The following is a 140778-nucleotide window of genomic DNA, read 5'->3' on the forward strand; positions in this document are numbered from 1 at the left end:
ATGCCTTGGCTGCAGCGTTAATACCCCCGGTCCTGTGTCACCACAAGGACAGCCACACATGATTGATGCTTGGCCGTTGGAATCGGTGGATCATTACCGCTGGCTGCAAGCAGCTGTTTGAGAGCTGTTTGCGTGCTCTCGGTATGCTCTGTGCACAGTGTGGCTGAGGGTCGGGAAGAGTTTTATGGCTAAACTTTCCATATTTGTGAGTATTCAGGCAAGGGACTGGGTGCCTCGTGCCCATCTGCAGTGCTGGGGTTTCAGGGGCAGCAGCCTAGAAATGCGGGCAAGCTGTGGCCACTGGCAGCCTGCTCAACGCGTGCACACCTCCATTTTTTTGAGAGCCACATCCAAGGTGAACAAAGTGAAGACATGAGCTTTCTGGGTGCCTCAGTGAAGCAAAAATACCCAGCTGTTCATTTTCTGGTCACAGGCACACAGTTTCTCCCTCCTTATTTATCAGACTGAGAGTAAAGGAAACGTTTCCGCCTGTAATCTTTTATCAGAAATATTAGTGATAACTCCTGAGTCAGCACTTCTGGTGAAAGGTAGGGAATGCCACACCCTAGCAAAACTAGCTGAGAACTTGAAAATAAAGGATACTTGATCTGGAGTCAGCCTCTCTTGTTATAAAACAAACAGGCATTAAAATAACTCAATTTTATGCTGTGTGCGTCCATATCTGGATGTGTGCATATGCATATGCAAAAAGACAAGAACCATAAGATAAACAGCAGGGATAAATGAAACTCCTGGGTACAATCTAGGTGTGCACCACAATCTGTGGGAATTTTATCACTAACTTCAGCTGGCTTTACCCCCTGTTGTAGCATCAGTTGTGACCTGAGAACTTTGTACTGCTAGAAAGGGAAAAAGCATAAGGACCTGGCACTCACTTTTGGCCTCGGGAGGACCAAAGATGTCAGAGGCTGCTGTAGAGTATAATTCATTTTATAGCACTTGTACGACGGCTGCCATCTCCCAGAGAGCCCTGCACGTTTGGAGCCCAGGATGACTAAGTCAGCTGGCTGGCTTTGCAGGAGGTGGGATCAGAAAAATTGTTCCGTTAAAAAAAATTAAAACAGTAAAACTTTCCTGCAGATAGTTTTCACTGCACTGCAGGTGGCCTCCAGAGAAGCACGGGGAGCTGCTCTCTCAAAAGCAGGAGCAAGGAACTCTCGCACTCCCTACGAGCAGGGCAGAGAGGAGCCGCACAATGCCGCATGAGAGCTGGGTGACCTGGGCGAGCAGGGTGGGGGGCACCTGCAGCCTCAAGGTGCCCCGACATACAGTTTTGCAGTAGCCTGGCAGAGATGGACCCCATAGCCCAATGTTGAGGGCCTTGGTGGCTGCGTGGCAGGAAGGACAAAATGACACTCCGAGGAAATCCAATCCACGCATGCCATCTCCCCACTCGACCGGCTCTAGCCTTTCCAGAGCAGTGTCCTGCCCCTGGACGGCTGCTGTCGGGGACCCCAGCAGGACAAGCACCAGGCCCTGGGAAAGCAGGGACTAAAGCACTTCTCCCCCTGCTCCCCTACATACTGTTTCTTTCTGTCAGAGTGGCCACGTACCGTGCTTTGAACTACATCTATTTTATTTGTAGAGACTTCCAACCAGTGGAGGTCTTGATCACAGAAAATTTCCTCTAAAAATCAGTATTTTGACAGCAACCTGAAGCAAGACAGCTCAAGAGCTAAGGCAGTTCCCAGAGAACAAATGAACATCAGCACCACCAGATTAAGAAGTTTAATGGATCAGGTGCAGTTAGGGCCTCTCAGTGTTTATACCTGTTCCTTACACACCTCCAACATGACATCCCACACGGGCTGTTCCCACTTGCCAGTGACACTACCACAGTCTTGTTCTTTCCCCTTGTTCCCTTGCCAGCTGGGAAGATCACTGAGTGTGTGAAGTAAGGGATGGGTCTCCTGTCTGAGACTTGTTTGTGCAAAAAGGTGGATGGAAACACCCATGTTTTGATAAACAAACTTGGCCAGTGGAACATGGGAACCATGCAGAAGAGGGTGATCAGTGGGAACAACCAGCACCTAAATGTACCCCAGGCCTGGTGGTGAAAGCTGCTTCTACCCTTACTGCCGGTCCGGCTTCCCAAATAGAGCAGAGAAACTCCTGAAGGGTTGATCCAGATGAGGTCAAGGTCCTTCTGGGCTTTCACAAGAGGCTCTTTCATCATGGAAACTCTCTGGGAGCTGGGGAGGAGGCCATGGGGTGGTCCTTGGCAACGTCTCTGCAAGAAGGGAGATGATCACCTAAGCACCCCCAAGAAAATTGAATGCAGCTCCAGGTACTGCTTTTGGGGCTCACAGCACTGCTGGCACAAAGGTGGAGAGGGCTGCGCCATGTACCACAAAGTTTAGGAGATCTCTAGCCCCTTTGCTGCTCCCCTTCCCACTTTAACGAGCCAAGGGCAGGCAGCAAGGTGTCTGTGCTCAGACTAGTTAGCCACAATTTTCTTGACCATGCCATGAATTTTCTTGGGGTTTGATTCATCTTACTTCAGTAGCAGTCTCTTTCTCACATAATCTCCTTGTTTTGTCGATGACAATGTTCCTTTTATATAGTAATTTATGGCAGCGGTGGGCTCAGTAGAGTGCGAGGTGGCTCCCTCCCCTGCCTCCTTGCCACCCTCCTGTCCCCTTGCCAAACCCAAGTCATGGCACCCATCAGTTCTGACTCATGCCCGGGCTCGGTGCAGGCAGGCAGCATCCAAACAGCTACTGCCTCAGGTGAAATATCAAAGACGAAAGGTTTGGCTATTGACTGAGAAACACACAGGCAATCTCACAACATTTGACTTTCCCCTGCTTTGTATTGACTTTCGTTTTCTTTTTATGATAACGGGTAAGAAATCACTGCCTGCACTTTCACTGAGACAGCTCTTCTGTCAATAGACTCCTGGTCTCCTCCTCCCTCCCTTTTCACAGATTAGCTTCTCACCGAAATGGAAAATTATCTTCGGACGATGTTGGCAGAGGCAAGGCTGACAGGAAGACAAATCAGACGGTGGGCATGAACCATAAATATTGTTAAACACTTATTTCAGCTTGTGTTGCCTGACTTCTGGGAAATTATATATAGCATTAAAAACCCACAGCTGCTGGTCAGTATGTGTATTAACGATGGCATGTCAAGAGCACAGTGTCATGTTTGCTCTCTATATTGAAGTAACACATAGGCACCCCGGCAGAGAAAAACTGAAACCCACCAGTCAAGGGGTGCTCTCCATCAAAGACCAGCATCATATAGTTGGAGAATAGCTTGTATAGTAAAGACAGGGACAAGAACAGGGAAATTACAGGTGCATTAAACTGATCTCAGTCACACATGGGCTCGGAGTAATGGTTTCAGGAAAAAATAATTACAAGTGTGGTAGTAAAGGAGGAAGATACGTGGGTCAGCTGAAAGTCATCCACAGGATCAAGCTAACCTCTATCTTTCACAGAATTAACTGATCTTAAAATGTTTTTTAGGCCTATCCTAAAATGACATTTCCATTACAGGAAGGTGAAACAGTCAATGTTGTTGTACCAGTCACTTCTGGGAGTTCAACAGGAACATACAGGGCAGGCTGCCGGTCTTCCAGTGAAGTGACTTGACACTGGCACTGGCACACAACAGACTTACAGCGAACTCCTTACAGGAGGAGACTGAAAGACCTGAGCTCATGCCTTTTTCTACATCTTCACACTGAATACAAGGGAAGAAAGGATCTTCTCCCTGTGTCAGCCTTATTTTCTAAAGTGAATGAGTTAAGACAATCAGAAAAACATGTAGGCTAGAAGTTAGTTTTGAAGCCTGGGGAGGTCCTAGAACATTTTCCAAAGTGCAAGAGAGGCAGCAAGACCCGCCCCACACCCCAGCATCCATAGGCTGCAATTTGGTAAATTTATGTATAGGCTTATGCGACTTGGCGCTCTGCTGCAGCAGGGACCCGAATTCAGCGACCCAGGAGTTCCTTTCACCTCTGTGCTTTGTCTGTGCCTCTGACACGCAAAATCGTGATGGCCCTCAGAGCTTGTAAAAATACTTCTGTTAATCCATTAATAAATTCTGCTTAGTGCCCACAATGTGGGTTCTTAAAAGCTCTGCACTGCTGAGGTTTTCAGAAGGATATTGTGTTCTGGGCTCAGTCAACAGAAGGCAGCAAAACCTGTAAGAGTCAAAGGTCATTCATTTTTGCAGGGCCTCAGCATTTCTGGATTGACTGTCAGGGAAGAGCTTCCTTGATTCATAGATACTTTATGAAGAGAAATGACCCTGCTCAGTGGTCATATTTTGTCTAAGAAAGAACTGTGTTTGCTCTTTTTGTAAGAGATAACCAGACATTAGCAAGTGCCATAAAGGTGTAGAGGGAAAAGAGAGACCAGGAAAACTACACTGCTTTTTAAAAAGAGCATGTAAATGGGTAAGATGGAAATCAGACACCTTGTCGTTGTTTAAAATGCCTGCCTTTGAACGAAGAGAGCAACAAGAAACCTAGAGGTCAGTACTACTAAGCTATGAATGGCCTCTCAGGAAAGACACTCTAACTCAGATCCATTGCTGTCATAAGCTAAGCAAGGTAATGAATCATATTTTGCTGGGGAGACTGTGTATTAGAGAACTTTATTTTTCTAGGAAAGCCATGTAGGAATTAAAAAACAGACAAATAATACTTTCAAGTGCACATTTTGATGTGAAAGACGACAAACTCCAAACATAGCTCTTTCACCTTTACTTAAAGGTAGAGCCTTTTTTGTCTTTATAGTGGCCCTTGCGTGTATGGTCTTCTCTACCAATCCCTCCTTCACACCCGCCAGACTAATCCGGCTGCTGCCTTTGTTTCGTTCTGCAAAGATAATACATATTCTTGATCCTTATTTTTGAATAGCCCTTAGGAAAACATGACTTGAAGGAGGAATAAAAAACTATAGCGAAGGACTCCATTTCTAGGTAATTTCTTCTAAATCCTGCTTTCAGTTTATTACCCTGACAAAGAGTCTCTCAGTTGCAGAGCAGAGCCCTACCTCCCGCAGGGGATATACCGAGGATTATCTACCCTGAAATGGAAGTCTGTTGACCTAGGGAAAACATTTCACTAAATAACAGCAGTTGTGAATTGAAGTGATCTGAGGGGTATTAGACACGGTGTAAAAGCAATTTAAGCAGAGTAAAGAAAATATGTGGAAATAGTTTTGGGCAGGAAAGCTAGATAAAGTATGTAAATGAATACATTTGTGGGATGGGTAGAAGTTCTGCAAAAGGAAAATACACTCGCTTTTCCATCACTGAAATGGCAATTGCAGAGGTACTCCAACCTGAGCAGAGTCCCACAGCCTCAGGAGGATGCCACCACCCACCGAGAGGTGACATGGCCCTGCCACATCGCCCGCTCTCTGGAGGGACTCATTGCTCCCTACGGATCCAGGGGTGCTCCTGGCACTGCCACGGCATCTCCCTGCCTGCGGTGTTCTGGGAGCTCATGCCTGCAGCATCACTCTGCATTTTGGATCTCCGTAGTGTTGGATATGGCCCCTGCCACGTACCCCCCAGATAACCCTGCCTTGGCCAGGAGACTCCATGTTTTCAAGGAAATTATGAAGCCACCGGTGCTTGAGTTATACCAAATTAAAGTTAGAGGTAGGAAAAACCCATGAAAACTACTAGTCTTGACCCTGTCTTCCCAGCCCACAGCCCAGTGGAAATTCGGGCTTGCTGGCAACATTGGCTAAAGAAACTTTAATGTTAGTGAACCAAAGAGAGAGTGTCATGGCACTGGGATGGTGCTGTGATGCTCTCTCTTTGGTTCACTAACATTAAGTGTAGAAGCATGCAAGTGCTGGCATCCCACATGGTCCCTGGACCGCAGGAATGAAAGCATTTTTGCTGTTCTGAGGAGAGTTATGGAGATCCTGTTACCCTTTTGCCCTGTGTTACAGTGATAATCTAGCAGTTTTTATTACACCACCCCCCCTGAGTAATTTGGTTAATTACTCTCAAGGTAAAGGAGAGTTTCTGAAGGGTGGCATCACAGAGAGAAAAATGGCAGGGAATCTACTAGGCTCAGTCTCCATGCTCATAAAGCTTTTTTTTTTTATAAATCCTGCATAAAGAAAAAGGTGATGTGAAATATGTTATTGGGCTGGGAAATATCTCTGGCAGGGAAATTTATCAGTTGTTGAATAACCGTCTGAGGCAGTGATGGAATTGCTACAGCCTAAGTCATACAAAATGAGGGTGCAGAAAAAGACCTTGACTCTATTTTTATAGTTTCTACAAATCCAGAGCTCACCAGGGACTCCACTGTACAAGGCAATGTAAGTTAAAATAGTGGCAAAAGCTTTCGAAAGTGACCAGTGATGTTCACACTCCTCTAATTTTGGGGAGCTTCCTTCCAAAAGCCCTTTTTTTTTTTGAAACCTGATTTTATTTTCCCAAACAATACTGAGCAGTACCTGTGAGGAACAACCCTCTCCTTGCACTGTGTTTGTTGAACCAAAGGCTCAACAACTAATTGCCAAGCCTTGAGCAGAGCTTTTGTAATTAAAAAAACCGAAACAAAAAAACCACCACAGTTGGTTTTTTTTTTTAAAAAAGCCCTTTGAGAAAAGGATGAGGCTGCAGTACTAGTTACACCACCTCCCTGGCAAGGCTGGTGTAAGGGATACTGTTATGCCCCACTTGTCCAGAGCAAGGACACATTATCAACCTCTCAGCTGCCCCAGCGCAATAGTTCACACATCCATTGAATGCCCTCAGTTAAAAGGAACACATATAAATGTCTCTTGGAGAATTTAGTATTTTGGCTTTCGTTGATGCAGTGTGACACCTGTCCCACGAGTCCCTGCCATGGCCAAGCCATGGGGTGCTCAGCGGCGGGGCGGGAAGGGTTTGGGAGGCTCAGGGCTCTGCGCAGGGAGGGCAGCCGCCGAAGGACGGTGCAGGTCCCTGGGTGCTCCTCCAGCCCTGCCTCCCGGCTGCTTGTTGCTGTCCTTGCTGCACATCTTCCCATTCAGGACGATTTGCATGACTCAGCCAGGGATGAGTAGGAAAATGAATGCTATCATTTTGATCCAGTAAAGATATTCTGTCTGGTGCTTTCTCTCTACCCTGTGTGTGTCTCCCCACGCCCACTTTTCTTCTTTTTTTCCCCCCAAGAGAACTATTAGCACATATTTAGGAAGGTAAATTGTCCCCTGAGTTAAATTAGCACCTGATCAAATGTACACAAAGTGCTAATTGCACTTTGCCAGCAAAAACAACTGAAACCAAGCTTTTAAGCCTCCAGCAAGCACGCATGAAAATTGAGGCCATCCCAAAGAAAAGGGAGCCTTTTCAGACAGCTGACTGCAATATTACTCAGTGATAAAAGTCAGACCGTTTCATCCCGAACAAAGGGAGCAGAGGGGTAGTAATTTCTAAATAACTACATCGGGCAGCTCTTCTGGCCCACGCTCTGCGCTTCCAGATAGGACAAAATTCTGCTTGAAACAAGAAGGAGGTCCGTATGTTAAGCCCCAGGCATTAGGCATATGTATTTCTCATGGCCCCTGTAATCTCAGGGAGCGCTTCCTCGAGGAATGACTCTGGTTGCTTCTTGCACACTCGCTCTCCCGTTGCTGGTGGTGTCAGCAGCAAGCACGCAGCAGGATCCATGGTGAGGGCACAGGGAAAGGCAGCATAGCCGCTCCCCAGGCAGCACCCACCTGGGACGCCCCCAAAAACTCACAGAGAAAACTGCTAGGACCCTCCAACGCTCAGTTGCTAGCAGAACTCAATGTCTGCATTTATTTATGGAAAGAAATCAGATGGTTTGAAGGTAACCAGCTGTGGCTTTCTGAGAAGAAGGGTATCAAAGCCTTTGGATGAAAGCCTCCTCTGAAGATGCGGCATGTGGGGAGAAGATGGCCCCATGCATTTAGGGGGCACATGATGCCACTGGGGACAGCAGGGATGTCCCAGGAGACAGGAGAGCTGTAGCCTGCTGGTTCCAGAGGGATGGAGCACCCCGAAAGCCAACAGGGCCAGGTGTGCCATTCATTTGGGAAAGATGGGAGATCCCAGGCGCTGCAGCAAGCGGCTGTGATGTCACTGGGTTTTGCTGAGATGGCAACTGCTCAAAAGTTTCTGTTTCTTTTCTCCCCCTCATGGTCCTTCTAACAAGCTGTAACTTTACCTTAAGGGAAAAAAAAAGAGCAACAGAAACCTTGGGAATTTTCAACCAAATAACAACGAAAAAAATATTGTTTAGATTGCAAAGCCAAACACTCTGAAGGTAGGCAGGGTGAAGGCTGCCTGCACAGCCTCCTCCTATGTACATTTTATGAAACAGACTTATTTCTATGAGTACCTACAATTTTCTCCCATCTTTAAATATTTAGGATACGCACTCAAAGGGTTAAAGTTTGTGGTCACTCCTGCAAATGTAGATGTGGCGTGTCCCACTATTAGCATTCCTGATGCTGCCATCTTTCTCTTAACATCATTTTTGTGCATATCACTGGAGTCTCACACCTCCCTTTCCACCAAGAACAGCCAAAGTTTCCCTTTTGTTTAATAAAGCAGAAAACTAAAACGATCTCATTAGCCAGCTGGGATGTAAGCAGCCTCTTCACTGACACCGGTGGCCATACAGAAGAGCTGCTCTTTGTGCCATCCTTATGGCAGTTAGTCTATACAATTGGATTGATACTTATGCATTTTTTTTATTCATCCTTTCTCTTAATTTGTTTGCTTCGATAATCGGCCAAACAATGTTAGTACTTCTTCCCCTCCAAGTAATCTTCCCCTTTGTGCAGGAAGCATGCTAATTTGGCAGAAAGCTACACAGCATTTGCACGTTTTTCCATGTAATTTGGCAGCGTCGGCGCTTAAAGCAGGTGTGATGCTCATAAGGCAACTTGAGCAATCAGCCCAGGTAGAGATTTGTGGATTGCACAAGAATTTGTTTGGAGTGTCTTTCCATGTCTGTGCTCAGCACTAATTATAGCTGGGAGAGGGGGGGAAGGAGGGAAACTGAGCAAGTAAAATGGGCTAGTAGGAAGGCTGTGGCATTTGCTTTTTCTGAGAGCCTTTGAACAGAGGGTACCTGTGCCTCACCTCAGCCTGAACATCTCCTCCGGGGCTGTGCTCAGGAGCAGAGATGTTTCCAGGAGGAACGGAGGGTGTGGGGGTCCTTGTCTCCTCCTGCCTTTGGTGCTGAGCAGAGCACACAGATAAACAGGGCCAGTGACAGAAGAGCGGGGAAAGCTACAGCTGGGAGTTTTGCCATCTGCAGTCCTGCAGACCCATGTTTCTCCTGGGCTCCACAGACATTGCTATTTACCTCCTTAAAACCCTAACTTGCACCACATAGGTCTTGCAGGAGCTTCTAGCACATGAAAGCGGGGAGGTCAGCGGCCAGTCCTGCTCTGCTCCGGCAGTCGGTGTGATGAGGTTGAACCAGGCTCAGCCCTCATGGGTCACCTCGGCACAGCGCTGTTCCTCAGCCCCCTCCAGCCTGGGAGCACCCAGTGCCTCCTTGTCCCCCCCCACTCATTACTCCCCTCCTGTTCATCCCGCTGAGCTGTTCAGCCCCGCGGACGCGTGACCCACGATCTGGGGTGACCGTGGGGTTTCTCCCAGGGGAGGGACGCATGCTGCTTCCCCAGGCTGAGAGCCCAGGTTCAGGACCTGCCGCAGCATGCCACCCAACCCATTAGTAACAGCATCTTTAGGGCGGGCAGGGATGGCAGGGCTGCCTAGGTAAATTAAAATCAGTTCAGTCTTTCCTGTCACATCAGCTCCTGCTCTGCCTTGCTCACCTGCTTGCTTTTCTCACTCAGTTCCTGTTGGCATTGGAGCACTTACTTTTAAACTAAAACAGATACATTGCAGAAGTTTTCCATAAGCAAGACTTCAGATTGCTGTAGGCAGACATTGCATTTCTCAGGTTAGAGAGATTGATTTTCCCCCTTATCTCTATTATCATTGTTGTTGTTTATACCATTATTTATACTGTTTACTATTACTATTATTTTATTCCATCTATGCCAGGCTACGAGTTGAGAAAGCATTTGAGGATAACTCCTGTCTGCTTTTTGTCACCCCAGGCACTACAGAGCTAGGACTCTGGGTTTGGGAGGGAGGGGACTGTCTCAAGACAGGGAAATGAGTTTTGAAGGTGGTCCTGTTGTGTGGATCTAAATATCCATAACCACTGACCTCTGTCATTATAATACTGATGAGGTAGCTCAAAATCCTGAACTCCGATCCCACCTTGCACTGCAGCGTTTGCTGTCTGGATCTACTAGCACCATATATCAGACATTAGCAGAGAACATCTGAGAAATCAGTTGCTTCCAGACACTCACTGGGGAACCACAACTCATGTCAAAACCCTTTTGCAAATCAGAAAATGCTCCCACCCTGTATAAAGGTGTGGAGCAGGGGGTCACTCTCACTCTTGTCTCCCTGTTCTGTTTTGGACCAGAGCAATGACCCCACGTCAGCTAGAAAGGGACCTTTTTCCACGGGATATCCAGCTCGATAGCAAGCAAGGATAACTGGATATTTCACGGACAGCTCCTTTCCCTCCTGCCACCTCCCCGGGCATGCTGGACGAGGGTGAAGCTCACCTTAGAGGCAGGGGAGAGTGTCACAGCCATCACATCCCACACCACCAGCCCTGCAGACTCTCCCACTGCTCCCAGCACTATTCCAAGATTAAATCCTACTTGATTTAGATTTCCTTCCACTGCAAACATTTCCTTGAATTAATAGTTTCTCAACAATGGATAATCAAAACACTTGCCTGTATTTTACTTTTAAATAAACCAGGTGAGGGTCAAAAGCAGATAGAAAACAGACCGATTAATGAAAGGGGGTGCTGGGGTTTTTTTAACTTTCAACAGATGGAAAAGCAATTAATTTTCAGTCCAATTCTGTTGTTTTGATTTATTCTTCATGGGGATCCTTATAAAGGCTTCCAGCGAGTTGTGGCCCCAGTTAAAAGCACGACTGGGAAGGAGGCCACAGCCCAGCTCACTGCAGGAGGGCCAGCACGGTTCCCTGGGGAGGATGAGATGTGTCAGCTAGTTGAAGCAAAGCAGGAACCCTTATTTGTTTCAAATACCTTCTTTAAACAAGTAAGAGGATCCTGGGTAGTAACACAATTAAAAGGAATCACTCTCTCTCTTTCAAGAAAGCCAAATCCTGAGGACTTTTACCTCTATCCGGGCAAAACTTCTTCCCCATGTTACCTTGAAAGGTTTGCCTTAGCAAAGGGTAGGCAGATGCCATGGCAGAGTCCTGGGGCTTGGGGCACTGGCCCTGCTCCAGAGCCACGTGGCAGATGCCTGCAGCAGAGGGTGGCCCATCCTTGGCTTTATACTGGGAGCTGGGTTTTGACTGGGAGCTACCGGCCTCCACTTGCAATCGTACACGTGCTTAGGGTGGGGGTGAGGTTCCCAACATTTTGCTTGGGAAGCCCCAAATGCATATATTTTGCCTGCTTTGATTTCAGTGGGGAATAAGAAGCCTGAATATTTCTGAGCAAAGGTGTTTTTAAATTAGAAATTCTTTTTCCTGATTGCTTCAGCCAGGCAGTCCTGTCACCTAGCTCAATGGGAGCAAGAGAGCACGGTGAGCAGGGGCTGCCTCGCTTCTCCAAAAATTGTCTCGCTGTAACATCTGCCCTTCTTCAGAGAAAAGACAAGCCCTGCTTTTAGTGCGCTTAAACTCTCTGACCTTAGCTGAGCTGACCTTGCCCGTGACCTTGAGCCAGAGGAATCTCCTAGCTCTCCCACGTGATATTTGTGCCCATAAACACCTGGATTAAGTGACCCGTGTCAAACACGAAATGACGGCAACGTGGTTTGCTCCGCACTCACCCGTGGCCATGTACTACAGCCCTTCCCAAGCAAGAAGAAGGTGACATTCAAAGGGCAACCACCCGTGGCTGCACTGGCAGACCTCAGCAGTGCCTTGCCTGGATGACCAGGGACAGAAACAGCTGGCGGGGGGTCCCCGGGGACCCGGGTCCTCCCTACATGGACGACTCAAGAAGCACTAGCTGTTCCCAGCTTTCAATGGCTGGTGACAGGAGCTGGGCTCGTGCTCCTGAGCCAGGGTCAGCACTGTTTTTCTTTTCCAAAGAGCACACACTCGCTGGTGAGTTGTCACAGATTTGCAGTACCAGGAATTAGGGGCATTTTTTTAATGTGAACACAATGTTATCTCATTACGTGTGCTCTCAGGGCACCACAGCATGAGGAAAGCAATGAAAACATCTCTTCCCGTAGGGCAAGGCGATTTTCTAACTGGGACAAGAAAAGACTTGTCCTGGGCCAAAGCCAGGGCAGAAGGGATTGCTGGCCAAGGGAGAAGCTTTAGTCCTCTAAAGTCTCTCCAAAATCCTATTGGCAAAGCTGAGTTACACCATTGAGAAGTAAACATCTTCATTTTAAGATGAACCGCAGCGACCAAAGCTGTACAAAACACAGGCAATGGGCACTGTGACTTGGCACGCGTCCCTCACATTTCACTTTGTCTCAGTCAGAAACAGTTATGGACCTTTTGCCTGGCCTGACCCAAGGTAATATTGCTTTCCTAAGAACCAGAGAGTTTTCTTAAACTTGGCCCAGGCTCATGTGATTCTCACCTAAAGCTTACTTAACCTTTATGTGCCAGCCCTTTGGTAAGGCTAAGGGACTCCAGGGTTAGTAACTAGACCTGGAACTTGGGGACTCTTGCAGAGCATGGCTCAAAACCAAAATGAAAGCTTCAGCCTGTCCACTGGAAGACTCCCATCAAGACCTAAGGCTGTGCTGTGGAAACACATTAAATAAAATCTTGCCTATGCTAAAGCCACAGTGCAGATAAATGACCTGTGCTGCTTTGAAAAATGAATATATTTTATCCCTTTAGATTACAACACAGGAATATATCTTTTCCTATCAGTGAAAAGCATCCTACTGTTTATTTTAGTTGCCAGACTTGCTGCCAGAAAGGAAATGAGAATATTATCTCTAATGAGTCTTCTCATAATGGCAATTTTCTAAAAGAGGTACCAATTCTAGGTTTGTGTCAATAGTCCCTCATCTGCAAGCCATGGAATAAACCCCCCAGCCTATTACAGTATGCAGCCTCACTTCTCCAGAGCCAATGTGATAATATCTTGTCAGAGCAGCAATTCCTATTTTAACAGCGAAATAGTTTCATCCCGTGTGTGTACAAACACATCTAAGCCCAGATTGTGCCTCTGGTCTCCTCTAAACTGAACAATCTAACCCACATCTCTCTTCCCCACTTATCTGTTGATTCTTTGCCACATTCGGGCTGCCCACCATTTAAAATGCAGCCCCGTAGGGATGGCATCCTGCCTCATTTCTTTGGAGGTGCCTTATTTTAAGTCATTTGACCCATGTCTGCCAAAGCCATTCAAGGGAATTAAGGCAACGTCCCAAGAGGTCTCTCTGGCCTTTGTGGGAGGCATGAAGCCACAATGTTCCTCACCACATCTACAAGTGGGCCAAAGAGTCCACCTGCCTCCTTCTGGATCTTGGCAGCAGTCGGGTGAATAAAGCCCTTATCAAACAGCCCTCTGGTTTTCAGGCTTTACAGAACCAAGATTCATCTCCTTTTAAGCCTGTTTCCAGGTGTGACTGAGATGTGTCAAAAATCTTTGATCCTTGCACCATGTGGCAGGTAAGGTGAACAAGCCAGAACAAAGTCTGCAAATTAATCCCACTGCTTTGAGTTTGTGTTTGGTAAGATTTTTGCAAAACCATGTCTGTGCCTGACCTTTGCACAAAAAGGTTGTGTTGAACTGAATGCCTAATTGGTTCAGCTGGTCTAGGTTTGACCACTCTGGGCCACTTTTCTCCATTTCTAAAGTGTATGTGTGTTAAAAAATTAAGAAATGCTTGGGGGATACTCAGAAACTTGGAGGTCCTATATAACCCCATATGGAGAATGCTGTTTAAAACACAACAATAATGTTAATGGTAAAGGTGTGCAGCTGAGAAGGACAGGATTTTAACAGACCACTGAAACAGAAACTTCAGCCATGGAGTACATACTGAGCATACATTACACTGGCTTGTTTATCCCAGCGTGCAAAGACCCCAGCAATCTATCGAGAAGCCAAGAGCATCTGAAACCTTTACAGCATGCCCTTCAGCAGGACTTTGAAAACGAGCACTCCTGGTCAAGGACATGCTGATTAAGTATACTCCCAGGGAGCAATTAATTCCTGTGCCCTGGCATTGACCGCAAACCCAGGAGATACTTTCAGTTGTCCTGTGGTGGCAGGATCCAGAGCTCCCTTCAAGAGCACAAATGTTTCCCATCCTCCCCCGTACAAAACTCTCCATGGACATGGGGTCCCAGTCGTGTGTTCAGCTGCATTGCCCTCAGTTTCCAACCTGCTGTTTTCTTTCTTGAAGAGGAATGTGGTTGGTCTAATCCAGTTTCCCACAGTTCCCCCCTCTCCTCTACCTTGGGAAACTGTTGGTTTGTGTCCAGGTCACCACTCAGAAAATGTTGAGCCAGCCTCAGACCAAAGAAGGAAGGCGCCTTTCCTATGGAAATCTGTGCTTTAAATTTTGAAGGAAAAAGAGATTCAAGTTAAAACTGGAAACCCAGAGCCAGACTCTCCATAGGGATGGGAATCACAGACAAAGGGGCTGCACAATACTTCCACAGCGGCCCAAGCATTCAAGAGCCACACTTGCAAAGGTTGCACTGGCATGCATGACTGCACATCGATGCAGCAGTGAATTTCTTGTACTTCATCGTAAGCCTATAAAATGAGTGAAACAAAACTGAAGGTTTGTGGAGGTTCACAGGTCTTTCAGTCAAGCCAAGGCCAAGTCTCAAGCAAACCTGAGCCAATGCCTTTCACTTGGAAAGTGCAGGGTAACCTTAGACTCTGACAGAGCTAACAGCACAGAGGGGTTATAAGTCCAAACCCACCAGCTTGCTTTGAGACCCTTTCAGGACCAGAAGAATGTGTCCAAGCCCATTTCCTAGTCCAGACTTGTTTCTCTGCTGTAGGAAATAATGTTGCAATATGAATAAAAACGCAACGAAGTTCAATGCCAGACCTGATAAGAGCGGAAGAGTGATTTATTTTAGAACAAAATGAATGTCACTCCCTCATACTGTCATACTCCCATAACCCTAAGCACCGAGAAGTGTGTATCCTCCTGACCTGGCCAGGATTCCTCGTGCTGGCACAGAGGACCAGGAGCACTGGCTACCCAGTCCTCACCAAGTCTCCCGAGTGACACTGTCCAGGTTCAGATATGCTATTTTTTACTCATGGGGAGCTGACAATGATGAGTGTTTCCATCCTGCCACACCTCTCCATGAGTCATCAAGATTTTGCCTCTTGAGTCCTTTGTCTCCTGATCTGGTTGTTCTGAAAAGCTGCACCGAGATGTACTTCTCGAAGACCTGCTAGCCCAGGTGCCACCGACAACTGCCGTCCCTCCTGTCCCCCTCCTGCCAGTTACTCCTTTCAGAGTTTTGCATACCAATATTCCCATTCATTCTGCTTTCATACCAATCTTCACATTTCTATCGCAACTTTCTCTACCACCACATGGGCTCCACACGAGACTGTGCTTGGGCACACCTTTCAGCTGAGCTCCAGGATGCTACGAAGAGGGAGAGCCCAGCTCGCAGTCAATCCACAGGAAGGGTTCAAGAGGCTTAGAAGCAAAGTATGCTCCAGCCCAGTCCTCCAGCAGGTCTTCTGAACTCAGTTCTTCCTGAGCACAAGGCAGGTGCTTTGGATAAGATTCATCTGCTCAGATGTAGACACTTACAATTAAATATCGTCTTCTGCGCTTGCTCCCTAGCCAAAAGACATAGCCCATTCTGGGAGCAATGCCTCTCTTTTTGATGGAGATGGCTAAGATGAGTTAGATGGAGTGTGCCCATGGAACGGCTACTTCTTTCCATTGTCCACCCAGGGAGAAAAGGACAGTGAGCTCAGACTGAGATGTCTACTCTGTAGCCTTCTGAGGTTAGGTGAGCTGAACCCTATCCCTGCAGCCCAGAGAACAGCAGGCAATGGGGGTGGAAAATGCATGGGTGGTGGGGCTTGCCATTCACAACCTAATCCCAAGCCCTTTCTCAGCTGTGCATTGCACATGCAGTTTGAGCTTCCCCACACTTCCTACAAACTTCCTAAAAGCATGAGCAACCTGGGGGCAGGTTTCCCAGGATTCTTCCTCTGCAGACTTCTCCCTGCATTTTCCCCTCCCAAGCATCCTTCTCCTACCAAGCTGCTGGGATGCTGGCAAGGACCTTGAGCTCACCTGTCGTCCCCCTCTAATGCAGCAGAGTTTGTGGCTTTTGATCTTTTGCTCTATCGATCTAAGTTGGCTCAAGGATGGTCAGGAAGTTCTTTGTGGTCTAGGGTGCATTGAGCCGTAGGAAGAAAATGTTCTGCCAATTGTGCTGGGCAGGACAGGCTTTTATGTGGTTGCTCATAACAGCAGGGCACTGGAAGGGATGACCCAGGCGGTCACTTCCCCACCGATGTTCCTAAGTGCTCCAGGAGGACAGGTCAGCAGCTTGGCAGCCTCGTTTACTTACCCTATTGACGTGCAACTACCTTCTGGTTTTTGCCTGTGGCTTTGATTCTTAAAGGACAAGCGAGGGAAATCTCACATTACTGATGGCCTCCTCTAAGCACGGGGAGTTTTGTTGCCAAGCAAGAACCGACTGCAAGCAGAGTAAATGTACAGCCAGGGTCCAAGGGGAGCACTGAACACCAGCCAGCGTGTCGGTGGCAGCCAGTAAGTTTGTGGGCTTGGGAAGGACTTTGCTTGGAAGTGTTACAGAAGACCTTGATGACTCCAGACATCTCTGGTGCATGTGTGCGCAATGGTTACCTCAGTAACAGGTGTTAAAAAGTCCCAGCTTGCTCAGGAATAGGCTTTGCCTCCCTCCCTCTCCCCATAAAATCCTATTCTCGGCATGCTGGCAATAAATAACCCCCTTGTCATGCACCATGGGCACACCAAGTACTCAAACAGGGCCATCCTTTGGAAGGGAGGGTTATTTTCAGCAGCGGATTTTAGCTGAAAAGGGGAAGCTCTGAATAGAGACTCTGGCATTTTGCAAGGCTTAGCTGAATTGTTCGTGCCTGCTGGTTCCCACAGTCCTCCCGGCGTGGTGGTGTCACTGTGTCCACACAAACGAGGGTAAAGTGATAGTTTGATTAATGTCAGCAGTGCGGCACTTGGTGAAGGTGCAGTCTTTGTTCTTTCCTCAGCTGAAAAACAATACGGCTTTGTCGGTCTTCAGCAGTCGGCAGGGACACATTCTGAGAACCAGCTGAGCCCAGCGGCTTGGTGAGGGGAAAGAAGTGGGGGGGGAACTGCTTATTGTTTTGACAGAGAGATGCTGTCTCTAAGATGCAGGCAAAAGGAAGAGCCAGATGCCTTGTATGGTTAATGGTCAATGCAAATATGATTTCAATCTCACAGGTGTATCAAAATGGCCCTCTAAAAGGTCACCAGGTCAGTGTCTTCTTCCTAGAGGGGACTTGTTTCTTGGTTTCCAGTTGCAACCTGAACATATTTCTTCTATATTAGAGGCTTTAATAAACCACACTCTCTGCAGGGCTATTTTCTTGCCTTGATTCAGTTGGGATTAACATGAGGCCAGTTGCTATTCACCATCCTCCTATTTTCCATGGCTCCCATACACCTCCAGCCCATATGTTTCTGGAAGGAAGGCTTTCTGCTTTCCAGATGGTGTCCTGCAGTCTGGTCTGCATTGCCGTGCCTCTGTCCTGGCAGGTATGGTTCCACCGTGGGCACAGCGTTAACCCCACGCGCAGACAGCTGGAGCCCTGGCTGCACTTGCAGGCAGGTTTTTTGTGTGAGCTTTGGTCTGATAGAGATGCTCTGGGGACCTGCAGAGGCATTGCAAGGAATGCCCCAAAAAACTGGGGCTGGGCAGGGCTCTGCACAAGGGCAGATACATGGCTAAATCTAGCCTTGCCTCCTGCACCTGGCAGGGTTTTATGAGTGATCTGCTGCATAGGCACAAAGCGGTCATGGTTGGGGAGAATATGAGTCCTCTGAGGGCAAGAGGGCGGCAAGACTGTGGGTTTCTCCTGGAGACGCAATCCTGGTTGCCACCATTGCAGAGTGGAAATGCATTGCATATACGTGTAGTTACATTCATGCTATCTCTGTTACTTCTTTGGCATTCCCACTGCATGTGTACAACACACAGACGAGTGCCTTCCATTATGCACACCAGATGTGTCCCTTCATTGCTTGCCATCCTTGCTTCCCGGCTCAGAAGGAAAGGCTCTAGTCTTTGGAAAGCACTGCTGCCAAATTCAACCTGCGGAGCAGCTGCCCCAGGGGTGCGACATCAGGAATTAATACCACCAGGTGAGCAGGAGCGAGCAGCTGGAGGGCAGCTGGGAGCTGGCTGCAGAAGGGAGGTGGTACAGAGGCAGAGTGAGAGCTGGCGGCAGAAAGGCTGCACCAGTTTGGATGTGGGGCATTACCAGGGACTGGTGGGTGGATCAAAAGGCAGTGGCCTTTAGCGGGAAGATGGTGGCCAGAAGGAAGGCTCAAAGGGTACCTAATGAAAAAAACCCTGAGCTTCTCTGGAGCAGGGAAAGTTGGTGCTTTGCTGTGGAGCACATAGCACGTAATGATGAAAAAAGAGTGGCTGTTGTTCCCTGTCTCCGTGCTCTCTCTCCAGGAGCCCAGCTAATGCCCTGGAGATGCCCCAGGTAGCATCAGTGTACCCTAACCTACAAACCCAGCCCAAAGTCAGGCCCTGGGCCCTTCCCGTGGGGTGGGTAGGGGGTTTCCACCTATGCACAACCTTGTCTTCTCTCCTGAGGCTTCTTCTCCACTGCCTCATGCTGGGTACAGTTTGAGGCTTTCCCAGGGACTCTCTGAATTACTAGCTACAGGGACTTTCCTTGGGAGCTTTTTCTCCCCACCCGGACACGTCTGAAGTTTTGTCCACCCTGTGTGAGCAGATGCTGCCAAAAAGCTGACTATATCAACAGTGACAACACCCACACTTTTTCCAGGGGCACCCAACCACCTACCAGGTCCAAAGTACCACGAAAGCCATCCTCCAGGCACAGATGTGCCTGGCTCGCAGGGGCACAGCAAACCCCCATGAGCATTGCAGCTGGCATCGGTGCCAGTGCCCCGTTGGCACTAGTGAAGCTAATGGAGGAACTTCAGCTCAGTTGGTCTTTTTCCTTAATATCCTCCTGGGCGCTGGTAACCAAATAGCTGTTCCCCATCTCTGGTACCTTCCTGGGCACTGGGTGCCCTTGGCAAGAGCTAACTTGCAGACTGGCCCTGTAAAAGAAAACACAGCTGCCAGGAGCCCCCTTCCTGCCCATGCACTTGTTCATGCAACTCCTCTTCTGCCCCTCCACTGGCTTCATAAATCTTGTCATGCTTAAGCTTTGGTTCCTGCTGTCAGGGGGCTCAGTAATTCCCTCTCCCTGGCTCGACCCTGCCCACGCAGGGCTCGTGCAGCCACCTGAGCTCCTGTAATCTCTCTGCACAGAGCCACCCGAGCAGAAGCGCTTCATGCAGTTTCTGTACCCAGAACATCCAGGCTTAAAGCGACCCCTTGTACAAGAAGAGTTTTCTCTCCAGCACCTGTATACTGTACATCTACAGAGCACTTTTTAATATAAAAATTATGCCTAATTTTCATGCTTATCTTATTATAAGTAATGCAGTTTAACTGTATCATACCAGTCTTTTTTCCTCTCTGTATTCTCCAGACTTTCATCTTCTCTTTCCTTAAGATTTATCAGAGAAGTGAGCTTATCAGGGAAGAGATTAAAACAAATTTTTGCTGCTGTTGCACAGTGTCCTAATTCTGCTCCCATTTACTGGCAGACACCTGGCGTTACGTGAGTGCTGACAGCGCCTGTGAAACCATGGAAGAGCTGCAGCATAGGCATTGCACGGGAAAATTTCGGCAGCTAGTCTGGCAAATCTCGCTGCCACCCCTGGCCCCCCGCGTGCCACCCTGCCCTCTGCAGAGGTGAGCGCTGCAGACCGGAGGGTACAGCAGCAGAAGGGGGTAATGCCTAACCCACCATAACAACCATGGTCAAGGTTCATCTCTCAAAGCCCTCACTGACCTGTAGATTGGCTGTGGTGCCCAAAACCTCCTCTAATTTTTCCAGTTCTGCTAGTGGATGTAACGAAAAATATTCCCTCTGTCTACAACCCTTTGACCTGGCTGTGTCCTGAGACATTGCAGCTACAGCAAAATATGCTGGAGACCTCAGTGTCTGGTTCTCTTCCAAGACAAAGAGAGCATTTCACCGCAGATGCTTGAGAAACGTGAGTTCACATCTGATTTATTGGGGGACTTTATTCTGTGGTGCAAACACGTAGTGAGTAACTCCTCTGTGCCCCAAGCGCTGTGGGAATCACAGGGAGAGGGCTTTTCGCCACAGTAACTGCTCACCTCGGACTGAATTCCTCTCGCCAAAGCATCCCTGCATACAAACCCCTCCTGCAACGGTTGGCGATGAAAGGCCCGTGCAAATGAAACCACAAATGCTGTGGATATGTGTTTTTCCTTCCATTCATGCTGTCTTACTCCAAAATTTACAGGTAAAATGCTGTCAGACTCTGCTGTCTTGGTTTTTTGTTTGGGGTTTGGTTTTTTTTTTTAATCTCTTGGTTAAATGAATGAATTTTCAGCTGCTTGGTTAACAACCTGAATATGCAAGTCACATGGTGAGGTTACCTTCTGCAATTTGCAAGGTACAAATTTGAATGAGAAGCTTAATCGACAGTTAAGCCCCCCTCAGCGGCAGACTCCAAGTGTCAGCTTCAGGGAGGGAGAGCAATACAGTCCAGCTGCACAACGATCACACACTGTTTTCTGCTATGCTCTGCTGGAGAGAATTTACAAGTATTTCAGATGCTAGGATGGCTCCTGCACTTTACCTTATCAAAGGAAGAACCAGATGAAAAATGCATATAGCCTCTGTTGTGTTTTTTTTTTTTAAGTTTGTGTTACTGAACCATAAACGAGTTGATCTATACTTACTACTTTAGCCAGAGACTTTGACTCTGAGTTATCTGTCTGCTCCCCAGGGGAGAAGGTGGAGTGTGGCTGGGTTGCTTTTTCTGAGAAAGATGGAAATCTTCATTACAGCCAACATCACCAGTTCACCTATTGGTGGCATTTCTTGTTTGGGTCTTCCATGCATCCCAGTCTATACATCTCTTACTCCATGCTTCCTTTCTTAATAAGTTAAAATGATAGGGCATTAGTAGTGCCTGGAAGAGAAAAGCCAGCCTGGCAGGCTTACAAGTTACCTCTGGTGTGTACTGCTAGAGAAACTACTGCCTAGCAAAAAATTGTGAATGATCTCTTTTATTTACAAAATCCTTTCCCAGACTCGGCTGAATCACCCTGCCATTGCTAATTAAGTTATTGTACTCCATTTTCTCTGTGTTGATGTGACAGGGTATTTGTTTTGCATTAAATTCAGGTGAGACGTTGAGCTGACATGTTGAAAATCAATGAGAAGCAGAAATCATCAGGGAAAGCCAAAATGCTACAGAGGCTGAATGAACCTGTTGGGCTTCCTGGTTTCAGTCCCATGGACAGGGTCATATATTCTGGAGTCGTGAACCTCACAAGGGAAATAATGACATATCCAGAGATTGAAACAAAGCTATGTATAGCTTTTCGTACCCCTATGGCCCGCTGAAGCACATAAATAAGTCAGGCATTTTGCATTACTGTTTTGTGGTCTGTTTGGAAGTAGTTCATAAATTATTGGAGAAGAAAGGTCAGGCTCTTAATGAATGCTTTGGAAAATCAGCATCTTTGGGAAGGATTTGACACGCTTTGTTTACAGTGCGAGAGAGTTCAGCATACAAATCCTCTGAAACGCCCAAGGAGCCTTCCAGCAAAACCAGTGGAGACAAGGCTAGACATCCCAAATATTTCTCCTTAAGTAAAAACAAACAACAAAAAAGCAGGAAATTAAACCCCAGACCTTCCTTGGTCAGCACCAAAAAGTATTAAGCAGCCTTCTTTTGAAGGTCTTTATAGCTCACCTCTGAGCTCTGGCGACAGACGCCTGGTGAGTTATCTCAATATAAACACCGTCGGAGCCAAATGCCGCTCCGGTGTGAGACCTCAGCCAGGCGTCCTGGGCTCATGCAGGGGACAAGGGAGGATGAGAAGGGACCCCTTTGACCAGAGCCCCTTGCATGGCAACGGCCTGCATGTGGGCAGAGCAAAACAGTTTGGGGAGCATTTCCCCCCTCAGCTTCCCCTTTTTTCCACCCCGGTGGCTCAGTGGCAGGGTGACCCTGTGCGCCCCATCCTCCAGGTACTGGCACAGCTCAGTGTGGCTCAGCACCGGGAGGGCTCAACGGGGAGGAAAAGGGCTGTCAAAGGTGGGAGCGAGGCTTTGGCTCTAAGCAACTTGTCCAGCGGGGGAAAAAAAAAAAAAAAAAAAAAAAAAAAAAAAAAGGCGTTGCGATTAGTAATTTGGAGGGGAGACAGCAGTGCATTAAGTCCTGCAGCAAGGGGCTGACACCAGCCTGAGTGGGTGGAAAACTGAGACAGCGTGGACAATGGTGCTGCTCTGCTTCCTTTTGAGCACATTGTCAAAGAGAAAAAGGAAAAAGAAAACTGAAATAATTACTGCCGGGGGGGGGGAGAAAAAAGAAAAAAAAAAATCTTCGGAGGAGCACAGAGGAGATGCTCAGCAAAATACCGAGGGTGATCTTTCAGTCGGGTGTTTCCTTCAACCCAGGGGAGGCCACTCCGTCCCAAAGACGAGCGGGTGCTGCCACCTCTCGGCCCTCCCGGCCGCGGGGGCTGCCGCAGCCGCCGGGGAGCGGAGCGGAGCGGAGCGGAGCGGAGCGGAGCCGGGCACCGGCCGCCCCGCCGGGACGTGCCGGGAGCGGCCCCGGGGGTGCCCGGCGGGCGGGGGAGGGAAGCATCAGCCCGCCGAGGAAGGGCCGAGGGGCCGGTTTTTGGAAAGAAAGCAGGAATGGTTGGATGAGTATGGAAAAATCCTTTGGTACGGCACCTCTGAGCACAGCGTTTAAGGCACCAAGGAAATAGAAGTGCATGTTTGCAAACATTGTGTTAGATATGCAACGTTTTGTGTATGCTGAAATACATAAGCGTTCAGATCTTTACTACACTGATGTCCTTAAAGGCAGAGCAGAGACACTGAATCAAGCTGTGTGCCTTTTTCCCTGATTAGAGGCTAATGAAATGATCAGCCAGCTATGAAATCTTGACAGAGAAAGCACTGCAAGCAAAGCATGGAAATTCCCTTTTTCCCAACAGGGACCCGACTGCTAGCTGGGTTGTTGGTTCCCCCGGGACATACCAGTCCACCGCGTGCTGTCCATGAGCCCCTCGAGAGGTCGTGTGCTGAACCTACTCCACGCAGGGCCTCCCTACCTCTGGACCCTTACACAGGCTGAGTAGCCATCCCCAAGTAGCTCCAGCAAGATGTGGCAGCACACTCTGGAAGTAATGAGTGCTTTAAGGAGGAGAGTCCCTGCGTTGGTCTCCAGGGACTTGCAGATCAGCCTCTGCCTATACCCCGGGGTAGCTGTGTCTCTCCCATGACCCCAAAGAAGCCAATTGACATGGATGGGCCTGTGGCTGTTGGACGTCCTCATTACTGTCACTGCAGTTTAGGCAGATCGCTTCTTTGCACGCTGTGGTTTGAGAGCGGGGAATGGGCACAGCAGGAAGCATTGCTCCTTTGTGTCAGGATCTCAAAGAGCTCCTGTGCTAAACCCCTGTCATCTTCTGTGCCTCCCCAGCCAAGGAGACATATCTCCTATAGCTGTATGCTCCACAGCAGGCTGAAGGTGGCAGCCACCCTGCCAGGCGTGCCAGACATCTGCAGGTGGTGGCCGACGGCTCTCCCAGCAGCCCTGAGCTGGTGGGCCGTCTGTGTCCCCCACCCTGCCCCCTCCCGCGGTGGCACCCCCCTGATTTACAGCTCCCCAGCACAGCGGTGGTGGCAGCACCCACCGGTGCCCCGTCCCCACAGCAGTCTGGGCGAACATGGGCTGTGAAAGGGCAAGCTGGGCAGGACGTCAGGCAGAGCCACGGGGTGATGTGTGGTGGCTGGCACGGATTTTCCCCAGCAGCGCCGGGTGTTGCTGAGCCCCTGCCCAGGTGCCAGCACCTCCGCTGAGGCAGGGCAGCTTCTCCAGGCTGGGCTGAGCCCACCCTTCCTGAGCAGAAGGATGATTTTCAGAAGAGTTCAGGGCCCTCATGGGGTGTGGTAGGTCTCTGCAAGACAGCTGGAGGATGGTCTTTGAGGCACGGAAAGGTCTCCTGAGTTTTGGTCGACTTACATCACTCCATCTTGCCTCAGCCTCTCTGACCAAGATTTCATTTTTACTCTGCTTGTGCTACACTCTAAGATATGCCACAAACATCTGCGCCACGTCCTAACCTCACATTTTTCCTTAAAAGTGCCAGTTAATTGCAAGCTGAGCTCCAGCCATGTAACCCGGCTCCAGCTCTGCTGCGTGGGCAGTGTATGGACCCGACTGCACTTCCCCTGGGAAAGCCCCGCGGCTGGATCAGGAGCTGGGAAATGAGGGACTCGGCACTTACCTGCTCTTCTCATGTGAGCTGGTGTTTTTCCAGTCACATGCCAGTCCTGACAAGAGGTCATACCGGAGGGACAAAGTCTGGGTTGGGGGGGCAGAGCCCACGTCATCGCACGTCTGGCTGTGTCTCCCAAATCTACGTGCCTGACACAGCAGCGATAAACTGCAGAGGTGTGTCCATGTTATGCACTTTTGAGAGAATACTGGGATTTTTTGGCTGAGTTTGGAGCCCTTTTTGTTGCCAACGGAGGCAGTTACTGCTTTTTTAACCTCAGATTGTAGAGATCTATGTGGCAGAGCCCAAATCTTGATGACAGTGCCAAGGAGATGAGGGGTTATAGTGGTTGCATGCAACAGAATTTGCTTTAAAGAGGAAAAAAAAGGGGGAAATGCTGGAAAACTTTCAGACTACTCCTGATCTTTATGTAACACTGGCTAACTTGCAAATCAATCAGAAACCAAGAAATGCCAGAGTTGTGCAACCCTCGTTGGGTCTGTGTGCCTGCTAGCCTTATGCCCTGGATTTCTGTCTCCCTGGGGAGATGCTGAAACCCGGGGCGGGGGGGGGGGGGGGCCAAAGGGAGCCCTTTGGTGTGCCAGAGCGCAGGAAAGGTTGCCGCCCTGTGGGGACACGGCTTTGCCGGGAAATGCCTCTCTCCCCCCAGCTGTCCTTCTGCCAGAAGCCAGGGGACAAAAGTCCAAAACTAACGGATAAACCGGGGGCAAGATGCGGGGAATGCGGCATCTGCTGATTGCCCAAGCCCATGCAGAGAGGGCTGTGTGAACTCTGTGCGCCTTCTCCTGAAAAGGATGAGGAGGGTCCTCCTTATCCCCCTGCCAAGAGAGGCGATAAGGGGAGAGCCCTGGCCCAGGATGCTCAGGGACAGCTTCCCGGCGGGTGGCCTCCAGGCGGGATCCTGCCAGCCCTTGCTCCCAGCTTTTTCTTAGAGGAAACGGGATGCTGGCAGAGGTGACGTACCCTGCATGAGCACTGCAGTGCTGAGGAGGGGAGGGGGCAGGTACAGCAGCAGGAGCTGCCGCCGTCCCCCATGTCACTGCCACCACCACCGGGTCATTGTGGCCTGTGGGAGGAGGGAGAGTCACCTGGAGGAGGACGCATGCCCCTGGACCACCCTCTGATGCATCCCCCTCAGGACCCTTGGGCTAACGCTTTAATGATGTCTCTGGAGGGGAAGCTAAAGTCATTTCTGCTTTGCTGTAGGCAAGCAAGGTTAGCACTCTGAGCGGAAACGGACAGCGGGTAATAAAAGCACAGTGCAATAAGGATGAATAATCACCCTGAGCAGAAACCCCTGGTTACAGGCCACCTTACACCAAACTGCCGGGACACTGGAAGGTGCCGTCAGTGCCCTGTGGGCAGGGACCTCCACTGCCTTTCTCTCTGTGATAAAATCATCAACTGAGTTTCTAACCAAAAAACTTCCAAGAAATTTTGTTAATCCTGGAAGAGAGTTAGCAACACCTTATTAACAGGTAAATTTGTGTAAAAAGCTGTGGTGAAGAGCTCCTTCTTGAAACCATGATCATAGGCTATGAATGACAAGACTTTCTTTAAATGAAAATTAATTTCAGGAAAGGGAAAACAATAATTTTTACAGAGCCAAGTGCACAGAAGAGGAGGAGGCGGAGTATCCTGGAGCGATGTGACTAGGAAGACTTTGGGGTGAAAAATGTGAAATATTTTGAGTGACACATAGGCACTAGTAAGCAGGGAGGAATTATTGCCCATTCTCAAGCTCTTCTGTGGGCGAACAAACCCCTTGGGGCCGGGGGGGCTCTGGGCCTGGGGACAGGCAGGGCAGCCTTTGGCGACACGTTCCCCCCTCCTACACAAAACACCACCAGCTGCGTGGCGTGTCCTCACACAGAGGCTTTTAGCAGCCGCTCTTGTTTTTAATTAGCTGATGGATTGCAAAGGGCTTTAAAACCAGCCCTTCTCAGAGCAGTAAGACAGTCACGGTCTGGTGTCCCCAGGATTTGCCGCAAAAGCGAGGGGCTGCACGCGTCCCTCGGCACCCGCTGCATTGCAGCACCAGAGCAGCTGCAAGAGCCGCTGCCCGCTCTGCACGGCTCCCGGCTTGCCCCAAACCTGCCCTGATTTCCTATCACCAAAACTTTCACTTTCTGCCATCCAGACAGAAAAAGGGGCCCCAAAATGGTTCAAATGTCATTTCATGGGACAGGCAGACACACATGCTGCTCAAACAGCTGCAGGTAACGTCTGCACACAGATCACGCTCAAAATATGTTTCCCTACTTTTACATCTCTGAGAGTTTTGAATGGGAGCTAAATGTTTGGGGCTGGGTTTTGGGGTTTTTTTTTCCTCCTGGCTTTGCTGAGTTTGTGTCAGGAACGAGAGAGATGTCAGCACACAGCGGGGAGGTGCGGAAGCTCTGGCGGGGAGATGCCTCCGAGGGGAAAGGAGCAGAGGCCAGGGCCCTGTTAGTGCCAGGCAAAGCAGTGAGAGGCAGTTTCTGCCAAAATGCCCTTTCTCTGCCGGTAGTAACAGCTCCCTCCTGGTATGAAATTGCCCTTTCCCCAAATGCGTCCATTCGCGCCTTTCCCCTGGAGATGAAAATGCAACAGGCTGCACATTTTTTGGTAGAAAGCTTTAGGATTGCCCAATAATTAATCTCAGTAAAAAATAGGTTTAAAATAGTGTCAGACGCCGAGGGGATTCCTTGCTTTCTAATTACCAGACAGTAATCTCCCTCCTTTCCCTCTTGCCCCTGCTTCTGTGGCACTTCCCTCCTCCTGCAGCCTTGCCCCTCTCCCTGGCCCTCCCCCAGCCACCCCATGCAGGGCACACTCACTTTCTCCGGATAAGGGGCAATGTCCTTGCTCCTGACTCCCAGCCCTCCCTGGGTTTTGGCCTAGATGTGGCAGAAGAACGTGCTTTTTAATTTTAAATAGGCCCAGAGCTTCTGTATTTATGGCTCAAATTAATATTTAAACCCATGCCATGAGAAAAAAAACCCAGCTTATATTTTCTCTCTTTTTCACAGTTAATCAGCAGCAAAGGGGAGGAGGTTGGCAGGCTCGTCTTTTTGGCAGAGCAACACTTTCTCCAGCTGTCCTCACCTCCCAGTGAGGGTATGGACCTGTGCTCTTTCCTGGGAAGGATGCTGTCACCCTGCCTTGTTTTGTAGGCGTGATCCAGGAGCACCCAGAGACATGTTGGTTGAGACAAACTTGTGTCTGCTCCCGGGGAAGCAGTGACCTTCTCTACTTAGGAGCCAAGGTGGACCTCAGAAACTCCACCTCACATTGGAGGTCTTGGATATGAAAACCTCTACTAAGAGAAAAAGCACTCACTGTCCAAGCTGATCTTACCTATGGGGTTAATTGTGGGGGATGCAGGGTTATCAGTGATGCTATGCTTTTGCTAAACACCCCAGATCTCTGTCTGCTTGGAAAGCTATTTGAGTCAAGCATGAGTGCTGAAACCTTCAGGCTTGAGCGCTCTCATCTACGCAGGCTTGGGAGCTATGGATTTCATGCATGGCAATTGCAGGGAGAGACAGCACCTATGCCCTACCCACCCTGCCATCAAACAGCTTTAATCATTCATTTCAGATTAAATCCTTCACATCGTATCACGGAAACGAGGTCTGCATTGCCGTCTTTACTGACGCAATGAACTTAAGAAATGGCATGGCTGTTGGGCTGTTGAATTTTGCTCTTTTCTTGATCCTTTTGTTTTGCTTGCATGAAGGATAACAGGAGCACGAAAGAAAGGGCAAGTCATCATCACAAAATGTACTTCCAGCAGTGGAAAGCGCATCCTCAAAGCAGTGTTAGGCACCGCGCTAACCTTTCAATTTCAAAAGCCTTAGAAAGGAACAAACGAAACCCCAAAGCCAATTGCGTGTTTCCTATATCTCTTTATTGACCGCCACTGACCGCGTTCTCAGGTTGAGTGCCAGATACCAGTGGAAGAGGTGGAGCTACCCTAGAATTACAGCGAGAGCAAGGGAGACGGTGTGTTACGCACAGGCTGGGGAGAGCTGGCTGGGGATGTGAAGCCTCTGCACAGCGGTGAGCCCCCCTCTCTCCCCCGAGGGCCTACTAAGACAGTGGAAAGACGTGCTTGTCCTCGTGTCAGTTGTCCCTAAGGGAAACGACAGGGTAGTGGTATGAACAGATACACTTAAACACTTTGCTGAAAAAAAATACACGTTGCAACCCCCGAAGGTAGGATGTTATTTCTCCTGTGGTTGCAAGGAACTCCTGGCACATTCATCACATGTACGCAGGATCTCAGGTGTGGGGCTTGGCTCTGTTGCTTTTTTTAAGAGTAACCAGTTTAACTCTGCGTGGGGTAGAGCAAGTCTGCAGGGCTTTTCACCTGCTCCAAGCCTCACCTCAAGACTTGGTGCACCAGGAGCCAGTGTTACTTCTGCACTCCCTCCTACCTGATGGTGGTTATGGACTACAGCACTGGACGAAGACCCTTTCAGCAAGTACAACAGCGTGGCAGCACACGCCATCCATGCCATCCCCACAGCACAGCTCGCAGGTTTAAGCTTCAAAGTCCACCAGCCGCTCACCCAGCCCCTCGTCCCATCCAAGAGAAAGGGGGAAAAAAAAAAAGAAACACAGGGGAGGGGGGGGGAAACCAACAAAATAAACCCCTCTAGATATTCACTGATATCTATGCAATGGCTCTGGGAATGAGACCTGCAGACGGTGGCAGCCTGCATGCCGCAGCGGCAGGCGGGTTTAGGAGGAAGGTGCAGAGGTGGGCTTCTCCTCCCGGGACACGGGGATGGGCCTCTCGCTGTGGCTGGCGTCCATGTTGGAGGGGACCTTGGGGCCCGAGAAGGTCAGCATGCCATCGTTGGACAGGGAGCAGGTGATGGCAGCCTGGTCCACGTTGGCGGGCAGGCGGTACCGGCGGTGAAATTCGCGGGAGATATAGCCGTGGTCGTCCTGAGAGGCAGTGGGGAAAGGGGGGAAGGCCCGTCAGAAACCCCCCAGCACCACGCCAAGCCTCCCTCCACCCGACCCCGTGGCTCCATAGGAGGGGGGTCCACATTTGGCCTGGCTTATCGTGACACTGTACTGCTGGTATCGCCGGGCGATCTCTGCTTTTTACTCTATTTTACGGGTTTGTAGGGGCAGGTGTCCCCCCATGATGTCCCCGAAGCTGCAAGAGCTGAGCTGAGCAGCAGGGTGTGATTTTGGCCATATTATAGGTTGGGATCTGATCTGGACAGGGGCCCTGCCGGAGTCTCCAATTTCAAAGGATGCTTGGAGAGAAAGTCTGGGGTTCTGCGAAGGTAAAAACAATGCGCGCGTGTGCGGCCATGTATTTCCTTACTAGGCAGCAACGCTGTGTCAGCCAAAGTACACAACCCTGGCCCCCTTTTTTTTGGCCAAAAGAATGAGAAATGCAAATTTTTTTTTAAGTCAGCCATGAAAATGGCTGCTCTCTTCCTCTGGAAAAAATAACTGTATTAAAAAATACATACTGTTTCCAGGCTAGAGCTTTGTCTGGCCAAAAAAATGTATGAGAAGAATTAAACTCCTGCTGGTATAATTCACTTTTAGACCCCCACGGATATTTCCATGACATACGTGTTAAAAGTTTCCAAGCCTCAGGCATTCAGTTGTTTTTCTTTTGTTTTGTTTGCTCTTGCTTTTCTCTCCTAGATCAGCATATGAAAACTCTGTTTTCACTAACGATTCTGGCTTATGAAAACTCAGCCATGCTTTGGCAGCGCCAGATGATGTTCTTTGTCTGGTCCAATGTTATTAGTGAACAATGGACATCGTCATCTGACGGTTATGGAAGGTGATGATTGAAAATAAACAAAAGAGGAGTGGATCAGCTCATTATGGTCAGATATCTGGTTGGGGCTCTATGGGAACAGGCCATGCCAATAATGACAATCAATAAATAACTCCTTCTTCTGATATATTCTTTTTTTTCTCCTTCAGCTGAGGACCATTGGAAAGAAAGAAGACGGACCTTTACTCCCCAGTTTCTCCACCATCACCATCACTTCCACTTACCTGTCTTTCACTGTGCTTGCCATGGATTTCCACAAAGTCATCGATAATCTTCACACTCAGGTCTTCAGGAGAGAAGTGTTTTACATCCAGCATGATTGTAAACTTGTCCCGGTCAGACCTCACCTGAAACGAACATTGTTAGACAGTAAGACCCTAGCTCTAAGCATGGAGGTAGCACCAGCATCGTGGCAGATTAAAAGGCAGAGAAGGGGTGGTCTGGCGGCGGCACGGTTTCTCTTTCTGTGGCTATGGGCCTCAGTGGGGGTCTTCTTCCCATCACGGGGACCCGGTGACACTGGGAGGCCACGGTAGGCATCTGCGCCATTGCTACTGCTCTGGGGAGAGGCGTCACTTCTCACCGCTATTCTTGTGCTGGGGACCCCTTTGCACTCAGCGATCTGTCAGATGCACCAGGCACTTGTACTCAGCAGCGAGAGAGGACGGAAACCAGTGCAATATTCTCTGATAGCACGTGTTTCGTCCTTTCAGTGATTTATGGTTTCTTTGTGGTCTTAGCTCTGGGAGGAAACCAGTATGAGAGGGCTAGAGAAAGCACCAGTCCCTGAGCTTCGGAGCACAGCCCCCAGGGCTACGCACTCCTCCTACACGGAATTGCTCCTGGGTCTTCCAGCGTGGGCTTGCAAAAACCACTGAGCTCCTGAGGTGGAGGAGGGGGCCGGAGGAAGCTCCCACTCGCCGGCGTCCTCTCCCATGCCGAGCTGCCCTCGTGGGCGCTTACTCCGGGAGCAGCCTAGCTCTTCCCTCACCATATGGCTGGCGGGCGCGAGGGCAGCAAAGGCAGCCTTTTACGTGTTGGAAACAACCGTCAGGAGCCAGAATAGTTTCCGCTTCTCAAAGGGAAGCCTTCTCCCCAGCGAGGGTTTCCCTCCGTGCCCAAGAAGGGGCGAGCGGGCTGTGCTTGGCGGTGGGCTGGAGGTCCTCCTCGCCCCCTCGCACCCCAGCACGGGGCTACAGCCACCGGCCCCCAGCGGTGAGCCGTGGGTGGGGTGGAGCAGGCAGAGGCGTAAGGGGGGAGAGGAAGGAAAAGGAGAGGAAGCCGAAGGGCCCTTACCTCTGAAATGCCCGACTCCAGCACGCTGCGGAAGAGGGACTGCCTGTAGTAGGGGCTGATAGTGGAAGAGAACAAAGGCAGGAGGTCATACTCGAGGAGACCCTCTCCGAAAAACTGGTCGAATAAACGGCTTGGAATGAGGGGTCCCAGAGCACGCTTGAACCAGGGGTGCTGGATGGTAATGTCCATGCTTGCTGCTGCTGCGACCTGTGGCTGCAAGGGGAGAGCGGTGGGGGCAGTGCAGCTGCTGGGAAGACAGCGATGCCTTGGCTGGACTGCGCAGTGCAGCCCCAGGGAAGCTCCCCCTATATATACCGGTCTCGCAGAATGAAGGCATTAGCGGGATTTCTCTGGAAAGACATGATCTCATGATGGAGTCAACATGGTCAGCAGAAATGTGGAGACTGACCTGGAAATGACAGTCTGGTTGGAATCAGTGCCAGATCTCCCGGAGGGATGATGCCAGGCAGCAGGCTGTGAGACACGGGGTGCCCAAGGGTACTGGCAGGTCTTCTACGGGATCAAGCAGGCTAAACAGGACACCCTGGTGGGTGTCTCAAGGACGCTTGTGAAGGAGGTCTGCTCTGTAGGTCTTTGTAACCCGCCCTTGGCTTTTCGTTAATTTGCTTCTGGTTTTGCCCCTCCTTGAAACAGAGACACAAAGTCTCTTCCAAATAAATGAGACAACTTTCTTCCAAGCGAGGAAAAAGGGTTTGATTCAGGTTGAAGAAAAGGAAACTTTTTTTGTGACATGCTGTAAAGTGTCTCCACCACTTGAGAGGGGCCTGACACCCCTGGCATGGGGATCCTGGCAGGGCTGGCAGGGAAGCAGGACTAATGCATGATGCAGAGCATGAACACAGGTTTGACATAACAGAAATTTCTAACAAACAAATACTTTGCCAAAAGAAAGAAGGAAAAATACATTTGGTCACCAACCATAACAGCAGTCCCAAAGCTGCTCTTGAGAGTGTCCTTGTTCTGATTTAGGAGTGTTGTGGGAGATTCATCTCCTGGTGTCACGACACAGATCTTGCTTAACATGCGTGTCTGGTTACGGCTGTTTTGCATTTCTGTTTCATTTAAAGCCACCTTTAAGAGGTCATCCCCCATCCTGGACAGATCGGGGAAGGGGCACATGGACAGCCCACTGTGGGAGCAGCAAGCTCTGCCAGAGAGCTGAGGTGGCTGGCCGGCGAAATGGCGGCCAGTCTGCCCAGCTCCACAGCAAGGCTCAGCACGAGGCTGCGGCAACAGCCAAAACCCCATTTCCACCGGAGCCGGTGGTGTAGTGATTGCATCCTAGAGGCATTCTGGACAGCAGAAGCACCTACGTCAGGAGTCTTGTGCATCTCAGCACGTTTTGCAGTCAGCGGAGAGCGAGGGAGAGAGAGGAGAGGGCACTTCAGAGCTGAGGGGTTGAATCATCCTCTCGTGGTGCCAGGGACTAAAGAAACTGAGGGTGGCTGAGATCCTGGCATCAGTGCTTTGGGAGAAATGGGATCATTCCAGGCCAGAGGAGTTAAATTCAGAAAAGCACGGAGGCAAAGTGACATTCAGCTGTGCATCGCCTGCAATCTAGGTGCCACGTGGCCTTGGAAAGTCCTTGGCCTTGAGTCCCACACGTGACCCCTCCCCACACAGTGCATGGAGGCAGGCTGAGGAAAAGTGGGAACCAAAATATCCCGTTACAGAGGCTTTCCTTCATGGAAAACAAAAAGTGGAGCAGAAAAACACCCTAAAAGGCAGTAGAGCCTGCTAAGAAGACAAACAAGAGTTTAAGTTCAACCTCACCTAGTTCCAGCAAGAAAAGGCCCTGTAGTCTGGCCATGGCTCTTGGATATGAAGGCTTTTCTTAAATCAGGTGCCAAAATGAGCTCAATCCCTCCTCAAGACATGGAGGAAAAAACCCACAATACACAGACCTAATCCCCCATTCAGTTCCATTGTCCCAAATCTGTCATTTTGCTTGAGAAAATGAAGGGAAAGCAAACGAGTCACAAAGCGCTACCAAGATTTTTCTTCAAGACCTCTGTGAGATTTAGGTCTTTGTCCCAGGAGAAAAGAAAATCTCTCCTCAGCCACTCAGTACCAGAGAGCTGCTAACCTGTATTTAACCAAATGGCAGCAGTGACCTGATACATGCAGAATGAAAGGAGAGATACAGGAACAGGTTCAAACCCCAAGCCACTCACTGGAGCGCACAAAGCAAATGATTTATTTGGCTGGTAGAGGAGCAGGTGGGAACTGTGCCCTGACACAGAAAGTGAGACAGATTTTCGAGTCTGACATACTGTTTGGGTCCCAGCCATGCATGAGGGGTGGATGCAATCCCTGCAGTGTGTTGGGAATATCCCCTTTGTGTTTCCCAAACCAGGGATTATATCAGGAGCACAGGGAGCAACGCACACAATGGCAGGCTCCTCTCTGGGCATCTTTCAGTCCTTAAGAAACTGCCAAACCCTTGAGCTCTGACCTCCAGCATGTTCCCCATGCAGGAATGGGGGCGGATTATTGGGGCAGGGAGGAAGAAGGGAGCCCAGGTGGGCTGTACTTCTCTCAGCAACACCGACCAGCAGCTCATCGGTGCTCTTAGTTAAGCACCAGGAAAGCAGCTGCTTGCCTACACACCACCACTCATCTCACAGGGAAGCCCAACAAAATCTATCATCTACCCACAGCTTGAAGCTTGCTCCAGGATTGGAGCATGTGTGTGTTCAACATGTGATCGGAGCACCCCATATGTTCAGCGGGATGATGGGAACAGGCTGTTGAGAGAAAAATGACAAATATGTCTTCACCTAAATTTCATCTAAAATTATGTATTTTACCACACATTCAAATACTTGAAAAGTGGCAGCCAACTTTATGGTTTCATGTCATTAGCTTCTTCTGGACCCACATTTACATGGCTCTCCCTAGAATTAATCATATCCATTTTGTCTTTGACAAGCATTTTTGTCTTTTATGGGCAAAATATTTCACTGAAATGTAAATTTCATTTACAGAAGTTTTTCCTGATACAGACTTCATACTGCCTGCACGCCTCTGGGCAGCAAGCAATCTCCCGAGGCTCATCACATCTAACTTCCAACGGTCTAAAACTTAGGTGTCCAGTCCAAAGGAGTTGTCCAGGCTCCCTGTCCAGTCAGTGCAGAGAAACAGATGCTTCCAGAAGGCTCACATTATAATGTAGGTGGGAAGGAAAGGTGAAATGAGACACCTTTCAGCAGTGCCTCCATCTCAACTGATAAGGAGGGAGCCTGGACAGCTGCCTTAGGGGAGGCACTTCTAATTTCAACCTCCTTCTGGACAAGCAGAGCTGGTGAGATGAATCCCATCCAGTGGGAATTTGGTATGAGAGGAGAAAGCAATCATTTTGCACCAGTTCAGGGGACCAGACTTCTCACAGGATGCACAACATTTGTTCCTATAAAAAGAAGAAAAACTAGTGCATGTGCTCATGAGCGCACCCAAAAGCAATGCATCAAAGGCAGATTTTCCCAAAGCCTCGCTGCAAATTTAGAATGTGAGTCCAACTCAAAATGTCTAGCTTACCTTTGAAAGAATCCCTTCCTAAACTATCACACATAATTGCCAGCACACGAGACCTTTAGTAAAAGATGTTGCCCAGGACAAACTGCAGAAATCCTAGATCATGTTTCTGAGTAAAGCAGGCATCAGTGATCAAGCACAGCCCTTGCTTGTTTTTAGCTGCTCTTAGTTTGTCCTCATGACTGACTCTCACCTGCCAATTTCTAGGTGAGTCGGGCACTGTTTCCAACCCCCAAGCCAAGCTCTGTACAAGCCCAATGTGAAGAGAAAAGCAAGTATTTATGTGGAGCAGTGACTGGTCAGGTGTAACTGTGGAGGGTTTGTATGTGGTTCTGAAGTGCTAATACAACAGGGATTGCTGTTTCCAACTGGTGTGTTGCAGCCCCAGGAGAGCCAAGAAAGGCAAGCCCTCTGCTCTGATCTGCATGTCCTCTGCCAAGTGGTCCCTGTTAACCTGCAGAGGGTGCAACTCTGCAGATAGTTCTTACAGAAAACAGGAATGCGTTCCAGTGCTTTTTCTTTTGAATAGACCTGTCAACCCAAAAAAGGTATGACTGTACTCATTTAGATGGTCCTCTGCATTTAGACGTAAGCTGTTTAGTGACAATATAAGGGAGTGAATAATCTCTGCCAATATTTAATGATAAAATTGTTGCAGCATGCTAATCAAACTAAGTTTTCCCTTTGGGGGAATATTTCTATGAGGTACAAAAAGGAGTTCATGACAGCCACACAGAGCTAGGGCAGCTTGCAACTTGATTGCAAGTTTTCTTCCTACCAGTCTCGCTGTGGTGGAAAATACTACATAATGTGTGTGAAGGAGCTGGTGAGTGGGAAAAAATGACCATACTTTTCTTAATCTTACATAGACCTAGCTTTGGAAAGGGTGCAAGAAGTCAATAGAAGTCAGTATGCAAGCAGTCAAGCTAAAAGGGCAGGCTCACTAAGGAGCCAGCATCATCAGTTTTGGTTCGTGAGCTGCTAAGCGCTTACTAAAAGCTCTCCCTGGAAATGAACACACAGCATTTATTTCTTTCTAAGGGAAGAGTCCTTTCTTTAGAAGACTTATTTCCTGTTCCTCAAACATATGCATGCTACCTAGGGCAGTGCCATGGTCAGGAGCTCCAAACCTTTCTACCATGTCTCACCTGGGATGCTGATGGAGGAAGGAGCAACTGATTATAACTGCAGCTAGGCTCCTTTTCCTCTGCACTCAACCCCCACCAAGTACCATGGAAAGCACTAAAGTAGCAATTTCTGTTGAGTTTTGAATGCTGTTGATATCTCGCTAAAGTTTAGAATGGATGGGAGGAGGTGAGGCCATGTTATCAGTGCAATTTGCACACCATGCTTAACTGTAGTTGGGGCTGCAGGGCTAATGCCATGGGAGGGCTGACATGGGAGAAGGCAGGTGTTATATTCTTTTTTATTAGATGAATAAGTGTTTCTTGTTAAAAGCAAAGAGAACACTTGAAAACCCCTCTTTGAGGATAGTTCATAGCAAGAAAGAAGCCAGTTAGTAGGAGGGTTGCGACATGCTGAGCACCTTTGAAAATCAGGCCACGTATTAAGAAGTTTAAATATAGATCTAGGAGCCTAACTTTCTGCAAGTGTATTTAAATAAATAAATACAAACCCCCCAAACTTGGCTTGCTTTTCTTTTAAAGAGAGATCAGTGTGTCCCTAGAGAACTCTGCAAATTCCCATGCTTCCCAAACAGCCATCAGCTGCCCAACTGGGAGCAGGTGAGCAATGCCCTGCACTCCAGCAGCTTGGCTTAAAGAGTGAGGGGCTAAGCCTGTCCTGGTACAAATCATCATACTTCTTCCTTCCCTTGACTCTGCAACTCTTGCTTGATGAATGGTCAAGCCCTGTACCACAAGTTTTGTCCCAGGTGGTCTCCACTCCTAAGCACAATAGTTTTTGTCCCACAGGGACCATGGTTGCAAAGTTGCTGAACACTGGAGCCAGGGAGAGCACGATAACCGAGGGACAACTCAGTTCCACAACTAACAAGTTGTGGAAGTGACATTTCTAGTTTTCTACCTAAAAAGAAATCTTTGTCTCACTGTTTTTAAGGCACAATCTTCTGTTTTATTGCTGGCCTTCAGGATTCTTTTTCCCCTCCAACATCTGCTTCCTCCCTATTTTAGAGGGATGGGGCGATTTTTATTTCCTGGGTCATAGCGATCCACAGTCAGATCTACTATTCAGCTGTATACTGGAAAAGCTAAATATCCACTCTCCTCATACAAAGACTGATATTTATTTTATCTAAAGAATTTATATAATACCAACAGTCTGCCTTGGCGCAGCCAAAGAGGCTTAAAAAATTACTAGCAATCCCTTTTTTCCACCTCAGAGCCCACATCCTAAATACTGAACAAATCCCATCAGTGTTTAGGGCACATAACATCATTGTTGTCAAATCAATGGTGAATTTACATGCTGTTAATCCTTGGCATTTATTCAAACAAGCTCAGCAAGTTTTAGCAGCACAATGCATTTTCTGTTTTCATCAATGGATTTGCATAGGGAATGAGAGATGCTCTTTTCTTCCCAGTCTGCAGCAGCACGCCCAGAGAGTGGGAGATGCGAAGAGAGCATCTAGCACGCCCAGAGAGCAGGAGAACTGGAACAGGAGCAGGTTTGGAAATTTACAGCTGCTAAGCAATGATGCTTCTCCCCATCTGTAGATCTCAGAGCACTTTCCAGAGGAGGTAAGTATCATCACGGTGACTGGGAACAACAAGTAAAATGACTTCTGACCCAGAAAGGCAGAGGTACAATTTGAGCCCTTTTCACTCGCCTAGTCTTTTCTGTTAATAAAACCACCTCTCTTGCAACTCCACAGAGCTTGCTGCTGAGAGTTCCTCTGCCTTGCAGCCAGATCTCATCTCCATGAGCCTTCCATGGCCCCTCTTCCTGCAGTATAAAATATTCCCTTTGCTCTAGAAATTACACCCACTTTTTTTCAGACCAGAGAATTTGAGAGTGTAGGGTTGTTTTGTGACATGTTGTTTACTCATTGGAAGCAAATAATTATGCTAAGTCATATAATAGTTTTAGGAATTAAAAACTTGACTATTTTTCAGAGGAAAGGAGAAATTATGTCCATTGGTTTTTTGGTATGAACCTCTACCAAATAATTAAATAACTAAATACATAAAAAAGATATATCTTCAGATTGAGACCTCTTCTAAGAAAAAAAAAAAAAAGAAAATCAAAATTTGCTATATGGTTCTTTGATTTTATATTTTTTTTTTCTTCCAGTGCTCTTGACAGTTTAGATGTCAGTTATTTCTGCATGGTCAACATGAGCATTCTTGCATTGAGCAGATCATCCTACAGAGCCTGTAGCAGAGTGATCCTATAGATTTTTTTTCTCCAAAGGATCGATACCCAGCCTCTGCACTGGGAAGATGGGGCACACAGGGAGGAGCAGGGGTATCACAGGGAATGTTCTACCACAGATATTCACTCAGCAAATAGGCAATGTGGAAAATTTGGGAAGCAGACGAGACTAGGGGCGGTGTCTGGAGAGGGAGAAAAGAGATTGCACGAGGGGTTAGCCAGAAAGAAAAGTGGCTTTATCTGCAGAGAGAGAGGGAAATTGAACAAGTGGTGCTGACGTAGTGGGGAAGGAGAGGCAGGAGGAGGAGCTCTGTAGGAGCACTGGAAGAAAACTGGAAGAGAAGAGATGATATCATGGAAGGAGGGTGGTCTGTCCAGGACAAGCAGCTCTGTAAAGGGCATTCTGTGAACCCTGCAGACACTTGGTAATCCTGCAGTGAGCCACACAGTCCTGGTTTAAGTCTGCCTCTCAGTGTCTGAGCAGGGCTTGGAGGGAAAACGCTAGACACCAAAGGTAGATGTCATTGCATGAATTGTTAAACCACCCAGGAAAGCTCCAAAAATTGCCTAATCACAGGTGATGCTGCAGTACTTGTTTAGTACTCAGGTGTAACCTGGCACTGGGTGGGAATTGAGCTGTTTGTCAGTGCTAAAGGGACTGTGGAGATTGGCTGACAGAGAAGACAGGAGGTGGACAGGGCAAGAAGGCAGTATCAGATCTAAAAGGGACACTGATGAAAGGGGGTTTGGGCAGGCAAGTCATATTATTGATTCAGGTTAGAGAGTGAGAGGCATTGAGAGACCTGTTGGTACTACAGAGGCTGAAACCAACACGATTCTCCGTCAGGTACTGTGTGTTCACAGGCTGCCTGTATAATTAGGTTATTTAAAGTTAACCTAGATAACTTACCACGGTTGCACAATACAAACAGCATCCAGACACTACTGCAGGGAGCACGTCCTTTAACAAGCAACCACGGGGCTGAACCTCTCTGAACCTCCACCGGGTTCAGAAGTATCTGTGCAGTGCCGTAGGATCTGCAAATCTCCCTGTGCTGAGGAGAAACACAAAATAATCACAGCTTTCATCTGGCTCAAAGGGATTCACTCTGTTCATCCAGCAGCCTAAGCGAGAGCAAAAAAGCTAGCTCTTGATGGGATAACGATCCCCATCCCTTATGCCCGGATGCCAGACGAGTCTGTTACGGTGGCAGCTGTCTGGTGACTTGGAGAATTTATTTTTACAGTAGCTTGGTGATGGGAACCTTAGAAAAAAACATCACGTGGCAGAGAAAGACCCTAATGAACCGTTTGTCTAAGCTGCTCCCAAATCCTCTTGCTGGGTTTATGTGCACTCATGTGAGGATGAGCATTAGTATGAGGGTGGTGGAGGTTAGCAGCAAAAAGATTAGCGCGATCGGCTGGTGAACAAAATGCTGAGACCGGCTCTGCGTGCGTCACTGTGTGCGTGCACTAACAACGCCAAGGCCTGCTCTCAGCAGTTCTTCTCAGCTGTTACGCACCGCAGGTTTACGGCTGCTTTGCATCACAGGAGGAGGGGAAGGAGTCAGTATGAGCCAGCGATCCCCTGGATGTCTCTTATGATCTTGCAAGGTAAATAGAGCACACAGGCTGGGGACTGGAGCGCAGTCCTGGGGAGAAGACCGCAAACTAAGGGATAATCAAGCTGAAGAGCATCACATTTCCCAGACTTTAACGCACAGGAAAGTGTTACGCTCAGGCACTGCAGATGGGATAAGACTTCAGAGAGTTGATGTAACACCAACGACCATGGCTCTTCTGTGCATAATTAAGGTTAAATAATAAAGATCATCACAGCATCTCCAGTCTAAAACAACCCCTCTTTTCCCTTTCTTTTTTTTTCTCCCCAGTTGCTTTACGCATTTTGTCAAAAGGTCATAGCCAGGGGACCAAACACAGTGACAGAAAACAAGCAAACAGAAAAATCCCCACTGCAGCTGTTGAGTAAAAGAAATAAAGGAAATTTGTATGTTACAGCTGGGGAGAGCGGTGCAGAGGAGGGGAGTTGCAGCTGTGGGTGCAATAATAGGAGGGAAATTTAGAGCAATCATTTTTGAATGCAGGCCCCCAAATCTAAACTCACAGCACGCAAACACAAAAGTACTTGCATAACATTTCTCACTTACAAGGGTGACACAATGACCTGTAGATCACAGAGGAGCTTTTCAGTGACCCAGTGAGGATGCTCTCAATTATAAAGATTTAAGTAATGCACTTTATGAGCAGCTGTGGATGTAGGAGAGCAGTTCTGGAGGCTTCTGATAGCATTTGGGCAGATGAGCAAATAAAAATTTGTACTAAGTAATGTTGCCCAACACTTGGTGTTCTTTCTCCACCTACTGCATGGCAAGAGGAATGCTCTACAGCCTCACTGAGCTACCTGAGAAGTGACTCTCTTCTAGTACTATGCACTGTTTTGCCCCTGAGTACATCCAACCTTCCTTTCTCACTCTGAAGTCTTGTCCGGCTCTCCCCTCTGACTCCCCAATTTTATTCACCAGGATACCTCTGTGTATTTCTGTGCTGCTCAGTGATTAAAACCTTCTGTCAATGCTGTTCAGTCTTCCTCTGGGCCCGTGTTGCTTTACAGTCCTGTTCCAGGGTACCTAAAAAAGTTGTTACTTCCAAAGAGCTCCTTGCTCCTCACAACACCCCTGCAAAAAGCAGGCCATCATCCTCCGAAGGGCATGAAGATTTGACTGCTTTTATGGCCCTGTTGTGGCCATCCTCTTTCAGTGTCCCAGCCTATGTTAGAAGCTGGCTCCTGCTGCAGGGATGACCTGAGGGGAAGTGGGTTAAGAGAAAGAGGACAGCCACTAAATCTTCCCTGTGGTACCAAAATGTGGTCTTGGGGGCTCCATCAGCTCTGCTCCTCTCTAGGATGGGCAGTACTTCCCAGCCGGGAAGGTGTTACCTCCAAGGAGACATTCAGACATTGGTACTAATTACCCTGGAAAGGGAAAAAAGGGAACTAGGCACGAACACATTGGCTATAGTACTGGACCTGCTTATTGCCCACTGTGCTCCCCCTACGAGGGGTGTAAAGAAAGCATCCACAGAGGGCAAAGGGATGTTTCCTGATGAGAAAAGTATTCCCAAGAGCCTCACAACTCAGCCTTCAGCACACAGCACCCTTCCCCCTGCTCTTCCAACCCACACTGCTAACACCAGCCATCACGCCAGTCCCTGCGTACTCTGTTCCTCCTCTCTTGCACTACCTTCTTCTGGAATTTGGGATTTTCTTTTTTTCTGAAGACAAGAATTTCAAGAAGCTGCAACTGTGAATGGGCCAGTCCTTCAGCCACTGTGCACTGCTGTGGCTGTGCCCCTTCATTTCAATCCCCTGCCCTGATCCAGGGGGCTGGGTTATCTCGACCTGCAAGGATCCAGCTTGGTTAAAGAAGTAAACAATCAGCAAATGGAATACCTGCTGTAATCAATAAAAGCATGAAAAAAGATTGGCATATATCTTTGAAAAAATGAGGACAGCCTTCCTGAAAACTGCTCCCCTCCCTTTGGGATTCCTAGAGCCTGAGAATTTCAGGCCATGTAAGTAAAAGTGCAGCCCTTGTAACGCCATGTAATAAATGTCTTCATACAAAGCAGAAGAGATGTTGCCCTGAAAAAAACTGCCCTTCTTCAGTGAATGTTATTGCAAGGGTTTTGACATGGCCGCTCCATGGTTTACCACAGTTGGCAAGTGCTTTTTATATCCATAAACTGTAGTGCAGGCAATTATTCAAGCGTGTTCACAGCATATCAGAAGCAATGTGCGGTCTTTGGTTGAGATCACAATATGCTCTACATCCATTTAGCATCTATTCCCACAGGTTGCCACACTGCAGATTTGACTTTTTCTTTACAAAACACTTGGGCAAAACATGCTCTAGGGTCTGAAAATTTATGCAGCTCTGGAAGGGGTTGAGCAGGGTCTTTGTTACTGTTCCCAGTCACATGTAAAAGACTTTTTTGAACCTCTTAAAAGCACCAACACCCAAACTGCCTACAAGACGACCTGAGTTAGTCAGGAATCTCATCCATCCCACCAGCTTGCTCTATCAACATTATTCTCTACATAAGGGACTGACATAAATGCTCATTTTCAAATGAGCTTAGCTTTCATTTTCACCCTTAAACCAGGATCTGATTTTCAAAGTGTTCATCTTCCAGCTCATTCTGGGCCACAGACAGCTAGATTTTCCCAATGTGCCATATTCTTCTAATACCTGGCATAGATAGGCAAGAGGAGGGAAGCAGTGTTATCAGCCAAACAAAAGAAGGTGCAAAGGAAAGTGCTGAGGTTTCACAGGTGCTGCTGCCTAGTTTCACACCTCTCTAGCTCACTATCTTCCAGACAACAGTAGTCTTTGGAGGTAAGCGCTGGGTTTGACTTGCCCCTGCATGCTTACTTCTCAAGCTGAGTGCATTTCCATGGCCCAAACAGCCAAAGCTAAACCCTTCCAACTGCGAAGGGAAGCTTGACTCCAGAGCAAAGCCAGTTTTATGTGACCCTCAGTCTAAAGGCATTGGACAAAATCCAGAGCTGAAGTGTGTAGCTTGAGCCCTCCTCAGCTCTCTAAGCATGGCTGCTGCATCCATGGCCAGGGAGGCTCCTGTTCTCCCACATGTGGCATCTCCCGACCTTTGCACCAAGTCCTCCACCAGCCCAGAAGCAGCACACACACCCCATGCTACATCCAGCACCATGTCTTTGCATGAAAGGGGCAGAGACGGGAGGGGACCATCAGCTCTTCGCTGCTGCATGGACTTCTACTGTCTGCAGGCAAGGAGTGCGCTTTAGGGCAATGCCCCAGGGACTCGGTGCTGGAAGAGGGACTGGCACACCATCATCCCCCTAATCAGAGAGCCATATTTGCAAGCTGCTCCGCCCCCCCCCAGTGATACCTGCTGGAGATGGCATTCTGTGCTCAACTGGTCACAGTTAGCAATAGACTGAGGATGGGGAATCACCAGGAAAGATGAACTGAGCAGCTATTTCTTTTTCTTCCCCAACCTTTAGCTGGACTGTAGGAGTGCTCAGGACCAGACACACAGTGTCTACCACAACAGAGTGACGAATGACAGCTGTAAGATTTGACCTTGCTAATCCAGCTATTTAGTCGAATGTTCAAGTCAATAGCAGCTGTTAATGAGCCTGCATCAATATACCTGCTCAATAACCAAGCACTGCTAACAGGACATTTTTTGCAGCTGTGACTTTAAAACCACTTCTGGTCTAGAAACACACTACAGCAAAATTCCCACGACATTCCAGTGAAGACAACTGCTTAGGAAAGCAGTTCTATATGGGGCAAAAAACAAGCAGGCTCTTTTGTAGGCATTGGCATACTGATTAAAGTGCCATGTATCTTGCCTTAGGGCGCTCATTGTAGCTGCTGATTTGTTGAGAGAGACAAAGGGCAGAGAGAGCATGCGTGGAAAAGTGCACAGAAACGGACTTGGATGGGTATCTGCTGACGTTCAGCCATTGCAAAGATGGAAGTGGTCCGTTTTAATGACTGTTACAAAGGTAGACCAGCAATCCCTCTTCATCTCGTGGAGATGCCTCCCTCAACATCCACTTCAAGGTGATGAACACCCTGATTACACACCACAAATGCCACTTGCTTCAAAAGAACTTTTTTCACACTGTTCTTTCAAAAACTGTAGCAAGTGCATGCACTGCTTGGGCAAACTCAGCCATTTTCAAATAATTTCAAATATCTCATGTCAGGTTGGGTTACAGCCAGCCACTTCCCACCTCTGGATAATAACCTCTTCCCTAGAGGTGTGTCAGGTCCACCGAGGGGTCCCAGGCAGATCCAAGGAGTCAGGTGGAGCCTGGGAGCCCCTTGCAGCGGGCTTCCTCCAATCTAAGTGCCTCTTCAAGTATAAGCAGTAATTGTAACTCCTGTTAAGGAGAGTAAAGAAATACAATTCAGGCTTTTTTTGCGGTAGATGAGACCTGGGAGATCACTGGGACCTGTGAGGCCAGCTCATTGAGACTGCAACACCACGGCTGTAAAGTCTCCTGGCCGCTGCAGTGTGCTCCTGGCCCATCCTTGCCGTCTGTCTGAGATGAGGCTGGAGGGTGTCTGCAGACTGGGAGCTGGGGGGAGCGAGGCGTGGGCAGCTGAGGCGAGGGACCCCCAGGTCCCTTTGCAGCTGCCAGCCCACTGCTGGCAGCTGCCCAGGCTCCTCAGCCGGCTCCACAGGGAGGCTTTTAGCCGTTCAATACAACAAGAGGCAATATGGGCTAGAGAACCGAAATCAGCAGCGTGCATCTGAGCCTAATGAGTGCCAGGGGCTACAGAAAAGCTGTTCCAGGTGACAGGACATGCAATGGGAAAAAACCTTCCAGCAGCATCAGTGAAGGGGCAGGGGATCATCTTTAATTTAGGATCAGCTAAATGCCTGAGTAGCCTCATGCCAGTTGCCGAGCTACGCTGTGGCTTCAGCTGCCCTGTCCTAGCAGAGCTCAGGTTCCCTCTCCATGACACTGTCACCTTCCAGCTCTCTCACTACCTCATACCAACAAAGTTAGCAGAAACTAATGCTCTTGCTGTGGTTGTTTTAAATAGATTTTCATCTTGTGGGAAAATAGTTGTCTAGTGTTACTCCAGCATTCAGTATTACTCCAGCATTCAGTATTGCTCCAGCATTCAGTATTGCTCAGCTCTGAAAACTAACTCTAAAACCGGATTCCTGGGAAATGCCCTTTGCCTTTTGCTAATCTAGATGAGGCAGGTAGGTCCTTTCCAGGACCCTGGTTGTGCTACACCCAAAGGACATTTCAACAGCTATCCAGTGCTGCGTGGGTTTCCTGCAGATTTACACCCCTAGTGTTCCTTACTGAGCTAGGTTTATTTCAGGTACAGCTACTTTTCAGTGCTAAAACTAGCACTGTAAATACTATCGATCTTGGCCCTTTCCCTGAAAAAAACAGTCCTGCTGGATGTTGTGAACATTTATTTCTTGCTAAGCTCCAGGGAAATGCTTTAAGAGCATATAGCTTAGCATTAACAATACCGACCTTTTTTTCCTAAGCCTCATCAGTTCCTTAGTCAGGTGGTAGCAGAGAAGTCTGTTGTTGCAGTTACTGCCCTGAAATTAAGGGCTAAAACAACAATGAGAAGAATTCACACAAGGCAACACAGCTCTTCAGCTGCGTCAAAGCCAGCAGCTTTGATGCTTGTGCTTTCACAGGACTGACTAAACAGATCGATTAGATCTGCATCAGCCATTCTGCAAGTCATAATTGGAAAATAATATTTTCACAGGATTAGAGCTTCTTGCTTTGAAAATAAGCAGCTTGGCTTTGGGTAAAATTTTCCAAGGCACTTATGTGATGCAGAGGGCAGAACCCAATTTCAGCGTGGGTCATCAGACCTGTGGCAGCTTACCTGGCCTCTGTAGGGCGATGGTGGCAGTGGAGAAATGATAGCTTGGGCTTGGGCTTCATCTCATGCTGCCCCTCTGAACATGCTTTCTGGCAGGTTTCCACTGCAATTGCTTTTGCAGGGTATATCTCCTCCTCTGCCTCTTTACCTATGGTAACTAAGGCTCTCTGACAAAGGCCACAAACACAGCCCCGCATACAGGCTTGTCTGCCGTCCATGTTATGTACCTGCACATTCACATTGCACAGCCTGAACAGGACTGGTCCCCGCCTCTTGCTCATGTTGGGGAACGATTTGTGTGGTGGCAGGATGAGCACACCACAGTGTGACTACCCGGACAGCGCAGCTGTGTAGGGCAGAGCGAACCCCTGGGAGCTGAGCAAAACCCCGTGGCAAAACCGCAGCCTCCCTTGCCCAGCTCTGGCCCCCTGGGAAAGCGAGAGGGGCTGCAAGCAGGCTCCATTGCAGCCCACTGGGCTCTGGAAGGGCTGTCCGCTGCCGCAGGACTCTGCAGGGAGCTGGGAAAGTAGAGTTCACACGCCACAGCCTCTTTTGGCCAGGCGAACCACACAAGGCAAGGGGCTCCTGTTTTCCTCCCATGAGCTCCTGAGGTGTCACATACCCATTCCCTCTCAGGGCCTCCCTGCAACCGTCCTGCTCCTCTCCCTGCACCAGGAGTTTCCCCAGAGATGTCACCTCACAACTCGAGCTGGTCTGGTAACACTTTCCTCAGTGCTCCCATGCTGGTATAGGGTCAGTCAGCCTTTCCCTTTCCCTCCCTCCCCCAAAGCAGATCCCACATTTGAGTCCTCTCAGGGGCATCTTCTGTCACCCCAAGATCTCCACATCTCCCAAATGATAGGCTCCCCCGGCATCACACAGCATTTATGTACCCAGGCGAATGCAGGCAGCACAACCCTCGGCGCCTTGTTTCACGCCAGCGGAGAGCCAGGATTGTAAGCTCCCCCGTGTGCCGCCGTGCATTGCCGGGGGCTCCCTGCTGCTCAGAGAGGGTCCCAGGGGAGGACGGGGCAGCAGCACCTGCATTGCAGCGGGGAGAGGCCACGCTGCGGAAGAGGGAGAGGCAGACTCCAAAGGAGCGAATTGCACGCTTAATGCACAAATACTGGGGCAGCCCAGGGCTCCTGGCCGGGCTGCTGGGGCTCGCAGGAGGGGAGCCTTGGCCCACCACCGAGTTGAAGTGACTGTCCTGCTTCTGGAGCACAGGGGACACTCACCACCCTGCGCTGGGCCACGCAACGTGCTCTGCCGGCCCCTCGACGCCCATCCCGAGCGCCGCATGCCGTCAGCAGGGTCATCGTAGGAAACACTGCCCTGGATTATGTCCAGCTCAATTTCTGCCAAGGATTTGCGGCACTGCCTTGGGTGAGCCCTTCTAGCTGAAGGCCACCGGAGGGAGCCCCAGCAAAGAAAATGAAGGCTCACGGGAGCTTCTGCATCCATCATTTAGAGCAGTGGCTTTCACCGGGTCATCCCCAGGCCCTTCGAAGTCAGGGGATTATTTCGTGGGGAGGTCATGGAAAGCAAACCGAGAACAGCACGTCTGCTGTCAGGAGGTGTCCATCACTGCACATCAGTCTGCTTCTTTACTAAAGCACAGGGCACAGTGATGCGGAAAAGCTCTAGCGCACCCATTGAGTACATGTGCTGCAGGGTAATGGGAACAGTCTGTTCACCTGAGCTTCTTACCCACATCTGGCCCAGGAGAACTCCTGCCGGATTTGGTGGGAGGTTTGTCTGACACAGGGAAGCAGCAAGAAGCTTGTTGTAGGTGTATTGTGCTTTGCCTTTCTGCAGGCTGTTATGACTGGGCTCTTTTCCTAAACAAAACATCTTCTGTAAAACGTATTTCAGGATAAATCCAACACACTCCTTTTTCGTGAACGTGGAGGTGTGAGCAGAGTTCAACTGCAGACAGTAAAGGGAATGTGCAGGAGGGCCCCACACACACCCCCCAACAGCTTGATATTCCTGCTCTAGTCTACTGGCGGAAATACCTGCTATTTTTAGGTCTAATATTTGCTGATAAAAAAGCTCCACTGTGAGGGTACAGCCCCATGATGGGCTTGAGCTGAACAACTTTGCTGCTACAGAAAGGGAGAAGCCTTACACTTTGTCTTGCTCCTTCTACCCTATCCTTCCTGCTTTCCCTCCCTCCTCCTGCCTTGTTCTCCCATCTGTGCAGTGCAGCCTCACTTCCCCCTGTAAATTCTGATTGCAAGATAAAATGATTCAGCTTATTAACCCAGCCATTTGAGCAAGTTCAATCCGCTTACCATGCAGTCAGGCAAGTATGAGAGATGGAACAAAATAAGCACTGGGAGGGGTGGAGGGAAACTTGCCCCTTACACCGTGGCTGAGCTAATGTTAGCTAAGCTCCTGCTGTATCGGGAAACCATAACCAAATGAAGCCAGCTGGAGCCAGGCTGAAAACAAACAAAATGATGCAATGGGGATAGCAGATCTGCAAGCTGCTTTCTGGAGGACAGCATATGCAAAGGACTTGCGTGGGCTCAAGGGGCACTAGACAAGTCCTTGGAGGAGAGATGCAATAAGGGGTACCAAACTGATGAACTACTAAAGGCTCAGGAGGTCCACCGAACTCAAAAAAGTTGGAGGCTGGGAGTGTACCTGGGGAGACAGGGCAGCTCATGTATGCATACCCTGCTCTTCCTCTCTCTCGGGGATATGCCTTTTCTTTCACCAGGCACACACACACACTAGCAACCTGCTGCCTCCTGCCAGAAGGCAACATGTCCTCCTCCAGACAGGGAGGGGATTCTCAGCATTTCCAATGCAGACTGACCCATCCGTCCTGATAACCATGCAGCCATGGAAAAGCCTGCACCAGCCTGTGCTCCACCACCACGCTGCAACAGCTGCTGGCAGGAGCACCTGCACACGTTTCACTGCTGCTGCTGGCACCTCCATGCGCAGTCACCCGCACTGAGCTGGAAAAAGTCTCTGAACATGTATGAATCAGTCCCCATAGCCTTATCAGCAAGCTCCTGCTGCACAGCCAGTGCCTCATCTTGGGGGACTGCTTCCAACAGTCAGGCAGGTCGGAGGGCCCCCAGTGCTCCAGCCAAGGCCAGATCAGACAACTGTTCTGATGGGCTCCCCACCACAGAAGACAGCAGTGTGAGTGGCGGGGCTCCCTCTAATTTGCCAAGGTTTCCGCCAAACTCTGCTTTCACTGTCTTGCTGTCCTCTCAGTCCTACCTGGGGGCAGCAAGCAAGAAATACCTGGAGAAGTTTCCCAAGAGTACTCAGAAGGGTCCAAAGAGATCAGCTTCTCCCCACAAAATGCGCCATCCAAACTGCCCAGGACAGCACAGTGAGGAATTTCCCTCAAAGGAGCAGCTGGATTTGCTTGTCAGATGGACATTGATTACTTTCAAGTCAATCCTTTTGGCCCTTGGGACATGTGACAGGGGAGAGGTGGATCAGGTACAGTCCTGGGGCAGCACTTCACAAGGCTGGGAAAGGAGGCCTGAGACAGGAGAGCCAGGATTACACTCACAGGGGCAGGCACTGAGAGCGGATGAAAAAAAGGTTTTCCTCCTTTTTCTGGGGAACAACAGGGATGCCATCCCCCCATGGCCACAGCACAGTGATGCTGCTGAGCTGCCCACATTTGGGAAAAGCACAGGGGTTGGCACAGCCAGAGATCAAGGGATGAAGCTCACTTTGGAAAAACCACCTTCCTGGTCTTTGAACAGTCCTGCCAGGTTTGTATTGCTACTGTCTCTACTGACTTCTCTTCAGGATCATGCTAGCACTCATCCTGAAGAGAACTTGAATCCCTGCCTAGCAAGGGGGGCTAGAGGGCTACGGAGAAAGAAAATAGAGAAAAACCAAGTGATCTGCACCCAGATAAGGTGAGTGTAAACAATGGGGTGCCAAAAATCGAGCCTCAAAGAGTGGTTCTGGAGGAGCCAGAAGCAAGGCTGCAGCCTCGGGCACTGAAAGTACTTGTGCACTGAAGTCTCCCTCTTGGCATGAATGAGGGGAGGCCACAAACACATCAGTACTCACCACTGTGTGCATAATGTTCCCCCTTCTGTCCCCCCGCCCGTGGGACCAGGTCTGCGCCCCTTGGCGGGGTGCTTCACCCTCACTGCCAGCTAAGAGGTCCTGCCGCTTTGTGTGTGAGCGAGGAGATGGAGCGAGTGCAGCATGAGTGTGGAGATGTGCCTTCGCAGCACCATTTGGAGGTGGAGAGGCTGGATGTAAGACCTCCCTCCTTGTGAGCCTTGGCTAGGTGAACCCTCTGTCTGAACCGTCAAGGCTGTTCCCAAATTCTTATCCTGACTCTGAACATCTGTCCATCTTGCTTTTGGGAAAATCACCTGATTTGTATGCCTCCTCTGTAAAGGGAGGAGGATGGCATTCCTGTCTAGCTTGTAAGCTCCTCTGGGCAGGGAGAAAGGGCCCTTTATATAAAGGAACCAGCATAATGAGGGTCTTGACCCCCGATTGCACAGCAGCTTGCTGGACCAAAGTGCTAAACGCAACATCAAATAACATGTTGAACTTAAAAGTCCTGCAGCTTTATTAATTTTCCTGTTTTTCAGTTGTAAGGCACTCTCTAATAGCAATAGTTAACAAATCAGCAGTGCTCCTAATCATGGGTTGGATCTCAAAAACTCTCCAAGGAAAAGTTTCCGTTAGACACTCAAATCTCTCAACTGTGCTCTGCAGTCTCTGTGCCATTGCTTCTCTAATATTGTTCTTTGACTCAGCATTTCCTCTCCTCTTCCTTGCTGTTCATCCTACCCCACTGACTGCCCCTCATACCCGACTAGTTAAATTTACCTTCACCCACAGCATCAAAGCAGTGCCCTCGCACCACTGATGGTGATCAGCGCTCAGCTGTGAGTGACCTGGAGGCCTCAGAGAGGGTCCATCCCCATGCGCTCCGTGGTACAGTGCTTCATGCCCATGTATGTCGCCCCGACAGATGAAACAAAGACACAGCCAGTTTGCACCAGACATACTCCTCCCTCAGACTCTTACGGAGAATATAGCTACGAAGACCTCACCCTTTGCTGTGCTGTGTAGCATTTACTGGGGTTGCTATAATTAAGGATCTTTGATAAGATCTGCTTATATAACCATGGTGATTTGCAAAGTATAGGCATGGAAGTAGATTAGATGAGATTACTAGCTACAGCTCTGTTCTAATGTACACGAGTTGCCTTCTCTGATTAATTTTTTGATGTTACATCTTAAATTGGTTCTCTTTCCTCATGGTTGTGCCTTGTTCCAAGAAGTGTCAAGCAGAGAGCTGGTAAAATTGTTCAAAGGGTTTGCTGGCTGTGGATTACTAATTATCCCTACGCACGCACTGTTAGCAAAATCCTTTTAACCTGAGAAACCAAGTCCTGTGCACTGGCCTGGAACTCCAGGTACTTCTTTAATTAACACAGGGTTCTGAGCACCAGCAACAAGAAAGTGCTATTTTCCAGTGAATGCATTAAGTACTTTATGTATTGACCCCCAGGATGTGTTTGTGTTTGTTTTAATCTCCTTTTTCTATATCCAAGCATTGCTGTCTTTTGTGTCACAAGCATTTTTTCTTCCCCTTTCCTCCTTGTTCTGCCTCTCTTAAAACTGGCTGCTTCCCTACCACCTTATTTTTTCTCTCACCTCTTTATCTCCAAACCAAATCTTGGTGGCACCATTTTCTCCTCACCATGTGTTAGTTGGTATCCAGCAATGACACTGGGCTTAAGAAGGAAAACCAAAACAGAGGAAAGTTTGTGGCAGCATTTAACCCAATAGATTTAAGCAAGTTGGGGTGAGGGAGTAACCTGCAGTAAGTCACTAATCTGAACAACCCTGTAGCAGTGGAGAGTATGTGTAAAGCCCGGGAACATATCCAAGCTGTGTTTCTCTCTCCTGAGTCCTGCAAATGTCCTCATTTAGATTTGGGAAAAATAAAATATGCAATAATGAGTAGTTACATGGAATTCTGCCTTTGATTTCTGCTTTTCTCTGGACACCCTTTCCTTCATGTCTCTTTTACTTTGCTGGCTCCTGTCTTCCCTCCCAGCTTTCTAGCTGTGCTGTCAACATTAACTTCAAAGGGTCTTCTTCCCTCTCCCTCTCTTCTTACACTCCTTAGTTTCTGTCCCAGGTTCCCTTCTTTCTTCTAAGCTTGGCCCTGTATACAAGGTGAAGTCACTGAAGGAAGCTGAGAAGGAACCTTTTATCCTCGCTGTGACACGTCCATGCGATGTTGCCTCCAGTGTCCGTTGGCTCTGTCCACACCACTGCCCTTCTGTTAGGCAGATGCACTGCAGCATCTCTTTCTTCCAACAATGGTTCAGCTACACTGACACAAGGGGAAGATATCCCACTTCTCAGATGATCAGTCGCAAGACTGCTAACACCTCTTTGACATTGGATCAGTTACAAGCTCATTGACATCTCATGAACTCGCACACAAAAAGACGTTTTGTTTCATTTCTTGATTCATTCTTAGATACCTATAGAAGGAAGAAACATGCGAAAAGACTGGCTGCTATTACTGTGCAAAGCACAAAGATCCCTCTCCCTGACACACCACGGGTACCGTGCAGGCACAGCACCCTCCTGCTCTGGTGTGTCATGGTGACGGTCGTCTTGTCGGCATGCGCATGGTCAGGCTGAGCACAGGAGGAAAAGGGGACGCCAAAAGAGGCAGAGGGTTATAAAGTTCTGGTGGGGATGGACTCCGCTGCCCCCAGTGTAAGGGGCACTCCTGGTACAGAGAACTGCTGAGAAAATGAAGAGCAAAATATGAGTGGGTTTATTTTTCAATAGTTCTATGACCTGTAAAGTGTAGTCCTGGTCCTCGGACTACTGTCTCACAAAACTGAGAAAACATTAGTCAAGCACTCTCTACCCAGCCAACCATTACCAGCACCGTACCAATTCCACAAGCCACAAAGCAGAACTCCGTGCAATTTTCTCTTTCAGCTTGTACTCCTAATGAGTTATTTTAGGCACCTTCTTTCGCTAGAGGCATCGTAAGATTTCTGCTTGTCAGGGACAAAGGCGTATTTCCAACACAGGAGCAGCTGTTTTGATTTGTTTTCTAATAGCATCTTCAGGTCAAGTTACGTGTCTGTGAAACATGGATCCCAGGGTCAGCAGACTTCAGCACAACTGACTTGCAGAGTGTCTAAGTTAAAGACACGCTTTGGAAAATGTTTCGTGCTCTCAGCAGTACACCACACAAGCTAGAGCAAAGGGAAATCTAAAGTGAATGGGGTCTTTACAAGATAAGGAGCGAGAACCCAGTGCATTTCAAGTAGTGAAAACAGATTTTAATTCCTCAGGAAAAACATATTTCAACATGTTTTAGCTGAAGGCTTTAACAAAAACATTAAAGCAAAAACCAGTGCAAGTTTGTTCTGCTTATTATGTAAAGTATATACTCCATGAACACACATTACAGGCTGTTTTCAGTTATGAATGAAAATCACCAGGAACTTCTACTTTGTCAGAGCTCATTGCAGGCCACTGCAGTTGTAGTTCCCTTGATGGCCCTGGCTAGGTCAAGACTCACAGCAGGTTCCCACCAGGTGACTGAGCTGATCTAGCAGCACGCTGCTACTGAAAGGGGCTGTCCCACTCCTTCAGTCCTGATCTTCCCTCGCGCTAGCTCTGGCACTCATTGAACCGCTCAGTGAGCCAGTTCAGTTCACTACATGAGCAGGAAATCACTCTTTTATTTGCAGGTTTGGCTTCTGCTGGTTTAGTGACTTTAAACTGCAGTTGTAAGCCTAGGTGGGAGGCAGACCAACAGTGAGCAACTGAGGCAAAGAAAGTGCATCCTCTAACGCACTAACCTTACTGGGCACATACACTGCAAGGCAAAGCTAAGCGGCAGTACCTGTTCTCTGGCAACAAGATCTTCTGACTTTGCCAGGAATTTCTGCTTCAACACCTGGATCACAACTGTGAATTTGAAGGGAAGCCGGGGAGTGCAGGAGGAAGGAGCGAAGGGAAGTTTGTCTGCACGTGGCAGAAGTTCTAGCAAAAGGCTTTTGTCATCTCAGTAAGGAGCAGTGGAGAGCAAGTGAACTTTACATCCCAAAAGAGTACATACAGGAAGAACATGACAGGACATACAGCAGTGCCACGAGGACTGTCCTTGTCCTGTGACAGGTCACAGCATCTTTGAATCAGCTCAAACCAACAGAGGAATTCCAGAGGGCATCACAGAAAGCAACTAGACTCCCTTCATTGGGTGTAACTATTGTCGAAGTAGCGAAACGTTACTAAAATTGCCGTTCCATTTTTAAAGCAGATGCATTTTGAAAATCTTTTGTTGGAGTCAGACAGGAAAATAAACATTTAGCTTACTTCCTCAGAATTGGACTTGCTGTTAAGTTTCAATTATATTGTGTTGCGGCACAACACAGCAAGCACTTGTGCTTGCGAATAGTCCGATGGACTACAACTGGGGCTGTGAACACTATGTGAAATGAAGCATATTTTTAAGTGTTTCAGGGAATTCCAAAATATCTAAGAGATGAATTTTACTTGTAATACACTGAGTGCTCAGCCTGGTTTTCTGCATCAAGAAAATGAGTAAGTTTGCTTTCCTGCCATGATTTTCAGACTGGAACACCACTTTTGTTGAAAATGCTGATCAGGCTGTATAGTATCAGCATCTTCCGTATGCCTTAGTGTTCCACTTTCAATTTCAATTCGCTTGGTTCAAATTTGCAGGTTTTGGCTCACAATGAAGCTTCCCAAAATGATCAGAAACAATTTGGTCCTACCCTCCACTCTGCTTTTAATTAAAATGCATGTTTTCTTTACAGCTTATCCAACTTTTATTTAAACTCTTTCAGAACCTGCACCTTCCTGCCCTTGAGCAATTACTTTATTCCAGCACTCCAAGTCACGATAACAAAGGTCTAATTGGGATTTGTCAGTGTTCTTTGTACTGATGACTAACTGCAGGAAGAGCCTTTAGGTCCTAAGCAGGATCCTTATCTTCTCTACAAGCATATGTATGTCTCTTAATGCTGTGCCCCAGCAAGCCCTTCTTCCACGTCTGCCTTCAGTCATTTTTTTTCAGACTGCCATCTTTTGAGCTGTCACACCCTTTAGCCACGCGCTTCAGTATCCATAAGAGGCCTCTCAATTTCTTTGAACCACTGGCAAAGCTGCGTGTCTTCTGCTCTGAGCTTACTCTGGCAACATTCGGATCGGGTAAAACACCCTGATGGCCACAGCACACTGCAGAACGGGAGGAGGGCCTAACTAGGAAATTTGGGCACACATCTGGACACCGGGGCCCAGCACACTTCAGCAATTCCCCCGGCTGGACCACCGGGAGACCAAAACGAGCACTCCGACAGATGCAACGCTCCCGACGAGATCCGTGCCAGTCTCCGCGGGCACAAGAGAGGCCTCCAGTTCCCGCAGGGCACTCTCCGTTCCGCCACAGGCCGCTCGGTCCCCGGAGGGCAGCCGGCGCGCCTCTCCCGGACTCCCGCGGCGAACAGCACCGCTTTTCCCTCTGCTCTAGCGAAGGCAGGGCTCTAGGCCCGGCGGCAGCCGGACACCGGCCCGGGGAGCGCCCGCCGCCCCTGCTCCGCTCCAGCGCGGCGACCCCGCCGCAGCCCCTACGCATGCGCCGCAACGGCAGCGCGCGGCGCGAGCAGGACCCACGCGCCCCGCCAGCGGGGGAGGGGAAGAGGAGAAGAGGCCCACCCCGCTCCCCCAATGAGGCGCTGGCGGCCCCGCGCGCATGCGCGAAGAGCCGTGCTCCCCCGCCCCCCCCACCTCCCGCAGCGCTCGGTAGAAGTGTTTCCGGCGCGGCGGCTGTGACGTGCGCGATCGGCGCCGGGCTGTCCGGCAGGCGGGCGGGCGGTGGGAGATGGCGGAGTATCTGGCCTCCATCTTCGGAACAGAGAAGGACAAGTGAGTGGCCCATCCCCGCTTCCCGCGCCGCTCCCGCCGCTTCGGCGCCCCCGGGGGGCTGGGGGGGGGGGCGGGCCTCGAGGGAGGCCGGAGGCTGGCGGCGGGTTCCGCGGGGCGCGGGGAGGCGCAGCGCCCGCCTGGGCGGCCTGTTCCGACCGTGGCGGTCAGCCCCCCCCCCCTCCCCCCCGCGGGGGGACCCGGCCCGTTTCTTCCCCTCCCGCTTCAGGGGCCTGCGGCACCCGCGGGACCGGAGCGCGCGCCGGGGAGTTCCTCCCCTCCCCCACCCCCTCCCCGCCACCCCCGCGCGCTGGAACGTGGCGGCGCGCGGCCGCCGAGGGAAGAGGAAACGAGGCGGGCGCGCTCCCCCCCCCCCCCCCCGCAAGGCCCGCGGCGGCGGCCCCTCCTCCCCTCCCCCTCCGCTGGAGCGCGCGTGCGCGCGCCGCCAGGGACGGGGAGGGAGGGAGGGAGGAGGAGGGGGGGCGCGCGCGCGCGCCCGCCCGCCCCTCTCGCCGCGTGGGGCCTGCGCGTGCCCGCGCCGCCGGCCCCGCCCATGCGCTTCCCTCTCCCCTCCCGGGCCGGGCTGGGTCTGTTCTCCTCGGGGACCTCCCCCCCCCCCCTTCCTCCTCCTCCTCCTCCTCCTCCTCCTCCTCCTCCTCCTCTCCCCGGCCGCCATGCGGGTGTGCCCGCGCCTCGTGGCGCGTTGCCGTCCCCACCCCCCCCCCCCGTCCTCCCTGCCCTCCCCGCCCTCCCCTTCCCCCTCCTCCCGCGGCGGCTGCGCTTTTCTGGCGGCGGGCGGGAGCGGTCGGGGCCGCTGGGTGCCGAGCTTCCCGCCGCCACCGCCTCCTGCCAGAAAGGGCCTCTTCTTCCCCTTTTGTTCGTGCCTCTGCGCCTCGCAGCAGCCCGAGAGCTTCCGCTCTGCTGCAAGGACAGCGACTGGTTATTTCTCCCCCCTCCCCAGGGTGCGGAGGATTTCCCCGACTGCTGCATCCTGATCCTCAGGCTTCTGCCTGCAGCCTTCCACGCGTCGGGAACGCCTCTAGTTTCTCTGGTTGTTGGAAGCATACTTAGAAAACCCTCCTAACGAAAATTTGGTCACCGTCGGCCTGACCAAACCAACGTGTTTTTCCACTCGTAAAAATGCAAGGGGGCATCGATGTGCTACTGGACTAAATTACTCTTGTCAGCCCCTGGCCGTGAGGCTTCTGTTTTCCTTCTACTTTGTAGTGCTACATGCCAGTTCCAATTCGCTCGTCTGTCAGAAAAGCAATATCGGCAGCTTCTCTTGAGCTCTGCTACCGTAGATACATTAAGAACTACTCTCTGATATAATGCATTACCGTTTAACAGTATTAGTATATGCCCACACGGCAGGCATGAAACTCCTGTACTGGTTTTATTTTCTATTCGAAAAGCAAGCAGAACTCTCCAGAAAGTGTTGAAGGTGGAGGCACTATTGGAACTTTTATAGTTAGATTATTTTTTTTTTGTTTCAGGATAGAGTTCAGAAAAGACAGTAAGTATATTGCAATGCTAAGTATGTATTCTCAAAAACATAATGAAGAGTAAGCATGTTACGGTTTTACAGTAGAATGTTTTGCTAGAGATCAGATATGCTTTAGCACTTTAATATTTCTGCCCTCTGTGAGTTGATGTTGGTTACACAGGATTGTGGAAAGAATTGGTGTTAACTATGAGCATGGGAATAATAATCTTTCTTCCAGGAGAATTCTTATGTTTCACTTACCCATGTATAGCCCATAATAGTGTTATTGCCCTTCAGAATTTTGCATTCAGTTTTCACAGTCAAGGTAACTAAACTCCTTATGGTTTTCTTTCATCATTCCGTGTGAATTACAATAATATGTGAGAGTTTTACTGGCATTCCTAAATCAGCATAGTTTTGAAGGTGTCCTGAGATGATAGCTAATTCAAGAAAAGCTTGTGGTTTAAAAAAGATATTAAATGCTTCATTTTAAAATTATTAACTACATTCATGGAAATGGCTTAAGTAAAAGAATTTATTTTGCTTATGTGTAGTCTCTCTGTAACATGGTTTTTCTCTTACCTGAATTATTTCAAATATTGTTTTGGCAGCAGTCTGAGTTACCCTTAGAGTATAACTTTAAACAGGTGGTTTATAAAACATTAGGTAGGTGCAACTGTATCAGCTTTAAAGCAGGTATATGGCCTAGACTAGAGGGTTGCATGAACTAAGACACAACCATATAGCTCATAGTGTAACTTTTCAGACTGTTTTTCACATTATTTCCCATCCCATCACCCAGTGAAACCGATAGAAAGACAAGAATGGAAAACCAGAAGGGTAAAACAGTAGTGATCGCTTCTGCCCGCGGTGGTGTCATGAATGCGCTTTGGGTTTGAGTAGTGGGTGAAATCGATTAGATGACTTGCTGTGAAGTAGGGGTAAAGAGGAATGAATATAAACAGGTTTACTGTAATACTTTCCTATGCTGTTTTGATTTATTGTTTTTCTATGTTACTTCTCAGCATCAAGATAAAGGCATTTAGGGTATATGTTTTATTGGAATTGCATATTAGTGTTTTCTATTCCAATATGTAACTACTTTGGTTTTTTTATTTGCAGAGTCAACTGTTCATTTTATTTCAAAATTGGAGCTTGTCGTCATGGAGACAGATGTTCTCGGTTGCACAACAAACCAACATTTAGCCAGGTTTGTTTTCCTTTTGTTTTCTTTCTTGTGGAAGTATATTCTTGCTTCTTTGAAATGTAGATTCTCAGATACAAGTGAATAATTACTGAGCTCCAGATTAACTAGTTCACTTTTGGCCCCAGTTTATACGGGTTTTTGGTTTTTGGGGGATATTCCATTTACTTCTCCCAGCATTTCTAATTATCTCCTGTCACCCTTAATGGCTGCAGGAAGCGATGCTGTTGTAAGCTTGCCTGTAGTAGAGACCAACCAGTGCTAACTTTCAGGTGAGTGTGCCTTCTCAGTGGTGTTTAGGCACTTAAACCATCCCAGATCTTTTTAATCACAAACAATGTTCCACCTGTCTCAAAAGGTGTGAACTTAAGTCTTTTATGCATATAATAGAAGAAGACTAATTAATAAATAAAAGCGACTTGTCTGTCATTACATTCGCTCTCTGACCCAGGCTCTTAAGTTTCAAGAGTAACTCGCATACTTCCTTTGAATGTGAAAGAATTGTTTCTTGAAAACAACTTGCCTGGTTGCTGAGGGTGTACATGTCAGTTGACTTGACAGATTATTTAATCTTTGGCTATGTGAATATTGTTAGAGACATGATATGTGACTGCATGTCTGCCAGAAAAGGAAGAAAGAAAAACAAACAAAAAAAAGGTGCAGTGGTGATAGGGTTTTTATTATTACGAGCTCTGTAGTTTTCAGAAATTATGTTCCTGGAGAACCGTATGCTTTGCCTCTTTCTATCACTGCTGATTGTCAAGGTATACAAGTAAATAGATTTCTTTGAGAATATTGTCTGTGATAAGTAGTGCCTATGAAAGTTGTTGCATTATCAGCAGTTTTACCTACAAAGTTAAAGTTTACATAGTAGTGGAGTCCTCTGCAAGTTCATTTTAGCTGACGTGGAGCAGAATTGATGAGAATGGTGGGCTCTGTTGGTTTGGGGAGAATTAGGGAGGCAAGTACTATCTACGTGACTGGAGTTCAGAGCGATGGTGCTCATGAAGTTAAACTTTGCGAAGTGCGTGCGTGGGCAGGGGGAATTCTAGGGCAGACTGTCTAAGCTGCTGATCGATAGGGACCATTGCTGGTACTTCATCTACAAAAACAGTCTTCCACTTCTGGGAATGTAATAATTTTTAATGTAAGTATTGTATCTCAAAAAGAATAGTGTCCATTTTCAAAACTACTGCGTGTTGCTGACCTACATGGAGAGCATGCTAAAATGTGATTGGTTATTTAGAGACCTGAATTCAGGTCATTGGCTACCGGGAAAAATTCTAAATTAGACAACTTATACAGTAGTTGTCTTCAAGTTTAAAAAAAACAAAACAAAACAAAAAAAACCCAAAAAACCAAACCAAAAAAAAAACCCAAAACAAACCCAAACTACGTCTTTTTTTACAATTTTTTTGTGTGTGCAACAAAGATTTCCTCTGTCAGTGCAGCCTTTAGAAACTGCAGCTAGCAAGGCCAGCTGAAGTGGGTCAGCAGAGCATGTCAGATTCATCCAGTGATGTCTGGGACTGCTACAGCATCACACCTGGCAGGCGTGCTGTACTGTAACGTCTCTAACATACCTGGCAGACGTGTAGGGTTCACTACAGAAATCTTTATTTGTATGCAGATTGATAATCAGCTGTGATAGAAAATAGAAGAACAGATACCTTACTAATGGGAAGTTACGGGCACAGTATTTTTATCTTGTGTTGCTATTGCTGGTGCAGCTACTTTATAGAAGAGCTGTGTTACGAAAGGTCATGCAGTCCGGGGTGATCAAATTACCACCAATCAGCAGAAACACTGTAACTATAAGCATGTTTCTGGCTCTCTCCAATTGTAGGCTAAAACATAGTTATTTTAAACCTGGGCCATGGAAGCACAAAGCTTTGGTTGGTATGATCATACCCATTGTAAAACAAGCGTGTGATTTTAAATGTGATGTTACAGATTTTTTACATGTTAAGTGGGCAGCTTATGTAGGTATGACATTGTTGGTCCTGTGACTTCGTTAAGCTCTGAATTCTTACTGTGACTAATAATAATGTGTAAGCTAAAATTATTTGGGGATTGCAATTCATACTAACTAACATTGAGCTTGTATTTTAAGTAATCAAATTTCAATTTTTGAGCTGCTTACAGTGATATGGACGTTTGGAATTTTTTTGCAATATTAGTTTACTAACTTAAACATGGTTTGTTTTTTCAGACAACTTGATTTTAAGAAGAACGGTACAAATGTAAGGTTTCAAGTCTGCCTGGGCTAATTCTTCAAGTAAAAAGCAGAAGGGCTAAAAGGATATTGTCCTTGTTTGAAGGATCGGAAACATGTGAACCTATGATGCTATTATATTATTTAAACAGAAATTCCACCAAGAAATTCCTGATGCACAAAATGAGACATAGCTCTTGCCTAAAAACCTTACTGTCTGGTGTAACTTTTTAGACTCTGTGGAATTATGTATTACAAGCTGTGCACGTAACACTTTCTTTTTTTTTTTTTCCCCTAGACTTACAATAATGAATCTGGTCTTGAAAGTTAGGCATCTCCATATCATGTAGTTTGACGTTTTAGGTTATTGTGCCTCACAACTCCCACTTTGAGGATAGCTATTGAGACAAATGCAGCTCTTTCTTGGTGGTTAATTAAAACTGTTTTCATAATATGATGGTCTGGATGCAATTTTGGAAGATATTCTGCAAATACAAAAGGAAGCCTTAAGAATAAAATATTACTTTTAGCTGTTTGCAAACAAGTTGTCTCTTTGCAATTGTCTATTATATGCACAGCAGCCAGTAGAATTCCCCTTTTTATTTTTTTTCCCCGCAGACCATCTTGATTCAAAACATCTATCGTAACCCCCAAAACAGTGCACAGACGGCTGACGGCTCACACTGTAAGTCCCACAGTTGGAGAAATTTTTTTAAAGAATGGTGTTAAAGAGCCCACTCCTAATTATGAGAAAATAATGTTGGCTTCTGAGCTGCTGACATAAAGCTGTTGCAAACAGGACAAGTGACGGAACTCTTCTTGCGCATAGATCAAGAACTTGTCAAATGTCTGCAATTCAGAATGCAGGATTGACTGCGTAAATTGGACTTGATGCAGATTCTCTTTTGCACTGCAAAGTGAAACTTGATTGCTTAGTAACTGCATTTTTTTAAAGGGTTAAACTGCAGACATTTCTCAAATTCTTGATTTAACAAAAAAAAAAAAAAATAGGTGTATATATGATGTACGGTAAGTTTCCCAAAACTGTGGGTTTTCTTTCATCTTAACTTTTTTAGGAAAATGGAGATTTCATGTTATGCTGTAATTATTGTATTAATTCCTTTCCTGGGATTTTGCTACTCAGAAACCATTCAGTAAAACCAAATTCAAACAAATTATTATGCTTGTAATTTGAATATTGTTTCGATGCCATCTGTTACATATCTGTCTGAAATCCTGCAAAACCCCTCTATAGTAATATTGGTGAATAAAATAAAAAAAATACAATAATGGAGTATCATGAGATCTCTATTACTTACAGTGTTAGGTTGATTCAGAAAGGTCACCAGCTAAGTGAAATTTCTCCTTTTTGGGAGAGAATAACCACCTCTCTTTCAGCACAGACTCGGCTAAAGCGACCCTAAAGGAAACCGGTTTCTTGTTAAAATTATTTTCCATAATATAAAGTTGTTGCGTTTTGTATTTCAGACCATTGCCCTCTTGAACATTTACCGTAACCCTCAAAACTCTTCCCAGTCTGCTGACGGTTTGCGCTGTAAGTTCATACAAGTTCCTTCACTGGTTCCCTGGGCTTGATTGTCAGAGCTCAGTGTCGACTTAAGCTGGTCTACCATTTTAGTTTAACAGATCAAACTGACCACGTTTCATTAAATGTGTCCAAAACAAACACACACGCACACAAAAAAAAAAAAAACCAACTTTTTTGTCCCACTCACCTTCCTCCCTGCTCCCAAAACTATGAGGGGAATCTGAATACCATCTATTAAATCAAAAAGGGTTGAAATTGTACTTCCCCTGTAAAGCAGTCTTGGTTGCACTGCTTTCTTCCATCTGCCTTTCTCCCTGCCAGTTGCCTGCATCCTAGGAATGCTTTTCTGTATGTTTTGTGCTATCCATTAGGTTCCACTGTCTAAAAGAGCAGGACAATGACACGTTGACTTCATCCAGAACAAGCGTCCTGCTCTGTAGATGTTAGGAGAACTTGAATTTGAAACTTTTCAGACTGCATGCAGAAATTTATCCTAGGTTAATGCAGCTTCCATGTAGAGCCTACTTTGGAAGAAAACACTTTTACAAACACTTCCCTGCTGGCAGCTGTCCTTTTTGGATAGGTGCATGCTTAAAATTCTTTCCATGCTTTGAAAATTCAAATTCCAAAATCAAGTTGCATATTTACCTAGGAAAATATATCTTTAAAAGTACTTTTGAGGAGGGGAAGGCATTTGGGTATGGTCATGAACAAATTTAATGACTCCTCATGAGGTAGGAATGGGCATAAGAAAACACACCTGGCAGAAGTTAAATGACCAGGATTGTTGATCGGCGATTATTGATATATCATTGTGATTGAATTATCAATATTAGAATAAGATTTTTAAAAGAGAAAAAAAAAAGTTTTAGGACCAAAAAGGATTGGTGTTACTTTCTAACTAATATTTCTTGTTGAAGTGAATATTGACTGTGTGGTAATAAAGCTTTGTTTGGCTATTCCTTTTTTCAACTGTTGGATTATAGACTAGTTCAGATTAGTTACCAGCATTTGATTAGACATGCTTTGTAAAATCAGCCACTAACTTAAAAGTCAACGCTGTCTCTTCTGCTTCTAAAAGTAATAATGGCCCAATTAAGTAATTTGAGTTTTTTGTCACACAATCGAGCTAGATATGTAATGAGCTATGTAAGTTTGTCTAGATGCTTAAACAGTTCTATTGGTTTGTAGGCTTTCTTGTTGCAGATGCTTAGTAGTTAATGCTGTTTCAGTAAACCAAAAAATGTACAGTTGGGTATTTCCACTCTGTCCCTAAATTCTCAATGCGCTGGTAACTAATTTGCACAGAGTTACAGCAGTTTGGTCTGTGGAGCTGTTTAGATTGTACAGCTGCAAGAAAGAGTCTTGAACAGATTCTCTAGTGTTCTAAATGTTGGTATCCAACTCTAGTTTGTCTTGACAAGCGGGTAGCTATTTAACAGAGCCTAACTGTACCTTCTGTGGTAGAGCTGGAGCTCTGTTACCAGTAGGTTTGCTGAAACTCCTGGCTCCCTGGTTTTTCAATATTTGTCCCTACTTAAGTACTGCATGTATTTTAAATGGATAACTTGGGTAGCTATTTAATGCTTTTGTTGTTGTTGCTTAACTGTCTTCCTTTCTATTGCCGTCGTAGAGGATTAACCTTAGTTTTGAACAGCAATAGTTTTCCTGAGTATTTTAATTAGTAATTGGGCTTCTCAAGGTTCAGATACCGGTAGCCCTGGAATATGAATGTTTGTAAAGCCTGTGCATATGTATGCTTCCCACTTTAGAAGGACATTCAAGTAGTCATTAACTAACTGTTGCTTATGATCTCCTAATTTGACAATGGAATCTCCTTATAAGTTTTTAGCACTTGTCCATCTGGTAAAAAGTAGTTATTCCCAGTATGGCTCACAGAGCCCCTGACATCTTTAAAAAAAATACATCCTTAGGTATTAGTAAGCTGTTATCAGTGGTGTTGGCAGAACCTTGGGAATATAGTTAAGTATTAAACTGTCTAGAAATACTGGTTTAATGTTTGATATTCCTTAATCTGCTATATAACTGTGGGGAAGAAGAAAGTTCTTAAAAGCAAACGTTTCAAATGCAGAAACATTGTTAGCCTAAACTATATAACAAATGCCCCTTAGCCTTCTTCAGGAGGTGAGCTGGGTGGAAGAAAAGTAATTACAGTTCCAGAGAGTGTGGCTGGTTAATATTAGAGCCTTTGAAGAAAAATGTAAAGTTTGTCCAAATGGTAATATTAGCCAAATACAACTGAGCCCAAAGCATCTTTTTTTTTTCTTTTTTCATAGCAGCTAGAAGTGAATAAACTCAGCTTTGTTGGCTCGGTTTCTTGTCTTTCATGTTCTGTGAACTAGAACAGTAGTGTTTGTAATTTAAAGGCTAGAATATTTTTCTAGCATAAAATGCAGGGTTCATTTTAAAACTGCTCCGCTTGATCTTAATAAACCACGTAACTGCTGAAGAGCTAATACATTAGGCTTTAATGTATACAGCTTCATGTAGTTTAAAATGCTGTAGACTGGAAGAAATAAATGAAATTCATTTTTATATTCTTAATGCTTTGAAAAATCAGCCAAACTTACATTGTTTTTTATAGCAGCAGGCAAGCAGCGCTCATTTGTAAAGTCCAGCTTGGAGCATGAAAATAATCTAACCTGAATATATGGCTGGCTTGTCTTGCACTAAAAGGTGTTCTGCAGGACTACAGAAAAATTAAGTGATATTCAAAATTAAACTAGAAAATTGCTCTCTACTGCGAAGCACTATGGTACCCTTCTTTGAGGGCACTGAGAAAAGTGTGTCATTTCAATAACTATTTTGAGCAGATTTAAAAAAAAATTCTGGGCTATGTTACATTGTGAACTCTCAAATTCTAGTGTATATGCTGGAGAGGTGGACATGTTAAAATGAAATTCTGCCTTTAGGAAGAGGAACACTAAATTGTAATAATGCTTTAAAATATGCAAATGTAACAAAGCACTTGCCTTCTGTTTAGGTAAAAATGTTGACAGATAGAGGGTGGGACTGTACATTTAATTTAAGTGATATTTCAAAGTAATTCCTTTCCCCTTTCTTTAAATTTGTGGCATACAAGTTTGGCTCTGATTAAAACTTGTTTTGATTTGATCATGTCAATGTAATGTTTTGACATATACTTTGGGGACTCAAAGCTCTTCACACATAATTATTTTTAATATTCCTATTAGTTAGCTCCATGCTATATGGTGTCTTTTATGCTCCAGACGGCCTCTCTAGATTGTTTTGTAGTATGATCAAAATCTCTTCTTCCTTATTTGTAGGCTCTAATCGATATGACTCTTGATTTTTACAGGTGCTGTGAGCGATGTTGAGATGCAGGAACATTATGATGAATTCTTTGAGGTACGTAAAAGATGTAAAAATGCATTAAAGTGTTTGTGGGTTTGTCAACACAAATAAGTTAGATGGATTCAGTGTACAGCACAATTAGATGGATTCAGAGAAAAGCGCTTGTTTCCTCAGGCATTTGTATAAAACTTACAACTTTCAATGCTAAATATTTCCTGGTATAACCTTTGTTTAGTTTGGCTTTAACTTTACTGTTTATAATAGGCTTTGTTTAAAAATCAGCAACTTAAGCAATGTAGCATTTTGATTCCATAATCCCCTCCTTTCCTGTAAATTTAAAATATACTTAATTATTTGTATAGAAGCAAATTAAGTAAAACTATAGCATCAAGGCTTATATGTAGTGTTTCAAGTGCATCTTATCTATTCTGTAAAAACTGTATGCATAATGTTTTCCATAGCTTTTTATTGTATCTTGTTAGTGCTGTACTTACAGATGGACACAGTACAGGCCAAGCAAGTACTAATTTTAAAATCAGAAATGTAAAAAAAGGGGGGTTTGTTTTGCTTTTTTTTAAGAAAGGCCTTCTTTTGTGCTTACTAACAGCTAAATGCAATACTTCTTTACTTACAACTAATGTGCTGCAAACTTTTAATTGGTTGCTTTGTGCTTAGGAGGTCTTCACAGAAATGGAAGAAAAATATGGTGAAGTTGAGGAGATGAATGTTTGTGATAACCTTGGAGATCATCTAGTTGGAAATGTATACGTAAAGGTAGGATAAAGAGAGACATGTTTATATAATCAATAGGGGTGGTATTGACTTATAATTTTAAAAGCTACTGTACGCTTGTAGATTTTGCGAGAGTAGCTCTTCAGGATATAAACTGCTCTCCAACTTCACAATATAAAGTAGAAAGTGAAAATGTGAATGGGATCTGAAAGAAATTTTAAAGAGATGATGAGAAGCTTTCTTGATAGTCAAAATCTGTGTCATTTTCATAAAGATTAACACTTTTTTTTTTTTTTTTTTTTTACATTGTTATAAACAGTCACCACTGCTGGATTGTTTAGTTTGCCAGGATTAATTTGGGGTCTGTCTTCCCATCACACTGCCTTTTAAGCACTTCATTATGAGCAAAGGTTAATTCGCAACAGGTGTGTTTATTTTCAACAGGTGCATTTATTTTCTAACTTCCCAGTTAAATAAAACATCTTGTAAACAAGTTAATTTGGCAGTAGCTGGGTGGTTTAAGGTGCAAACTGGAGCACTTAAGTTTAGCTCTTAAAAGTCATTGGTATCTTTTGAATAATGAGTACAAAGTTGTCACCTGCAGAAATTGTATTGTGTCTGCACAGTGTTGAAGAGGTGTGAGAGTCTTTGAATATTTTTACTGTACATTCCCTTAACTGCAAAGTATTTTCATACCTAAAATCCTCAGCTGTGTAGGTCATAATCAGAAATAAGTTGTTTTTAAATTTGAAATTCCTTTTCACAGTAAAACACCTGCAAATTTTTAAGTTTTACATTCATCATAAAACAGGATCAGATTTTTGTAAATTCTAATCTAAATGAATGAGAGCTTCAGTTCTTATGCAGATTTCTCTTAAATGTCATATCTTTTAATACAAGCCACAAAACTTGAAAGACCAAATAGAACATAATTAAGAGAAAATGTCAATGTTTTGATTAGCTCTGAGACCTGATTAATGAAAAGCTAGCATCTTTACCCTTGATTTGATGGACTATCCCAAGAACTCTGAAGTAGCTTCTAGTTTGATTACTAGTCCTAAGCCTCAGATATTGCATAACTGATTTGATAGGAATCTTTGATCTACTTCTGTTGCTTTTCTGTAATGTGAGAAAATTTTAATTTTGCTTTTAGTTTCGCCGTGAAGAAGATGCGGAAAAGGCTGTGATTGACCTGAACAATCGCTGGTTTAATGGACAGCCCATTCATGCTGAGCTTTCACCTGTGACTGACTTCAGAGAGGCCTGTTGCCGTCAATATGAAATGGGGTAAAAAGTGACTCCCTCTTTGCCAATGACAGTATCTTTGAAACCATTGCACTGACAGGGTGATTGCTTGGCTGTGGCTTTTATGTGTAGGAAGAAAACCACTTCAGATAATGTTAAGATGGAGGACCTGTGGTGAACCTCTTGGCTTTTGCCATCTTTTTAGGATTTTGATCTAGGGTGTCAGTGTCAGTAAATGATGCTTGCAATTAACAGGTTTTAATACTAGATGTGATTAACTTTTAGATGGCTAGAGGTCCCCTAGGGCTTAGGGCAAACAGATACAGTGTAGAGCTGGGAATTTTAACTGTCTCTCTTGAATTCTGTTTCAGAGAGTGTACACGAGGAGGTTTCTGCAACTTTATGCATTTGAAGCCCATTTCTCGAGAGTTAAGACGTGAGTTGTATGGGCGTCGTCGTAAAAAGTAAGTTTGCTATTAAAACAGGTAAATTAAGGATCAGTTGCTGAAAATTCTAAAGGCAAATCTTTAAACTTAAGTCCTCTCTTGTTTTTTCTAATGCAGTTCTGACACATGCCAATGAAAGGGCATCACGTAAATCTGGCAAGTGGCCAGTTTAGAACAAAGGAATAGGGTTTTTTTTTAAAAAAAAAAGTTATGGTGCTTGCTCTGCAGTGCTGTGGGTGCTGAAGGTTGATGTGGCTTTGAGAGAAGGCAGGCTTCAAGATGAGTATTGATTGAGTCACTAAGTACATAGGACCTACCTGTGGTTCAAATCTCCAAACTGCAAACTTACAGGCAGACATTATTTGGGAGAAGTATTGCTTTATGCCTTTTCTCTATTTTATTCTCTTCTAAATGTATTTGCTCATGACCTCTGTTAGAAGCAGGCTACTTGGCTAATGGGCATTTTGGCAGGATCAGATTGGCCACTTTCAGCATTATGCACAATCAAGCGTATCTATAGATTATATTCAGGACTCAACCTTATTTAACAGTTAACAGCTAACTTTTCTAGCCTGTATTCATTCCTTAGTGTTAGTAGCAGGCAGTCACTGTATTGAGCTCACTTTTTGTTAACACTAGCCTCACAGTGTGACCCTTCTTGATAGGAATACTTAGTAAGCCAAAGGAATAGTAATATTGCTTAATGGCAAAAAAAGATTGTGATAAATACATTTTATTATTTATTTATATTAAGTTACTTACTTATTTAGGTACCTTGTAGAAAGGCTTATACCACTGCTGTTACTATGATACCTGTCTTGTGGATGGTTCACTTTGAGCTGGATTCAATCTGCTTGCTTTTAGGACCTTGCTGTTTAGGATAGGCATATAACATTATTGAGTTTCTTTTTATCTAGAGCACAATTTTGTAGGTTTCCTTCAATCACAGAAGGAGCCTGGGATTATGAACATGTTTTTTCTATAAATGTCTCTAATTGGCAGTGTCTTAGAATTTGTGAGGATGAATTTAACTTTGGAAAATGTAGATTGTGTTGCTTAGGCACATGTATTTGTGCCTAAATACTTTCCTAAAATATCCCAATTAAAACTAATTTAAACTGAAATGTAAGCTTTTAAGATGTTTGAATGATTTATGAAAAAGACGATGTATGCTCTTGTGTTAGCCTTTTGGTCATTTTTATGACTCTGGATCTCTCAGACGTAGTAATGCTAATTAAAAGGTATCACCTTTTATTGCAAGAAAGATCAGACTTGGGTGTTTGGCTTTGGAATATGATTGTTTTACCCATAGCCCAATTTCAGTCTGTGGTAGAACAAAATAGCTGAATCGTCCATCCAGTTTTGTCTTTATTGGTGCTATTTAAATGCTTTGTGCAGCTAAAGCTGTCACAGGTTAGCAGTAAGGTTTGATATAAAAAAATTGGTTCTTGTGTCAGTGGGGTTTCACAGGTAGATCGTATAAACTAGACTGACCTGAAAGTAGTTCTACATAGAATGAAATATATAAGGTTTTTTTGAGTAGAGAAAAGGAGGGTAAACCAGAACTTCTGAATAACAGGTTAATTTAGTAATTCTGGACAGCTTGGTGGTATGCAAGAGTTATGTCTGTGTGTCTGTCATAGTAAAATGCCCAGAGAAGTTGTGGATGCCCCATCCCTGGCAGTGTTCAAGGCCAGGTTGGGTGGGGCTTTGAGCAACCTGGTCTAGTGGAAGGTGTCCCTGCCCATGGCAGGGGGGTTGGAACTAGCTTATCTTTAAGGTCCCTTCTGACCCAAACCATTCTATGATTCTATGATAAAATTCGTCACCACACACTTGTACCCCAAAACATCTTACTGTGGAACAATATTCTGCAAACTTAAGACTTGTAAGTATTCGTTTCCCAGAGCTTTTTAGTTCTGTAATTTCTACACCTATTTAAAACTGTACTGTTTACCTGTTTGATAAAATTGACTTTTCTAAAATGCTTAAAAACATTCAAACCACTCTTTTCCTTGACAAGTGTCATATAAGCTATAAATCCATAGTAGCTGTGTTAGCAGTACATTCTGGGTGGTTTTAGCTTTCTTCCTGAATTTAAGTCATTGACCTTAGAGGCAGGGAAAATTATTTGCTAATGCTGGTGGCTTCGGGGGCAGGGGAAGGAAAACAAACAAACCACCAAAAAAAAAAAAAAAAAAAGAGCACTGAGTTGTAACTGCTAGTTAATGCCATTGATTTAATAGGAGTGGACTTACACACAGCTGTAGGCTTTTGGTGTGTGTTGTTAAGAGCTATTCATAACTGCAAAAGCAGGTGTTCCCTTCTCTTGCTGCTTTAATTAACAGCTGTGTAACAGTGCATTTGGTTCCTCTACATGCCTTCCCTTAAGTTTTGCACATCCATTGTAATGGATGATTGGCAGTGAACAGTGAAGTCTTTCAACAGTAAGTGTTGACTCCTCAGTATTAAGTTTGTTCAGTTTGTAAATATGTGGTTTTACAGCCTGAGTGCCAATTTACCAGTCCTCCTAATGCCACATCATCTTTCTTCTCCCTCATTACTTATATCCTTAAGTGTTCCACTGTGTGGTACTGCAAGTAAATTGCCGAATGTGATGAAACAATAAAATGTTCAAACTTTCTTTGAAGGCATAGATCCAGGTCGAGGTCCCGTGAACGTCGGTCTAGATCCAGAGATCGTGGTCGTGGAGGTGGTGGTGGTGGAGGAGGAGGACGTGAACGTGATAGGAGGCGGTCAAGAGATCGTGAAAGATCTGGTCGATTCTGAGCCATGCCATTTTTACTGTATGTCTGCTAGAAAGTGTTGTAGTTTGACCAAACAAGTTCATAATGAGATTTTTTTTAAAGATGGGCTTCTGAATAAAAAATTTGTAGTGATACAGTATTCTTTGTGTAACTTGTTTCTTGTGGGGGGAGTCTTTTTAACTGTCATTCCTCTATCTTGACAAATACCTGGATTAACTATGCCTGAGGGAAAGGTGGTAAATGTATTGGAGAAGCGCCAGTTTTGTTTTTGTTTTTGTTTTTTTTTATTTGGGTATAATTTGAACTGTTGATGAAAATGTGTGTGTATATAATATAAAATATTATATACATAGTAAAAATAATATACTGCTTAAGAAACAGTTACATAAGTTTCCCTTTTCTGCTATGCTGTCTGCTTATTTAGGTTAGTTTAGGCACATTTAAAAGGAAGGCTGTGCGAAACGCATTTATTTACCAAGTAGAAACGCTTAGTTACAAAAATGTATGTTTGTTTGTTACCAGAAGTCTGTGCTCTGTCTTTCAATGTGACTGTGGCATTTACAATAAATCCAATTTCTTGGTGTAAAATCTAGAGCCTATTTTCTAAGCACTCTGGAGTAGTTGAGCTGCTACTCCTGGATGTGCCAGAGTTCATAGTTCAATTTTTTTTTTTTATGATTCCTGACTAAATTCCTTGTCTTTGGCTGGAAAGAAAGTTGCCTAGTGCAGTGTGGAAAAAAAAAAAAAAGTAGTATTTTTATTGCAATGATTCATAATAGGCAGGTGAGGTTTTTAAAAAAACTCCATGCAACATGATACAGAAGATCTATTGAAGGAAATGCAAGGTCCTAAATACAAGGACCAAATTTCTTATCAGATGGATTTTTTTTTTTTCACTCTATGTTCTCCTAGCTGTCATTTAATGAAAAGCATTTTGTTAGCATTCAAGGCATGGGAAACTAATTGGATGCTAGTGGAAAAATATTTTTTTTCCACCTTTACTTGCTTTCTTATAGTCTGAAGGGCGATAAAGGCTGATGGATAGATGGCAGTTTTTCACAAACGACATCTTTCTTCTGTCTGAGTTTTAATTGAATTGCACAGTAGCTATATATCACAGCTTGTGTATCTCATAAGGAGTTAAAGCTCTAACTGAAATATTGCTGGAACGTCTTGAGAGACAATTTGTACAATGGCTGACTTGCAGTTTAACTTCATTCATGTCTGCTTTTATTCAAAGTGTAATGTAAGAAATTTTGGTCAATGGTCATATTTCTGCAAGACACAACTTTATGTACATGAAGCTACATAATACAATATAGCTTTCCAATGGGGGAGAGAATTTACTAGTGCTTTTTTAGTCGTGAATCAGATAACTTGCTAAATGAGAAATCTGCTCCTTTATTATTATTAACAAAAAAAAAAGGAAATAAATAGAAAGGATATGGAAGCATTACATAGCCAGATTAATAAACCGGCTTCTCTCTGTCTCCAAAATAAGTATGAAGCCATTTTGCTCACTGGAACTTGGAGCTGGCAAACATAATATTGAAAAATGAGCTTTTCTAAATGAATCTGCTTTGCCTCTTGCAACTAAATTCTTGCACCAATTCAGTTTGAATTTATTTTGTTCACATTGGATGGTTTGGCCAACCAGATTTTGGAACTTACTTTGCCAGTAACCTTTGTAAAGAAATGTATCACTCTATGTGAAGATGGCTTGACTGCTTATGTTTTGTTGCAAGTACATAAATTAAATTATGCTTTCTTTTCACTGGAAGAAATTGAGCAGTGCCTGGCAATAAATGGCTAAACTGAAACCTGTGGTATTTCTGCTAGGCATTAGGAATTTAACTATGATAATTTAGTTCTTGCAGTTCACAGGATATTAATCCAGTTCCATTTCCTCTTTAGTGAGATTTAGGATTATTAGTGAGCTAATTTAAATCTCATGCTCAAGAAGGTGAGGATAGTATTTCTGTTTTTTTAAAAATAGTGACTAGTATAATGTGGATACTATTTAAAAAGGCTTAAGATCATTTTTACACAGATTAATGACACAAGCAGATTTGCTCTATAAACAAGTTAGTTTTAAACTAGTGTAAATGTGTCCCTGTAACAACTTTCATCTGTTTTATCTAAACCCTCTTAAACTGCAGGTATGTTTTTGTGTAAACAGATAGCAGAAGGTGATTTCTCCCTCTCTCCCCAATACAGTTTTTCTGAAGAAAGCACTCTTGAATTCCACCAAATGCATCATTTTATGGTCTGATTGCACAGCTACCCAAAAATTAACCATGTAACTGGAATATGTCATAATGGGCACTAAAAGCAATGGATTTTACTGGATACTCGAAGGAAAAACTTGTGCATTGATCATTACCTGATCGTGTAATGATTACCTAGTGACAGCATTCAACATATAAACTAAGCTCATGACATATCTTCAGTTAGGTTCACCAGTAAAATTCATCAAACTTGAAATTTAAACTGCACAAATTTGGCTGAACACTTCTACATGGTAGTCCAAACTATTGGTTTACCAATACAAACCAAGTGGAAATCCTACCTCCCCCTTCGATTGTTGCTCATAATGTCTTAGAGTAAATTTTTTTTTTCCCCTCCTTCCCAAAGGTATCTACTTCTCACAAATACTTCATTGTTGACTCTCCTGTTAAACAGTGGATCTTAATTTATGGAATTCCTTTACCTCAAATAAGTGACAGCATACAGTATTTTCTGAAGTCTGAGTCAATTAGGTTGAAACTGTTAATCCCAAGTGGCTTCCTCTTATTTGTATTTGGCTCTTATTCTGTGAAAATGCTGCTTGTCCATGAATATGATGTATGTTGAGACTGTAAAACCAAATGGAGAAAACTTGTTCAAAATAAAGCCTTTTTTTATAAGAATCTGACAAAAATTATCCCTTTCTTTTAGATGGGATGCTTCTCCTTAAATGACTGATGAGGACATAGAGTACATGTTTCAAGTTCTTAGCTCTTGTCTTGAGCTGTTTTTTGAGTGATTCTTTGCCTTCTGTTTTTTAGAGCTGGTGGAGTGTGTCTTTAACTAAAAAAAAAAAAAAGAAACCAAAGCAAAAAGACCCCCCAACCTCTCCATATTTAGTTGATAAAGTTGAAGTATCAAAAGCGTGCAACTGGGGGTTAGGAGTTGGGGTTTTGTTTGGTGGGGTTTTTTAAATTTGTAAGGGTTCTGGTTGAGAGATCGTACAAGTTTCTGTTGTGGTGGTCTGTAGAGAGCAAGAAGGCTCAGTTTTGACAGAAGGAGCATGTTTAATTGAAGAAATGAATAATTGAAAGGGGTTATGGCCTTTTAAAGATGATTCTTCCTGGTGTTGCATTGCTCAAGCTGCAAAACTTTGGGTGTTAATGACTGTGTCTATTGCCACTGTCGAACATCAGCACCTTAAACTGCATCTACTGTCTTTAATACATTAGAAATGAAACTGCTTTCATAGCAGTTGGGGGCAGGGGGGGATGTTAATCACTCTGTTCTCCAGACGCTTGTAACTGCTGATGCTGCTGCACTGATGACAGCCCCAAAAACCAGTCCTGTTCAGGAACAGTCAGAGCTAAAAAATGGAACCGAGTTGGTGTGCACTCACTTCAGCTGGTAAGGAAGTAATGCCTAACCGGTAAGGCTGTCATGGAAGAGAATATTTGTAGCTGTATTTGCCATTTATTGCAAGGTTGAAGCTGAGCTGTATTACTGTAGAGCACAATTTTACTTTGGAGTGCCTGAATTTCAGTTTTTTTCAAATCAAAATTACAGCCAAATGTCTGTAGAATAAATCAAAATATCTTCATGTTGAATTGATACATGATGCATTCTAAAACTATGCACAATTATTTCTGAGTGAATCTGTTTAGCCGATGTCCCCAAATTATTTTTCTTTTTGCAGTATTCATTTTGTTAAATCCACATGTATGGAAAATGGAGCATGTCCCTGAACTATGTGGACAATCCTTCCTTGTCAGCAGTGTGCTTATCGGTCATAAACATCTAATCCCCTGTTAATGCATGTCATGTTTTATTTCTTATAAAATTGTAACCTTCAGCAAGAAGAACCGCTAGTGAAAGCACACTGCTATGCTATACCGCAGTCCCGTAGTATTCCACAGCAGCAGCAGAACCACTTTAGAAGGTTCCCGTTTTCCTGCTGGAGGTTATTGCCAAATACGGTGTTAATTCAATTGATCTAAAGTTTCAACTGTAAATTGGATTTGTGGAATCGGGTTGAATGACAGAAACTAACAAACCAGATCTGCTGCCAACAGACTAGCTCTGGTAGCCAGTGGCTTCATTTCAGCATCTGCAAGAGAGGGGTGGGAGGGTGTGCTTATCTCACCTCTAACTGTCAAGACGCAAATACCTACTTCTTAGTAGTGCTCCGGTAATTGCTGAGTTCAGTACTTTTTCATAATTTCAGTTTTGGTGTTTGCTTTCTAACTAGATTGTTTTGACAGGACCAAAGGCAAGTTACATGCATTCGTACATCAGCAGAGCAGAAAGATGCTAAATTCTGATGAAACAGTGGGATGCGAGTGAGGCTGGGGACAGCAACTCTGAGCTGGAGCTTTGTAGCAGCTTGTATGAGTATGGTTGCCCCTTTGATCCAAGTACCTTAAAAATAGTCAGAGCTCTGCAAGCTGTTCCCACTAGGAAGAGAAAATTAGTATGATTCAGGTACACCTTTGGGACAAGCCCATGTGTTTTTGACAAAGGTATGCAGAGCGCTGTTTTCCTGAGTGCTGTGAAATCCATGTGCTGTAGCCCACTTCCAGCTCTTAGTTTCCAAAACTGCATGTTTAGTTAGGTCTGGAGGAAAAAAAAAATAGTTTGTGCTCTAGTTTCCATGAGCTGCAGGACAAAGTGGGGAGAAAGGCAGCAGACAGCAATCAAGCCCATCTCCCTGCCTCTTTGTTTTTCACAGAAAAGCCTTTAGTCTACCAGGCTTAGGCCTGCTGTGCTTTTGCCAGCACCTGGCTTGATTTTGAGTCTTGCTACCTATGCAGCTGAATATTGGATGTGTTTCAGATCGTTCTCACTTTCTTCCTGGAGCTGTCTGGGATTCCAGCCAGGCGGAGGAAGGGAGGGAGCAGCTCCCACTGCAGCCTGTGCACCAGCCTGCCTCCTGGGCCTGAGAGCTGTGGGAAGAGCCAGGGCGAGCAACTGCTCCTCCCTTTTCTACCCACCCCTGTTTCCCTTGAGAGCTAATACTGCGCGTGTCTAAGGGAAAGATGAGAGCGAGCTTCATGGATCAAAACAGTCCTGCATCTTCTATCATTTCCTTCCTCTCTAGTGAACACAGAGGATGCTTCCTCTCTGCTTCCTCTTGTGCTGGTGGAGAAAAAAGTACTCAAGCTGCAGGAGGAAGAGACTTGATAAAGGGACTCTAAGGCAGGACATAAAGAACTGATTTCTGGACAAAGCACAAGTGGAAAGTGAGCAGACAGCCTTACTGACTTTGGGATTGCATGCAACATTAATTGTTGTGTTGCTGGACTGGGGATGGGCAAGGGAAATTCCAGAGCCAAAGACAGGCCAAAATCTGACCAAGTAATAGTCTCATTAATGTCTGGGCCAGTCTTTTCATTCTGGAGGGGTTTGACTCATGATTTCTGACCCTTTCATGTGACTGTGTTAACCACAACAAAGAGACATTTAATTGCCCTCTTTCTCAGCCTTCACGGAGGCAAGCCTTTGGTCTTTTGGACAACTCTGTGATTCTCAAACACACGTGGTGGCAGTTGTAACACTTTACAGAAAGACCATCTTCAGCAAAGGGAATAGATCCGTAGGTGAAGAGAGAGCAGCAGGTTATGTCCTCTTTGTAGTACTAGTACATAATTTGAGCAAGGTTTCTGACAGTCTCCCACTCCGCCCTGGTACCCAAGCTGGGTTATTACAGTCTGCATAGGTGGCTTGCCAGACGAGAGAAAAATGGGCTGAGTCATTGGGCTTAGAGGGTAGCGATAAATAGTTCATACCCTCCCTGGAGACCAGTTATGAGTACAGTATGGGTCTGTGCTGGTATCTGTCCTGTTTTACTGTTTTTGTCAGTGAAATAAAGGAGAAAGTGAGTGCATCCTCATCTGGTTTGTGGATGTCACCAAATGGGTGGTGCAGCTGACACACGAGAGGGCAAGGCAGTCATCCACAAGGACCTGGATGGGATGGAATTCAGCAAGGACATAGACAAAGTCCCACCCCTTGGGTGGACCAACCCCCGGCAGGGCACAGGCTGGGGACTGCTTGGCAGGGGAGCAGCTCTGCAGGTAAAGCCCTGGGGGTCACAGCGGGCAGCAAGCTGGACGTGAGGCTGCAGTGTGTCCTGGCAGCAGCAGGCCAACTGCATCCTTGGTGGGATGAACAGGGACAGCCAACAGACTGAGGGAAGTGATTATCCCCCTCTACTTGGCACCCATTAGACCACATCCAATACTGTCTTAGCGTTTTGGGTCCCCACTATGGAAAAGACATCAGTAAGTCGAAGTGAGTCAGGGGTGGGGGAGAGGGCTTCCAAGACAGGCAGGGGCTGGAGTGGCGGCCCTCTGAAGACAGGCCAGGTGAGCAGGGCTTGCTTAGCCTGGGGGAGGGATGGCTGTGGGGCAACCTAACAGCAACCTCCCTGTGCCCACAGGGAGGTCAGCAAGAGGAAAAGTCAGGATCTTTACTGAAGTCATAAACTGAAAGAGGGGAGGTTCCAGCTGGGTGTAGGGAAAATGTTTTCCCTACAAGGATAGTTAGGCATTGGACTGGCTGTGCAGTCTCTGTCCTGGGGGGCCTTCAAGACCTGACTGGACAAGGCCTGTGCAACCAGGGTTGATCTCTAGATAGACCCTGCTTTGAGTGGGAGGCTGGACTGCAGATGTTCTGAGGTCCCTTCCAGCCTGAGCAATGCTGTGGTTTGGATGTTCAACCTAAAACCTCATTGCTGTAACTTGGACCTCTTCCACTTTCTCCTACTCTGAAGGAACATGAAAAATGGTCTATCCCCTTCCTCGTTGCCCTTTAGCTAAATGAAGGCAGTTCTCTTTTTTCAGTTTTATCTTCTCTGAACTCTATTTATTTCAGTCTTTACTCCTGGGCCATGTTCCTCTCTACACCTTGTTGGGCTCCTCAGGCCATGTCCCACATGGGCTGTATCTTTTTTGAAATGCAGCACTCCGGATGGGACATGGTACCTCAACAAAGTGCACCAGTGCTGAGAGTGCCATGTGTCCTGCAGACTATATTCCTGTTTGCATAACCCTGTATGATGTTTGCTTTTTTCACAACAGCGGGGCCTTGTTGACTCACATTGAGTTTGCATGGCACTATAGTCATACTTTCCACTCTACACAATTGCTGTCCCAGATAGTGGCTACTCAAGCAGTTGATTGCTCCTGCCTGGCTCTAAAATTTTGCATTTGTCCTTATCAGCCAACTTCCTATTTTACTTTCTCATCTAATTTCTCCAGTTTGTCAAAGATCATCTTGAACTATGATTCTGTCCTTTGAACTGTTCACGGCCTCTCCCATGCAGTTAAATATGGAGTGGCTTTTCTTGGGCTGCTTTTTTCTCTCTTTCTATAGAAACATTTCCATGAGCTTGTGTGGTAGCCTTGTGCTCTGCCTTCCCAAAAGGGCTCTGGGTACCACCAAAGCACCGTTGGGTTCTTTGGGTGACTTCTTTAATCGCTCACAAAAAGCCGCCTCCACCTGATGTTCCTCCTTCAGTGATCCTACCACAACAGCATGTACCTTTTTCCCACCCTTCCTTTGATCACTGATTGCATTTGTCCAAGGGATCTCTCTCCTTGACCTTTCAGTCTTCAGCATGTCTGCTCATCACGGATACAAGAAACAACATTCTCTGCTTGCCGTTCCTAAACAAGCTGTTTATTTCTACGCTAATATTCCAGTCAGTGTCACATCGCCACTATGCTGATCAAATCATAATTTTGATTATATACCAACCCTCATCACAACTTCTTTTGTTCCTTGGGAGAAAAATAATCCTAAGTGTTGCCAGATCTCAGGAAATGGCTTAAGTGGCTCCCACTTATGAAATCGGTAGTGACCTGCTGATTTGTGGGAGTTATTTACAAGGCTGGGTTGGAGTAAGTGTCCCACTGATTGGGCTTAGCCATAATGGGTCTAATTAGCAGGCAGTGGGGTGGAGAAGAGTTTTGTGTATTTGTTCCCAGGCACCATGACTGATTTTAATGCCGCTAATGCCAATGGCACATTGTGGGTCGGTGTTGCTGTGGATATCTTTTAAGTCAGGGGTTTTTTAAGTCAAAACTCCCATTTTCTTGTAAGTGTTGCCAGTTTACCTTCAGCTGGCTGCTGCCATGGTGAAGGAGATTGAGTTTTGAGTGCAGAGCTGCGGTGCAATTACAAATCCCTCTCATTAGCCTCACACATTATGTTCAGATAGTTTCCAACACGCCTAGCGCTGTCACTTGGTCTTACAAGTCTCCTCTGAGGTATCTGTTTTACATTTTACAGGATCTGGCAAATCCATCTGTGCTGCCGATTTCGTATCTTGACATCCATCTGCCTGAAGTTGCAGTGGTTGCTGTGAGGCTGATGCTTTTTCAGACAGAACAGCTGACTCAGCGCCTCTTCCCTCAGTCCCTCCTGAAAGGCATTAAAAGGTATAGTTCTCTCTCCTTGGCTACCCTCTGTGGGTACGACTGCAGTCTTCAAATACTTGCACCCGTTCTGTTCCAAATATTAATGGATTTTTGCTTCCCTGTTGTCCTGGTTTCAGCTGGGATAGAGTTAACTGTCTTCCTAATAGCTGGTACAGTGCTGTGTTTTGAGTTCAGTATGTGAAGAATGTTGATAACACTGATGTTTTCAGTTGTTGCTCAGTAGTGTTTAGACTAATGTCAAGGATTTTTCAGCTTCTCATGCCCAGCCAGTGAGAAAGCTGGAGGGGCACAAGAAGTTGGCACAGGACACAGCCAGGGCACCTGACCCAAACTGGCCAACAATGTATTCCATACCATGGGACGTCCCATCTAGTATAGGAACGGGGAAGTGGGGGCAGGGATTCGCCGCTCGGGGACTGGCGGGGTGTCGGTCGGCGGGTGGTGAGCAATTGCACTGCGCATCATTTGTACATTCCAATCCTTTCATTATTTCTGTTGTCATTTTATTAGTGTTATCATTATCATTATTAGTTTCTTCTTTTTCTGTTCTATTAAACCGTTCTTATCTCAACCCACGGGTTTTGCTTCTTTTCCTGATTTTCTCCCCCATCCCACTGGGTGGGGGGGGGAATGAGTGAGCGGCTGCGTGGTGTTTAGTTGCTGGCTGGGGTTAAACCACGACACCTGTGCTTTGCAACTGGGCCTTATGTGTGCCCTGGTGTCTCACGGGTTTTCTAATACCCATTTCAAGGGCCAGACGTTCTTAACATCACTGTTTTCACACTCTGCATTCCTCTTGTGCCATTCTGTAATTTAGCTGCATCAGATGCAAGCTAGAATCTGATTCCACATGCTTTTCCAATTGATGTTTTTCCAATGGGGCTAATGGTTACTTCTGCAAACCTCACTTTACATGCATATTTCAGACATAATTAGCTAGGCAGACTGCGATTTAAAGTAAATAATTGTCCTGTTTAACAGCAGTATTTTCTAGTAAATCTTTCTTCAGGAAAATGAGAAGAACAACGTGGAATTGAAAGTAGGTTTACATCTACTTTGATCCAGAAAGGGGCAGGGAAAAAGCAATGTAATTTGTCATCAACATGGATGTTTCTCTCTAATTTGTGTGGATTTTTAGCCTATGTAATTTAACAGCAGCCTCAGTGTCACTGTTTATTTAAGGCAAATATAAAATACCTGGCTCTTCTCTTGATTTGTTTTTAACTGCTCAGTGGTTTTCCTGTGTTTTTTCCTAAATTTCACCCCACATTCTAGTCATGGTCCATTTTCTTACCAGAGAGACTCTCTACTTTGTAACCCTAAGACTGGTCATTCAGCTTCAGACCAGTCACATCCACTTGTAAAGTCTCTTCTGTCATTTTTACCACTTAAAACATCCTGTTCCTTTTTATTTTTATACAGCACGCAATACTGTCCAAATAGCTATACTACATAGTATCTATATGTACAGATGGAGACATACAGTTGTCTCCACTCCGTTACCTAAAACACATGGAACACTTCAGGGTAAATCATGTTCTAAAAGAAAGCTACCTTGAATTGCTTTTCTCTTTACTGGTATTTTTTATAGATACAGAAGAAATTGCTGCTTGGACTTTGTAGAGCAACAAGCTACATTCTCGAGACGTTTCACTCTGGTAAGCCTTTTTGGTATCTCATACTTTCATGCAAGGATTTCGGTTTCGTTTTTTAACTTTTCACAACAGTGTGGATGCAGCTATTGTGACACCAAACAATTTCCCAGGCAAATACCTCATCATCACATCCTCAGATGCCATCAGAAGTGTAGTAATTACATCAGAGCATAATAACTATCCGTTGCGTTGGTGCCATAAGGACTCATGGATATGAAGCCAATTCAGCCAGGACACAGCCCTCCACAAGGCTCGAGATGGCTGCTCCTTCTTCACAAGCAGCGCGCAGCCTGCCCCTGTGCCAGCAAGTGCACCAGCAGACGAGTGCCGAACTGTAGGCAACGCGGGAGCTTAAAACAGAGAAAGTGTTTAGGTGTCTTCCAGAGTCATGTGTAGGGCTTGGCACCTTTTGGGATAAACCCATTTCCTGATTTGTGGCACAACTACCGCTAGTGAAATGACCAGTGTGGGTTCTTTTCAGCAAGGCGCTTGCACTTACTTTCTGTGGCACCATCTCCAGCCTGTAGCTCCCAGCTGGGGAATTCACCAGCTCTTCCCTGCCCCGGGCTGGGTATTTCCAGGCTTTGACAGGAGACCGAGACGCGCCTGGGCCCTCTCTCTCCCCGTTGCTGATCCGGGTGACCCGAGATGAGGCCACAGTGCCGGCGGGTGCCCTGACGCAGCGCAAGCCTGAGGCCTTCCCAGGGGGTTCAGGTGCCAGGGGGAGTGTCTGGCTGCGGGCCCAACCGTGAAACTCCCCTCACAGCAGCCCCCTCTGATGCGGTGGGTATTTTTTTTCTTTTTTTTTTTCCCCCCCAGATCAGAGCGGTGACCAGTAACACCTGCAGCCCTCCCTCGGGAGTTACAAGCAGTCCATGTGCCTGCTTCCTCCCTACGGCCCGTGCCCACAGGCGCACGATGAAATGTCGCCTTCGAAGGCCGGGGCCTGGGCACGCCCTCGCCCGTCCCGCGCCCCCGGCGCCGGCAGAGACCTCGCCCCGGGCTCCGCGAAGGTCCGTTTGGAGAAACCCGGGCCTTTTGCCCCCGGTTTCCCCTCACGGCCCCGGCTGGGCAGCGCCGGGCGCGCCCCGCCCCGCCCCGCCCCGCCCCGCCCCGCCACACGGCTGCAGGCGGCACTGCGCCGTGGGCCGCGCGCCGCCTCCCCATTGGCTCTCTCTGCCACGCCAACGCCCCCGTGGAGCCCAATCGCCCCTCGGAGGCGGGCTGGGGGCGGGGCCGGCGTGGGGCGGGGCGGGGGCCCCGGGGCTAGCGGGCTCTTCTTGTTCCCCGCGCTCCGGCCGGACGCCGCTGCGTCGCTCCGTCCCCTTCCTCCTCCCTCTCCTCCTCCTCAGCGGTGCAGGGCTGGGCGGCAGCAGCGTCCTGGGGAGCGCCCGGCTCGCGTGGGTGAGGTGACGGCCGTATAGCGGGGTGCTGTGCGTGCGGGGCGGGGGGGGCGGCTGCATCCCCCTCGCCGCCCGTTGCATCATCCGCGGGCGTGGGGCGGGGGAGGAGAGCCGGGGGTGGCCGTGCCCTTTCATCCCCGCCGCGTGGGGTGGGCTGCGCTTCGCCTCAGCGGGGGCGGCCGTTAAACGGTCACTGTGGCGGGGGTGGGGGGTGTGTTCTGCTTCGGGAGTGCCCTCCTCGCCGCCGCCCCGGGCGGGGGAGACGAACGGAAGAGGGCTGCGGGCTGGTGGGTGAATGTGGTTGTGCAGCGCGGTTGAGCTTTTGTTTTCTTTTTGTAATTAAGGAAGGGGATAGGAACGGGCAGCTTCGGAGCCGTTCTGGGCGAGTGGAGCCCCTGGAGCCAGCCCTGGCGCTGGCGTGCCCGCGGGGAGGATGGGAGCGCAGGCCTCGGGAGGGTCCCGGCTGCGGGGGATGCTGCGGGCAGGCCGGAGGGTGCCTGCCGAGTGCCCCCTCCGAGCAGGGAGAGGAAAGATTGGCGTTCTGCTGCTTATACAGGCTCGCAAGATGACATTGTGCCTTTTGTTTTTCTCTCTGGGTTTGGCAGCGGCTCTTCAGCCGTTCTTGGCCTGCCATCCGTTGTTCTCATGGGTACCGTGAGGGTCTCTTGGCAGTGTTTTTTGGCAAGTCTGGCTAATGCAGTGGACCAGGAAGCTTCTCTTCTTATATTTTATTTCATACGTTGCCCTTCCCCTATTGCGAAGGGTCTGAATTTGACTGAAACTTGAGAGAGCAGCGTTATTAATGCTGCTGGCACATTATTGAACCAGCCATGACCTGAAAGACAAGTGATTCTTCTGTTCCTGTTTGATTATCTATTCTTCTGTGTATCTCTCTAATGCTGAAGCCTTTGACTATGGAGGTTTTGGAGTGCTGGGCCCTGTTCCAGCAAATTTGCTCAAACTGTTTACCCTTTCAATGAGTCTGTTTGCTGATTTGAGGCATGAGAGCTCCACGTTTTGCAAAACTTGTGCTGCAGAAAGGAGGGAAAACTCAGAGTACGGAGATAGGTGAAATCTGGGGATTTTACATCAGAGAGAAAAAGTGTTTCCTGGGAAGCTGGGACCTGCTCAGAACGTGGTATTTCTCAGCAGGAGAATGGCTGTAGTGAGATCAGTACCAATGAAGCACAGTTTAGGTGCTAGGTTAGGTCCAGTACTTTGGGCGTTTGGGCAGGTCATCCCTTTTGATATTAGTTGGTGGCTCTTTAGTATCCTATCATGACACTCTGTGTGTGGGTTAACCAGCCTGCTTCCCTGAAGCCAGAGCAGTACTTCTAAAAATTGTGGTTGGTAGCCAGGGTCATGAGGGGTCCGTGTCCTGGAGTGTGCATCCTGGCTCAGGTATGTCGCTAATCTGGCGCTGGCAGCATAGCAGGCTGCCAGGATGACTGGCCTCTGGCTATTGGCAGGTGCCTGCTGTCTGTATGTTGGGATCCATAGGAACTAGGCAGACAGCAGGGTGTACCGTGCTCATGGTTGTACTGTGGATGCCCGCCAAAAGCTCTACAGATGTAGCCAGAGTGGGTGGCAGCTGGTCTTTCCCACAAAACATGCATCAGCCAAAAAGCTGGCTTCTCGCCCAGGCAGTGGTGACCAGGGGTTCTCTGCCAGCCTTTGTCAGAGGTCCCTGGGCTAACAAAAGATGTGATGTCTTGCGGGGGGCACCATAATGCTGGGGAAGGGGAGCTGTGCTTCTACCTCTTTTATAGACCTGGTCAGAAATTGAGAGCAGAGCTCCAACTCCCTCTTTTTGTCATGCTGGGCAACTTGCCTAATCTCTGAGTCTCTGTTACCCTACCTGTAATGCTTCTCTCCCTGTACGTGGTGAGCTTGGCAGATCAAGAGCACTACAGGCTGTAGTGTTGTTCTGTCTTTGTGCACTGACTAAGGAGAGAGAACTAGAAGCGGGGAAAGAAATAATGAAAGCTTCTGACTGCAGCAGGTAAAAATGCAGATAAAGCACTCTCCAGTCTTTTCTGTAATGCTGTTGTGCTTCTTGAAGACATCAGTCAGAATATTTGTGAGATGAGTCCAGACAGGGTTGGAGTGAACTCAGGAAATGGAGATGTCAGAAGACACCTGCATTAAGGCTGCATGCAGAGCTTCCCTTCTTGTGGTACGAAGGCAGACTGAACACTTTCATGTTTTCACTGGCTGATCTCTAGCATAACAATTGCCATAGTAGTGGAAGTTGCTTTGCTGTTGAAGTTTTAAAATCTTTGCAGTGTTACAGAGGCAGGGGCATTAAAGAACTACCCATGTTCTATCAGGAAGGTTATGAGTATGCTAGTCTGGCCTTGAAAGAAAGAGTGATCATTGAGAGGACACGCATATGCTCATCTGCTCCATAGAAGAAAATGAAAATAAGACTTTTGATTCTTGAAGGATCTCCTCCTAGAGCCACAGTGTTGTTAATTCATACCCCAGTTACTTCAGGTCACTTGATGTTTCCTGACACAGGAGCAATGGCTGCCTGCTACTGAGGAAATAGCAAGGGGACACACACACACAAAAAACCCCAAATGGCTGACTGCCTCCTGAATCACTTATAGCTGTCGTGTTTCCAAACAGCTTCCAAAGGCTGGATGGGTATTGCTACATCTGGTAGCCTGTAAAGATCTAAAGGCTCTCTAAGACCCTGTGATACTCAGAGTGAGTAGAACAACTGGTTTGTAGTGGTTTACTTGTTCACAGGGTAAAGTACTTAATGTCAAAGTTTCCCATTCTCAGGCTGTGGCATAATGGAATCCTGTATCTCATCTCTTGCTGAGTAGTCAGCCCTTGGGGCATCTCTCTGATCTACCTCTTACACCTGCCTTTTAGACAGCTTCGTTTCTGCTTCAGACAAGACTCAAGTTAATTAGGTTCTTGCATACATGATACTCTTTAAATATCTACATTAGTGCTGACATCATATACTGTAAACAGCCCTAGAAACTGTAGCTCCTAACATATCTATAGAGTGAGTTCAGCTCAGGCTGTTTGGGGATTAATTTCACTTACTGGCCTTCAATCCTGTTCTGTAGGAGTTGAGAAATAGTTTAGGTCTTGGATTCCCTGTGGAGATAGATCGAGAGTTGTGAGCCTTGCCCATGAGGATTTCTGGATCTCATATCTCTGTCTATGTCCCAATCCCCTTTGTGACTTAGTTTTAAGTGACTTTGTAAATTGTCTTTCTGACTTTTCTTTTGCCTGCTCTGCAGATATAATGGCAGAAGTTAGTCAGGCTTTTCTAGTTAGACTCTGCCCACACCTCCAGCTAGTTATAGGACTGTTCCCTTTTACAGCAAGCTTAAGTACAGGCTGACAGAATTTCTTTCATGAAGATAGGCAACTCTTCCTGCAGCTTATCTCCCTCAGACTCTTCTGAGCAGTGTTCAATTGCAGTTAGAGAAGCAGAGTTGCTGTTCTCCTGTCCTGTCTCCCCAGTCTGCATTCCCAGAAGAAAGACTAAGAGGGTCAGGCTAGAGAAAAAGTTGTCATCCTCTGTTTTGGTGATTTCTGCTCACCCCCTTTTCTTTGTTCACTAAAGATCTCTCCAGTAGAAAGATGCACCAGCTTCCTATGGCCTGATTCGGGCCTGTAGGCAGGATCGTGAGGGGAATTTGGATAGCCTAGGCTGACCATCTCTGCCCCCTATTTTGCTGAAGTTGCATCATGTAGGGCTGTAAGCACCAGTTGGGTGTTCTGGGTGGTGTGTCAGGAAGCTCATCAGTAGCACTGAAGGGCCTCGAAGATCTGAGGTCTTCCTGTTGGTTCTGAACATGACAAGTCACTCTTGGGCTCTTGACCTGTTTCTTAGGTATAACTGTAGCCATTGCAGGTGCGTATATGTCTCCATCGAGTGCTGTAGTAAGAATTCCCCTTGGAGAACAACCAAGTCTGTCCTAGGAATTGTCCTTCTTCACAACCCTAAGATATTAGATTGACCATAGCTGGGACTGATTCTCTACTGGCATGATTAGAATTTGATTCTATAAATTTATATATGCATACCTATTTACTTTAGGCTGCGTGGGTGTGGGGTTATTTAAAATAATGCCTAATAACATGATTTGAAGGGATTTATTGAACAGGAGCTTGTGTTCCTTCCAATGAATGATGTTGCTTAAGGTTAGTATGTGGGGACAGGATTTTTGTTGGCAATGCTTGTGGTTAGCTTTTTCTCTCTCTCCTTGTTTTCGTTCAGAGTTTTAGTCCCATTATTGAAGCTTTGATCAAACATCAGAGTATTGCCATCCTAAACACATGAGGAAATCTCACAGCATAGCTGAAGGCAATAAGTATAGCTTTTCCTCCGTTTCTGCTGTTTCTAGTTCAAGAGATGACGGGTGTTGCTGTTAGTGGATTGTGGATTTTTTTGCCTTGCAATAGAGGAAATAAGATGGTATTGTCTTGGCCAATTTGGAGGGAGTCCTCCAAAAGGCAGCTTTTGGAGAGACCCACGTTCATTACTTTCCTGCCATCAATACAAAGAACAAGTGCTTCTTTTCTGAAACCTCTGAAACTTCTACTGCAACAAATTTTTCTCCCCTTCTCCTCAATTTTTGGACCGTCTTGGAGGACACTGAGGATTGGTGATTTAAAGTTTTTAAAGGTTTTGTACTCCTATTTTATGAGAACCTAGAAGATGAACAAAATCTGCTGTTCCCTGTCTATAACCCCTTGCTGCTTTCTTACTGCACGTTGAAACGGTTTGACTCTTTGGCAGCAAGGTACCCTTTTTAGATGGACTTTGTAGATATTGTCACTCTTACCTGTGAGCAGAGGCAGTTGGTGTCCATGTCCAGTATTGCATGCCAGCTGTCTGAAGGAGCATGTGGATGTGTCTTGTTGGAAGCCTTGAAACTTCTCCAGTATTTTTTCTTTACTGAAAAAAGCACTGACATTCTGAACTGTGAATCAGGCACCTTCTAGAAATAGAAATGAAGGCTGGGTTTCCCTCTGGAACTGGAAGTAAGCTAATTTCTGGTAACAAAGACTGGTTGGTGTTAGATATGTATATTTATGGGATGTTAGCTTTCTGGGACTGGTGTCTGTCAGTCAGTGGTCTAGGGCAGGATATAGTCCATCTTGGCTCTTGGGCATGTATTAACCTAAATAAAGTAGAATTATATCATTTTGGTGGCATGGAAATCTTTATATCCAGAAGGGGAATTATTTCAAACCTTAGTCTGGAAAGTTGGCACTTTCAGAGGCTTTTTTCCTAAAGGAGAGCAGTTTAAATGCCTTAGGCATTTTCTTCAAATCAGCGTGCAAGAAAGAAATTGGTGTGTATAAGGCAGTAGTGGTTAGTGGTGCATGTTAACTTGCAGGATCAAATGCTAAAGTTCACTGGTCCTGTGAGTCTGATCTTTTTCCAGTGTGTCACCAGACCATCAACTCTGGCTGATCTAAGCTGTATCTGTTTTGTGTGCATTTCTCAGAATAAGGAGGATGAGGCCAGGGACCCTTTCCAGGCCTAGTACAATTTGGTAATGGAATGAGCTGAATCTTGCTGCAGAGTGGTGATAGGAAAAACAGATATTGGGAAAAAACCCCACACACTTTCCAAGACTTCAGCCAGATTTTTGTCTTCAATGGAGAGGAAGCAGACAGGGTCTGTGAACAACTGGCTGGAGTAGGAGAAATGAACTTACTGCTTCCATTTTATATTTACTAATTTCTGAAACAAAAAGCCTGCTAGAAAGCTTCCATGCTTCCTTGTGGTTGAAGTGTTTGCTGTGTGTGTTATATCCAGCATCACTATAGTTGTGCATGCAACACTAATTCAGTTTGGGTAGAAACTTGTGAGATTTTGGTCTCCTCAAGGGTAGAGGCCTCTGTAAGTGTTCTCGTATAAAGCCTTTTTCTTAAGTTGTGTACAGGGTCTTTTGGTGATGGCACCATGAAGCCCTTTCACCCTTGGTGTCTCTAGAAGTATATATCCTGTGAACTGGAGTATTTTCTATTACTTTGTGTGGCTTTCAGGCTAATGAAATTGCAGACAGTCCAACAGAGATGTTTTCTGCTTACTTTGCTGGATCTGAGCTGTGGAGGGCAGGGCAGAGGGAAGATTAGGTTATGTGGGAAGAACAGGGTCAGGAGACCCTCCGTTGGTCTTGCACAATACCTCTGCTGCATGGTGGGTTTTTTTTGTTTTAATACTGTTTATACGAGTCATCTTCACTTTGTTTTGCAGCTTCTTTTTTTCCCTATGAAAGTGGGATGTCTGTCTTGCCCTATGAGAGACTGTTTGCTGATAGGTTGGTTTTGGTTTTTTTCTAACTTGCAGGATCTGCAGCTTTGAAGAGGGTTCCAGTCTTGTGACCTCCAGTACTCAGTCTCCTGAAGAAAGTCCAGTCTACTGTGCCATCACTTTCACCAAAGAACATGGAGAAGTTGATATTGGAAAGGCCTGTTTCTGTGCCTAAGGTACTCATTGGTCTTTGGGGAATACTGTTTGCCTGTCTTTCTGTCACCACAATTTGGGAAAGCCCTATCTGTTTGTTTTCAGAAGGCTTTCTAGGTTTTTTGTTGGAATGCTGTGGAAGTAGCTGCTATTGAAACCAGTGGCCTTTCTGGAAGAGTTTTCCTTCATGACCACAAGTAGCAATGCAGAGTCTTTCGGCATCATTTTCTAATTAGTCACCAAGTAGTCTTACTCTGTTTCTCTCTGCTTGGAATGGGGAGGTTTTATTTTAGAAAGATGTTTTTTGGTGTGGGAGGGGTGTCTCCCATGAGATTAAGTCCTGTTTTCTTGATATTTACGGAGGCTAGTTACAGTAAGCACATGCTTCAGTGTGTTTTAAGTTATCTTCATGTAGGGCACTGTATTGAGCTTTTGCACCCATTGTTGCAGTGCAAGGTTCTTGTTTTAGTGATAAGGATTTAGCAGATCAAAATTATGCTGAAAGGCTTTCCCATCTTCACAGTACTATGGAAACATCAACTGACCATTAAAATACCCCTTTGTTGTGACCTTTTTCATAGAAGGGAAAAACAAGAGTGGGACACTTGAGTATGGGATTTATCTGAGACATGCTGTGTTCTCTCACCTAATACCTGGGTCTTGGGTATGGTGACAGGATCTCTTGTAGTCAGTGGCAGAACCTGTTCTTGGTTGTTAAAAGCTACTTGTTGCCATTGCCCCTTTTGGCTTATAGTCAATACTGCTTTCTTGAAAATTGCCACCAGGGTAGTTTCTGTTCAGGCTTCCCTCCGAAGAACTGCATGCTGAAGCACTAGACTTGAAATAGATATGTTGGTGAAGGGGCAGACAAGAATAAGGACTCCTTGTTAGTAACATAATTTTTAGCTATTGTAGAGGGGCAATGATGTGAATGGGTGGTTTCCCCATGGTGCAGGACTTGAGTAACTGTCTCAAAAGATGCCCTGACCTTGTTACAGCAGGGCATACAAATCACTCTCACTTGTTTGTTTGGGGTTTTTTTTTACCTCTTTTTTCCCCTCTTTTTTTTTTTTGTTCTTCTTTTTTTTTTTTTTTTTTTTTTTTCCCTTCCCCCTCCCCCAAGGGTGAAATGCTTACACTTCCTTCCCAGGAGAAGCCAGATATGAACTCATGCCCTCATACACCTGGCAAGTATTTTCTCCCTGGTGGGATGGACAATGAGAACTGCAAGGCTAATGAGAAGGAAAGGGAGTGGATCCGCCCTGATACACCTAGTAAATGCACATGGAAGCTTGGGAAACCCCTCTCTGCCTCCCCCCATCGTCATACCACTCTGTAAGTATTGCTTTTATTTGCTGATTTTCAGTACAGCACTAATCCAGGTCTCCTCAGAGCCATGTGGATTTAACAAAAGATGACTGATTTAAATTGATGCTGTTTAGCATGTAGATATGCTGGTGCTTCTTAATTTCCACATATAAGCAAAGCTAAGAACCCAGATTAAGCATATAAGGGACCTTGCACCAAAGACATGAAACTACGTGGACTGGAACTAACTTATTTTAAATAACCTGGCAAGCAGTTCCCTGGAAGATTAGATGGAAGATTGCACTGTTAATGCCTTTTGCTTTTAAAGTAGCTGACTCTGAGCACTGCTAAGCTACTTTGTGCCAGGAGGAAGTGCAGAGCACTTCATTCTTGCTTCAGCATTTGGCTTGATGTCTGATTAATCCTTGTTTTGGATCAAGGACTTGATATTTTGTGAATTTGTATCCAATGGACATTCTTTTAAACTAAAATATCTAAAATAACTAGCTTGAATAAAGGGGAGGGAGAAAGCCAGTTGAAATAAAAAGCTTCAGAAATGCTGTGTTGCTTTTGTGTGACCTGCCTGTGGCCCCTTCTGTGAATACACTGACTTTTTTTGTATGTGTACCAGGCCAGAGCCTCTGAAAATCATGCCAAGCATCCTGAATAAAGTTGGCAATACACCCATGGTGCGAATCAACAAGATTGGGAAGCAGTATGGGCTCAAGTGTGAACTCTGTGAGTACTGCGGCAGGCAGAAAATCAAAATAAGAAACACTGTTTCAGAAACTTGGGTAGTCCTGGTTAGTAGTGTCATGTAACCTGGGCGCAGGAGGAGTGCAGGTACCCTGCAGAAAATGGTGAGAAAAATTCCTCTTTTTCTTTGGCAGATTTTCAGGTTTTTAGGATTTGGTCATCTAAAACATCTTTCAGTTTGTACTTCATGAGGACATTTCCTGCAGCTTTTCCATTTTTGTAGAAAAAGTGAAACTTTTTTCATAGAAAATGTTTTTTTTAATTTTAAAAAAGTTGTATGAAGTCTTTGCTTCTTGTATTCATCAGTGTGTGTAAAATGCAGATCTGCAGTTACCACTGAAGTTCACTGAAAACGAGGAAAGGGATCAAACTGTCAATGAATGGTTTTTTTGTTCATTTGGTTTTTTTTTAAACCCAACCATAGTAGAGATATCTGGAGGCTCTGATCAGAGTCCTGAAAGGTGGTGTTTAACACCATTGAAGGGATTAATGCTGGGAGTACTGAAGTGAAAGTGTAGGCTGAATGAGGGGAGAAACTTCCAGTTTGATCAGAAACTGGCTGGAGAATGTAGCAGGAAAAAGACAAGGCATGTTGTCCCCTGTGCTATTGTGCTGGAAGAGCCCTGGGGCTTTTTATACTAATGACTGGGCTGTAATAAAGAGGAAAGATGAAAAGAGGGGTCATACTTTGAGGAGACTGACAAGAGTTCTGGCTTCTGTGGCCAGCATCAAGTACCCAACTTGCTGTGTTGTTGTGACCCATAACAGTGGAGATGCTGTGAACTGAATCCCCGTCTCTGGTGTTGTAAAGTAGGGAGGTGAATTGGGCAGACATGTTAACAGAGTTGCTTTTGCAGATATGTTAGGGATGAGCAGCCTGTTCAGCAAATGACTGCTGTTTAAGAACTCTGCTTGGTTTCTTTGTTTCCAGTGGCAAAATGTGAGTTCTTCAATGCTGGGGGCAGTGTGAAGGACCGCATCAGCCTAAGGATGGTAGAGGATGCTGAGAAGGCTGGGATCCTGAAGCCTGGGGACACAATCATAGAGCCAACCTCTGGAAACACAGGTAGGGGATGGAGAAGACCCTAGCAAAGTGTGGGGGAAAATGTTGTGGTGGTTTTCCTGGAGAGGCAGACTTGAGATTGGAGCATGGAAGCTACCTGTGCAAGGAAGAAAGGGGATCTCTTGCTGCCTGCATGGTGTAGGGAGCAGTGCCTCTTCCATCTCACACAGGGAACAATTCTGCAGTGTCCTTTGCTGACCAGAACAGCTGGGAAGGAGGTCTGCTAAATTTGCAGGGGCCTTTGCTTTAAAAGAAAAGAAGTGTTAGGCCAGGTCTTTAGGCCCTATTCAGGAATTAAAGTCTGACTGAAATTATTGGAAATCAAGCACCAAAAGACTGGTGTGAACCTGCATCTTCCCCTTCTGTTTGGGAAGTCCCATGGTCCTCATTCCCTACGCTCTGTCAGGTGAGATGGGCCTGGTTTGAGAAACAGCCTTTCCCACGCGGTGCAGCTGAGATGGGAGATAAGCTGCATCCCTACAGCACTATCTCTTAACACAGCCCTTGCAGATTTTAACAGATTCCACTTGGGTCAGTGTCTCTTCCTTGGAGGGCTGGAGGAAGGAACAGGCCTGCTAGCCAGGGGCCAGGGCAGAGCATCTGATGATCTGAGCAAACTGGAGGTAACTCTGGGCTCCTGCATCACAGCTGTTGTACTTCTGTTAAGCTGCTCTACTGGTGGGGAGTAAACATACCTGGAATGTTCCCCCTTGAGCTAGTTAAATACAAAATATGCTGCCTCCTCTGAGGAAGTTCCTGAGCTGAGCTGCAAGCTACTTCCTTGCCTGATGTGTTCTGGAGAGGTGTCCTGGCCTGTTCTTAAACTCTTCCCTGGGCATCCATCCACTGTTGCCTTCTAATAGACACAGGCCAGGCAGATCTTTCTGTTGTTCTTTTGATCCAGTCCAGCCTTTGTTAGTGGAGGGACTGGGGTGATGAGCTGATCTGTGACCAGTTCCCCTGACTTCAGCAGAAAACTGGGAAGTCATATCTGTTGCCGTTTGTTCAGCAGGTGCTCCGTGGGGGGAGCAGTGCAACTGAAACCCTTGTGACTGCGTCTATACCTCTTGCCTGAACAATGGCAAGAAGTAGAAAATATCCATATATTGCATTCCTCCAGTATCTGAGGTCATAGTATGACATCCCGCTTTCTGGGTCAGTACCTGATAAATGGTTCTCCTTGCCACAGAGTTCAAAAGACAGAAATGAGGCAGAACTGAAGGAAGCACAGGACAATTAGTTCAGAAAGCTCTTTTTTCACTTAAAATTGAAGACCAGGGCAGACAGTAACCTGAGGGAATTGGCTTTTGCTCTAGGCTACTGCTCAGAGCTCCTGAGTATCTTGAATCTGAGAGCTAATGTGTTATATTTTTGTCCTCTCTGCATCCCACTTCTCCTGCAGCCAAAGTCCTCTTTTGATGTTTGCTGCATTTCCAGGTGAGTGGTAGCAGAAAGTACAAAGTGTTAGAGTTCAGGTCTCGAAATGCTTTCTTCATCACAGACCATAAGGGAGGATGCTGGATGGCTTCTCTTCCATCTTTGGCCTTAGTGAGGCTTTTGCCATCTCTCTTTTTTTTTTTTTTTTTTTTTTGGCATCCGTATTTATCTGTAATATACTGGGAAAAGTCATTGTGTCATGTTGTGTTCCCCCCCCCCAATATTTAAACACTACTTGAATTGTGAGTTATGCTTCTCTTATGGGAATAGTTAAAGGTTTTTTTTTTTTTCCACCCCTACACAATCCAGCACCATGTAGAAACAGAGCCAGCTTTTAACAAGCAAGTCTTTGTGTAGGGTAAACTGCCTGTGAGGCATTGTCATATGCATGTGTTGGTATTGTGCCTGGTACCCAAAAGAGCAGGGGAGGTGCCATGCAGCCTGACCTCAGACACATAGGAACTAACTTTATCTGTTTAGCTTATGCAGCAGAGAGGTGATCTGATAACAGGTGTAAGCTTCTCTGCTATGGGGAAGGCACTTCTGAGCTTAGCTCTTCAGGTAGGCAGACATTGACAAGCTGGAAGGCAGAAATCAGGCTGCAGGTGCAGATTTTTAAAGTAGAAATGAGGTGTCTGTCTCTCAATAGTCAAGGTACTTCACTGTGGTAGCAAGTTGACAATAGTGCATTAGAACCTTGATCACATACAGCATCTAAATCATGTCTTTTTAGAAAGGACTTAGTTTTGGCACATTGCAAACTAGGCATTTAGTGCAGAATTGAGTCAACAAAGGCTCTAATACTCTTCTGACAGTATCAAAATGATTGCTCTAGTTGTCTTTAGCTTAAAGCCTTTCCCAAATTACTACTTTAAAAATGAAGTGGGTGAGACAGGAGGAAGGTGATGTGCATGTGGTAAAGCTAGCAGTTTGCACATGTCAAGCTTTCCCACCCTTGGCTAAACTTTCTGTTGGCTGTGATCCTCAAAGAACTAGCAGCAGCTGTAAATCCAGTTCTCCCCAGTAGCCAGAAACATTCCCTTTGCCACCCTTCTAGAGACACTGTACTTAAGCCTCTGGTGAAAATCTGATTAAAGCCAGGGCATGCCAAAGCTAGCATTGTGGGTTTTGTTATTTGCTGCTCCTCACTGTATGCCCTACATGTCTTTGCTTGCTTCCAGGAATTGGGCTGGCCTTGGCTGCAGCAGTGAAGGGTTACCGCTGTATCATTGTGATGCCAGAGAAAATGAGTATGGAGAAGGTCTGATCTGCTTTTATTTTCAAGAATTAAAAAAATAAGCATGTTTGCACTTGCAGAGTTCCTGGTGTAGATGAGTGCTGTGGCTTTAGCAACAAAGGTGTAGGCTTGTGGCCTCCAAGTCACTGGCTAGGCCAAACTCTGCTGAGGGCCTCTTGCCAGTGCCAAGAGAAAGCCAGGCTGGCTAGCCATGGACAGAAATGTGCTTAAGACCTGTCCCCACAGCATTGTCACTTGGAAAACTGTCATAACTGTTTTAAAAACAAATGTCAAGGGAACTTGAGATTTACCTAGCACATTGAAGTAACTACCTGCCCCTGGGTTAGCTGTTGCTCGCTGAGCAAAGGAGGATAGAGGACAAAGTAAGGCAATGCTGAAGCTTTGAATATTCTTCTGTTCTGCACTGGGCTGAGCAAGGCCATGAGGGAGCCTGCTGAGCTCCTCAGGTTACACTGGTGGGTACTGGCAAGCATCTGAGTTGTGTCACCACAGCAACAAAGGGGAAGGAAAAGCCACCTGGGTAACATCCCCTTACCTTCACTGTGGAAAGCACAAAACATCCAGCTCTAGAGCAAGCCCTGTCATGCGCTCCACTGGGGTGGTTGCTGCACCTGCAGCCAAAAGAAGAGAAGAGATCCCCTGTGTCTCACAGCTGAGGCAGCAAATAGCTGTCAGCCAAAACCACTTACCTCAATTCAAACAATTCCAGTGTTCCAGCTGAAAGGCAGTGGCACAAATGAGAACAATGTCACCTGAAGGCATATACCCATTGCTTGCTCCTACCTGCTCTGGAGGGAGAGGTACCACATGGCCATTGCCATGCGCCATGCAGCACCAAAGGCCTCCCCTCTGAAGACAGGCCTTGCTGTAGCTCAGTGTCATAAACTTTCTTGCCCTCATAGCAGTTGAGTGGTGCATAGGGCCTTGGAAGATCTCCTTTGCTGCCTGTGTCCAAAGCAGGAGGTAAATAAACATAATTTGCACTTAAACATAAAATACTGTAGGGCGTATGTGACTGGTATGAAAGGAGATGGTGTTCTGCCTGAATGAGGCTTCTCAATATGTAGTAATAGTCCCTACAGGCCTGAAGGCCTAGAATAAAAACAGGAATTTGACATCTAGCTCCCAAGTAAAGCTTAGTTGAGACGAAATTACATTAAAGATCTGGACCCATGGCTCAGTGGTGCTGCGAGGCTGGGGTGTAGAACGGCTAAGGAGGCTGTTGCAGACCAGGTAAAAGGGGAGATGTTTTCTTTCCCCTGCATCTCAATGAAGTCTCTGTGCTGGGAGAGCAGTTTTGGGTTTTGTGACCATATTTATTTGTTATAGGTGGATGTCCTGAGAGCTCTGGGTGCTGAGATTGTGAGGACCCCAACTACTGCCAGATTTGATTCTCCTGAATCTCACGTGGGAGTAGCATGGAGACTGAAAAACGAAATCCCCAATGCACATATACTAGACCAGGTAAGAGCCAAAGTGTCAGAGTTGCAGGTGTAGCGTGGGAGGAGGTATTACAGCCTTGTTCCTTAGTGTCCTTGGTTGACTGTTCAACAGCCTTGGTGTGACTCTGGCGGAAAAGATGTCCCAGGTCTGGAGCTGTAGTTGAGCCATCACCATGCTGTAGGGTAGCAAGCTCTTATAGTCACTAGAGGGCAGCAACGAGCCTATGTTTGCAGAGACTGCAACACATGGGTGGCTTTCCACTGAATTGGCAGTCCTGCATGGAAGAACAGGTACAAGGGTCATGTTCTTAAAAGAAACTGCCCCGCAGACAGGACAGGTCTTGGCATTGGAGGGTGCTGGCACCTTAGAGCTCCTCTGAAATTAGGTCACTTAGGAAGGTTGTACTTCCCCTTGGACATTCTGCCTAGGTCCAGCTATCAAGGAAACAGCCTGGAAAGAGTATATGTAGCTGTTGTGGGGCTTGGATAATGTTTGTCATGTTCTTGAAATGCCTCACAATGTGAATTTTGTTGTCTGTCTTGTCTACTTAATGGCTTTTCTATCTTTCAATATAGTACCGTAATGCCAGCAACCCCCTGACGCACTATGACACCACAGCTGAAGAGATCCTGCAGCAGTGTGAAGGTATGTTTGCTCTACTACTATCCCCCTCCTCAGTGAGTCCCTAGTATTCTCTTATTGTTAGGTACTTGGAGAATGGGACCTGAGGTGGTTGAGAAATGCATGGATTTTGATACAGCAAATCCCATATGTAGGCTGTGTGTCACTAGAGAATTATTTTATTTCAGTAGTCATAGTAATTTTTTTTTCCCCCCATTAAAGAGGGGTGCTTTGGTTTTTAGATTCCTCTGCTTGTGACCAGGTGGAGAAAGCAGTGATGCTTATGTTATCTTTAAAAAAAAAAAACCCCAACAACAAAAAAAACCCCATAGCTAGAGTGGCATGAAAGAATAGCATCGCTTTCTCTGATCACAAATGCAGAATCATAGAATCACAGAATTGTTTAGGTTGGAAATGACCTTTAAGATTGAGTCCAACCACAAACCTAACACAGCCAAGTCCACCACTAAACCATGTACCTAAGTGCCATGTCTACATGTCTTTTAAATACCTCCAGGGATGGTGACTCAACCACTTCCCTGGGCAGCCTGTTCCAATACTTGATAACCCTTTCAGTGAAGAAGTATTTTCTAATATCCAGTCTAAACCTCCCCGGCACAACTTGAGGCCGTTTACTCTTGTCCTATCACTTGTTACTTGGGAGAAGAGACCGACACCTTGCTACAACCTTCCTTCAGGTAGTTGTAGAGAGTGGTAAGGTCTCCCCTGAGCCTCCTTTTCTCCAGACTGAACAACATCAGTTCCCTCAGCCGCTCCTCACGAGACTTGTTCTCTAGACCCTTCACCGGCTTCATTGCTCTTCTTTGGACGTGCTCCAGCACCTCAGTGTCTTTCTTGTAGTGAGGCGCCCCAAACTGAACACAGTATTCAAGGTGCGGCATCACCAGTGCCGAGTACAGGGGAACAATCACTTCCCTAGTCCTGCTGGCCACACTATTTCTGATACAAGCCAGGATGCTGTTGGCCTTCTTGGCCACCTGGGCACACTGCTGGCTCGTATTCAGGCAGCTGTTGACCAACATCCCCAGGTCCTTTTCTGTCATGCAGCTTTCTAGCCACTTCCCCAAGCCTGTAGTCTTGCATGGGGTTGTTATGACCCAAGTGCAGGACCTGGCACTTAGGTATTTTTGCATTCTCAGACCAAATACTCCATTACACTGGAAGCTTCTTCACTTAGGAGTTCTCGGGAGTACAGACTGCTCTGTGTTGCAGTTGTTGCCAGTAAGACCTGTTTACTCTGCAGGGGTTGCTTTCATGTTAGCTCTAGGCAGCCAGGTTGGAGTACCAGAAGTGACTGAGCTGTGGCAGCAGAGAGCTTTAGCTGGGCTAACTCACCCAGCAGAGGAATTGATTTGAGAGCTACTGGAGGCATTCAGCGTGATGCTGCAGCTTACTGTGTAGGCATTTACCATAGGTGGTAGAAGGAAGTCTTACAGGAGGCTATTGACCTGCCTTATAAAACAGTACAGTTTCTGATGGGACCCTCTAATAAGAAAATTGGCTATTAAATTCCTTCTCATTAAGGTGAGGACCATGTGAAGGGTTCTCCTCTTTGGCCCCCCCCCCCCAAGTAACTCTAGCTGTTCAGAGGATTTGGCTTGTCTTTCTGTGGCAATCTTTCTTTAAGTCTCAGTTAAAATGAGTATACTTTAACAAACTGCCATCCCACAAACTGAGTCTAGATGAGTTCTAGCTTTAGGCTTCTTGTTTGTATTTACTTTTCCACATAGGCCAGTCACTGTTCAGTTATTACTGAGCTTATATCCCCGCTTGGCAGGATGTTATTCTTTTGACTGGTAAGCATTTGTTTTTGTGTGTGAATTGGTGCGTGTGTATTTTTTATTAACAAAGCTATCATGTGGATGCACCATGGAAACTGTAGGAGGTGGCAAAAGAATGAACTGTCATACCTGCACTGACTCTGAGTGCTCATGACCAAAATAGTATTTTTCACATGAAAATGAGAGAGTAGTTGTGTTAACAGTTCTTTCAGTGGGTACCTATCCCATGCTCTTGGCACTCATTCAGTAAATTAAGTAATACAATGGGCTGCTCATTCTAAGTTAAAGAATGAATTATCTACATCAGCAAATACAGTAACAAGAAAACTACAGGTGTCAGCTGTATGGGCCACCTCGAGCTCTGTCCGCAGTACAACAAATTGGTGTCTTGCCAGGCCACTGGATGGACATTTCAAAGCCATTGTTGAAGTAAATGGGGATTGAGCAAGGTGGTCTCAACACAGCTCTTGGGAAGCAAAGATCCTTATCTTGCCCATTTTTGTTAAAGAAAGTCCATACTTAGGTTTAAGTGGGTTTTCAATCCATCACTCTGGGGGAGATTTCACAACTGCCTTCTGTCCCTCGTCTTTAAACAGGAAAAATAGACATGCTGGTGGCTGCAGCTGGCACAGGAGGTACTATCACTGGCATCTCCAGAAAGCTAAAGGAGAAGTGTCCAGGTTGCAAAGTAAGTGGCAAGCCTAAAGCATTTCTCTCTAGCAGGGTGAACCTCAAACTGCTCCACTTGGCACATCCCATTCCTTGAAAGCCTGCCCTGGGTCTCTACGGGAAGCTCTTGAGTGTTCTCAGTTAGAAGGTAGTTCCAAGCAGCAAAGAAAGGTTTTCAGACTGAAATCATCATGCACTGGTCTCACTGGTGACCAGAGTTCACGTTTGGCTCAGCAGATGAAAACTGGCCCTCGGATCCTTTTATGGGGTGTCTGAGAAACTTCCTTCTCTGGTGTGTACTGCAGTCTTCTGTTTCCTCTCTGGCTGTGCCTTCACTAGCTTGTCTCGAGCTGCTGAGGTTTTACCAAGTTAAATTTTCTCTGTACACACCAACCTGTGTGTCTACCTGTGTGCTGTGTTAGATTTCCTCACAGAAGTTGGTATCGTGTTTCAATCGTGAATATTTTCCTATGTAGGCAGGGAGTGGTAAACAAAATAAAACTTACCCGTTTACAGTTGGCAAAAAAATGTATTGGCTGTAACAATGTCTGACGTGTGAATGAAGACAATCTTGTGTCAGGGAAACCAAGCAAAACCCATGTAGAACAAGTGGTGCCCCTCACTTAGTGTCCGCAGCCTGAGGAGACAGGGTGGGTTGCCAAGGGGCCAGAAGCAGCAAAGCTTTTTCCTCACAGGGGAGGTGAGTGTTGCCAGGAAGAAATGAATAGGAAACTAGGTTGCTGTTAGCTTGCCTGTGTGTGCAGCCAGTGTGACACCAACAGCTGTAATGACGCCAGTGCTCATGAGTAAATAGCCGTGTTCTCAAAAGCAGTGTGTCATGGTAGCCAAAGTGGAAACTGCTTCTCCAGATTATAGGTGTTGATCCTGAAGGCTCCATCCTTGCTATACCAGAAGAACTGAATGAGACTGACAAGACAATGTATGAAGTGGAAGGAATCGGATATGATTTTGTCCCCACAGTGTTGGATAGATCTGTAAGTCATGCTTCTTGGTTTACTGCCATTTGCCCTCTGTTGGGATGTAGAAGTGAGGTGAAAGATGGAGGAAAAACTTGGGGAAGTATTCCTTTGAGCTGAAAGGGGAAGGCTACCAGATGGAACTGTTCCCGTTCTTTCCATCAGCAAAAGCAGTCCTCGGAAGGCTTCTGCACTGGCCACGTTTGTTTCACCACACCACTTCGAAACGCTGTGAACAGATAACATTTTCCTAGAATATAGTACTTTTTAAAAACAAAACAAAACAAACCCACCAAAAAAACCCCCCAACAAAACCCAACAACTAACCAATTGAAAAAAAAAAAACCAACAAAGCACCAACCCCCCCAGCCAAAAGTGGTATGACTATGTCCTGAGTAGAGCCTGTGTCCCTGGGAAGTGCTCCAAGAGGGGAGGAAACTGGTGCTCTCTGTGGCTGTCTCACAACAGCCTGTTCTTACAGTGAGGTTTCAATAAGGAGCCTGTTGTGCTAATGTGATCGTCTTACCTTGGCAAAAAAACCCCACTTGGCATTTGGAGGATGGAAACCCAGGCACATGGCTCAGTAGGGCAGCTGTTACCTCAGAGAGCATGGGTTAAATTCATACAAGTTGTGTGGCTCCCCTAGCCCTCCTCACTTAAATAGACCCTTGTTTCTGTCTTCCTGCCCCTCCCCAGACAGTGGACCAGTGGTACAAGAGCAACGATGAGGAGTCGTTTGCTTTAGCACGCATGCTGATTCGAGAGGAAGGACTGCTGTGTGGTAAGAGCGGATGCGAATCCTTTGGGTTTCTCTGAATAGTATGTGGGAGGCTGAAGCCTTGTGCAGGTCAGGGAGACCTCCTTCCACTTCAGAAGCTGTCCTCCTCACTCTGGGCTCCTCTACTGCCTCTCCTCCTCTCTTTCATTCTTTCTCATTTCACTTATGGTTTGACAGTTTTGCCTCTGATCTGCGTTTTGGCAGGTGGCAGCTCAGGCAGTGCCATGTCTGTAGCTGTGAAGGCAGCCAAAGAGCTGAAGGAAGGTCAGCGCTGTGTTGTTATCCTCCCTGACTCTATCAGGAACTACATGTAAGAACCTGCTTGTTTTCTCTCTGGGAAAAGGGTGAGGCAGTCCCTCAGACCTCCTTAGAGCAGTGGCGAGTTGAATACATATTTCTTATAGCACCCAGTTACCCAAGCAAGGAATGTGTTTGGGGCACAGCTTCTGAGGTATCTAGAAAGGGTCTGACATGGAGTAGAAAGAAGCCTCTGAAAGCTGAGCTCCTCCTTGTGTCTGACTTCAGTATATAACCATCACTAGTTAGCATTTTTCACAGGAAAAGACTTGCTTTTGCTGTTTTATTTTTTGGGGACCATTGGTGGTATCCCATTCCTGGAAGGGTCCCTGTAAGACTGTCTGCTCTCTCTGCCTGTGTCCACAGCAGAACACAGCACTACTGTAGCAGCAGCCAGTGTTGGGGTGAGTTTACAGGTGAAAGTGTGAGGACTTTCAGCTGTGCTGAGAAGTTTCTCACCTGCTTCATTGAAGCATATCTCAGAACATGATGTTTTCAGCTGCGTTTCCTGACTTCTGTTGCATCCAATGCAATACTAGACAACTAGAGACTGCAAACAGACCTTGCCTGAGTACAGGCTGGCAGTTCTCCATTCCAGGCTGTGTGTCTATGGTATTGCAAGAGACTGTAGTTGAAACTTTGTTTCCTATGGGATTCCTTTTTTTCTTCCTAGGAGTATTTCTTCTCAATGTTCCTGGCTGGTAATGGCAGGATGGCAAATGGCAGTATATTTTCAATTACGCTTTAGTTGTTAGTGGTAGTGAGCTGTAAACAGTTGCCTCTGTGTGCTATTAGGTTTGCTGTCAGATGTTCAGCCTGCTAATGAGCTTTTCACTTCCTGATGCTTTCCAGGTCCAAGTTCTTGAGTGACAAATGGATGATTCAGAAAGGGTTCATGAAAGATGACGACCTTGTCAAAAAACCTTGGTAAGTATGTCAGATCCATTTGGATTTTCATGAGTCTATTCAATTGACTTTATGGCAGTTGCTGATTTAAAGCTCATTTCAATTTACAGTACTTCCTTTGATTTAGCTAATCTTTCATGCTATTGTGTTGGTGTATAATTGCAGCTATTAATCAATTCTGCTTAAATTACTTGATTTCTTCCTTTTAAGTTGCATGGCAGCAGAAGAAAACTTGGTACTTAATGATTTTTTATTTTTTTTATGAAAAGAGTTATACCTGAAATGAAAAAGTAGTATATAGAGAACCTTTCCGAGATCAGAGTTCTTGAGTGCAAAGCACTGCAAGTCTACATAGGTGGAGGGGGATCCTCCCTAAATTGCTACCTATAATGACTGTAAATATGGCTAGCTCTCTGGGTAGGAGCACAACATTTTCTGTGTAAGATACAAATAATGAAACTAGAGAGATTAGTACTCTCCACTATCTGTAATCCTAGAAAGTAGATGAAATGAGGGAAAGAGTTTTGGTCTTAAAGCCTTCTCATGCCTCTATGACTTTCTGATGTTGGGGAGAAAACTTGAAAGCCTTGAAGCTTTACTGACTCTGGCTGAATCCTAACTCTTCCTTGCAGCCTTTTGTCATTCCTGTAGTGTTGAAGGCCACCGTACATGAACAACTGGTTCTGTTCTCTCCATAAGACTTGCACGGGTTTTGGTTTTTATTTCATCCCCAGGTGGTGGAACATCAGTGTTCAGGAGCTAAGCCTCTCTGCTCCCCTGACTGTGCTTCCAACTGTTACCTGTGCAAAGACTGTTGAAATTCTCCGGGAGAAGGGATTCGACCAGGTACCAGTTGTTGATGAATCTGGGTATGTCCACATATATCACTATTCATCCATATGTATTGCTTCCATCACCAGCTCCCAGGGGATGTCTTTTAAATGCTTACTAGAAGTATAATACCCTTTCACTCATCTTCCTTCAGCTGTAGTAACACAGTTCAGAAATGCTAGACTTAATATGTTGTCATGCCAGGACTGTACTGCCCTTCACACAATAAGTGTCTAATGATTATTATGGTATACTTACTCAGTGTGTCTCTGCAGGATAATTTCACTGGTTTTTATAATAGCTGTTTAACTTAACAAAGCAAAAATACATATTTAAAACAAACCACCCCAAATCTACCCATCTTCACCACAGCTTTCACCCACTTTCTTCAGAACACTGCATTATAATGCAATGCTGTAGTGACCCTTCCCCAGGGTGTCCCCGGCAAGCTGGTATGCCTTATTACACTGTAGGTCTCCTGTAGGACAGGCTGAATAATGAAGAGTTACTCAGTTACTCTCCGGTTACAGTGCTAACTCAAGGGATTCATTGTTGCAGGTCCTTGCAACATCCTTGCAGGGAGAAGGGGAATGAGTAAAATTGAGGCAAGCATGTCTCTGGCCCTGTTACAACTTTCAAAAGGACAGATGAGGGTGTAAAACAAGTTGTGCTTTTCAAAAGCTCTCTCAGATTACAAGCTCTCCAGCTCCAAGAATTAGAGATACAAAGAGCCTGATGCTCAGAAGGGCCAGGCACCCACAGCACCTGTTGACTTCTGTGTGAGAACTTCTGAGAACTGGATTCTGACTCCTGCAGAGACACGGAATCCAAGTATACCATTAATAATGTTGCTTTATACCATGAAGCAGTTGAATTGACTTCTCCAGGCTGGCTGAGAGTGGATGCTTTTACCTACAGGAACACCTAAGGCTTTTGTGTTGTTGTTTAGCCCTATCTTCTCTCTGTCCTTCCCCAGGGTGATTTTGGGCATGGTTACCCTGGGTAACATGCTTTCTTCACTACTTGCTGGAAAAGTTCAGCCTTCTGATGAAGTCAGCAAAGTAATCTACAAGCAATTTAAACAGGTAAGCAGGTATATTCTACAAGTCCTAGTTCTCTGGTTTAAAGTACTACTGTAGGTGTCCTAACACTACAGTGGCATCCAGTTGGGTAAGATTTACCTGGGACCATACAGAGCAGCTGTTACTGAGCACAGACATAGTCTGAACTCTGTCCTAGGTCACTCAATAGCTCCCAGGTTTGTATTGTGGCTCTATATTGCACTCTTTGATTACTTTGACAGGCTTTCTTCTAGCATGCTTGTCCTTTCCTCCTTTCCCAAAAACTCCAGCACAAATCTGGGCAATGTAACTATCCAGGGGAAGAGACAGGAAGATGTTGAAACAGCTCTTCTAAATTTTTGTATCAGCTAAAAACAAGCAACCGTTTGCCTTTTGTATTAGATGCCTTGCTGAAACAGGGGGATGGCTGCTGAAAGCTGATGTTGTCAAGACATGTGAATTTTTATGTTAGCCAGTTTCACCTGTCCGTCCAATGTAGCATGCCAAGATACCACAAATTCACAGCTGTGTGGGTACTCTTCTAAAATATATAAGTATTGTTGTTGCTGGTTTGCTTCTTTTGCAGAAAGAGGATTTTGTTTTTAACATGGAATATTTGACCTAGTTTTCACCAGGCTTTTAGTTTCAACACTGTCTCATAGTAGATGATGTGCTGTATGCCAGAAGTATGTGTAATGCTTCAGTTCAGTCTACAACCTACCAAGTCTCTGAGGTTGAGAAAGGATGCTAGTTCTTTATGGACAAATGTAAATGTATTTTTTCCTTCCCAGACAGATAATCAAGCGTCAGGTGGAAATGTGGTGCGTAACAAAACTGCTTAGTTCATGTTCTCCCTCACTTGGACGCCTTAAGAGTTTCTGGGGCTGGTGGTGTGCAATCATTTCTGTAGCTACACTGGTGTTAGCTGTAGTAGCCAATTCTCTGCGCTTCTGAAGTTGTGGCTTTATTCCATGGGCAGCTTGGAGTTTCTCATGCTTCTTCAGTAAAGAACAGCTTAACCGTTTCTCTTCTCTTTAGTTCTGAATTTTTTTCTTGGTGGAGGATGAAAGAGGAGTGACACAAGTGGTGGTATTGCTAACATGCTAACTAAAAGCATCATTCATTGGTTCTTTTCCATTTGGATTGATGATTTAATAGAGAAACATGGTTAAATGCACATAACCTCAGAAGTATTGTGGATTTTGCTTTTTCTTACCACTTCAGTCAAGCTTACTTGGCTTGTTTACTGGTGAAATTGGGAAAACGGATCATCTGTGTCACTGAAATGACTTAGAATATCCTACAGTTAGGATGTATACCACAGCATGCATCAATAAGAGGTCAGCTTAGCCTGTGACTACCAAGGTAAAGCTATCTTTTGGCAACACAGGAAGCTTTCTTTGATCACCACAATTTATTTTGTGGCAATCTCTTAGAATGGAAGAGTGATGGTTATAGCTTTTTTTAGTCTCTGGTAGGATAACACTCTAGGGCTTTGAAACTCTAGTCACAGGATAATTTGCCAATCCAAACAAGTGCTGTGTGTTAGTGGGGAGGAGGGCCATTCTTGTGGAGTCAGATGTTAGTTCCAGTGGTTTGGGGTCTCTTCACCTCCTCTTCCTCAAAGGATCTTTGCATCAACTACTAACATGTGTTAGGTGTGGTGCAGACATAGCCTTAGCAGACTTCTTGTTGCCTTTACCAGAAAATAGGGCTGGGCCATGGTCTCTGAGGCTTTCTTGTTACTATACCTAGTGTTTAATTGTTAGCCTGTTCCCTGGTGTGATTTTGGTTAGTGTCCTAAACCATTCAGCACTCTGCTAAACAACGCAAGGCCTGGTGTCCCCAGCATCCCTGGAGGACCAGAGCGTACTTCTGGGGAAGGAGAGAATTTAGTTGTAAGGCCGTGAGTAGTGCCATGTCACTTGCCCTTAGAGACAAACAAGCAGTCCCAGTCATGTGCAGTGTAGTAGTATGTGCATAGGCTAATTGTCTTAAAGACTTTGTAGGTTTAAAAAAAAATGCCTAACTGTGGGAAAACTCGTGGGCAAAATTTTTAGGGAGCTTGAATGAGCAGTAGTGAGACAGGTGAAAACTCCGTGGAAGTTCTGTTAAATTTCCATTAAGCATTTCAAAACATGTTTATGTCTTCACAGTTGTCTCAGTGCTGCCCGTGGGCTGCTTGTCCTGGTTATCTTTAGCCTACCCAGTCCCTGAAAACAGGTCTATTGATTATACACAATCAGATGGCAAGGGGCTCTACTCCTTTGGTGAGCTTTGAACTTAGGTTCAAAAGTTAGGTTTTGCATGTACATTTGCACAAAACTGCTTGTCAGTGGTGGTGACTATAGTTGCGTCGATGTGGCAGTAAGTCCGGATTTCCCCCCACCCCTTGCCTGGCCCACAAGCTTAAGGATTGATGCTTCAGTATGCACTATAGCCTGCTGGTCCCTTAAACACAGGCTGCTGGGAATCCTTTTGATCTCTTCTAACTCACAGTATGGAGACCAGAGCTCTGTGTTCCAGTGCAGCAAAACTGTTCATGCTGTGGCATTTATTCCTCAGTCACAAGCTGAGCTCACTGCAGGATAAAGGCTTTTTCAATCTGCAGTACAAGACTTTTCTTTGCTGTAAATTCCTTTGATCCCCTTTAATGAAAATGTCAAATGGTGGGTGCTGCTGTTACCTGGGGAGAGTCACTTGGGTAATAGACCTATTGCTGCTGCTTAATATATGTTAAAGCATGTAGGGAGAACAGTTTTACGCATTCTTTCAAATGGTTCCAGCAGGTGATTAGCTAAGTGTTTCAGAAGGATCTGTATTCTTTCTGCAGAGTCAAAACGGGGTCCTTCCTTGTCTAGTCTTAGCAACGTTGAACTTCACTAAAAATGAATTCTTAATTCTCAGTTCCTTGATGTGTACCTGAATATAGTGTTAGCTGAGCAATCTTCACCCTTGGTTTTGTTTTTGGTTTGTTTGGGCTTTTCTCTTCCCCTGCTGTCTTTGCAGATAGTATTCACTTCCACAATGATCTGCGGCCTGATTCATTCACTTTTTCCCAGTCTTGCTAGAGTAAAATCACCAAGTATAATGAGTTTTATGGTAACTTCTTTTGTTAAATACACGGAACACTTGACCTTCTTCCATTATTAACGTTTTTCAGATATTCAGTATGTTCAGTATATTCATTATGTTTACAGAATCAGAATGAATACCTTCATGTAGTGCTTCATTTTCTTGTTCTGTTTTCTTGGAAATCAGAAACAAAGAAAACTGATCTTCTAAGTTGGCTTTGATTTGTTAGCGTTTTACAATACTTCAGATGGGAGCAGTGTATAAATGCTGATGTATTATTTTTAATGCTGCACGAAGTGTACGGGGATTATTGACCACTAAACATGTAAAGGACCATTTTATTTAAGTTTTGTAACTCTCTCCTCAGATTAACCTGAAAGACAACTTGGGGAAACTCTCTCATATTCTGGAAATAGACCACTTTGCTCTAGTGGTTCATGAACAAATTCAATGTGAGTATGATGTACTGCACTTTGTAAGAGGTAATCTTTGAGTGGTAACAAGAAACAAGTACAAGTGTGAGTGTGTAAGGAAGCTTTGAAGAACCCAAATCCTCTTCCTGCATATGTAACTATGTGCTACTAACACTTCATAAGACACTAGCACTGTAATACTTGAGGAGTAAATGTTAAATCCATTAATAACTTCACATACTGTAATGTACCTGCTTTTGGAGCAGGTTACTGCTCAGAACTGAATGCCTGAGTCTACTTCACTGTACAGTGGCTTTGTTAGTTGCATTAAGCCAATGAATAAGCTTCTGCAGTACAACTGATCTTTGCTTCTTCCTACTCGTGTCATGCAACTTCCAGTAGTTCCATCACAGTGAGTGTCCCAGGTTAACTACACTTCAATTTTTTGCCTGTCTAAACCAAAACCTTTATTACAGCTAAATAAAGTTTAGTAAGATCTAGATGTCAGCACTGAGATCACCATCTCAAGACAGCTTAATATTTTTTTCCCGTTTATTTTTTTTTAAACTAACTTACTCCCCTTTACTTGATATTTTTCTGCCAAACTCTACTTTTCTTCATTCTTCTCAAAACTCTTTACACTGCCTTCTTTATGAACTGGAAATGACTAAATAAATCTTCAAAGCTAGGGTATGTCACTGTTATATGTGAATAATTATTTTTTTCCTATTTTATCTTCCTTATAGCAGGCAACTTGCAAAATTACAAAACACTGAGAAACTAGACTAAAAACAGAAATAAGACTCACTAGATAAATTTATCTGACAGCTAGCTGAATTATAACTGTAAATGAAAAATAGTAATCGAATTTGAGCTTGTTCCCTGATAACCTCCATAAGGATGTGCTTTTGACTCTGTGCTATTTATAAACCTGGAATCTCACTGAAGCCTGCAGTGGAACAAAGATTGAGTAAATGAAAAGTCCAGGACAATCCAGCTGGCTGAACAAACTGAGTATATAAGTAGGCTAAACATCTTGGTACAGCCAGACTTTAGGAACAGGGAACGTAGACCATGGATAAAGGGCCAGAGGTCACTTGGCCACTTGGTTCTCAGGTCAAAGGCTTATGCTCACAGTGAAAAATCCCTTGAACCTGTGCTCCCAATTCAGCAATCATTAGACGGTTAATAAGTTTTTTGGGTATAAATGGGAAAATGTTGTATTGTGATTTTTACACTAATTCCGTATTTGACAGTGGTGTAGGAAGATAGTAGTGTCACATGTCCTTCTCTAGTGGCCCCCGGTTGAAACAGGATAATATCAGTTTGCAGCTGTTTCAAGTAGAGTCACCGAAACTAATGTATGGGGAAAATATGCTTTATAACGAGAGGACTTGATTTGAATTTTCATGTCAAGAAAAGTAGATCTGATGGACCCTTATCCTTCATTCCATAATGTTTCAGTTTCTATATCCCTGTTGTTGAGGAGCCTTTTTGAAATGAAAATCCTTGCCATTTCCTGTGCGACTGTTGGTCAAGATGCCATTTGGGTTCCCCCTCAGTGTACAAGGGTCATCAGTGATAACCAGCTCCACCAATGGGCCCTGACACGTGGAGCTGGGTTGGCTTGGCACCTGCCTTTACAAACAGTGCCATTAAAACCAAGTGGGATGATGTGTTTTTGTGCCTCCTAAAGCCAGAATCCCTTCTCTGTTTCTGTGCAGATCACACTGATGGTTCCTCCAGTAAGCGGCAAATGGTGTTTGGCATCGTTACAGCCATTGACCTGCTTAACTTTGTGACTGTGCGAGAACGGGAAAGGAAGTCCAGCTAAAGTCAAGTAGCAATGTGGAGCCTCTTCAACAACATTTTGCAATCTCCAACAAAGAATCAGGTTTATTTCTTAGGTAGAATGGTCTGTCCTTAGGGTGTTGGTTTTTTTTAAATTCTGAAAATAAGCAGTTAGCTCTCCTGGTGTCAGCTATACAACCAGTGCATTTTGCTGTATTGCACAGCTTCTGGGGACTTGTTTCTTAATCAGGTTACACAATATTTCTTATCAAGACAATTTATTTTTTTACCTATATATATGTAAAAATATTGCCTAAATTAACTGGTATGTTCCTTACTTGTTATGTCTAAAGTCTGGCTTTCCAAAACACTGTTCCGGATTCATAAAATGTGTTGAAATAAAGAGTTACTTAAGCAGAGGCCCAAGAGAGCTCTGGAAGGTTTTGGAATTTTTTTTTTTTGTGCAGGGGTGTTAAGTTAGGTAATACCTGTGTGGAGACAAAAATGGGACTGGGGCATGGGGAGAAGAAAGGGGGACTTCCCTTCAGTGACATCAGTATAAAGCAAGAGGAAATCCTGAAGAGCTGGAGTTGAGGCTTGTTTCAACCAGCTGCTCTGAGGAAAAACTGACTTGAGTGGAAGCCTGACAGTGAAGTGACAAATGTGAATGAGTGACTTTGTTCTACAGGGTGCACTGGCTTTCACTGCGAAGACAGACCTTTCTTTTTTTCCAATTTTACCCTGTTAAGTAAGCACAAGTGAAAAGATTAAAAGGCAAGATCAAGCTTCTTGCCTGAAGGTTTTTGAAAATCACAGTTTCATCTAGTACCTTCCCCTTACCTCCCCACCCTCCTATTTATCTTAAAGTGCTTCTTCTTGTGCCTGTTTTAGAAGAGCCAAAGGTAATCTGTCAAGAGCTGTAAACTCTTTCAAGTCCTGCTCAAGTGCTCCTACACTGTGTAGCACCTTATTCTAGGACAGAAACCCTACTGCTAATTGAATTCACTGTAGCCAAGCTTGGAAGTAACTGGCAAACATGGTGTGGACTGGTAATGTCAAGAGTACAAAAGAGTAACGTGCAGTAGGTCTGTGCAGCTACAACTTTTCACCACTTCTGTAACTCTGGCTTCTTCAGTAATGTTTGACTTGCGTAGCCATGGCACAGTTTGGCACTAGCAGTCCTGTCCGTACGCTGCTGTGCTCAGGCTACTGACTGCTATTAGTGTTAATGATAAGTGAAATCACACTGTGGTTACAGGAGAAAAGTAGCTGGTTTTCTTCTTCATAAAGACTGCTCTAATCCTCTTCTGACTGGTCTTTTGCCAAGAATAAAGTTTTTGATCAGCAAGAGTGGCACTTTTCTTAGTTTGTGTCTCTTTCCACTGAAGTAGAATAATACTATTTAGGCTGGGGTTATTGCTGGTAGGATAGCAAAGTTTTTGGGTTTGTTTTCTCTTTTAAAAAAAAAAAAAAAAGCTGAAGGAAGTTGTGAGTCAGCTAAGAGAAAACAAAGGGGTTATTTAAAAATCACAGTTACTACCTCCTGTATATAGATTTCTTTCTACCTTGCTGGCCTCCCTATGGCAGTGGAATTTGCTGTACATTTTGCAAGGGTGTGCCCAGAGGAGAGAGGTGGTGGAAGCCGCCCTGTCCCATGTCAGTGCTGAGCAAAGAACATCAAGCAGAGCCCTTGCAGTTGTGCCTTGGGTGATGCTGGCCTGAGAAGGGAGGCAAGAGCTCAAAGCCAAAGAAGTGACACCAGTGATAGTGTCTGCCTGCCAGCAGTGTGACAGCCTGGTTTGTTTTCTGACTGCTTCTCTCTCACCTTAAATTTGTGAATGTTAAGTACTTTGTTGTAACAATAAAAACCCCAGCTTGGGTGCTCTGACTAGTGGAAAGCTGAACTAGTGTGAATATCAGATGTTTGTACCTGTGCATTAAAGACATTGTTTTCAAATCTGGATTAGCTTTTCTAGGCTGAACAGCTCTGTCTTACCTCTGTTGCTGCTTGGCAGAGCCTAATAACTCATCTTTCAAACTATTTTTTAGCTGCTTCCCAAGGACTCATAAATAACTTAGCACAGTTAAGGGCACGGTCTTTGATCTTAGCACTTTTAACATCCTTTATGTTTCTCAGTGCAGAGAGAGTCTGTGAATGGTCAGTTGTATCCCTTGAGACTTTAGTATTTCAGCCAAGCTTCTAAACTCCTTTCTCAATTATTTCAAATACTGTTGTCAGATATATTTTCAGATCTATTCTTAATTTACAGGGACTTATTTCTTTGATTATTTGTATTTTCACTGTAACCATTGATTCCCACACTGTTCAAAGAACCCGTGTACTTCACTAGATGCTACTAGCTGAAGGATTTGTTGCAATTGTAGCTGCCACTGCTGCTAAATTTTGTCATTACTGTTGCCCTTGAAAATTTACTTCACTTGCTTTTGTCTGATTTTTCCCATTTTCTATCTGACCTTTGGTGTCAGTGGTAGGGGGGGAGGTGCTTAAGTGTTTGGGTTTTTTTTTTGTTTTATTTTTGTGCCTGTAAAAGTTCCATGTCCCAACCTAACTGAATTCAGCAAAAAATAGGAGGGTAGAAGGAGATTCCCAAAGTTGCTTTCAGAACAGCAGTACAGGAGAGAAGTTAGAGTTGGGGCAGCAGCAGATTAATGGGTAGCTTCACTTGTGACACAGAGAAAAGTGTAAAGATTTTAATTTGCTTTTTTAGTTTACCATTCATAAATTAATCTGTAGCATCATGAAATCAGGTAGTATTGCTGACTAAGAAAGAAGGAGTGATTAGAGTCTGAAGCAATCCCAAGTAAGCCAAAGTATCCAAGACATCCACCTGTGCCGCTTTGCCTATGTGGTTTGGTAAGAGCAGGAGCTGTCTCCTCTTCTATGCTGGCACAAGGAGGAAACAGTGGCCACCAGCCACTTTTATTCACAGTGGCAACCCTGTTTGACCAGAGGAATTGGGGAAATAAATGGAGTTGCTGAATGACTGCAAAACTTTCCAGAGCTCTTCCCTATAGTAGGGATGAAGGCAGCAAAGAGAAGGGGATAGAGAGTCCTGCAAAGTTGAAGTTTCTCTGATGCAAAAGCTTATGAGCGTGATGCTTTTTGGTATGTGTGAGAATGTTGTTACTAGCCTGGTCCTGGTTAGTAGTGGTAAGGCTGGATTAATGCTTTACTCATCTGTTTCAAATACTATGAGGACCAAGAAAGATATTGCAGTTTGTTTGGTCTTTAACCTGAAGTTCAAGTCCAGAGCTTGAACAGAACAGTATTTTTTTCTGAAGTGGGTGCCTGCATCTTCTGTTTACCTGTGCTGATTATGCAATTGCTGACTCAACCTGAAAACTATTTTGCACATGGATATTTGTATCGACAATTTATGCTGTATTTGTTTGTCACTGTAAGAGAATATCAGTCCTTTTGGTCTAATGTTAGCTCAGCAAAATACTTTCATTTTCTAACCTGAAGACAATTATCCAGTAAAATCTGTATAATATTTTGCAAGCAGTTACCAGGCAATGACTGAAGGATCATTTTGAAGTCATCGTATCCAATATTACTTCCCACTTCTTCCACAAGCTGTGGCTGACTCCAGAAGTTTGTCTAACTAAGGTTCCTCTAAGCAACCAGGCCAGTCTCATTTGCCCACCAAGCTCATTGCTAAATGGTTTTTGAAAACGTCTGCTTGCTGTTATGAATTTCACACAACATGCTCACTGTCGGGAGTTGCCTACCATTGCCACTGTCATCCAACAGCCTTTCTTACTGTATAGCGTCAACATGCTACCATCACAAAGGAAGGACTTCTTATGCTTTAAGGAGCCCAGAAAAATCAATACTGTGCGCTGCATTTATTGCACAAATGTTCACAAATGTACAATATAAAGAGTTCAATAAAAGCTGTTTGATTGCAGAATGACTCTGGGTTTTTTTAATGGCAGTTCAAGTTGAAAGCGTATTGGACGGTAGACTGTAAGAAATTTCTATCGGCTGCAGAGAACCTCTTGCTTTCAGTGTGTGGACTGCAATGCTCTGCAGTTCTGTTCTTCTGTCTCCAGAGAGCTGCTGATGTGGCAGGACTGTCGGTGAGCCAGCCCATGGTCTGCTTCTCACGGCTGGCTTTACTACAATCCTGGTGTTTCTGTACAGGGTAGGAAAGGAAAGATATAGGGCTAGGGCTCCGATGCCACTGGTGAAGTTCCTAGAGCAACAGGTGCCTGTGTGGTCAATTGGATAGATATTTCTGAATAAATGCAAGGGGTATGGGCCAGCCTTCGTGTCTGTGGAAGGCAATGTCTTTTGGGAATTATGGTGAAGCTGTAATGTTAAAAAGTATGTGAGTTCAAGTGAAGTGCATGGGTGGTGTTCTGTGGCTAAGGAGCAGCTGGGAGAAACCGAAGGGACTGGCTGTGTTAGTTCAGAGCTATTTATTTGTGCTGCCACTCAGCATCTTGGTCGATTGTGCGAGTTAAACCAGGGTGAAGGTGGTTTATGTCTGCTAGGCAAGTGAGTAAACCCCTCATCCCTTGGGTTTTTGGTCCCCATTTCCTTATGTAGTCAGTCCTTGCTCAACCCCATCCAAATAGCTTGAGACACTGTCAGCCAATCTCACTGGGACGTTGTTCCATCTTGCAGAGACACGGGGGAAAGCCAGTGGGTGGAGAAGTGCGGGGGGGTCCTCTGCCTGCCTTGGGTGCCGGGGCCAGTCCTGCGGACGTGCGGCATGAACTTGCTGACTCACTTGCCTGTATGCTGGGTTTTCTTTTAGGGGCACGGTTCATCTACCTCCTCACACAAAGTGCTCTGTCCTCAGCGTTATCTTCTCACTCCTGATCTAGTGTGCTCTCCAGCAGCATGGGGTGACTCACACAACAGACAAATGATACACTAAACTTTCTTTACCTTACACATCCTTTTCATGTGATCAGTTGAAATGCTGTCGTTGCCGGCAGCAATTGCAGATCACTGCCTTACCTTTACCATTTGGCAGTCTACTCGGAGGCAAAAAGGATCCTGATCTTGCAGTCTGACAAGCAGAAGGCTGACGTCGCTCCCAGGCTCACCTGTGCAAGGAAAAGAGTATTTCAGCAGAAAGGCCAAAGGCTAACAGAGCAGCAGGCAGCAGACAGGATTGTCACCTGCCAGCAGGCTAAAGGCATTCCTACCCCAGCCACAGCCCCTGCTCTGTGCTGCTGCTCCTGCCACTGGTCACAAACAGGGAGCTGAACCAGTTAAATAACACCCTAGCAAGGTAGATCGGGGGCAGTTTTAGCCAGTGCAGCCATTGAGAGAAACATTCAGGGCTCCTTGGCATGCCCCAAGGGTGTCCCGTTAGCAGCAGCCCCCAGGTTGGAGTGTTGTGCGCAGGGAACCACACACACCCCGTTTTTGCAGGGGGCAAGACCTTTCCTGACTGCTGAGGCACTGCCTCATGGCACTGCTAGGACTGAGCTGGCCCCAGGTGTGGAGGTGCCCCTCCTTACAGGTCACTGATGCAGGGAAAATTGCTGAGTACAATCTGCTGTACTGGCTCTGGAGATAAACGGAGGACTTCAGTCCAGAAAACTACCGTACAAAAGCAATAAATTTCCTTTGGGAAAAAAAAAAAAGCACCACCAATCCACACTTGTGTTGCTGATGGAAGTGCCACTACCTTTTGCCACCGTAAAGGCAGACGTGTTTGAGCTTTGCTCATGAAATATTCCTGAAGGCGTTCTTCACCTATACGGGCTTATCAGAAGTGGAGCTGTGGAGAGGGAAGTGGCCGCGCGCAGGCGTGCGGAGGATCAGCCCCTGGCAGGGCACAAGGAGCCCGGCTTGCACCAGGGTGCTGGTCCCGCTTGCTGCAGGGTTAAATGCGTACAGCGGGGATGCTCTGTGTGCGTGGGGGTCCCACAGAGCCCGGGGCCTCTCCCTCAGTCCCTGCCTAAGCTGTGCTGCAGCCATGCCCGTGCCCAGCCTTGCGCCCAGCCACCCATGCTGCCATCTCCCCTGCCGGGGCCCCGGCTTGTCCTCAAAGCTGCCCTAGCTCTGCACGGTGAACTGCGTTGCAAACCATATCCAGCTGAAATGCAGCTTTCCCACCACCACCACGTCACCTCCTAAGTGCAATTGGTTTTCTGGTTTGTTTTTCTAGGCGTCCGTAATGGAGAGGGCAATGTATGATAGGGATGGCTGGAAGGGGGATGGGAGGGAGGACTGCAGGCAAGGGTTGCTCAGCTGGGTACCCCTGCTGCATCAAACAGTGGCTCCTGCAAAGCAGGACCATCCCCGTGCCTTCCCCAAGGTCGGGAGGAACGATGGAGGAGAGCCACGTGTCGTGGCTAAGTCCAACCACTGCTTTGTTCGGTGCCAAACGCCAGAGTCACCTGGCGGCTGGAGGACGGTGAGCAAGGGGAGAGCCTGCAGGACCTGACCTGTGGTGTGGCAGTAAGAAGAACCGCCAATTCATCTGCCACCACCTGTGCACCCCTGCCTTAGTCTTAAGAAAAAGCTTACCCCTATTTAGGGGAAAAGCGAAGTGCTGTTTACACTGCAGGTTGCACTACTCTTTTGGTAGCTAAAAATATGCCATAGCTTCTTCAAATAAATACACCTTCTTTCACACCTGCCAACTCTCAGGCTTTGGAAAGTCGCTGGCCCTTCTAGTGGTAGCCAGCTGGATTTGTATGCCCAAACAAATAGAGCAAGTGGCCTGCATGCACCAACCACCCCTATATTCCCCGCATAGTGTGGTATGCAACAGTTCGCGTCCGTGGGGAAACTGGAGTGAAGGCAATGTGCTGATTCACAGTGAGACTGCTGCCTTTTGGACCCATCAGGATAGGGGAATGTGCTGATCAGCCCCACGGGACAAGCACAGTGGGTCTGACCTGCGAAGGGTGGGAAACCCAGCGTGTTTGGAGCTGCTCATGCCTTGGGTTCCTTCCAGTGTCCTGCTAAGAAAAACTAGCAGGTCTGCTCTTCCCCCGCCTGTCTCTGGAGCATAGCTCTCCCTACAGCCGACCAGCAGTAGATGCACCATCAAAGGAGGCACATCAGATGCATTGAAAACATCTGTGGGTTGTACAAACATGCTGACCTCTCCTGAAACAGGTGGGTGGGAATGGCTTCTTCAACGCGGTTAACAAAAATGTAACTTTTCTAACCCATTTCTGCCTTGGACTGTGACAAGCTTGGGCTAGTGCATCCTACACCGAGTACCTCGCTCTGTCATACTCATCCCTGATCCCTGCTGAGGTGAGGGAGGCTAGTCAAAAAACACGGCGCTGCTCGGCATCGTCAGTGGGGTCTAGCCACAGGCAATTGAATTCTTTATCTGTTTTTGGTAAGACTTAAATCATGGGGAGGAGGGCTTAATAAAATCCATATTTCGGACAGATGGCACATGTCATGTTTCAGCTGGAATAGTTTTACACTAAAATAAGGCTTTTACATCAAGCGTGCTGAACAGGTGAAAAATATATTTAACAGCAAGTCACATCCTCCTTTTTTCCCAGTTTACCCATGTAATTCAGATAGCGGGTATTATAATCGATATTCCAACTCACAGTCCCATTCAGCTTGACCAGTAGTGCTTTTGACCCCATGTCCTCAGAGGAAAATGGCTTTCTCTGACGGCCAAAGATAAGACAAGAGCCAAGGAAAGCCTGTTCTGCCCTGAATTATCTTCTGGGCCTTCCCAGAATATTGCTAACCCTTCTTCTCCTGATACCCTATCAAGCCCTACCATGGAGCTTCAACTGCTTTGATGAAGCCATTTTGATTATTAAATTATATGGGAGGGGGAAAAAATGTGGATTTCTTCCCGCTTGGTATAGCAGAATCAGGAAGATTTTAAAACCGCACTGTCTCCTCTAGGAGAAAAAATCACAGGGGGTGGGGAGTGGATCTGTGGTCACGAACGATCTCTCCTTCCAAGCTCCCAGAAGTAAAGCCTGAGTGCTGCACCCCTTCTGACCCCGCCGAGATGAGTACTATGAAATTACCTCTGCAAAGAGTCTTTTTGGTGATGCTTTAAAAGCAGAGGCCCTTTCCCGTTACATCTTCGCGTGAGAGCCAGGAGCCATCCCGGTGCTCTCAGCCGCCTCCATCACTCCCTGCGCCTCCCTCTCTTTTTATGGCCGGCTGGCCAGTTCTCTCCGGTTGTTGCTTCCCAGCCTGAGGACGCTGCCGTGTAGTCAGCGGGATCCTGCAAGGTAAAAGCTGCAAGGTAACCGCTCAGATAAAGGACAGGGTGGTGCGCGCCTGCTGTGGAATAAACAGCTGCGCGATGTCCTCTCGTGTTTTTTCAACTTGGTAACGCTTAAGCACAAACACCGCAGAACGGCAAGGTAAGATTAGGTATCCAAGGGCCACGATTTTATTAGGTGCGCAGGCTGTGAAGTGCCTGGTGTGTCTGTGTGGAGTGGAAGCACGACAAGGGTGCCGGTGCAGACCCCAGCCAGCCCTCCGCGGACCAGCTCCTCCTCTGCCCTTCACCCAGGCACAGGCAAAGCAGGAAAACCCATGTCAAAACGCTTGCCGTCCTCACCTGCCGGGGGCAAAACCGGCTGCGTGTGCGCCCGTACGGCTGATGATGCCAGAGTCAGACCGCGTAGCAGTTCTGGGGATGGTGGTGGTGGGCAAATTACTTGAGCATTTTGATCAAATTTAGCTAACAGCTTTTACCTTGCCCAAAAAAAGGGCATGGGGAAATTTTTTCAAAGTCCCCAAATTTGTCATTTAGATCTTTTCTGAAGAAAAAAAAATTTGTTAAACCAAGTATTTTATTTCAAAATTATCTTCAGTCTCTCCAAATGCCCCTCCATATCTCTGTTTCGTTTTAGGCTGAAAAGGTCTCCATTTCTTGCAGTTTGGTCACTGAAGGGAAGAATCTTATTTTTTACTGTGGCTTCACTTCAAGCAGTCATTGCTTCGGGAGGTAGCCAGGAAGGGGTGGCTGGGTTATTCTGTAACTGCAACGCCCAGAAAACACAATTCTTGCCGGGTTTAGGGTTATTTGCAGCCTCTTTACAAGAGACCTGCATGCTCTGCATCACATCAGATAGCCCACAAGATTTTTCTACAATGGATTACCTCTGGCAATGTTTTCCAGAGAGTTCATTTATTGCAAAAAGACCAAAGGTAATGTCATTCCTGTGCTAATACCTACAGCAGTCGCATCTTTGAAAGGTTTAATTCCCAAATAACCATTCCAATAAGCCTTATTCTCGCCAGATCATCTCAATAGCAGTGAAGTCTCCTTCGCGACTGTTTTTGGGGAGCATGGCCCCAGTCTGGGCCCGATGGCTCCATGCACTGCCCCAGCCGTGGGAAGGAGCAGGGAAAGGAGGGACTGAAATTTCTGTGGGCTTTCCTTCTTCCAGTAAATCTGCACCCAGATAATTTCCTAATTGCCCAGCCAGCATTTGGGAATCACCGTGGAGCAGAAGGTGTTTGCTGCTTTCAGCTGATTTAATAGTAAAGCAGTTGCATGAGGAGCGGGAGCTAGCATGAGGAAGAAAGAGGTTTAGGGCTGGAGGTGGTGCGGAGACTAACCCTGGGTTCCCAGTGGACACAGAGAGTCCATATCAGACAGCACCTAATGTAATATGTCATTTCTGTCATTGCTTATGCCTGATCCAGCAAGGCACATGCTGACACAGACGAGCCGGGTTTAAGCAGCAGGTTAAGTACAAGACATGAAATCAGATCAGAAACAAAATTCTAAAACCACCACAAAATTGCTGGGGGGCGGCTTGAGAGCACTTCTGAAGATAAGTATGAATTAAAATGAACAATGACTTGCTTATCTCTTTTTTATACCCCAATCATTTACACTCAGAGAGCAATCAGGTGCTGGGCATAATTAGGTGTGGGGCAGGACCCAATCAGCGTCCCTCCGCAGAGCGCTTACCGCCACTCATTGGTGTCCCCTGCCACCGGGCACATATAAGCTCAGCGCTGGAGTGCAGCAAAGGCACTCAGCTGATACACTGAGGGTGGTAAGTATGGCTTATCTATTACTGAACGTGCTGCTTTTCTAATGGCAGACTGCATGGGAGCCGTGCCTACTAACCAGATAACTTTGTTGACGTGGAGAGGCTTGAAAAGAGGAGGAATCTGGTAGCCTCTGCTTCTCAGCCTGTTCAAAGGTTGACTCTGCTCCGGGGAGTGTCTGTGCTTTCAGCAAGATCTGAATAAATCTGAAAAACGGGGAGGTTCTGGCTTTATGCTACAAGGTCAGTTGGGCGGTGGAGCGGGTTGCCAGTCTCAATCCTTGGAGGGTTTCAAGACCCAGGAGGACAAAGCCCTGAGCAACCTGGTCTGAACTTAGTGCTGACCCAGCTTTGAGCAGGAGGCTGGACTGGGGACCCCCTGAGGTCCCTTCCAGCCTGGGTCACTCTGTGATTCTGTTAAACTGATGTTGCATTTGCCTTGCTCAGTGACAGCAATACCATTTCTTTAAAATAAAGCAATAAAATGGCATTTTGTTTTGAATGGGGCAAGTTCACATATAACTCTCTCTGCCCTGCTGAGTTCATCTTATTTTCCCTCAGTCTACTTAATGAGTGTCCTGATTTTCTTCCTTTTGAAGTTGTCAGTGCAGTCTGATAACCTCATAATTGCAGTCTCCTACCTGCAAAGTACTCCATAAACATTAGCCTATGCTCTTTGTTATATATTTTCAGTAAATGGCAGCAGCTGCAGAATTGTGTGTTAGCATGCTGGGTCTCTTGGCTTGCCTCCCAGCTCCAGTGGATATTTCCATTTATCCTTTGTCCAGTCTTGTGCTGTCTCAAGCTTCGCTATTTAGAAGAGAGTAACGGGGCCGTTGCAGGACACCTACAATAGGTCAGATGTATTTGATGGCTGATCAGACGATAGCTGAAGCTTCAGGCAGGGCTTAGGAGGAGTATTGGGACATAAGTAAGAGTTGTTCTAATTAAGAGAGGATGTATCTTCACTTTGTGATATAAGGTGACTTAAAACTGCACTGGAGGCAGTGTGGGGACATGTTTGCACTGGGCATTACTCCTCTCAGCCATCCTTGGCTGTAGTCAGACTGTCCGCTGGCCCCATGCCTCTTTCTGCCCACACCGCCCACCCAGCCTGCGTGTTCATGGGATGTGGCTGCTGAGACCGTCAGCAGCGGAGCAGCTCGCTGGTGTCGTCTCGAGGCCTCTGGAAGGTACAGGAAGGTCAGATTCTTCCCATCCTGTGGTACCATTACAGGTCATCTGCCATCTCGCATAGATGGTATTGGGGTTCCTACACTTCAGGCAATTTTTAAGGTAACCTTCAGAACCACAGTGTTTTTAGACATATCTTAATTTAAATATGAATCCAGACCCTGGGCACAGCGATGCAGAGATTTTAGAGTGATTCGTAACTGGAGGGACATCTGTGCAGTCCTGCAGCACCATGCCAGGAATTAACCAGCCTTAAGGAGATACGTGAGAAATCCTCCAGCAGAGAGGAATGTAGATGTTGACCTAGTCGAGGGCCAGGTCTTGTTTCTTTGTTCTCTGGGCATCTAGAAAATACGCCTGTATCCACTTTGGGTGAGTGAACAAATGAAAGCCCCATTCTTGCTCTTTTTTTATATGAGTTGTTAAGGGAACTGAACACAACGAGCAGAAAGCGACCTTATTTTAGAAGGTGGAAAGCCAGTAATGCTCTTCCTTCTGTGAAGTCCTCCTGCGCCGGCCACCTCAGCAGGGCATGCTGCCTCCAACCCTTGGCTTTAGGGCCAGGCTGGTGGCTCCTGGCAGGGGTGACACTGGGGCCTCTGGCACTGCTCGGCGGTGGCAAGGGAGGTGCTCGGATGCTGCCGTTCCCAGGCGTGTGCCCGAGGGGCATCAGGTTGCTCCTGAGCCCCCCGGGGAGGTCGCCCGCCCTCACCCAGGGCTCGCAGGCGGCTGTCCCCGCAGCCGGACGCGTGGTGCTGGCTCCCCTTGTGCTCGGCTGAAACGTGAAGCGGCTCTGGGGCCAGGCCCTCTCCGGCCATCCCCGCAGCTTGATGTCGCTCCTGCAGCTCCGCCGAGCTGCCCCACGGGGAAAGATGGGGCACAAGCAGCAGCCGGGGCTGGAGGGAAGAGGGGGCTCGCACGGGGTCCCGCAGCCGATGCCGACCTCCCCTGGGGCTGGCACCCAGCGGGGCAGGGAACCGTGTGCCGGCAAAGAGGGAAAAGACATGCAAAAGCAGCCCTAATAATTTCAGCCCCCTGCCTCTCCTCTCTTTCCAAAATGGTCGAGATGGGGATCACCAGAAAAACAAAAAGTAAAAAAAATACTCGTAAAATCTAGTTTGCCAACATTTTGGTTGGTAACCAGTGACCTCAGTTGTGAAAGCATGATAACTGCTTCTGATACACTGTGGCTTATCTCTTCTTTACCCACAAGTGACTTTTGCTCCTTCCCAGTTAATTCATCAGGTAAACAAGGATTTGCTTGGGGAGATACACTCAAGGCCGACACAAATCCTGGCTTGCAAGGAAATGAACATTTTTTTTTTTCCTTTAATCCCTCCCAAGAAGCAACGGGTTTGGGGGCGGGGGGGGAAGAGCACTGGGAGGCAAAGTTTGCTGAGAGATTTTTTTGTCAGCTGCTGGGTCCAAGCTGTTTTGGCATGACTGCCCTGCATCCTTCATGGTCTCTCACTGCTTTGTGAGTCTGGGGTCAGTGTCTCTGGAGGAGAAAAGGCAGCTCAGCGCCTGATGTGGAGGTGGCCCGGTGTCCCCTGCCTGCCATCCTGCTTCGAGCTTCGGTTGCGGGGCCAGGTGGAGACACAAGGTTGTTGACCTCCATCTTTGGAGATATCCTAGGGCTTCTAGCTGAGAAGAAAGCTCCGCCGTGTGCCGTGGGCCATTTCAGTCCTCTGCTTTTGCCAGAACAATGGTGTGGTGTATTTCTGTGTTTCAGGAACAGCCCAACACTCAGGGAGAAAACCAGAGCCCCGTCCGCCCAGCCGGTGGGGAAACAACCGGGAAAGCACGGTGCTGACCTCAGGTAGTGCTGCCGTCCTGCTTCAAAGAAGCTCCTGCCAAGTGGGTGAAAAGAGCTAGCGAGCGGAAGAAGGATGGCAGAAATGGTAATTAAGGCTGCCCTTGGGCTCACATGTCGAGCCACAAATTAATTAGATAATCAGGACCCAGCCATAACAGCCTGCTGGCTGCTTGCCTGGCTGCTGTGAGTCAGCTGGGCTTTGCAGGCACTGCAGGCAGCCCGGGTGTCCGGGAGGGGCAGAGCGGTGGCTTTATGGCCTGGGATGAAGATGATGCTCCGCAGACCTGTTGGCCTCCGCTATCTGTGCTGTGCACGTTGGCTCCAGCATCCTCCCGTCAGCGGCCTGAATTCCCTCCCCGGGGCAGTAGCTAGAGTGGATTTCCCACATCCCCTCCCCTCCACGTGGCAGCAGGCCTGGTCCTTCTGCAGGCAGTCCTCTGCGTTTAGAAATGGGGTATTTCTTTGTGTCACTGGTTTGGTTCTACCGAATTTCAAAATTACGTCTTTGTTCTCAATCTGAAGTTAAATGTGGAAGGAAGGTCCAACATCACGATCATGCCCTTGAGAATTTCTACCACAGTAAAGTTTACGAGACCATTACACTTGCTCTAATTGCAAAATGCACCACCACAGTAGTGTAGGAAGACAGGGCAGGCTATGCTACAACAAGCAGGTCAACGCCAACTTTCACCCTCAACTGAAGTAAGACACAAGTCTCTAACCATGACCCTACTGAGCTGCAAGATCCCTTTATTCAACAAAGGCTGAATCAAGGCAAATTCATTCTGTGAACAAGCCAGAAAAGAAACTTCCAGTTACCAAAATCATGTGTCTTTTCTCCATGCAGCTGGTTTCATTAGCACAAGAGGGTGGCTGATGAATTGCAGAGAGGGTCACACCAAACCTCCATGTAACCTTCGTTTCTGCTATTGGTCAGTAGCAAATGCTGAGAATAAACTATAAAACCAGCCTCCTTTTCTCTGTATATGCACCAGCAACACAGAGAAACCAGCACAGCAAATTACCATGTTCACAGAGCACAGGTACCATTAGAGCCAGTGTGTTTAAAAGTCACTAAAGAACTTGACTTTTGCAAACTTGTTTAACCCTTTTATGGTTCCACTTTTACCTGCTCTGCTCCTATAGCTGTTCCAATAATTTCATTTTGTCTTATTATTTGGTGCTGAGAAACAAAAAAAGTGTCTCAGTCACCTTCTCCAGATCCCCCAGGATTTACAGCCCACTGTCACTACCAGCCACCTGTCTCATTTCCAGTCTGATGATTCCTCCTCTGTTTAAGTTGTTTTACTGTGGAACTTGCTCTGTACCCCTTTGCTGCCCTTTCCTGATGTTTTGTTTCTATCGATTCTCTTTTTTCACTTTTAATAAACTCAGATGCCAGAGCAGGGGTGTCCTCAGGCCCTTTGAGGCCCACTACCAGTGTACAAGTATTCTCAAATTATTGCTGGGTAGACTTATCTGCAGTTTCTTCACTGCTAGGGTGAAAAATAGTGCTCTTGACCAAATAATTAAATACAGAGCACTAAATTTTCTAGTGGAGGGGATGCTTCAATGTACATTAGAGCAGGGGAAGATTTACTAGAGATGGTGGCCAGATGATGGTTTACCATGTACGTGGTCTGGTATACCACTCCGAAAGAGCAATTTTATGCATCTGTTAGAACTGGGTTTTTGAAATGCCGGTAGGGATGCCCCATGCAGGCTGGCCACCCTGTCTTCACACCCAAATGTAATTTCTTGCCGTTGACAACTATTGCTCAGGTGCCTGCCTGCCCGCTTTTCCCCCCAGGTGACTGTGGGTCTCTATTTCCACAACACAGGAGCTGACCAAGACATGCCTGCTCATGAACAGCAGTTGCATGGGGAGTCAGGAAAGCAAAGCCGACAGCACGTGGATTCTTCCCAACTTGCCCAGTAAGTGCACATGGACGGCTGCAACACCTGCCACCAAGTCTCCACACTCCTGCATGCCCTTGTAAGTAATTCCTTCATGCTGGTTATTTCAGAGTGCAGACAGCTCAGTGTCTTTTTCTGAAGAAGAAGTATTATTGTTACACCAGGATGGTCATGACCAGAAGTCAGTAGTTTGACAATATGTTACGTTAATGATGGTTTATTTTCCAGAAGGCAAACCCCACCTAGTATCTCCTCTCCAGGAAGAGCTTTCTCACTCCCTTTAATCTTGTGGAAAGATGTGGCTGGCTCAGGACTCGGCTCTGTGTTTTCCAGCACATGTCTGAAAACATCTGCTAGTTTGTTGCCTTTTATTTTAGAAGACTGAAGATGAACATATTTCAGAGGTAGATTTCAACCAGGGACTTGTACGCTTCTGCAGAGTGAACTCCGCGAGGTCTGGTGTTGCACAGCAGAAGTGAAGGCACTCCCAGCTGCTAGGGACTCGAGGAGATGCAGGAATGGCTCTCCTGGCTGGAGCGTAATGCATGCATATACCCCAAAGCTGTCGCACCCATCCCATTGTACAGCACAGTCAGTAACGGCCATACAGTAATCAGTAAAAGGGCTGCAGTTTGGCTGCCCTTGTTCATTCGAACAGTCTGAAGCTGTGTGTAAGAAGATTTCAATGTACTAGCAATGTCTTTACCGATGGCTAGGACGCCTTCACGAAAATGGATTACCAAGGCCCTGGCTTTTAAATAAGTGGAAAATGGCCCACGCAGAGGTTGCCTACTCTGGGTAAGCAACCCAAGAGCGCAGTGCAAAGCAAAGTGATTGCTATGAGAGGTGCTCGTCCTCACAGCAGTGGGTTACCTCCCAGGGTGAGGTAAGCCTGCCAAAGCGCCCAGACTAGACTTGAAGAGAGGTGCTTTAATGGCCCAGCAAACCAGACCCAGCCAAGCTATTAAAGATAAGGCTGTCCTATAAATGTCAGGGGAACTGCGGACACGTCCCTGCTGTGCCAAAGATGTAAAACATTAATTCAGCTCCATCATGTGAGGAACTGGAGCCCATGGGAGGTGCGGCACTGCTCTGCATGGACGCCTGCCAGCCGGGAGCCGGCTGGGGGAGCTTCGTGCCGCCTGCCAGGCGGGACACGGCCAGAGCAGAGCCACCGGCATGTGTGAAGCCCAGGACAGCCTCTGGGTCTGGCAGATGAAGGAGGGAGGAGCGGGCTCCACAGCCCCAGAGCTGATCCAGCAAACGTGCATCCAGGCACTCACCCAGTGCAATCCCTGCAGCTAGCACCTGAGGATAGGATCGGCTCTTTTCAGTCAACCTGTTTTGGTTTGGTTTTTCTCAGTTATGCTGAGCAGGATAACATTCTTGGGTCTTAGCAATTTAGCATCAGGGTGCCACAGGGCAGCAAGGTGGGGGCCAGTGCCAGGGCCCATCCCACCCCCCAGCCAGGAGGTGGGCAGCCTGGGGGGGCACCAGGGCAGCCCCAGCCCCAGGGAATTGGGCAGCTCCCTGGGGATGGGGTCTGGCTGCAGCATCTCTGGGGCAGGGACTGAAACATAACCCACCATATAGCAGTGAAGAAAATACACTGGGACACATCACATCATTTCTTTTACTTTGCAGAAGTGCATGGAGGGGGTCGGTTTGTTTGCTCTGCTCTGGGTAAACCACAGATGGCAGCCGAGGTAGCAAAAATCTCTGGACTTTCTGAGATTCCCATGTGAAACCTGTTTGAGTTTTGGGGATAAAAGCAGAGAATGGTGGGGGAGGGAGAAGGCAAGATGTTATTTTAATTAAGAATATTAATTATTTAAATTTTCCCAAAGATACAGAGGTAGACTGGTTCTGACATCCCTTGAGCCAATTCTGGCCTGCTATACCCTCAGCAAGAATCACTTGGTTTGCCAGGACTGTTTTTCCCCTGGACACCTTATAGAATAACATGCCATGAGCAAAAGCAGAAATCTTGGAGAAAAACCATGCTTGTCTGCTGCGATCCTGAACTGATACCAGCAGCTGCAGGACTAGAGTGTCCCCACCACAGCCTTTAGGAGCACCAAAGGCATTTGCCACAGATCCTTGTATCCCCATAGACCTGCTGCCTTCAGGCACACAGGCGCAGAGCTCACGCAGCTGGGGAAGGAAGCTGACCATGCGGCTATTATTCTTGTAGTAAAATATGGTAGTGATTAGGAAAGGAATTTGATAGGAACTGCAGAAAATTTGCCCCAGAGTGAGAGAAAAGCTAGTCTTTTTAGGGGAGGGTAGCTGGTGGCAGTGCAAAAGAGCAGTCTGGTTTCTGGTTCCCACCTTTGCCCTCCCAGCAAGGCTTGCCCCGGCATGCCAGGCACCACAGGTTGCCTTCCCCTTCCCTGTCCCCTCACCAGGCTCCACCACTGCAGACCCCAGGGCTGCACAGCACCTCACCATGCCACATCACGCCTCGCTGCGGTTCAAAGGGCACGGTAGCATCTCATTTACCACAATTACAGTTACTAGCTGAAGGTAAATAAATGGCCTATCTTTCTTCTCTCGAGCTGACTTCCCGCAATCTAGATGTGTACCGTAATACGCAGGTCACTCTCTGGAAAGCCAGGCTCTAGTTAAATGCTGCCCGAAGGAGCTGAAGTCTCTTCGTGCCATGGCTCAGCCCCACTGAGCATTTTGGTGGCTTTTAGAGCAGATGGAAAATGACTGCAGCTGTGGGGGAAGCTCATTTATTGAGTTAATGCCTCACATTTACCAGCACTCAATAGAGATTGCAATGTGCGCAGTAACACTTTCCATGGAGGGAGAGGTAACAGCACGCGTGTAATACTCCATCATTTCTGGGCTTGAGATGTAAGGAGGCTGGCTCCTTTTGGTAGTAAAGACCTGCACTAAACCACTACCCCCGTACTCTTGCAAAGCAAGAAGTGTTTATATCACGCTTGCAAAACCTGGAGGGAGGTGTGTGTGTCTTTAACTAAATCAGCATGTCATCCCTGCAACATATGGTCTTTCTGTCAGCAGACAGCCATCTGCCTAGCTGCGATAGCAGACAAGGATAACTTGGGTTCAAGGTTCAAAGGATGATAGTAGGGGAGAGCTGTGCAAAGGAGAGCTGAGCAGCGAGGGAGTGGGGCTTTTTCACCCCACTCAGAGAGAGACGTGCTGGCTATCAACCAGGGGCAATATGTTTGTGGCCCCAATAAACACAGCCCTCATCACTCTTTTCCCTCTGTCCTTTAAAAAGTTCAAGGACATGAGTTCCCTGGCTGCGTGGCAGGATGCGTTCAGTTGCATGTCAGGCAAACAAGTCTTTTCCATTCTGGTTGCAATTGCTGTGACGTGGTTCTTGGCTTCGGCCGGAGTCTGACAAAGACTAGCAAAACTGGGAGGCTGGATTGTGTTGATCAAAGAGCTCAGTTTAATTATTTGCAAAAGCGCTCCAGAGTCCTCTGTGGCTTGGGCCTTTCTGATGGCTTGGAGCCATCCTTGCAAGTCTGGGAGTCCTGGCCACGCAAGAAAGAGTTGGCCCAGAGACAGCTGATAATGCAAAAAGCAGAGGTGGTGCTGGGTAGGACGGAGGAAAGAGGAGGAGCCTTGTATTGTGCACGGCTTTCTGGCTTTCTCACCCACTACATAGAATCCCAAGACTTGTGAGCTCTTCTCATTTCACTTAGTTATAGGCCTGGCCTAGGGCCTTGCAGAACAAGACATTTCAGAACAGCCCTGAAAATTAATTACCTTATTTTTTATGCAAAAGAACTAATAACTCATTGTAAGAGTGATGGAAAACCATAACTAGTTCCTGTTGCCATTAATTGTTGATGGGGACCTTTACTCTTGGGGTTGGGGTGTCCCTTGGCAGCCTTTCTAAAGTTGCTGAAACCTCACTTTTAGATTTTATCTTGGTTCGTGTTGCATAACAGTTGCTTTGATGTGACATATTTCTTTTTTTTTTCCTGCATTATTTCAGGCCAGAAGAAACAAAGATCTTGCCCAACATCCTGAAGAAAATTGGCTGCACCCCAATGGTCCGAGTCAACAAGATTGGGAAGTCCTATGGGCTCAAGTGTGAGCTCTGTGAGTGTCCCCTTTCCACCAGGTTTTTCCATGCCACGAGGTGAGGGTGAGGGGCGGTGCTGGAGGGGGGCTTCACAAGAGGCTCTGTGGAGAGCAAGCACAGATGGGGAGGGCCAGATGCGGCACGTGTTGGGTACTCCCGCTTATTAGGTTACACTACAGCCATTTCTCAGACCAAACAGGATGGTTTCAAGCTGCAGTGAGCAGGGGGGTAATGGTGGTGGAGGCATCTCTCTTCCCAAATAACTGCAGCATAAGCTCAGACCAGAGCTGGGCTGAATTTGGAGATGGGTGGATGACATCACGGCAACGGGCAGGGATGCTGCAGCACCCGGGGTACCATGTGGCGTGTGCAGGAGAGACCGGCTGAGCCTTCCCGAAACGTGGTGGCTGGGACGGGGCGAAGGGCATGGTGGCACTTCTCCCGCAGCCTGCCCGGGCAGAGGGAGCAGCTTGGGCTGCAGGGGACATGCACCAGCGCAGCCCCTGGCCACCAGGCAGAGCTCCCACGCAGGGAGGACTCTGCTCTGCCATGGCATCTTCTCCGCCAGGTCAGCTGGAGCTGGGCCAGGCACTCTGCATCACTGCCCCAGGGGCAGCGATAGTTTCTTTTGGGGACCTTCCCAAAAACGCAGCCCCGGGCAGAGCAGCAGGGGCTGCAGACAGCTGGGTTTATCAGCGACACGCGTGCCAGACCCTGGTGCTAAAAGCCAGGCGTAGGCGCTGGCTGCAGGGTCAGGTTTTCCAGCAGGACCCAAGTCCTCCCCCTGAGGGGATGTTAGCGTAGGGCTGATGCTATCTCATGTAAGTATTGCTTTTAGCCTGGTCCCCTACGGACATAAGGATGAGAAGATTAGGATATCTCTGTGCATATGGAGTTTTCAGTCTCCTTTCCTATAACTTTTAACCCTATTAATTAATTTCAGCCAAATTGGGCGGAAGGACAGATGTCTCAGAGGCAGTAAGAGTCAGCAGTGTCACATAGCTGGGTAAGAAGGAGCGGCTTGAGCGCTCACCCTGCAAGCTCTACGTTGCACCGCCTCTCACTTCCCAGAATGAGACCTCAGGGGACGGTGGGGATCCGTGGAACAGAGGTGGCGGAGGCAGGAGGACAGGTCTGCAATGTCTGGTCCACCTCTGAAGCAGTCTGTCCCTTGGAGGATGTCTCGCTGGGGCAGGCACCTTAGGGGCATGGGAGGATTTGGTGCAAACAGCAGCGGGGAAGCCGGGGAGACCCGGTTTGCTGGGATGGTGTCTCCCTCCCCTGGCGCAGGAGGGGAAGGAGAGCAGGACAGGCAGAGCAGCTACATGGTCCCCTCTGAGCTGCAGGTCAGCACGGAGCCTCTTACCGAGCAAATGTAGGAATGCTGGCAGCACCGCTGCGTCAAGGAAGCAGTTACGGTTGGATGTGATTACCTTGTAACCTCTGTGCCTCCAGGGCTGTCTGTGTAGCTGAATTTTTGGCACTTTGCATTATAAAATGTAATGATGAGCACAAGATTTTTTTTCCCCATTCTGGCTGCTCAAGTATCAGGTTGATTTCTCAGCCTCAAGTAGCTGTCTCTGCTAGGATGAAGTGAATGACACCCCGAAAGTACCCATTTCTCCCTGTTGTCCATAAGACAGAGCTCAGTACCATCAGTTCAGGTGTAGATGATCATCAAAACCTTGGTAAGAAGAGTCCTGCCCCAAGCGTTAGTGGTGTGGAGGACCTGATTAGGAACTGAGGTGTGCCTTGCAGTTTGAGCATGCCTTGGGAAGTCTCCATTACTTGGTTTTTTTGGTAACTCAGTGAAGAAATTATAATTTTGGCTGACTTGAAAGTGCTTTTTTTATTGTTTGTTTTTCTTTATGGCACCCCATTCAGGACTACAGAGCAACCGTACAGAAGGGACCCTTTTTAGATACCTGTTAATAACTGCCATGCCCCAGGAAAGACCGTGACATCTCGTTGTTAACCCTGTCAGTGCCTTGCTCAGAAAGGAGTCCTCAAGGCAGGGCAGCAAGGTGTATTGTACCAGGGCTGGACATTCCACCTAGCAATCACTGTACATCCAGTTGATTTTAAACCCATCCTGGACTAACCAGGCCTGCCCGCTGCCTTCAGGGTGCTGCAGGTAGATGAAATGTGGGGGAAAGATGGACTACGGGCAGGTATGCTGATGTGGCACCCTGTAAGCAGGTGGCAGATGTGCTCCCCTGAGCAAAGGACCATCCTGCAGCGGAGGAATGGGTGTCCTCAAATGACTGCAGCGAGGGCTGGGGGAGCAAGAAGCTGGTGCTCCCAGCTGTAGCTTGTCCCTGACAGAGCCTCCCCTTTCATTTCCAGTGGCAAAATGTGAGTACTTCAACGCGGGGGGCAGTGTGAAGGACCGCATCAGCCTGAGGATGGTGGAGGATGCAGAGAGAGCTGGGATTATAAAACCAGGAGACACACTGATTGAACCCACTTCAGGAAACACAGGTGGGAAGGGCAGGGATGCTCCCCCCGTGTGGGTACTGGGCAGGGTGGCATTTCTGAGGGGCTGCAGGAGGGGGCAGGGATTTGAGGAGCTCTTGCACTTGCAGTTACAAGGTCGGCTTTGGGCCCCACGGCTCTGGTTCTGTCCTCCCCTTGGCTCCCCTCCCGGTGGCCGTGGGCATCCTGGGGTGTTGAGGTGCCTCGTTGCTGCAATTCCGGAGGGCCTGTGAGGGTCCCATGCCTGCACGGGTGTGCATGGCAGGTTGCCTTGTGGCAAGGCGAACAGCCTCAGGAGCTGGAGGAGCTGGGGCAACCCCAGGTGTTTGCAGGCTGGGAAGCTCTTGAATATTAAGAGGTTCCCAGAGGGGGTTTCCCTGACAGGCTGGAAGATAAATCATCTGGGGTTTTTTTCTTGTCACTGTCATCCTGCTCAGGCGCTAGATTATGGTGGGGTATGAGATGAGAGGGGACAACAGAGGAGCCCCCCTGCTATTTTGCAGCCTGTACAGGACCATCAGCACAAGTTTCCATGTCCCTTTACTGCTCCCTGCACCAGCATCCCCACCATGACAGGGACACCTGTATGTGCATAGCGTGCTTTCCTGCAAAAAGGCACAACAGAGGCTGTTGAGGTGCTCTGGACGGAGTTGAGGCCATGTCCCTCGGCGTGCTCCCCACGCAGAGTGGGGGCTCAACTCCAGGAATTTTGCTCCTTACTGACTCATTGCTGCAGGCACCTCAGAGCCAGCCCCCCCCCTTTTCCTGGCCACCCCTCAGACACGGGGGCGAGGGGACCTGTGTGTCCCCAGGGGCTGTTCCCCAGGTGGCTCGTGCTGGCTGCCAGCCCACCCGGGGCAGTACCATCCTCCCTACAGCCTCTCGCAGGGACACACTGCTCCAGCCTCACCTTCCTCCTCTAGCTGGGGAGCAGCTGGCTCCATCCATCACCCCCAGTGAAATTGGAGCAGACGTCTCCTTTGCCTGCTCATCACGGGGTGACATGTGCAGCTTCGTGGGTGTCGCGTCCCCCCCCCCCTCCACTGACATCATTTGAGGGGGCGGGGAAGGTACTCCTGAAGCAAAATGACCTCTCTCCCGCGTTTTGGAAAACAAAGGAAGAGGAACACTAATAGATTCCTGCGAGCAAGAGGGATACTGCAGCTCGGCTCCCCTGGTACCCGCATCCTCCCACACTCCCTGGCACTCCTGGCTCATCACAAGAGGCTCGCGGAGGATGGCCTCACCTGTAGCTCGTCGGTGAACATTTCTAGGTTACGTTCACTGGTGGGAGAGAGGACCGTAGGAAGCAACGCATGTCAGTTGGCCTTGCCAAATGCTGTTGTCAACCAATTCCCTTTCCTCCCCACCACCTAGGAATCGGGCTGGCACTGGTAGCTGCAGTGAAAGGTTACCGCTGCATCATTGTCTTGCCGGAGAAAATGAGCATGGAGAAGGTCAGAGCTCTGTACGGTATTACCCCACAGCCGGGGAACATCTCCTTCCCTGTCTCTCTCTGCCTCTCCCTTTCTAGAGATGGAGTGCCCTCTCCTTTAAAGGGTAACGAGCCTTGCCGCGCACACTGACATAGCTCTGTAGTTATTCAGAAGATGTCCTCTTGATGAAAAAAAAGCACACTGTGATGGCCTGGCTGATTATCCAGTGTCAGCGGTGCAGCTGGGGTCACGTGTTAGCAAACACAGCGCATGGCTGCAGAGAAATGGAGCAGTATCTGCTGTCAGTGAGGGCAAGGGCCGGACGGAGTGGAGGAGAGGCAGGCAGGTGCCTGTCCTGCTAACTTCCCCTCTGACATCTGATGTGTCACTTGGTCTCCCTGTGTCTCTACGGTTTTCTTTACCTGGAGACACTTACGGTTGTCTGAGCTGCTTTCTTGAGATGGTGGAAGTCAAGTCACCTGCACAAGAGCTGATGATCAGGTAAAACTGCTGTCCCGGAGATGGCAGAAATCTCTGCCCCGTGGAGCCAAAAGTCTCACAAACTGCTCAGCTGAAGTCACACCAGTGAAGCCAGACCTGGACCCTGACTTGGCTCAGAACGGAGCCCTTCTCCAAAGCACCACCCTCATTTCAACCTAAATCTCACTTAAGCTCAGTCTGGATCAAATGCCACCTCCAGCTGCCATGGGCTTCATCTCCAGCCGCCCCAACACTCACCCACCCTTCTCTTTTGATCCCCTCTCCCCCCAACAACTGCATCTCCCAGTGGATTAATACCCTAAGGCTGATTTGTAGTTGCTCCTTCCCCGTGCTTGGTGAGGGGAGAGAAGAGACTTGGGGCAAAGACAGCTTTAAGACCTCCTCCTTGCATGCGGGAGCTCAGACCACAGCACGCAGGAGACCTGCTCCCTACCCCGGTTCTCTCTGCCCCTTTCCCCAAGCACGAAGGAGAAGCGCAGTGTTACCTACCTCCGCCGTGTCCCCAGCCTGCCCTCCGAGTAGGACAGGGCACGAGGCCAGGTTAGAATCTGTGTGCCAGCTTCAGGCAGGAGGCCCTGGGTGCCAGGAGGATGTCAGAGATAGTAAAACTGAGAATCGGACATTGTATCTCCAAATGCTAAATGTCTCCCGCATGCAAAGCTCCTCTGGCATCTGACACTGCCATGAGCCCTCAGGTTCAGATTACCATCGCTACATGGGATCAGTTGCGTTACATCTACTCTCTTGCCTCCCAAAGGTCGATATTCTGAAGGCGCTGGGTGTTGAAATCGTGAGGACCCCGTGCACCCGCTTTGATGCCCCGGAGTCTAACATTCGTGTTGCCTGGAAGCTGAAAAGTGAAATCCCAAACTCTCACATCCTGGACCAGGTAAATGCCGTTCCTCCACTGACTCTCTTTCCAGTTTATAGCAAGTGCTCCAAGTGTGCCTGTGTTTGGGGGCTTCGTTCAGACTGGCAACGCAGGCAGATTTCGTCAGCATTTTATGGCGTTTGAAACTTAATCTCTTCCCTCTAAAGCACGGGGTGGCAGAAACAAAATAAGGGACACTTCCAAACCTGTAATACTTCTGCCAAAGCCTGGATGTGGGCGAGGCTGGGTTTTGTTGCACAATTCAAAGACTCCTCAAATTGCTTCAGATTTAACTCTGACCTAAAATAAAATCACTTTTTATGCCTGGCTAGCAGCCTCTGTTCTGCCTCAAAAATATGCCTCGTGCTGTAAAGGGCAAACACTGATGATTCGTGCCAGCAGTTCCTGCAGCACTGGGTCTTGTACAGGAGGGCACTTCTCCCTTCGGTCTGACCCCGCTGCAGAAAGTCATCCCTATAGAGAGTAGGGAGCCCCTATAGTGCAGAAAGTCAGGGAAGCTCCTTCCTATTAAGATAAAGGGAGCTCAATGTCTGAATACGCTTTTCAGAAGCAGCCTGGCCTACGGGTGCGAATGTGGGGCTGCACACATTTCAGTGCTGTACGTGTGTACCCCCCCGTGGTAAACCCCTCTGGACAGGTAGGACCACTACTCTGGCCCAGAGTTCCCAGCCTTCTAACATGCTGCACTGCCAACCACAAATGCCCCTAAATGACAAAGCGGGTCTCAAAATTATATATATATAAAAAACATATATATATATATCTCATACATATATATATATATATGATACTTGAAAAGTTTTCTAACATGACTTTTGAGGAGGTTTGTTTTGTTTTGTTTTCTGAGCTTTTTAGGAGCATTGTGGGGCTGTGTTTTCCACTTTTTAGAGGCAATAGGAAAGGTTAAAATGCTTCTATCTAAGCAATAGCTAAAATACGGAGGCAATCCTCTCCCTCTGGCAGCTAGGGCTTTAACAAAACCACCAGATCCCACTAAACCTGGCAATACAGCATATGGGACAGCCGCACCGTCCCCACACTGAACCGGCACCAAGTGCCAGAGAGTGAGTGTTTGTGGGCACATTTAATCTTCCAGTGTGGACAAATCCCAACTGTCCTTGGAAATCTGTCCCAAAGTGACAACCAGGAGGAATACCTGTGACCTGGCCTGGCCGGGTTGCAGTCCACCCCTCACCGGGAGAGGAGGGGGCAGTTGCATGCTTTGGGTAAAGTTTGTCAGGAGCTATTGCTAGTTTGGTATTTGACCGACACTTCACACAGTAACTCATGCTGTTCTCTGTTGAAATAAACAGTACCGAAATCCAAGCAACCCCCTGGCTCATTACGACACCACAGCTGAGGAGATCCTGGAGCAGTGTGAAGGTACCGTCTGTGCTGTTGTTTCTACGTGCCGAGAGTGTGCAGAGGTCTATAGCCCTCTCTGAGAGGTTTATTTTACATCATTTATTGACCTAAATGTCTAGAAAGGGCCAAAAGGGCCTCTGTAGGTGAAGGCACCCTTGATAATACTGACACGCAGAGTGTAGCGACTTCTCATGATCCACTCCAGATACACCTGAGCCTGCAGGGCTTCCCTGCTATGGCCTCCCATTTCAAAAGCCTGAGGGAGGAGACCAGAGGCTTAACAAATTCAGGCTGTACCGGAGGAGGAAGAACCCGTCTCTTGGTGGCTACAACATCTCTGCGACCTGTCAGCTGGGAAAGCAAAATTGCCCAAGAGGCCTCACTGGGGAATATAAATCCATCAGGGCATGGCAGGCCGCGTCTGATCCAGCACACTCATTTGCAAATCAAAACAGACTGAAACTTCACAGCCTAATGACATTTGATGTGACAGCTGGGGGAGGATAAAGGACTATCCCAGTCCATGTCTGTGCAGATAGAAGTGAAATTTATTGCCAGTACTGGGAGCACTGCAAAATGTAAACAGGACTCAAGGGTTTTAACTGGAGAGCAGTTATCATAACAGTAAAGCAGTTGGGTAGCAACAGGAACAAGAGAGTCCCAGCCTTCCCTCCACTACAATGTTTAGCTTTGCTCCTGCTGGCTGCCAGCAGTGACTTACAAGTCCCCTTTTCCCAACGCAGTTGCAGCATAAGGCTCTGAAGGCCTGACTGATTCTGCTCCTACCAGTCCTCAATCAGTATAATTTCACTGATGCCGGTGGGACTACATCTGACCAACACGGGTGCCAGGGCAGAGCTCTGCCACCTCTCCACTGTGGATGCTAACACTAGCTGAAAAGTTGTGCCTGTTATTGATACGTGCTGCTATTCATGTGCATGCTTTCCTTCGATGTGGTGCGGTTTGAAAGGGCTGGAAGGGCTGAGATACTCCCTCCCCCTTAAGCCAGTAGATGCCAAAGACACAGAAATCGTGAGGACCAGTGGGAGACCTGGAGGTCACCTCCAGCCCTCTGCACTGAGGCAGGATCAGTTGTGCTCAGATCCTGCAAGCTCACCTGAGCTTCTTCACAGGACCACACTTTGGCCGCTAGCATGACCTCTGCCTGTCCTTCCCGCACACGGGGTTCTAGCAGCCGAGGGACACGGGACACGGGCTCTGCATCTGCGCAGGGCCCTGAATAGAGGGGAGACCATGCTGGAGACCGTGCTGAGTCCCTGCAAGCCTCTCTCTTCCCTGACCTGCAGGCAAGGTCCACATGGTGGTGATTGGGTCTGGCACAGGAGGCACCATCACTGGCATCGCCAGGAAGCTGAAGGAGAAGTGCCCAGAGTGCAAGGTAAGCTGGGAGGCAGGGCTGCCTGCTGGGAGCCGTGGCCCCCCTGGGTTCTCCTGTCTGTGCTTTTGATCAAGCCTAACCCCACGGCTCACGTGAGCTAGCAGTTGCTGTCTCCGCCTATTTGGTTTTTTACAGTGAGCTTGGCTTTTATTGGAAGCAATGTGGTGTTACGCTCACCTTGACCTAGATCCATCCGAGTGCCTTAGAAGTCAAAGGCTGCATAGCCCCGCCACTAACCCCACCCTGCCTGGTGCCCTGCCCTTCGCAGGACACTGTCAGACATCCACTGCAGAAGTGGCTGGCCCCGCTGACGGCATTACTGCTCCTGGCTAACCCGCCTGCAGAAAGGTTCTGTTCTGGCAGCTCTGCAAATGGTGCAGACTGTGCAAGTGCTTCTCATCTGTCGTTGCAAAAGCCTCCGTGCTTTATGGTTGACACCAGTCATAGATGCTCATTCTGCAGAGCTTGTGCTTCAAGGCAGACTGGTGGCCTGAGAGTTACTGCCTCTCTGGAGTGGTCAGTGTGTGAGCGATCCCTGATCCACCAGAGGCAAATTGAAATGGTGAGGACCCAGGCACTGGAGGACCTGGGCATGAGATTACCTCAGTGACTGCTTGAAGCTGTGTGTGGAGCAGTGTCACCATCCCTTCTCAAGCTGTATGCTGAGGGAGGCAACCTCGGCCCAGACATAAAGCTATAAGCAACCAGGGAGGTGCCACTGTCAGCCAGCATGACTAGATCCAGAAAGGATGTCTGTGGCTGTGGGTTTCCACAGGTTTGAGCTAGCTGGCTGGCTTTGCACTGGAGCAGATTAAGGAGCACTCACTCACTATCCTAAGGGCTGAGCTTTGGAAGTAGCAGGCTCTGCCAAAGGGGTGATGACAAACACCTTGAGAGTGATAACATTTTAAGCCACCAGTCACTTCTGCAGCAGCTGAACACTACCTAGGATCTATTTAAAAGGCCAGCAGGAAACAGCACCCTTTTATCCTGGAAGGTCTCCATGCCACCAGTGGATAGGAATATTAATGAATATCATAGGAAGGAAAACTTGCTGATAAGGCATGGCTAATTTTTCCTTTGAGTTGTGTATTTGACTATTTCTGAACTCCCTTTGTGGTTTAATAAAACTTCCTTCCCTCAAAGATCATTGGCGTAGATCCCGACGGCTCCATCGTTGCTCTGCCCAGTGAGATGAACAGGACGAACCCCACAACGATCGAAGTGGAGGGCATTGGGCATGACTTTATCCCTACTGTCCTTGACAGATCAGTAAGTAGCCATGTGATGACAGGCCTCTGTCTGTTCTTTGGCGTTGCATCCAGCCTACTCCCAAGTTCAGATGTAGCCGGCTCTGGCACCCAGCTATGGCCCAGCCCTAAGGCTACTTGTGTACCTTCCCAGCGCAGAACAAGCTGCTGGGGGGGGATTGGGACCCCAGCACTAAAGCATCTCTCTGAGTAAACCTGATTGTAACTGACCTACAAGGAGAAGGCAAATACAGGGGCAAACAAGGAGTATGCCAGAGTACCAGCCTCCTCAGCTCAGCCTCACCAACGTTCAGAGGGTGCCTCTCTCACTACGATCACACAGAAGAGGTCAGTGCTGAGGCTGCTCTTCATCACACTAGCGTTTTCTGAGCCTTCACTGTCATAGGCACCACACTCACACAGCAGAAAGCTTGCACCATTTATGGGCTGGAAGACAAGATCCAAGCCATGTAAGACAACAGATCATGAACCTTGTCAAGTTTCTTCTCGGTGTATCCGTTGCCACCAGGCACAGAGCTTTAAAGCCCTAATTCAAGCTGCGTGCGTTCCCCTGGCCTCATTCTTAGAAAGGTCCCCCACAGCCTCAGACCCCAGATTCTCTCTGCTTTCAGATGTTGTGTTAACTACATCTCTGCTGTCGGCACATGGCTTTAGAGCTGTGACCTGTAATAACCCAAAACTCTTTTTGTAGTTGGATCTGACTTTCCCTGGCAAAATCTTGACCATTAGCGTAGCCTAGCCTGGGACATTGTGAACACGACTCCCTCTTCTGCATCCTGACTCTGGACCTGTCAGACATCCCTAACTCTCCAAGGAAAGGGTGCTGGCTAGAAAGGCTAGAGTGGGTGCCTGCAAGCAAGGACACACCCTCCGGACCAAGGATGCCCTGACAAATGCATTTGCTTTCAACAAGTGTGGAAAGCAGCTCAAAGCTGCCGGGTGTTGTAGGCATCAGCACCACTGCATGCCTCAGAGGGTCGGGACAGCCTGAAAAAACACCGCCAAGACCCAACCTTCTTGCTTTCTCTTCAGGTGGTTGATCAGTGGTATAAATGCAATGACAGAGACTCGTTCCTCATGTCTCGCAGGCTGATCAGAGAGGAGGGATTATTGTGCGGTAAGCACCAATGACAACAGTTGCTTCTCTTAACAAACTTTCTGAACCTTATCCTTTCGGGACCAAAATGCTTTGGGGTAGGTGTTCTCTGCATTTTGTGTCTGCTAGGTTAACAGGGCTGAATGGCTGAACCCCAAGCTGGTGTGCAGGTCACTGTAGAATTCAGAGGTGTGGCAGTGAGTCCGTGGTCTGGGATCTGACTCATCGGCCACAATAATTATAGAAGCAATAACTCTCCTCTTACCGGAGCACTTTTGCACATGGAACTGGATCTTCAGACCTAACTGCGTGTGGTGTAGTGTTACACGGGCTGAAGAGAGGATTAATGGGGCTCGGGGCAGAACAGGTGGGCTAAAACTGTCGCTCCGCTAACAACTCTGCGAGGCTGTACTCTCTGTCGTTGAACGGTTGCCACGCTAGAGGTGCCAGGTTTGGACCAGGAAAGTTTGAAAGTAAAGAAAGTGTAAGATGTTCTTACTGAGTATTTCTCCCTGTGCCAACAAGCTGTAAGTGATCCCACCAGCTTTCCAAAATGAACAGGTGCCCTCAGACAAACCCTGCCTGTACCCTAAGAGCCTCTACACAGCATCAGTGTTTTTTCAGCCTTCCTTGCCACCGAGCAGATAGCTATATATTTGCATCCAGGACCAGACAATATGTAGGCTTGTAGTTACAGCTGACAAAAGTCCTGAGCGCTCACATCCAGGGAGTTTTGAAAAAGATTGGGCCATTTGTAATGAAACGCTTAAATGTTGATTTAACCTAGCAGGCACAGAGTCACTGTGTTTCAACAGAAACCACTTGCTGAACTCAACTATAATTTGTGAATAGCTTCATGTTCCCTGAACTGCATTTTTCAGGGCCTTGCCTCATTTGTTTGAAAAATGTGACCCAGTGCTAATTAACCTGCTGTAAAATACGTGCTGCCTTGAATGCAGTGTGTAATTGGCACACAGATAGTGGAATGTGTTTGACTTCCAGTACTCGAACTACTGGTGGAAGAATTGCCTCTGTAAAGCAGGGACCTGCTTTTCCTACGTGCAGCAAACCACATGCGTGCACACGGACACAGGGAGCGTTTCAGTCTTCCCATCACGTTGGCCTGGTATTCCAAGCATGAATGTAATGTTTATGGTTTTTTCAGTCTTTACAATGTATTTAAAGCCAATCTTTGATTGCCAAATATGTCAGCCAGAAGCTCTAGATTTGGCATGGTCTTCTCCTCACCCAAAGGAAGGGTGAGGTGTGGTATGAATGTCCCTGTATTTCAGCCTTTGGTCTGCCTGCGGACTCACCGCAAGAAGCGGTTCCTGAAGTCCATAAGGTGACTCTTATGCTGCCTCAAAAGCCCATTGCCAAGAGCCACCATATGAACACGTCCCTTCAGTCCCTACCTCTTCCTGACCCTAAAACCTACAAGGCTGAGGGACCGATTGTCCTCCCACTCCCAGTGTCCTGAGCTGCCCTGGCGCACGAGATGCCACCTCTGCTACGGCTTTGCCTGGGTGCCTCTGCGCCGTTAGCTGGGGCAGTTCTGTGCCCCACGCACTGGGACTGTGGCCCTACACCCTGGGCAGCCCCAACGCTCGTCTCTCTCTTCTTGGTATCTGTCCAGGAGGCAGCTCGGGCAGTG

General features: G+C 46.8%; 4 protein-coding genes across 15 annotated transcripts in view; 3 read left to right on the forward strand and 1 right to left on the reverse strand.

Moving 5' to 3' along the window:
* Positions 1 to 28558: 28558 nt before the first annotated feature.
* CRYAA (crystallin alpha A) lies at positions 28559 to 32085 on the reverse strand. Its single transcript, XM_052794545.1, has 3 exons — positions 31751 to 32085; positions 30679 to 30801; positions 28559 to 29592 (listed from the first exon to the last, which is right to left on the reverse strand). Exons 1-3 carry the CDS (start codon positions 31937 to 31939, stop codon positions 29383 to 29385), a joined length of 522 nt encoding a protein of 173 aa, XP_052650505.1. The 5' UTR covers positions 31940 to 32085; the 3' UTR covers positions 28559 to 29382.
* A 23833-nt stretch (positions 32086 to 55918) lies between these two features.
* Positions 55919 to 73939, forward strand: U2AF1 (U2 small nuclear RNA auxiliary factor 1). Of its 7 annotated transcripts, XM_052794114.1 has the most exons (11): positions 55954 to 56052; positions 57011 to 57565; positions 58658 to 58745; positions 58955 to 59011; positions 60952 to 60982; positions 61573 to 61639; positions 65844 to 65893; positions 66515 to 66613; positions 67725 to 67858; positions 68188 to 68280; positions 70914 to 73939. In XM_052794114.1, the coding sequence occupies exons 3-11, from the start codon at positions 58699 to 58701 to the stop codon at positions 71050 to 71052; spliced, it is 717 nt and encodes a 238-aa protein (XP_052650074.1). In that variant the 5' UTR covers positions 55954 to 56052; positions 57011 to 57565; positions 58658 to 58698; the 3' UTR covers positions 71053 to 73939. The 7 variants fall into 7 exon arrangements, with proteins under 7 accessions (XP_052650076.1, XP_052650073.1, XP_052650075.1 ...); XM_052794113.1 differs by lacking the exon at positions 57011 to 57565 and having other exon boundaries at positions 55920 to 56052; XM_052794117.1 differs by lacking the exons at positions 57011 to 57565; positions 58955 to 59011; positions 60952 to 60982 and adding an exon at positions 62443 to 62509 and having other exon boundaries at positions 56031 to 56052.
* Positions 73940 to 79534: 5595 nt separating this feature from the next.
* LOC128144869 (cystathionine beta-synthase-like protein) lies at positions 79535 to 113626 on the forward strand. Of its 6 annotated transcripts, none has more exons than XM_052794233.1 (19): positions 79535 to 79696; positions 81288 to 81354; positions 89098 to 89228; positions 90356 to 90540; positions 91145 to 91251; positions 92201 to 92335; positions 94951 to 95030; positions 96357 to 96491; positions 97046 to 97115; positions 99490 to 99581; positions 100432 to 100557; positions 101236 to 101320; positions 101522 to 101627; positions 102467 to 102541; positions 103255 to 103389; positions 104328 to 104436; positions 105204 to 105233; positions 107855 to 107939; positions 109625 to 113626. In XM_052794233.1, exons 3-19 carry the CDS (start codon positions 89187 to 89189, stop codon positions 109732 to 109734), a joined length of 1707 nt encoding a protein of 568 aa, XP_052650193.1. In that variant the 5' UTR covers positions 79535 to 79696; positions 81288 to 81354; positions 89098 to 89186; the 3' UTR covers positions 109735 to 113626. The 6 variants fall into 6 exon arrangements, with proteins under 6 accessions (XP_052650193.1, XP_052650189.1, XP_052650194.1 ...); XM_052794229.1 differs by having other exon boundaries at positions 79538 to 79696; positions 90329 to 90540; XM_052794230.1 differs by lacking the exons at positions 79535 to 79696; positions 81288 to 81354 and adding an exon at positions 82685 to 82755 and having other exon boundaries at positions 90329 to 90540.
* A 9336-nt stretch (positions 113627 to 122962) lies between these two features.
* Positions 122963 to 140778, forward strand: part of LOC128145141 (cystathionine beta-synthase-like) — a 24229-nt gene continuing 6413 nt past the window's right edge. The window contains exons 1-11 of the mRNA XM_052794841.1: positions 122963 to 123154; positions 124542 to 124696; positions 128600 to 128706; positions 131036 to 131170; positions 132542 to 132621; positions 133859 to 133990; positions 135307 to 135376; positions 136666 to 136757; positions 137904 to 138029; positions 139061 to 139145; positions 140761 to 140778. The exon at positions 140761 to 140778 is cut by the window's right edge and continues 88 nt beyond it. Of these exons, the coding sequence (XP_052650801.1) occupies positions 122963 to 123154; positions 124542 to 124696; positions 128600 to 128706; positions 131036 to 131170; positions 132542 to 132621; positions 133859 to 133990; positions 135307 to 135376; positions 136666 to 136757; positions 137904 to 138029; positions 139061 to 139145; positions 140761 to 140778 (1192 nt within the window). The remainder of the gene's footprint in view (positions 123155 to 124541; positions 124697 to 128599; positions 128707 to 131035; positions 131171 to 132541; positions 132622 to 133858; positions 133991 to 135306; positions 135377 to 136665; positions 136758 to 137903; positions 138030 to 139060; positions 139146 to 140760) is intronic.

Source organism: Harpia harpyja, chromosome 8 (genome assembly GCF_026419915.1).
Source record: "Harpia harpyja isolate bHarHar1 chromosome 8, bHarHar1 primary haplotype, whole genome shotgun sequence".
Lineage (NCBI taxonomy): Eukaryota > Metazoa > Chordata > Aves > Accipitriformes > Accipitridae > Harpia > Harpia harpyja.

Bases quoted from the DNA above. Each gene is read 5' to 3' on its own strand.
- LOC128144869 (XM_052794229.1), top strand. From the start codon at position 89,187: ATGGAGAAGTTGATATTGGAAAGGCCTGTTTCTGTGCCTAAG. The intron at 99,582-100,431 runs GTAAGTGGCAAG...CTGCTTCTCCAG, and splicing joins AGAAGTGTCCAGGTTGCAAA to ATTATAGGTGTTGATCCTGA. The intron at 104,437-105,203 runs GTAAGCAGGTAT...TTTCCTTCCCAG, and splicing joins TCTACAAGCAATTTAAACAG to ACAGATAATCAAGCGTCAGG.
- CRYAA (XM_052794545.1), bottom strand. From the start codon at position 31,939: ATGGACATTACCATCCAGCACCCCTGGTTCAAGCGTGCTCTGGGACCC. The intron at 30,802-31,750 runs GTAAGGGCCCTT...TGTTCGTTTCAG, and splicing joins TGGAGTCGGGCATTTCAGAG to GTGAGGTCTGACCGGGACAA. The intron at 29,593-30,678 runs GTAAGTGGAAGT...ACTGCCTCTCAG, and splicing joins GCAAGCACAGTGAAAGACAG to GACGACCACGGCTATATCTC.
- U2AF1 (XM_052794113.1), top strand. From the start codon at position 58,699: ATGGAGACAGATGTTCTCGGTTGCACAACAAACCAACATTTAGCCAG. The intron at 65,894-66,514 runs GTACGTAAAAGA...CTTTGTGCTTAG, and splicing joins ATTATGATGAATTCTTTGAG to GAGGTCTTCACAGAAATGGA. The intron at 68,281-70,913 runs GTAAGTTTGCTA...CTTTCTTTGAAG, and splicing joins TATGGGCGTCGTCGTAAAAA to GCATAGATCCAGGTCGAGGT.